At 42.6% G+C, this 103,452-nt stretch overlaps 2 protein-coding genes and 1 pseudogene across 4 annotated transcripts; all 3 read right to left on the bottom strand.

The window, feature by feature from the left end:
- Nucleotides 1-9,942: 9,942 nt before the first annotated feature.
- On the bottom strand, nucleotides 9,943-40,934 carry LOC102927647 (carboxylesterase 1D). Of its 2 annotated transcripts, none has more exons than XM_006984054.4 (14): nucleotides 40,772-40,934; nucleotides 37,615-37,819; nucleotides 35,457-35,601; nucleotides 32,936-33,069; nucleotides 31,301-31,454; nucleotides 28,695-28,799; nucleotides 27,442-27,546; nucleotides 26,290-26,328; nucleotides 22,567-22,707; nucleotides 21,676-21,756; nucleotides 20,390-20,537; nucleotides 12,522-12,653; nucleotides 11,167-11,239; nucleotides 9,943-10,311 (listed from the first exon to the last, which is right to left on the bottom strand). In XM_006984054.4, the coding sequence occupies exons 1-14, from the start codon at nucleotides 40,821-40,823 to the stop codon at nucleotides 10,128-10,130; spliced, it is 1,698 nt and encodes a 565-aa protein (XP_006984116.1). In that variant the 5' UTR covers nucleotides 40,824-40,934; the 3' UTR covers nucleotides 9,943-10,127. The 2 variants fall into 2 exon arrangements, with proteins under 2 accessions (XP_006984116.1, XP_042133241.1); XM_042277307.2 differs by having other exon boundaries at nucleotides 37,615-37,822; nucleotides 40,772-40,928.
- A 4,548-nt stretch (nucleotides 40,935-45,482) lies between these two features.
- Nucleotides 45,483-73,554, bottom strand: LOC102928734 (carboxylesterase 1E). Of its 2 annotated transcripts, none has more exons than XM_076571699.1 (14): nucleotides 73,310-73,554; nucleotides 70,851-71,058; nucleotides 69,160-69,304; nucleotides 67,615-67,748; nucleotides 65,782-65,935; nucleotides 62,736-62,840; nucleotides 61,878-61,982; nucleotides 59,411-59,449; nucleotides 56,531-56,671; nucleotides 54,582-54,662; nucleotides 54,176-54,323; nucleotides 47,128-47,259; nucleotides 46,096-46,168; nucleotides 45,483-45,844 (listed from the first exon to the last, which is right to left on the bottom strand). In XM_076571699.1, the coding sequence occupies exons 1-14, from the start codon at nucleotides 73,359-73,361 to the stop codon at nucleotides 45,673-45,675; spliced, it is 1,689 nt and encodes a 562-aa protein (XP_076427814.1). In that variant the 5' UTR covers nucleotides 73,362-73,554; the 3' UTR covers nucleotides 45,483-45,672. The 2 variants fall into 2 exon arrangements, with proteins under 2 accessions (XP_076427814.1, XP_076427815.1); XM_076571700.1 differs by having other exon boundaries at nucleotides 70,851-71,055.
- A 6,679-nt stretch (nucleotides 73,555-80,233) lies between these two features.
- Nucleotides 80,234-80,731, bottom strand: LOC143273224 (cytochrome c, testis-specific pseudogene; annotated as a pseudogene).
- Between the last annotated feature and the right edge of the window lie 22,721 nt (nucleotides 80,732-103,452).

The raw sequence follows: 103,452 nt of genomic DNA, 5'->3' as shown, positions 1-103,452 counted from the left end.
GTACCCAAGTAGCAGAGGAGGGCGGGGAGAGGGAAAGAGGGAGAGAGGAAGAGGTAAAGTATACAGTGTAAGTTCTGATTTAATAACATGGCCTTGTTTCTGTCTCTCATCCGCAGGGGCCCAGGAGCCTTGGAGAGAAGCATGTGCCTTTACAATAGTGCTGCTCTCTGATGGACACTTGGAAAGTTTGTGGTGAAGAGTGGTGTGATTATAAAGCTTTGCTTTGACTCTGTTTGACAAATCGTCAAATATTTCTTTGGGGGAATGGAAAGGGTAGTCTTGGTTGAAGGGTAATGGTATCTGCAGTGGAGACAGGAGTGGTAAAGAAAATAAGACTTAAAAAAGAAGAATTAAACTGCATGGGGGTGGAGAGATTGGTTCAGTGGTTAAGAGCCAGAGTCTTGCTGCTATTGCATAGGACCTATGCTCTACTCCCAGCATCCATGTTAGGCAACCCACAACTACATGTTCCACAGCTCCAGGGAATCTGACACCCTCTTTTAGCCTCCAAGGGTACTTGCATACACACACACACACACACACACACACACACACACACACCAAAATCTTTAAAAAGTCAAGTTGTTTATTTTACAAGAAGAACATCACAGCACATGACAGCAAAGCAGAGGTGACCACAAAAGAGGACATTTGCATACCGGCATGTCTGAATGATGTGACTCTCCAGGAGAGTGGGTGAAACAAATGGTGACCCAGATCCTCCGTCCATCTCTCACCATGACACATCAGTAGTTCAGATGGTTATGCACGAAACTATCCTCACAAGAGTTAGGGAAGCCCAGGGAGGCAGGCAGAGTGCTTGCTTTTAGTATACGAAAACACACAGATGAAGGCAGATAGGGGATATGCAACCAAACCCAAGCACCCCACTGTCCAGAGGGGCACCTTCCACCCAGGAAGAGAGAGACATCTAAATTCAGCTCTTAAACTCGAAATGATGTGCTTTTCAACCCAGAGAATGTAAACATCTAGGAAGAGGATTGACACAATCCTCATAGTCCTGAAGGCAGTGACTGAGACCACCCTAGGGTGAAGGATGGATGGGGCTATCTTCAAACAGACAAAAGTGAGAGACTGTGTCTCTACCAAGCTTGTGATCTAAAAACTTCTAGAGGAAATTTTCAAATTGAAATAAAGACATGTTAAGGAGTAAGAAGAAAATGTATGCATGGGCAGACATAAAAGAGATGGCTCAGAAATTATCACACAAACCAACCTAAATGTTCTAAGCAGGTTTTCTGTAACCTGACAATAGGTTTCTCTGCTGATGCAGTAAACCAAATCAAGCTGAATTTAAAAAAGTAAAATAACAGGCTTATTTGAGCAAAGAACTCCTGGGTGAGTTCTCCAGCTCCAGAGATGGAGGATGGAGAAGAGACAGAAGTCACATAAGTACTGGAACTAAAGCAGGGAGCTTATACACTCTGATACGTGTTCCTGACAAGCTGCATTTGTGCCTAGGTTAATGCTTTAGGTGGTGCCTTGGGCTGCTGGCAACTTCAGGGGAGGAGCTGCCACAGCAGCCAAGGATGCCAAACTGGGCCTTTTGGTGTCTGCTCTTTGTTGGAGATTCTCTGAGATGGTGGGTTTTGGAGCAGGGGTCGGAGGGTGCTTCTCAGAACCTGCAGGTGCCAGCTGGAGGTTCCAACCGAGTAGTTCTAATAGTATAAATGTGGTACATAAACTACTCATATATTTACTGTAAGAACTAAAAGCAAATTAATTGAAATAATATCTTCATTAATACGGCAAGCAAGATATAAGTTGACACATCAACACTTCGAAGTGTGGGGAGGAATAGGCGATTGTGAGAAATTTTTATGACTATGTTTCTGCTTTCCTTTTGTTTGATCTTTACATTCAAGTTTGTATTATTACAAAATATGTGGATATAATAAAAACCTGTATTAATAACCCTCATAGTAGCCATAAAAGCAAAGTCTACAGTGGACGAACCATGAGTAATTAGTGAGGAATCAAAATGCACTGGGTAAAACAGCGCACGGTCAATCACATCGGGCAGCATTCCCTTCCCTCTGAGTTCCTTAGTTATTCCCAGCGCTCTCTGATAGGACCATCTCCACACAAACTGCACTCAAACCTTGTGTCAAGGCCTGCTTTCTGGGGACCAAGCTCAAGATGTCCTGTGGGGCATCTGGGACTCTGTTACTAACTGTCTACAAATTAGGGGTTTTCATGTTTTACTGGTGAGTTGATCCTTTAGTTATAACTAATGGTCTCACTTTTTCATCACTGTATTAATTTTCAAATATTAATGTTGACACTTGATTTTCATTTTGACTCTCTATGGGTTGTGTCTGTTACCTTCCATTTACTTTTAACTTATCTAGACCTCAGTGCATTTGTAGTTACATTGCTTTTGAAGGCACCACTGATGCACACACACACACACACACACACACTCCACACGTACTGAAAGCAGTTTTCTTACATGCACTCTTGAGCTTTGTGAGGGGCCGAGCAGGTCTTGGAAGCAGGTCCAGCACGTCTTTGCAAAGAACACTGGCCAGAGTGCTCTATGTGGTTAAGGAGAGTTTGCATATTCTGCTGGCACCAAAGTAAGACTCTGTCTTGCTCAGTGACTTTTCTAGAGAAGTGGGAAAGGGATGAGAGGGTGGGAAACCAAAGGCCACAAGCAGTCAAGTATCAAAAGTGGAGTCAAACTCATTACACGGTACACCATTGGTCACAAGAGCGTAATAGAACACAACTTGGGAAAGCCTTAACATTTCCTGATTCTTCGATAACAAGACACTCAATTTCTTCAGCTGTCTAATTATACTGTTAATTACAATCTTAAAATACATCATAGCATGGATCTAACTAACTTAGTTGTTTTCCCATCTTTCCAACAACTTCGTTGTACTCTAGAAATAGCAGATGACCACTCTCCAGCATGGCCTCTGCTACAGCTAGGGACATCTTTTTCTCTCTTTGGATGTGTTGTTGATTCACCACCGACTTCACGGTCAAGAGCATCATAACTCACGATGGCAGAAGCCCATATATCACATGTGTTTTCTCCATAAGGCTCCTCACAGACTGCTGTGCTTGAGGCTACTGGATATATCAGCATCACTATGCTTGAAAGTATCTTAAACAGAAAAAAAAAATTTAAAAAGAAATATTACAGAAGTGGTGCTGAATAGACCCCAGAAAGGATGCATGTGAGTCTGGAGGGTGAGAGAAGAAGATAAAGTTATACTTTAAATGGGAATGCGGGGGCCTCAAGACTCAGAATTGCTTCAGATTTTCCCTGTTCTGTGTGGATGTTCATGAAAGCATAGAAGTCCCACAAATGTTGACCGGGGCATTACATGTGCATGTCAGCATAAGTTAACTCACAAATGCAGCATCAAAAACTGCATGTACTCATAAATATTTGAAATGAACTGTTTAAAAGTTAAAAAATATATATAAGCATGTGTGTATCTGTCATGTGTGTGTGGATGCCCACAGAGTCCAGAAGAGGATATGGGATTTGTTGGAGCTGAAATTGTAGGTGGTTTTGAACTGCCCAATGTGAGTGCTAGGAACTGAACTCAGGTTCTCTGAAAGAGCAGCAAGCATTCTTAACTGCTGAGCCACCTGAAAGCTATTGAAAAAAAAAAGGCTGGGTGGTGGCACAGGCCTTTAATCCCAGCACTCCGGAGGCAGAGCCAGGTGGACCTATTTGAGTTCAAGGCAAGCCTGGTCTACAGAGCGAGATCCAGGACAGGCACCAAAACTACACAGAGAAACCCTGTCTCAAAACACCAAAAAATAAAATAATTAAAAAAAAAAAAAGTTTTGAGCTGGTCAAATAGAGACTGGCTGTGACCAAGGGCTGCAAAAACCATGGGCAGAGAGATACAGACTATGGACTGGAGACTGAAGTGTGACCATAGTCTCAAATGGAGATCTTCCAAAGTGCTCAAGGGCTTCCTCCTTCACACTATTCCACAAGGACACTGAAAGAATGGCTGGCTGTAGAGAGGCTGGCAACCAAGGGCTGCATGCTGTGAACAGTGACACCTCAGACCAGGTCAGGTTGTGAGCCAGAGGCTGAAATGTGACCCCATAAGCCTGGAGCACAGATTCTCTGAGGGCCTGACTGTCTCGGGCCAGTGAAAGCCACCAGGGAAAGACTCCTTCCTTCCCCCACTGGTGCTGAAGTAATAGCTGTCTACAGATCGCTGACTGCAGAGGCAACCAAGGCCCGCTGGATCCACCATGGGCAGGGAGACTTGGTATCAGCAGACAGTGGACGAGGCAGTGGAAAGGGGGTGGACACCATGAACATGAACACACGAGCCTGAAACTGACCCCTGGGCCCTAGGGAGGGCTCCATCATGGCCTAGGCACGTGAGACATAAACCAGGGAGGCAAAGTGCAGAACTCAGCACAGCTGTGGCAGAAACTCGATACACAAGGCCCTTCGTTTAGATTCCGCTAGGAATCTGTGTACTCAGAAATCAAGTTTGCTGGTTTGAACTGGAGCTGAGGCACACAGCTGTGCTCCACCACCACAGCCTCCCATAGCACACATCACAGGGAGGGAGGGAATGCAAAAGCTACCCCGGCAAGGAAGGTATCAGCTGAGGCCCTACCATACTTATTAAAACCTATTGTATTTTACCTCACTTTGTCTTTTATTTTCATTTTGTTATTCCTGTCTTTTCTTTCTTTCTTTCTTTCTTTCTTTCTTTCTTTCTTTCTTTCTTTCTTTCTTTCTTTCTTTCTTTCTTTCTTTCTTTCTTTCCTCCTCCTCCTCCTCCTTCTTCTAAGATAGGCTCTACTATGTGTCCCTGGCTGGCCTGACACTCACTATGTAGGTCAGGCTAGCCTTGAAGTCTGCCTCCCTCAACCTCCTGAGTCCTGGGATTAAAGGGCTTTATACTGACACAACTCTAGGGTCAGGCCTCCTCCCACCTGGGATTACCGGCAGGCAGAACACGGTGCACTCACCAGGGTATTAGCCCTAGCCGAAGTTTTCCTCATTCTTGTCACTCATGGGAGCACCTCCTTCTGGGAGACGTTGTAATAGACCCCAATTTGCAGCTGCTTATTGCTGAACACTGGAACCAGATGAAAGGATCCAGGATGGTCAACAAGGTCATTGATCTTCTTGTCATCCCCCAGTGCTTGGTCCTGTGAAGCCTTGTTGGGGGTGGACGTTCTCTCTGCAGGGCCTGCTGCTTGCTTCCCGGAGCTGTCTCTAAACATCCTTCTTAACCAGGCCAACGGGGACCAAAGTCTCTTTTTAGCCTGGAAGATTACTTTGTTGAGATTTTCTCTGGAAGAAGGGTTTCTCTGGACCTTCTCTTGAAACCCTGTTTCCACAGGGTTGCACTTGGTGTGAGGACTGGCTCTCAGCTTGAGTGTTGGTTGTATGCCTGCTCATGTCCTTTCACAATGCCTGTTGGATTAATCCACTGGTTCAACATCGCTAGGTATTTACAGCCCATAGGACAGGACCACATACATTGACTTGGTTTTGATGATTAGCCTCGGGTTAGGTGGTCTAGCCTCTAGCTGTTTCCATTCCCCAAACCCTTCAAAGACAGCAACCCCCAACCATTCTGGAAAATAATTATCAGAGGCCATAGGTAATTGTAATAATTTTATTGTTCATCATCACAGTCATCAATACAGAACCAAGTGGAGACAAATTTCACAAGGTGATTTTTGTTTTTCTTATAAGAAGAATTTCTACCCTGGTGTAACACGAATCTTAAAAAGGTCTTATTAATAAAAAAAATCTGGAGGCTGGGCAGTGGTGGAGCACATCTTTGATCCCAGCACTTGGGAGGCAGAGCCAGGTGGATCTCTGTGAGTTCAAGGCCAGCCTGGTCTACAGAGTAAGATCTAGGACAGGCACAAAAACTACACAGATAAACTCTGTCATGAAAAAAAACAAAAACACACACACACACAAAAAGAAGGAAATAAAAAACCCAGAGCCAGATATTGGGGTGAATGTTGAAAGATCAGAGAGACAGAACAAACCACAGCCAACCTCACCTCGCCAACTCCTCAGCCGATTCTGTTTCCTTAAATCCTCAGACTGAAAGCCTGAGTTGAACTGCTACTAAAAAGCCTCTAGTTTCTGGTCCTTACACCTTATATACCTTTCTGCTTCCTGCTATCACTTCCTGGAATTAAAGGCGTGTCTCCTTCCCAAGCAAAGACATGAGATCTCAAGTGCTGGGATTAAAGGCCACCACCCCTGGCTCTGTTCCCAGGGTGACCTTGAACTCATAGAGATCCAGATAGATCTCTGCCTCCCAAGTGATAGGATTAAAGGTGTGTGCCACCACTGCCTGGCATCTATGTCTAATTTAGTGGCTGGCTCTGTTTTCTGATCTCCAGATAAGTTTATTAGGGTGCACAATATATTGGGGGACACAATATGTCACCATACCCTGGTTCAGATATTCATAGTCAAATCAATTTCTGTGAAAGAATCTACAGTTGTAGGAATATCAAGATGGCAATTGTATCTTGATAATAGTTTGATAGGAGTCACAGAATGAGGAGTGGACAAGAACCAAGGTGTGTGCTTGTCCCTAACCTTTTATGCTTGGTAATGGGGGTTAGACATGTCCCTCAAAGCATATCAAATCTGGGCCCAGTATGCACATGAGCAGAAAGCTGATCATTTTGTCCTTCAGTGGCTGGTGGTGTTCAAAAGTGGTGTTGTTCCCATGCTTACCATAAACATGTCTATGTGCATGAGGTCAACAGCTGGGAGGATTTACACTTCTGTCCTCGTGGACCTTGGATCCTCCCAGGATGGCCTTGGACAACTCCACCACCTGGGATGTAATTTTTCCTCCTTCCTGCCCAAGAGTCATCTTGTCCACTCAACTATTGGAGGGAAAGTCCTTGCTGGCCCAGGTGACATGGCCACAGAGGGGTCAACATGGACAATAGCCTTGGCAATGTCGGCCTTGCTGGTGGCAGTAGGTTTATAACGTATGACCAGCTTGTGTTTCTCCTTCCAGAATCCTTCGAACACCATCCTACTAGGATGCTGGGTCATAGCCATTCAGTTACAAAAGTTGGTTGGAATGCCCCTCACTTTCCCTTTTATACCCACAGCATGGTTAAAGATTAACCACTAACATTTAATCTCATTGGCTAGCAATGGTAGCAGTATAAATGATGTCATTCTAGAATTCTCCTGCCTTCCAGAATCTTTCACATGTTTCCAGGGCAGGCAGCCTGAACTACCCTGGACTCCCCAGAAGGAGAGCAGTCACCCCTTCAACCATTGCTCACTTGCTTACTTGGACTGACCCCACAAGAATGGAAAATGAAAATGTGGGATATATACACATCATATATATGGAGTGTTCTTCATACATGAGAATAAAATTATGTGCTTTGCAAAAAAAAAAAAAAAAAAAGGAACCAGAGAACAACATATAAGGTGAAATAAGGCAGATGCAGAAAGACAAGTATCGAAGGTTGAAATGCTAATGGTTGTCTTGAGTGTTCAATACCCATCTTTGAACCATCACACTGTAACTTCAATATTAGTTACATGAAATTTTAAAGTCTTGAGATAAAATGGCTCACTTTGATTCTGTCTCACACATTTGGTGCTATTCTGTCTGCCTTGCTTTCCCTCCTCCAGAGACTCTTTCCCCACTGGCACACCCAGGCACTGACTTCCAGTAGTTGGTACAGGATATGTACTGACTCAGCCCCAGTGCTGAGTGGGTCTGCTAGTCACTGTCACCTTACAACCCTGGGTGGGTCAGTCTTAGAGACGAAGCCTTGTAAGTGATCTTGTTTCTCATCAGCAGTAAAGGCTCTCTGATGACTTGCTCCAGTACTGTGTCCTGTCCACATGATGGGTTACAGAACTTTACAATGTTTTTCTCAGCAGCAATAAGCCTTCATGTGGTAGCTAAATATTCCCTCATGTGTATGAAGTATTGTTCCTTCATGGAAATGGGAGAGACTTTGTGCCTGAATGCCAGAGACACATTTTTGTCCCAGTCTTGCTAATGTCCCCAGACTTATTCACAAAGCCCTAATAGACACCTTTAGGAAGTCTGTGATGGGTTCAAGCTCCTCCTTGGGACTATGGTTCCCAGAAATTTTGCATTCTTATTTAGATTATGCATTGCCTTTGGCACTTAGAAAACTCTTTAGTCTTTCTCTTTGTGTTTATAAAAACATCTCCCTGGGGGCTGGAGAGATGGCTCAGAGGTTAAGAGCACCGACTGCTCTTCCAGAGGTCCTGAGTTCAATTCCCAGCACCCACATGGTGGCTCACAACCATCTGTAATGAGATCTGACGCCCTCTTCTGTATACATAATAAATAAATAAATCTTTAAAACAAAACAAAACAACAACAACAACAACAACAAAAAATCTCCCTGGAGCGGGGAGGTGCTGTAGATATCTCTCTGTATAAATAAAATGCTGATTGGCCAGTAACCAGGCACAAAGTATAGGCGGGACAAGCAGAGAAGAGAATTCTGGGAACAGGAAGGCTGAGTCAGGAGACACCAGCCTGCCGTCCAGGGAACAGCATGTAAAGGCAACAGGTAAAGCCACAGAACATGTGGTGACATATAGATTGACAGAAATAGGCTGAGTTTAAGGGTAAGAGCTAGTCAGTGATAGGCCTGAGCTAATGGCTGAGCAGTTTAATTAATATAAGCTTCTGAGTGATTATTTTATAAGTGGTTGCGGGGTCCCTGGTGCTGGGCAGGACTGAAGAAAACTTCAGCTACAGGGAGGTGATGTGTGCTCACACCTGCTATGAAAAACTGTCCCCTGAGCACAACAGCCCTTACCCTCTTATCAGAGAGTCTAACAATGTCTGCAAATGACTCTTAGGAGGAGACCCTTTAGGAGAACATCCTCTTATAGAAGAAGGGATTGGGGAAGGTCTTAGACCCTCCTCATGATTCCAGCCATGTTCTCTGTACCCTCAGACAGTCTCTATGTAATTCTGCTTCCTTATACCAGGTCCTTAGAGGTGCTAGATTATACACAGAGTGGACAGTTAAGCAGAGGAGGGATTACATCTATGCAGCAATGGGGGAGTCTTCATCCACGACTGGGAAGGCATTTTGGTGACACAATTGCTTCCTAAGTAACCCTGTTAGTGACCCTCACCCATGCTCCTGTCAATGAGCCAAATACACTCACTGGTTAGTCAAGGTGGGCTCGGTAGAATCATTTCTCTTTTTTTTTGTTCATGTTCTCTCTTGGACGAGTAGATGCTTGCTCATGTCTCCCACAGAAAATTTAACATAAAATTCCATGTGTCCTCCATATTTGTATTCCTTTAGTTTTCAAGCTAATCATTTCTCCAGCCATCTCCTGCAGAGATGTCTTTTTTTGATGGTTCTTTTCTCTTCATCTATCCTTCTCTGAGGCACACAGATTAATCTTGAGCCAAAGACATTGTATTGATTAGGCTTCTGTTGGTGTGATAAAGACCATGACCAAAAATAACTTGAAGAGGAAAAGGTTTTATGGCTTACATATCCTGAGTCACAGTTCATTGAGGACAGTGAAGGCAGGAATTCACTGTAGGAACCCTGAAGCAGGAACTGAAGCAGAGGCCACAGACAGTGCTGCTTCCTGGCTTGCTTCCCATGGCTTGCTCAGCCTGCTTTCTTATATAACCCAGGACCACCAGCCCAGGGATGACTCCACCCACAGTGGGCGGGGTCCTCCTACATCCATCATTAATGAAGGAAAAGTTCTACAAACTTGTCTACAGGCAATCTAATGGAGGCATTTTCTAAGTCTTCCCAGAAAACTCTAGTTTGTGTCAAGTACACACACACACACACACACACACACACACACACACACACACACCAAAACAAACAAAGAAACAAGCAAAATCAACAACAAGAACCTAATCGGGATCGATACTGATCCAATTTTGATTTCCAAAACAATGTTTTATTTTTACACATTGAAGCAACAAGGATCCTTTTTAGTGTGTTTGTACAAAATACCATACAATTGTGTAGCCTCCAAGATAAGAAGCCTTGTTTCTCTGCAGAGTCTTCTATGGCATACCTTTGGCTTGGCTCCAGGCTCTCAAACCTGCTGAGCCTCCTGGTTAGAGCTCAACATGCTCTCTGTGTGTTGTCCTCTCTGCTGCCTCCTTGGCCCTGAGTTCAGTCCAAAAAACCACTTCCTTGTCTTTCAGCTTCTGGGCTGCCTGGGTTGAGGCACCAATCTTCATGTACCCTTCCTTCTGGTCATACTCTGGCCAATGGGGCAGCCCTCCCCCATTAGGGTTCCTGTGAACAGAATTAAACAAAAAAGAAATTCACCAAAGCAACTGCATTGTCCTCATGATGCCCAGAGATTTGTGAGGATGCCTTGGCTTATCTCCGCCAAGGAGCCTCCTTCCACATCTGTGCGGTTCTCCACCTCCCGGGACAGCCTGTGCAGGTTTAGCAAGTTCCTACTATTATTTAGCTCTTAGCTCTCCTCCGAACCTTTTGTGTTGAAGACTGATGCTCAACTAACGGTTCTGTTAAGGCTAATGGAGGATCTATTTAGGCCATGAGCACAACCAGCCCAAGAGAGGCCCTCCAGCTAAAGGCCGCAAGGCCTTGGGGGAAGGAATTCCTAGGCCTTTCAGAACCCACACCAACCAGCAGATTTGAATGCTTGACTTGGAGCCTCAGGGATTGAGCCCTTTTGGGTTTGATCATCAGCTGAAAGGACTCCTGGGGCAAGGTGGGAACTCTAAAAGGTAGGATTAGTTGTGGGAAGTTGATCCTGCTGAGTATCGGGACCCTAGTCTTTTCCTCCCTCTCTACTGCCTGACTGCCAGTGAAATGGAGAGATGGAGGGATTTAACCGCCACATTACCCCACCATGTTGATACTGACAAACAACCAGAGCAAGTAGGACCAAGAATCAAACCCCCTGAATCCGTGAGCCAAAATGCACACTCCCCTGCTTTATGCTGAACTATCTTAGAAGCCCCCTCACAGCTACACATCTGAATGCTCTACCTGTCATTGTTAGTGTGCTACAGTCACACAGACAGGAAACTGACCACTCAATCATTAGAAAACACTCCTTCCCAATAGGTATGATCACACCACACCCCAGACCCATCCTATGTTTGCCCCCAGCCTCACCCATTTCGAGCAAAGTTGGCCCAGAATTTCATCACCATCTTGCTGAGGTTGATCTCCTCTTCTGAAGCGCCATCTGTGGGGGAGAATGAATAAGCTGCAGCTACTCACCTCGGGCTTTTCAGTTTAGCAGCTGCACAGCAGGAGTGATGCACAGCAGGAGTGATGCACAGCAGGAGTGATGCTCATCATTATCATCTCGGGAGCATGTTAGAAATTCAGAGTCTTGACCCTGATTTAGTTAAAATCTGCCTTTTAAGAATATACTGGCTAATAATCTACACTTCAAGTTAGGAATAGCTTTCCATATATTGGCTTCCTTTGTCTGCCATGCTCATATGCCTGATCCAAACACCACAACTGTGAGTTTCCGCAGTCTTAGTAGGATTCCTGGCTCTTGGGCCTTTTCTTAATCTCTCTGTCTCTCTCCAAAGTTCCTAAGACATCACCAAACAGGGAGAGCCTCAGAGACATTGATGTCATGATAGACACGTATGTAGCTGTAAGTTTTCTCAGGTCCTGCCTGGCCCCATGGTTCCTCAGCCACTTATAAAATAATCATTCAGATGTTTAATATTAATTACCAATTGTATGGCCTATGGCAGGCTTCTTGCTAGTTAGCTCTTATAATTTAATCCATTTTTATTAATCTGTAAGTTGTCATGTGGCTGTGGCATTACCAGTCTGCTGGCATCTTGCTGCTCCTTCGGTGGTGGCTGGCGTCTCTCTAGACTGTGACTTTTCTGTCTCTCTCTTTAGATTTCCCCTCTCCCTCTAAGCTGCCTTGCCATAGGCCGAAGCAGCTTATTTACTAACCAATGGGAACAACATATATTCACAGCGTACAGAAAGACATCCCCCAGCACATGTGTTAGATGGCTAGCTACGGAAATTGCTAAGAAGCAATGTATTGAAGACCTCTGTGAAAGCTTCCCTTAAATACCACATTATAAAAAATAGGCAAATAAGACCCAGATATATAGCTAGACAGATGTGTAAACATGACAGATCTTGTTCAGGGTTAAAAATTAACTTGTCCCTCACTTTTATCCCAGCATGCTCTTTTGGGAGGAAAATCAATCAGTGGCACCTTGCCCCAAAGTCGAGGCATGGCTGAGCTGCCATTTCTCTTACTGGTTTTACAGGTTTCTCAGAGTGACTATGGCTGGGGACACATGAACACAGCCTCCTTCACATGTGTGAAAGCTCAGGACTGACTCCCAATGTAGTTCAACCCTATTACGGAGCGGCAGGAAAGCAAACTAACGAGAAGAGGAGAAACTTGCACAAGGCTATCAAGCCAGGGCCCAAATCCAGGCCTTTGAATACCAAGGCCACAGGCAGCAAAGATACATTACCTTTTAAGAACGGAGATCCAAGTACTGAGAAGATTTCATCGCCGTGATCTCCTATCACTGCCTTGGGTCTCATGTTTGATACAAAGCTTGGGCGATACTCAAATTCATACATGTAGGTGCGAGCCCCGGCATCTGTGGAGATATGTAGAGTCATGTAGAGTTCACATTGTCCACTATACACCTGTGTGATACCAAGGCTTCAAGTTGCACTGAGCTCCCTGTTTACCTGTACAGGGAAGAAACACAGTTTCAGGGAAGGACTTGATCAGGGCTATACAAGCAGCCAATTTGGAAGTAAGGCTGTAAAAAACACAAATACATGTAGAAATGGAACAAGGATCTCTTTTGTTTCAAGGAACCACAAAGTCTAGAGTTGGTGTTTCATACCCTGCTTCTTCCTTGCTCAGGGAGTGTTAAGCTTTTAAGATGGCTCCAGAGAGAGATGAGGAGAGAGAGAGAGAGAGAGAGAGAGAGAGAGAGAGAGAGAGAGAGAGAGAAATTGTCTCCTGACCCCTCCTCTCCTCTGCTTCTCTCTTGCCACCAGGATGTCCTGTCCATGTGCCAAGATGCCGGTTCTCTTGCTGATAGAACATTGTAGCTGCCAACTATTGCTTGTCATGGACCATCCCCTTCCATGGCCCCAGCCTTGGGAACTCAGCACTGTGCAGCACTCACAAGGGGGAGGGAGAGATAGTCCCTATAGCAGAGTAACTCAGAGGCAAAAGTGCCAGGCCCCATAGCTGTGAAGTGGGGAGATTTCACAGCCTTGCCCCTAGGTGTATAGTAAGAAATTTAAAAAATAAAGACATGAAAAAATGCTTAACTGTAAGAAAGTTTCTTCTGTATTACAGCATAATACTTTGTATGTACACATATTTGTGATAATTGTATGTGCATTTCATACACTACTATCATTGCCTCACATTCTGAGTTACTGATTCACAAGTTAAAACATTATTTATATTATTGAGTGTATGTGTATGATTGGGTGTATGTGGTGTACAGGAGCCACTTTGTGTGTGATGGACAGTGAATGATTTCCTGGAGTCAGTGCTCCCCATTTGCCCTAATGGGAGTTCTAGGTTTCAAACTCAGGTTGTGGGCATTGTGCAACAAATGTTTTGCCTACCGAGTCCCCGCAAAGGATTTACATGATTTATGTCATTCCACCATAGGATGAAGAATAATCTGTCCAATTTCCTCTGTCCAGTTCATCTCTGCAACCACAGAGGCAGCCCTGTGATCCTACCATCTAAGAAGCAGGGATCAAGTAGGAGCGTCTCTGTCACGCAGTCATTTTAGCCATACTCAGACCTCAGCTTTGCAGAACTTTGGTAAATGAAAGAACCCATTCACACAGAATTTTATAAAAATTACTCTGAGCTGGAACTTTGAGAAAAGCAAAGACAATGTCTCCAGGCTAGACCTTTGAATAAGATGACTTGCAGAGGGAAGCAAACGGAAGGAGGACAGAGGGTTTATTTCCAGAGATTGCGACTGAAAATGCCCCCTTCTGGGATAGGTTCCCAGCATTAGGTCAGGAAGCACAGCAGCCTCCAGCTGATTTTAGCCAAGACACAAAACAATCACAGCATTAACAGTGAAAGAAAGGAAACCCCAGGAACATCAGAGATGAGAGCTTCACAATCAAGGAGGTGCCAAACCTACATCCAATGTCTTACAGGAAATTCCAGGGTCTGCGAGAGCAGGTGATACAGGCAGTGTGCTGGAGGAAAGTGACCCCAGCATGTGTGCGTGTGTGTATGTGTGTGTGCTTGTGTGTGTGTGTGTGTGTGTGTGTGTGTGTGTGTGTGTGTGTGTGTGTGTAAATATGTGTTTTGAGGAGCAGAGATGTGGAGGTCTTACCCAGAATCAAAGTTACACCATTGCTAACTTAATATAGACTGGTGGAAGTAGAAGAGGTTACATGTAAGCCTGAAGGTAGATAGGAAACAAAAACATTTAGTAGAAATACAACATAAATACAAAAAAGATTAAGATACGCTCTTACATAACAGCAGAAAGCCACAAAGGAGGCACCAAGAGAGGAGGAAAACATTCACAAAACAACCAGAGCACAACTCCAAAATAGCATCCCTCTCAAATGTTAACTTCTGAAACACAAGAGGCAGACTGAATGCATTTTTAAACAGCCCAAGTATATGCTCCCACAAACCCCACTACCTTTAAAGAAGTACATAGATTAGAAACAAATGATTGGAAATAGATATTATATACAAATAAAAAAAAACAGAGAGAAATGGCAGCTGCAGTTCTAGCAATCCAGAAAGTTGAGCTCAAATAGTATGAGATTCTGGACCTGGTAGCTCACACCTGTCATCCTAGTACTTAGCAGGCTGAGGCAGGAGGATTGCTGTAAATTTGAGGCCAGGTTTTTCTACATAGTAAGTTCTAGAATAGTCTGGGCTACAGAGTGAGAACTTACCTGGGGAAAAACAAGCATGAAAAGAGATATATTTATAACATTGATGATAGAGCTAAGTCATTCACAGCACACAACAATGGTAAACGTAGATACATCAGAGCTATTAGCCGGGCAAAACAAATAATAGAGGCCTTGAAGGGAGAGACAGCATGCCGAAGACTGTAGCCAGTGGGAGACACTTCCCAGTGTGGCCTGGCCTTGAAACATTGGGTATAACAAGAGCTCTCCAGTCTGTGCTGACTTCAGCAATGTGGGCTGAGCTAAGAAGGGAGCAGCCTAGATGGCGAGGAGGAGCCAATGGCAGATGCGGGAGAGCAGCGGCAGCAGAGAGCTGAGCAGCAGCAGTGGACACAGCTCCACGGCCTGAGAACAGTCAGGGTGGGAAGACTGTTTTCAGGATTAGCAATAGTGAGAGCCCAGATGACATGAAAGGGATCAGGGACCAGGGAAGAGCATTCCAGGTCACTGTCAAGTCTTTAGTGACAAGGGTCAGAACCTGTAACACTAGCCAGTCTCAAGGGCTAAGGAATCCCAACCTCCTAAGTTTATAGTCTCTGCAAGAACTGTGATCTGACTATCCAGAGGAGTCAGGGTTGGGGGCAAGCGAGGAATTGGAGGGAAGGAGGGGAAGGAGGAAATGATGCAAATACAGTACTTATATATGCAATTTCAAAATCTAATAAAATTTAAAAACTAAAATTGAGTGAAAGCAAATGCAAGACCAGATCATAAAGGAAAGATGCATGCAACTTTGGTCTAGACTCTAATACTGTAAGCAGCACAGGTGAAAACAAATGGGATGTTAGCAAACTGAAGAGTTTTTCACACCAAGGAGAACCATGAGCAATGCACAGAGACAATCCATGGGCTGGGAAAATGTTTGTAATCTGTACATGTGACAGTGTCTATTTAGATATATGCAGAAGGGCTGACAAGACGGCTCGGCAGGTAAAGCTGTTTGCAGTAAAACCCAATAGTCTGTATTCAATCCCTAGAGGCCATATGGTGAGAAGGGAGCACCCACTCCCACAAGTTGTCCTCTGACCTCCACACGCATGCCATGGCATGTGCACACTGACACAAACACATGTAGAAAAAAATATAAAACTGTTAAGAATGTGTATCAGGAGCTCAAACAACTCTATAGTGATAAATAAATAATCAACAAGACAAAATGAGAAAGGGGCAAGAGATCCCAGTAGACATTTCTCAAAAGAAGACTCAGGCTCAGGCTGAAGAAGGCATGGGGAACACATGGCACTGTCACATAGACCGGCTCAGGGGTGAGTCAGTGGAGCAGCCTAGGCTCTGTGAGGTGGAGGTAGCCTGGACCAGGGTTGAGTTATAAGGGAGCACAGAGCTGTAGACCTCAGTGCTCTGTCAGCACACTAAGGATGCACAGCTTGATTACACTGACCTTCGAAGCCTAGCACGTTTCTGTGCTACCTGAGAAAGCTGATATAAGGAATATTCTTAGTAGTGGGAAGATTTTCCCCAACCCCCACTGAGGGAGAAAGTTGGACCAGTCTTCAGGTTATGTGTGCATGAGTGTGTGTGTGTGTGTGTGTGTGTGCGCGAGCGCACGTGTGTGCACGCGCATGTATTGCACGTGCAGAGTGTATGTTCTTTTGTTTTAGATATAATTCCATTACCTGAGATTTTGTTATTGGTTTGCTTTGTTTTATTTTATTTTTATAACATTTCAAAAGGTGTAGTTTCTCTTCATAATTAATTGTTCTTTCAAGTAATTACTTGCCATTTTTTACCTTCACTGTTAAGCACTATGTTGGACCATCTGTCTCACCAGAATAGTTCTTCATGACTGTCTCTCAGCTTTCTATACCTGCCCAAACCCTCTACCCTTCACATCCATATCCAGGATAGTCTCCCCGCTCCTATATTTCTCTCTTGTATACTCCCATCTGTTTCACTCCCTTTCCCATTCAGCGTTCTTTCTTTATTTCACTAGTTAATAATAGTATCCTTTACATAATTTGTAAGCTGCACCTTTCTCCAACCAGTCTCAGCCCATGGCTACTGAATCCAAATGGAGACACAAGTGCTAGGTATCGGGGTCTTCAATAGCAAGGCTGATGTGACCCTGGAAATGACAACTCAGTGCACCAAGTTAGAGTGCAGTGGGAAGCCTCATTAATAGACCAGATCATGAGGAGGAAAAAGTATTAAGGCTTGAAGATGAGCTAGAGGAATCAGAGCACTTAGGATCAATGATCAATTTTCAAAAACCCAGTGAACAGACCTGGGGCATGGATAGATGGAGACCCTGAGAGTTTTGGTTCTTCAGGAGAAAATAAGATCTGTGAATTATGAGCATAAAAGAAGAGGATTTTCATGCACAAAGCACAGAAAATATTTTCAATAAAAATATAGAAGAAAATATTCCAAATCTAGAGAAAGAGATACCTGTCCCTGTACAAGAGTCCTAGGGAACACCAAATAGAGGGTATTAGAAAAGTAACTCTCCATGTCATATTATAGTTAAAACACTGAAAAATATAAAAAACAAAGAAAGGGTATTGGAAGATGCAAGGGCTAGGTCACATATAAAGGCAGGCCAGGTGGTCATATAGCTGATTAATTAACAGAATCCTTTCAATCCAAAATGGCTTGGAAAGATGCTTGTCCAGTTCTGAAAGACCACAGCTGAAAATTCAACAAACATCTGTTAAAGGGGAACCAAAACTTTTCCATTATAACAGCAGGCTAAAGGAATCAATGAACACTGAACTACTGCAAAGAATACTTGAAGGAGTCCTTAAGACTGAAAAGTAGGATAAACACATTGAAGAGGTGACTGGAACAAAGTAATAGTATCATAGTCAGCAAATGTGGAACAAAACACCACCACAGATACAGCAGTGAGAGGCATTAATACACACCTTTGAATAATAACATTAGTGCTTCTTATTATCCAAACAAAAAGACATGCACTAGCAGATGGTATAAGAAAATAAGACCCATCTTCTTGCTGCCTCCAGGAAAATATACCACCTATCAAGATAGACACCACTTCAGGGTGAAAGAGTGGGGAGAAAAATGTTTTAAGTGACTGGTACCAGAAAAACAAAAGATGTAGCTGTTCTGATCTTTGACAAAATAGACTTCAAACCGAAGTGAGTCAGAAGAGACAAAGAGGAACACTTCATACTGATCAGGGGACAGTCTATGAGGAGGACATTTCAGTTCTAAACATTTGTGCCCCAAACAAGCACACCCAATTCCTAAAACAAATTCTATTAAATATAAGCTACATAGTAATCTCAACCCAGTAGGTAACTTCAGTACCCCACTCTCACCCATGGACAGGACATCTGGACAAAGGAATATAAGACAGAGACACAGAGTCAAATGTAGTGGTTAGCCATTCCAGCTTTGATCTGGAAGTTCCAACCCCCATTGAGGTTTAGGTAACTGTCACACCTACAAGGTGGGGCCAAGAGAGGACCCTGAAGACCTGAGATCCGGATGCACTGGCTCTCTTGGTTCCTAGACCCTGGAGGTAGACCGAGCAGAGCTCTCCAGAGAACACCACTTGTCTGTGCTACACCTTTCCCAGACCCTGCGACCTATCCCTTCACTTGTAAGTTACCCCACAAAATAAACCTCCCTTTTAACTATGTGGAATCACCTTAATAATTTAACCAATAGTCAAATGAAATCAGAAATAGATCAACGAGACACTCAGAGACATTCCACCCAAACACTTCAGAAAAAAAAAAATTCTTGGCAGTTTGTGAAATTTTTATTAAATAGTTTACAGATTTGGATGCAAATCAACTATCCATAAATATCAGATAGTTGAAACAACTCATTTTATTTTTCTAACAATAGAATAAAATCTAGGAGTCAACAGTAAGAAAAACTATGGAGAATGCACAAACTCATAGAGATTAAGCGGCACTCTACTTAGTGATGAACGGATTGTTAGAGACCTCCGGGAAGAATTAAAAATTTCCTAGAACTGAATAGAATGGGACCACAATATACCAACGCCTACTGGATAAAATGAAGACAAGTCCTAAGAGAAAAGTTCTCTAGTTCTAAGTGCCTACATTAAAAAGTCAGAGAGGGGCTGTCAGGGCGGCTCCGAAGGGCGAGGTGCTTGCTGCACGCACCTGGTGACCCGAGTCAGTCTCCAGAACCCAGGCAAAGGTGGAAGGAGAGCGCCAACTCTGTCCTGTGACCTACGTCAGCACGTCGTCATGGCACCTGGGCACCACGGCACCTGGGCACCATGCCCACTACTAAGTCTTGCCTCTTTACGTGGCCTTGTTGGTCCTTAGCAGTTATTCTGATCTTGTCAACCATTAAAGATCTCCCAATGGCCCCTCTACCAATAGCAGCGTTCTAGGCCCCCTTACCATAACATCAGCAAGAGGAGCATCTGCAACAGAAGCTATCGGTGCCTTTTAATGGTTAATCTCACCTGTTAGCTTGGTTAGACTAAGATATGCCTAGAAGATTTATAATGGACATCTCTGAGCACATCTGTGAGGTCATTTACAGAAACAGTTACATCATGAAGGCTCTGATCTAATGAATGACTTAATCAATTGACAATTCCAAAATTCTAATACACCCCTGAGAGGTAGTAGAATTATGGAAAGTAGAGCCCGTTTTTTTTTTGGAAGTAGGATACAGGTGACAAGGACCTGATGGCTATTATATACCCTGACCATTTCTGTTTCCACTCTACATGGTTTTATTGCTTCCTTGTCCCTATGGTGTGATATGCTCCCCTGTACACTCCTGACACCACAGACTGAGACTCTAGGCAAAAAAGGACATTTGTTTCTTAGGTGGTGTATTTCAGGCTCTCTGTTACGGCACTGAGACAGTTACTTCATTACAGCCCATGTTCCGAGACAGGCTAGCCTGACAGCCACATGCAGCACCGTTAGCTCTTGCCCTTTGCCCCCTTCTGGTTTTTAGACACAGCTCTGTTCATGCTTGCAGTAGATAAAGGTACCACAAAACCAACAACCTTTTAGAGACGCATCCAATCAATGAGATGTGGCTCCTGGTGGGTTAATGCACAGCTCCCTTGCGTTTCAGAAAAGGAAGCCCCAAGATGCTCCCTATTCCCTAGAGCTTTCCAGTTGCAGCTAAGATGGACACATGCCAGGAAGCTCTCCAGATTGGGGTCTGTCTTGTCTCTGCATCACTCTCTTTACTCTGAATGGTGATTTCTGGGCTTATTTCCTAAATTAAACTGAATGTAGACCCTTTCCTCATAGATCTTTAATAGCAGAAAAAGCAAAACAGCATTACAAGCTATATGGAATCAACTTTTGAGGCCTAACATCAACAGATTTCATATCTATCCATACTAAGAGGTGGGCAGGCCAGAGGCCCAGCAGGTAAACTTGTGACCATCTCCCATCCAACACCTGAAACTCACCTCTGTGGCCACGAGACACCATCACCGATGGGACGCCAAATATCACATCTGCAATCAAGTCCAGGAATAGGTCTTTCTTTTTGGCAGGGTCATCTGTCCCTCCCAAGTACTTCTCGGTGGCCACTGGAATCATATTCTCAGAGATTTTCTGCAATGGATCAGAAGGTGACCACCTGACTGGGTGAAGCATGGGGCTCCTGCAGTCAGTTAAGGAGGCGTCACTGATTCTAAACCACTTCGGGGCTCACAGAGCACTCCCGCTGTTGCCCATGGGAGACTGGAAGAAACTCTCTGGATTCACTTTCTCTTTTTAAAAAAAATTTTGATTATCTTTCAATTGATTTTAATTAACCACTATTTGAGTTCAGATATCCCAGCCATGTATTATTCCATTTGCTTTGATGGAAGAGACCCACATGCATAAAAGACCTCATAGATTAAAAACTGTCCTCCAGTGGATGGTCTCTTCAGCTGTCCCTACAGAAGAAGGTGGCTTCTTTATCTCACCCCTGGTCCTCTGAAAAAAGTATTTTTTTGCTATTTTTCCCTGTTCTCTGAGGAAAAGACACCATTTACATCCTCATAATGAAGTTCGGGCTTAATATTTCTTGAAAACATGGAATGAATAAAAGATAAGGGTCAGATGATTTGCGAGTTAGTGATTTTCCTTCAAATTTACAGAGCCAATCATATCTATTAACCTATAAATAACAGCAGTCTGTGTGTCATAAAAAAACAAACTCAAAAAATTGTTTTTATGGTTTTGGTTTTTCAAGATGAGGTTTCTCTGTGTAACAGCCCTGGCTGTCCTGAAACTTGCTTTGTAGATTAGGCTGGTCTTGAATTCAGAGATCTGCCTGCCTCTGCCTCTTGAGGGCTGGGAATAAAGGCACCATATCTGGCCCTAAAAATCAAAAAATTGTAACTAATCTGTTGTCCACCTATCTGATTGGCATCTGAATAACTCCATAAGGAAGCCTTGTGCCTCCAGTCCCTAGATGCACTGGTCTTTCCCCTCTCCCCACCATGGCCTCCATGGTCTTGGTTTTGCTAGCTTTAAAAATAAGCCTTTTTCTCTAAAACTTATCCTGAACTCAATGAGATTTTGATGGGGGGATCATAAGTATGGGTCCAACACACTGAGATGGTAAAGTGGGGGAAAAAAAAAAGAAAGAAAACTTGGGAGCTTAAACTCAGGTTTCCACCATCGAATTGGTCTGTGATTAGAGAAAGCCACCAACCTTCTTTCTTTCTCAACCAGTTCCCATGATTCCCTAGAGTCTTACAAGCATTGGGTAGGACTTCCATAAGAGGGAATTGGCTGTCTTCTGGTCCAGTTTGCCTTCGGAGAGTGGATAGCCCATAAGCTGTTAAACAGATGATTAAGCGTTGTGAGCCATGGAAAAGTAACAAAAGCAAAAAAGGTCAACTAAAAAAACCAAAGTGGAATAAGGTAGAGTTTGGGGGGGGCCTTGACAGGCATGGGAGTTTAAGTTTTTGAGAAATAAAAACAATAGACATATATGAATGAATACAAGTAACACAGAGAGGACACTTAAAGGTATCGATTACATCAAGGCCATAGTGTTCCTTTAGGCAGGGAGGGAACATTCAGGCCATGATAATATAGATGCCAAGGGCTCAGGGACGGAGGACATAGGCCACACACTGCCAGACTCATGGGACAGGGGCAACAAAACCAAGCATTATGTCTGTATGTCTGTGTCCCTGTGATGCCCCCTGAAGTCCTTCTGTGTGAGAGCTGAAGAACTCTGGAATATGCTCACCCTGTCCAAGTTTGTACTCAGAGCTCTGGTCTGGTTTCAGCATGTCTTCTAGCATTGAAAGTCATATCCCAGGCTGATACCAGGGCCCTAAAATGTCTGCTTAGAGAGCTCAGCCTTACCAGTGGAAAACTTTATGGTGAGCAGGCAAGGCCCTGAGGCCTTCTTGAGTAGTTTCTTTAGAAAGCTTCCAAATATTAATCCCTCCTCTGCCCCATGAGGTGTAAATTGGCACTGCAAAGGGCTTCATCAGGGACTCTCAATGCAAATTTACTTGGAAAGTTTGAAGCTTCTTTGGAATGCAGTCATATGGGTGCACAACCCTTGATCAGAGCAGGGAGGATGGTGATTAAGCCTCTGTGGAGTGCATCTAAGAGGTCTGTACGTTCTCACCATTGGAATGATCCAGCCAAACTCCTGCTTGTTGATGCCCACCATGTAGGGCACAGTGTTGAAGCTCTTCTCAGCCAGGATCTCTTCTGGAGTCTTTGGCAGGAACACTCCATCAATGGTAGCGGGCAAGAAAGGATAGGTCTAGGGAAGACAGAAATGTAGCCTCTACTGACTAATTCTGCCCTGCTACATCCATGTCCTCTCTGGCTGTCTGAGGGCTTGGCCAGCATACAGACCACCGTGGCTATGGTCATAGAAACTCAGTGTCTTAAGAGGAACTTAGTCTGGGACTCTCTAAGGAGTCAGCATGTCAAGATGATTATGGTAAGAAAGCAAGGAGGCCAATTTTTATCCAAGGTAAAATATATACCGTATAAAAATGTGTCTGAAAGTTTAGAGTATATATTGAATCTAAAATGTCCATTTATGTGTTAACTTGGGTTAATTATTGTAGATAAGTCTGTAAAATTGCTGAAAATATTGAACTCTCCAAGGGGAATTTGGGACTTAGTTTCTGGGAGCCCCTGCTCACAAAATTTTTTATCATTCTTCTTTTATGAGTTAGTTTATTTTTAATGACACCTTATGCAACACACCTTTCTTACAAATTAGTAGTTAAAAGTTGAATTCATTTATAACAAAGCACTGTTTGGGAAAGGCTTAACATGTTTCTGATCCTAGTTCGGGTGAATATAGATTTATTTGGTTTCTGTCTCACAATTCTGCCTTCTACTATGTCTTTCTTTTCCTTTCCAGTCTGAGTCACACACATGACCACTCTCCAGAATGACATCCCCCTGACTCCCACCACCTCCTGACAGTGATGCAAGTCTCTGTTTTCTCTTTTAGATGCACTGTGATGCTGCCGCATCAATACTGAATTTAAGACCAAAAGGATCACACCAGAAGCTGAAGGAAGTTCCTTCCTAACGTGTGTTTTCTCTGTAATGTGTCGCACATCCATCTGTGCTTGGGGACACTGAACACTTCATCACTATGCTGGAGAGCAACTTAAACAGAGAAATTAACTGAGAGAGTAAATGATTGTCAAGATGCAGCATTGCACAGATCATGACGAGGTTACTTCTGAATATGGGAGAGGAATCAAGAAAATCTAGCATTTCCTCCATTTGACTTCAGACCTGGGCATGATGTGACATGCTTCTTGCTGCCCAGTGCATATGGTGCAAAAGACCCCAATTGTGTCATTAGTGTTGAATCGGGATTGCAAGTACATTTTAGCAAGTGACTTCACAAATAGAGAATCTATGACTAACGAAGGTATATTGCATGTATTTATCTCTATCTAAACCTGAGTGCTTTGGGATACAAAGTTAGTTTTTAGAGGCAATGAGCTCTTTTCTCAAGGTGTCTAAACTTAGGCGTCATTCACTATTTGAAGAAAAAAATCACAACTATCAAGCCATAATCAAGTAGGCTGACAATATAGAATGTGTCCTGGGCATAATTACTGCTGCCTTAGAAAGGGTCAGGTGGTCCAGGGCTCCTTGGAGAACTGCTCACCTGAAGGGGACCACAAAGAGCCTGCTGTTTTGCCATCTGAAGCAGGATCTGAACAAGAACATTCTATGCAAATAAGGAAAAAGGCAGGCACTTCCACACTGGGAAAGGGCCCATGCCAAGAGAGCAGAGTCAGCGTGCCCAGCTAAGCCATGCTGGTCACAGAAGCCTGGCCTTGGAGGCCTGCTCTGGGCCAGGAGAGAGAGAGTCAGAGGGCAGAGAACTTTTTCTAATAGATGGGCCATCTCTGGCATTCAGAGATGTGTTTAAGTACTAATTCCATAAAGGAAAGGTGTTTGTCTTTATTCAACATCAGTAATCCAGAAAAGCAGAGGTCCTTACCTCTTTCAGGTCTCCAAGCAAAGTCAAGATTTTATCAGAAGGAAAATGATATATTCTAATTTCTGTTCATACAGGCAAGTCTGGTAACTTCATGAGGAATCAGAGTGAATAGAGAACGTGAAGGAAGAAAATAGTAAAACTGCAAAAGCCAGACAGCAAGAGACCATGTGGAACAGCAAATGCATAGAGGACTGATCTCAGCAACCACAAGGCACATAGTGATTGCTAAACCACCCGTGAATACCCAAAACTCTGTGAGGCCAAGTGCATTGCCTGCTTGAGTTAGAGGCCAGTGGAGTCCTTCATCTTTCTCGTTATCTCATTGATGGTTAGCAAGTCCTCTCAGAAATTCCTTCAAAAATATCTCGACTCCAATCACATCTAACCACTACACTGCAGTGTAGAGTCTTCCTGAACCTGTTCTGCCCTTGGCTGGTACAGTGGATTTCTACACTGCTGCTCAAATGGTACTGCAAAGTGAGATATGATGCCATATGCTTGCAATCCCAAAAGTTGAGAAGCTGAAAGAGGAAGACCACAAGTTTAAGAACAGCTTAGGCTTTATAGTAGGGCTATGTCTCATATCAAAATGAATAAAACAAGGTAACTGTGATGGTTTGAATAAAAATGCCCCACCATAGGCTCATAAGGAGTGGCACTATTGGGAGGTGTGGCCTTGATGGAGTAGGTGTGTCTTTGTTGGAGGAAGTGTTACTAGGGGGAAGGATTTGAGGTCAGAAGCTCAAGCCAGGCCTAGTGGCTCACTGTCTCTTCCTGCTGCCTGCAGATCAAGATGTAGAACTCTCAGATCCTTCTCCAGCACCATGTCTTCCTGCATACCACCATACTTCTTGTCATGACAATAGTGGATGAAATCTCTGGACTGTAAGGCAGCCCCAATGAAATGCTTTCCTTTATAAGAGTTGCCATAGTCATGGTGTCTCTTATGGCAATAGAAATTCTAACTCAGACAATGCTATAAACATCTAAGATTACTTTTTAAAGCCCACCGAACATCCATCTCTTGCTGAGTGAAAATCTAAATCTTTCAAGTGCTACGAGGCTTTCCTCACTTCCTCAGCCTGAAGCTCGTGTTTCCCTCACTGTCTCCTCTCTGAGCACTCCGGCTTTGTGCAGCAGGCTTCTGCAGCTGCTCTTCCCTCTGCCTGCAATACTGTCTCCAAATTTCCGGACATCTGGCTTTCTTCCTAATCAAGCCACCTCCTATTGGCTGGGTACATCAAACTACTAGCCAACTCTGTCCCCATCTCCCAATTTATCCTCTGTTTTCTGACTACAATCAAACACACCCCATATTTTATTTGACCTGTTGTACTCTCCCTGATCTCGGAATGGAAAACATCAAAAAAAAAAAAAAAAAAAAAAAAAAAAAAAAAAAAAAGGCAGAGTGTGTCATCTGTGCCACTGCTGTGCCCAGCTGGTAAATCATCTCTTGCCAAATGCTAAAACTTGGATGGGTGGCTGAGTCTCATTTCATCCTCACAGGGTTTTCAGGGAATTGCTGGGATTCCCAGGGAGAAAGCCAAGGACAGAGCTGTAGAGATTGCAAAGCTAATATCACCAAATGCCAACCACTGCTGCGAGGTGGGAGGGAGGAGCTGGAGCTAGAGTTTCCTGAGTACTAGGAGGAGGCTGGGGTTGTCGGGAGCACTGCACTGGGAGTCAGGACAGCCACACCTCTGGTCTTCCTGTCTGTGTTACTACAACAGGTGACTTCCCCTCTCAGGGCACACAAGGAATGATGATAATATCATAATGGAGATTTTGTATTCATAACTAATTGGAGCTAAACACTGTTAAGACCCAACATTTGTAATTGAGGAGAAAAAGGGTCCTTACCTCTTTTGGGTTTCCAAGTAAGTCCAGTTTAAAAAGATTCTATAAAGATAAAGGCAGAAGATGTGTTAAAAGCCTTCCTTGTACAAAAGTTGATCATTTGAACTGTGCCTCCAAGATACCAGGGTACCCCCTCCCTGAGCTCTTCCCTGTCTGTGTTATCTGGGAATAAGCATAGAGCAGAACAGGGAGAGGGAAACATAGCAGAAGCAAGGGGAAAGGCCTTAGGACCCAGAGTCAGGATTGGTGGAGCCCTAGGGAGGGTGTCTGCGGCCAGTGTCTATGTTCCTCTTCATTCTGTCCCCCTACTTGTTCCTTCTAGTAACAATGCTTCAAGTTTCCTCAAGGAAAGAGTGGAATGATGTGACTGTCATGGCAGGGACTGGGTAACCTCATGGGGAGCTGGGTTAGATGTGGGTTGGACCAGACAGACAGGATGTTTCCCTGTCCCTCATTTCTCAATCCAAGAGTGTGGATATTGGTGTGTAACTTAAGGTGGCCATGTCCCTGAATGTAGACAGTGGTTCAAGAATGGAAATATGATGGTATCTACCCAAAAGAGTCCTGCAAATTCATTGGGGACATTTGGAGAAGAGATGACTAAGTAAATAGAATATAAGGTTAGAGCGCTATTATCTTTTACTTCCCTAAGAGATGTAATTATTTGGATAGAAGACAATAAAGAATGGAGAGCAGAGATAGAGACAGGCAGTTTCTCAATGATACATTCATAACATCTGGATCCATCCATGTCTTGAATTCCCCATCCAGAACATCTCCGTTACCTAAAGATTCTGTTGCAACTACTCTCTCTCTCTCTCTTTTTTTTTTACTGATCTAGAATCCTTGAAATGAGTGCTTTTATTTTGCATCAGAAGATCCTGATGCCCACAAGCTTGATGACACTCCTTCTAGCCCACCCTTTCCTTTGCTGTGTTCACTAAGATTGATGTGGTTATAATACTGAGGCAGACAAGCACAGGGGATAGTTTAATAACCTGTGACTTTGCTTGACTTGGGCTGTGGATATGTGTCTCTTCTAACTATGCATTGTCCCATGCAGTCTGTCGAGGACAAGATGACAGCTGAGCAGATGAAGACTAGAGTCAAGCATACGGAGTGATGGCCACTAGAGTATAGAATGGATACACTTACCAATTTTTGTGAGGTCTCCATGAGTTCTTCCTCTGTCTTCTGGCGCAGGCAATGAACCATAACAGCTGATGTGGTAGTTTTACATCCAGAAAGAGTAGCAACCAGCTGCCAGAGATCACAGGCAGCAGCAGAGGTCAAGAGCAATGACTATACCCTCCACTAATATAAATGATGAATTCTATCTTGTATCCATTTATCTATCTATCTATCTATCTATCTATCTATCTATCTATCTATCTATCTATCTATCTAATATTTATCAAATCATGATGTTCTGGCTGGTCTTGAACTTGCTGTATAGACTAAGCTTGTCTAAAATTGACAGTAATCCTTTTGCCTCTGCTTCTCAAAGTACTGATATTATAGGTATATGTCACTATGCTCGGGTCCCACAACCAAATTCTAAAGACAATGTAAGTTTGAAAAATGTACTTGTGGTGGTTTAAATGAAAATGGCCCCAGAGGCTGATAAGGAATAGCACTATTAGGAGGTGTGGCCTTGTTGGAGTATGTGTGGGCTTATTGGAGGAAGTGTGTAACTGGGGGTTGGCTTTGAGGTCTCAGATGCTCAAGCCACACCCAGTGTGGCAGTCTCTTCCTGCTGTTTGTGGATCAAGATGTAGAATTCTTGGTTACCTCTCCAATACTGTGTCTGTCTGCATGCCACCCATACTTTCTACCATGACGATAATGAACTAAACCTCTGAACTGTAAGCCAGGCCCAATCAAATGTTTATAAGAGTTGCAGTGGTCATGGTTTCTTTTCACAGCAACAGAAACCCTACAAAGACAGTACTCTAGCCCAGTAAGTTTGGATGCTGATCCTACAGAGTGTTGTCTCTGCTACTAACTGGAATAGTGAAATGAGTTGGATACACAAGCAGTATCCTTCCTTCACTTCCCAAGTAGTTGACTGTAGGTAAGCCATAGAATCTCTTTTTGCCTCAGTTTCTCCGCACATAGGTGAGGGTGATGATTATACCTATTTTTAAGGAGAGCTGATTGATGTATATAATGTGACTTTCTATACTAAAACATGTGCAGAATTGCAGGACATCTACCCAATATTACTTACACACAGGGACTTTGGAACCTGCATAGTGTGGTGTAGATGGAGCCATAGCAGTCCTCGCTACTCAGCCGTTCTCACTTCAGGCATCCACTGAGCATCTAAGCTGAGCTCCATAGAAAGAACAACCCCTGAGGACCCCAGGAGAGCAAAGGACACAGATGCTGTCCAGAGTGGTACTTACCTCAGCGATGGGCTTGACATCTTTTGCAATCAGAGCACCAGTGAGGGACACACCACTCTCGGAAATGGCCCTGTGGAAGAGGTTCTTGGCCAGAGGAGACAACACCTGGTAGGGGAGGGGATAGGAGGAGGGTAAATGCTTACAAGAGGGGTCAGTGGCTCACTTGCTCTTTAAGGTTTCCTCTAGCTGCTCCTCTGCCCTGGAAATTCGTTGGAGGACTATGGTGCTGTGGACATGACAGACCATCATGTCTCCTGATCTGCTTCCCAGACATCTCTTTGGTTTGACATTCCCTCCCAAGAGAACATCAATGGGATGGAAACAAAGGCCAGAGTAAGGGACAGAAGGAGAACTGTGTGGCAGATGCTCATGAGGACAACTGGAAACTGTCCACAAATTCTGTCCTATCATTTCTATTTGTCAAAATATATCCTAAGAATAAAGATCTGCTGTGGGCCGCAGGAATATATCATAAGAACTCAGCTGGTTATGGCAAAGTCACTACCTGGAGGAATCAGGGAATTCCTCCAGAGGAAGCCAAATCCCAAGGAGTTTTTGGTGTTATGTGGCTTGTTATATATCAGCTGTATTCTGTTATGAAAATCATGTGTGCCTTCATAGTTTTTCCAATTGACTTTCCCCTAAGAAGGACTAACAGTGTAGACTGATCACTCTCTAGACATACACATTCCAGGTATTTGGAGAACAGCCTCAGGAAAGGCTTTCTCTGGAATCAGATTATCTCCCTTAGCCACTTTCAAGGACTACAGGAAACACCACCCAGGTGGGCGCCCATTGTTAGTCCCAGGTGGACTAACAATGATAACAGCCCACATGCAAGTCTCCTGACTTATAATAAATTCCACAAGGAGATGCCGCCTAGGAGAGGTGGATGTTAAGTAATAGCTTTACACAATTTAGCTTGGACCCTCCCTTTTATATACCGGGACTTCCAGGGCACAAGGGAGAGAAGAGAAAAGAGAATGGAAGAACTAGATGGGTAAGAATTTGAGAGGAACAAACTGAGATGGGGAAGAACTAGATTGAAGGGCTAAAAGAGAGGACTAGAGGAACGAGATGGAAGGTGAGGAAGAGCCAGATGGGGAAGAACAAGATGAGGAGGAACCAGATGAGCCAGAAGGAGACGGGAGAGGAGCTGATAGGGGAAAGAACTAGATAGATGAGAACCTAGAAGGGACAGAACTAGATGAAGGAATTAAGATAGAACCTAGAGGGGACAGTAGATAAATATAGAGAAATTAGTCAAGAAAGAAGCTAGACATGAGAACAGAACTGAAGCTGTGTATAAAGGATGTTATGCCAGAGGAACTAAAGCAAGTGGACTATAGAACTCATGTGCTGAGATTCTATTTCCTGAAAATAATCCTCGCCGTTAGTAGTTCTCTCTCCTGAGCCCCTGGGATGGATAATATTGAGGCTGGTTCCTCTAATATTATACAAGAAAGATCATAAAAGATATAAAAATGTCAAAGTGCTTATTCTTTGTTATAGATAGCAAAACTTGGAAACAACTCAAGATTCTAATGTTATGAAATTTAGTAATAAGAATTTGTTCTTACCATGAAATACTATGCAATACTAAAAGATAATACTAAAACATAATACTGTTTTATATACAGGAAAAATATTTATGCTGTATTACTATATATTAAAATTTGCTTTGGGTAAAAGAAGAACAAGTGTAACAGATATGTACTCAAGAGAAAGAGAAAAAAAAGAGATTATGCATGGATGGAATGATATAGACAGTTAAATAAAATAAGATTAGAGAAATAAGAATAAAAATACTACAGTAATAATCCCTAGGTGGCAGGGAGATGGGCAACTTTCTTCTTTGAGTTAATCTGTATTTTCTTTTTTCTTTACTTAAGCATTTCCCTCTCTGAGTATGAAACCAATATATGTTTGAAAAATGCATTCATATTAATTTTCTACTCAGCTCCAAGGCAGTTTCTTATAGTTCACATGTTCTTCTGTGTATTCTCTAAACATCACTCTGGCTCAGTCTCACACACCAAGACACTGCACATCCCCCATCTGCATCTGTGACCCATGTCTCTGCTCCATCCCTCCCCATTCTACCTATTCCTCCACTCCCACACCTACTTCCCCAGGACATCCTGGTTCTTTACAGTTGGCTGCCCTCCCTCTGGGGTATGCAAAGCTGTCAGACCTCAAGGGGAGCTCCATTCTGTCTTTGGACCTTAACTCTTCTCTTTGAGTAGATCTGGTTTGAAGCCAAACCAGGACACCTGATTTAACTCATGCTGGAATTTACACTTCTGTTTGTACTTTTTACCCACTGCTACATTGCAGGAAAAAGTGTGTGTGTGTGTGTGTGTGTGTGTGTGTGTGTGTGTGTGTGTGTGTGTGTGTGTGTATGTATGAGAAGGAACTGGAAATTCTTGAATCTCCATATATGAAAATAAGCTTGAGTTTCTCAAGGCAAAAGGGTCTTTGGTCCTTAGGTCTCTGTATCTGATGATGTGTTGTGAGTACAGTCTTGTAAGCAAAGATGCTCATGGCTGGATTGGATAGTGGATGGTTTTTAGGAGATGCAGACACATCAACCCAGGAACACTTACAAGAGCAGAGACACTGAAACCTCCTGCTGACTCTCCAAAGATGGTCACAGAACCTGGGTTGCCCCCAAAGTTGGCAATGTTGTCCTGCACCCAGCGTAGTGCAGCCACCTGGTCCAAATGACCCCAGTTCCCCGGGCTGTGTTCATCCCCTGTGCTGGAAGAGAACGATTAGAGTTGAGGCAGAGATGTCATGGTAAAGCTTGCAAGGATCACAATACCTCAAATGGGCTGGGGGCCCTCAACAACCTCCCAGAATCTGACTGTACACTGCATCCCTGAAGAAGTCTATTGGAATCTCATTTTTATAGCATTGGTCTATGCAGGGCTCTATTCTCATTTTCCAGCAGCTGTGTGCCAAGGGGCCAGTACACATCCAGCACCACTCTGAGCTAAAGCACAGCTGGAAAGAAGCCCCAAATCTCTGACTATATTCAGCTCACACTGCAGACCATGAACCGGTGATTGAAAAGAGAATGATTCCAGACAATGGAAAATGAAAATCAGGCAAACACCATGGTAGATGTGGGCCTGTGCGGGTGATGCTTTAGGTCTTTTCACTGGGAAAGGCCTCTTTGAGACACTGGGTTTGGTGGAGACCCAAATAAAATGAGGACACAGGTCTTGTGAATATCTAAAGAATGAAATTTCACTTAGAAGAAGCAGCAGGAGCAAAGATTCCAGGGTATGCAAACAATAGTGTAAACATAGCTGCTGTGAGCCTAGGAAAGTGCTTCTGTGTCATTATAAGTAACATGGAGACATTGCTCAGAGACATCACAGTACTTCCTTTCTCATAGAACACTCAGAGTGAAATAGCCGTTGTATTAAAATGGCAGGTTTGTAATGATAAACTGTTCTAATGATTATCCCTGCTACAGCCTCCGAGCTTTGAGCAGAGTGGTAGCAGAGGGTCGTAGTGGCTGCTCTGGCATGGGTAAGGCTGTTCCCCAGTAGTTCATTGCTAGGATCCTGGTCTCTTTTATAGTATGGTATTTGTCTGTGAAAGAACACGTGATAGATAGGTGAGGTCAAAAGTGACTATGTCCCTGAGTCCACAGCTCTAAGAGGGGTCTGTACAGAACTCATGGGACCAAGTTCACCAGAAGTAACTTTGTTGTAAAAATAGCAACATCTGGGCTTGAGAAATGGTTCAGTGTATAACAGCATTTCCTACTCTTCTGAAGCATCCAGGTTTGATTCCCAGCACCCAGTGGCATCTCACAATCAACCATAACTCCAGTTCCAGGGGATCTGAAGTCCTCTTCTGGCCTCTACAGGCATCAGTTACTTGGTTCACAGACATATATGTAGGCAAAACACCCATATGCATAAGATAAAAATAAATACATCTTTAAACTTTTTTTAAATAGCAAGACCTCCCCTACCCCTAGCTTTCCACCTTGTCATGTGGTCTTTTCATGTACATTCTGTTCTTCTACAGTGCTTTTTTCCTTCCAAGGGCCCTCAACAGTAGCCTAGTTGATGAAACTAGCCAATCTTCCACTTTCAGCCTCTCAAACCTTCTGTTAAATAAAACTGCTTTGTAATTAACTAGCTTCAGTTATTTTTATCTTATTAACAGAAAACAGACCAATATAATAGCTAATGTGGAGAGAAGAAAGTATAGTTTCTTACCTGAAGAATCCCCAAATGCCAAGGCGATACTGAATGGTCACCACCACCACATTTTCATGGGCAGAGAGGGCCAGTCCATCATAGGTGGATGCACCGCCCACTACCAGTCCACCTCCATGGATCCACACCATGACCTGGACAAGAGCATAACCAACCTTGTGCAGTGAGGCAACTTTTGGTGCTGCAGGTGAGTCGGGGCACAGAAAGCAGACTTGGGAACACAGTAAAGATTGGTTTGGTCATCAGCCTCTAAGCTCTGGTCACTATGGTCACCACTCAAACAACACCAATGCCCATCAAAGCCATAACATGTATCGATCTCTTTCAAACTCTCCCAGCTCCTGCCCAGGATGCAATGTAACTCGGTACTCCCTGTATTTCTCATTTCTTATTTGCTCCCAAGATTCTCAAACTGAGAACACCGTCATGGGAACAGCTCAAAGGTCAAAGATTTTGACCTTTCTCACACCCAGTCTTATTACCCTAGGTCTGGGTGAACATGAAAGGGTCAGCTCTTGTGCTCATCTCTGCTTCATCTCCTCTCAGGTAACTCCTCAGTGGTGAACTAGACTTTCCCACAGGTAAGTGATTTTTCTGGTGAGATACATACTATCCTGATGGCACACCTTCCAAATGTGCCTCTTATGCACACCCAAATCCCCCTACCTTTCCGATCCCATCTCATACTTGCTTTCTCCAGAAAGTCTTTGGTCTTTTGTTAGCATCATTGCTGAACCAACTATGTTCCAGATACTCCAATAGACTTGAGCTTGAGAGGAAGTATAATTCATGTTTTTTTTTTTTAAATTTAAAGAGTACATCAATAAGGGGAGAAATGAGAGTGTGAAAATACTATCCAGATAATCTTACTAGTGAAGATCAAAATTAGTACACAGATCCAGAATTGTTCTAAACAATAGAAATAACCTACCCACATGGTAAGTAATCTCTTAGGCGACAGATAAGAAATGTAGCTCTTTGCTGAGATATGCAGAAAACAAGAGACAGAGGCAAATCTTTCATCTGGCTCCAGCCCCCAGGTGCCAAGCTGTTCAACCCTGCTCATGGCTGCAGTGTATCGAGTCTACTGTTAGACCTGGACCCAGACGGTCCTGTAGGTCTCACAGCGTGTCAGCACGGCTGTGTGCACTCAGGCAGAGCCATGGCGCACCTTGCCAGCCATTGAGCTTTCGTATGACAATTCCCATGTGAAGAAACAGCCTGAAAGGCTAAGAAACGGTTCTCATCTTCCTAAAAGCAGACCCAGGATTAAAACACAGACCCTATGGTGCTAAAACCCATGCTCACAGCTCGAGGGTCTCCTAGGATGTCTCCTGTTATGGTGCCCTCAAGCTTGTCTCCTCGCTTGGGGATCCCTGCAACCTTTAGGAGAGACTGAATCAAAGCCATCTAACAGTGAAGGTTGAACCCAGGAATGGCGGACAAGGATCTACTCAAGAGAGTGTGATCTAACTGCAGACCCAATGGCAAGGTCCTTTGAAGCAGGGCTTAAGTGTCTCCTTTCTCTAACCCCAAGTCCAACGATCATGCATCCGGGTTTACTGAGTGCACTGTAGAAGATGGTGATGTGCGTGGCTAAGGTTTATCCTCATCTCCTTGTGACCACTAAGCATCAGTACTACTTAATTTTAGCACACAAATCTGTAAGTCTCCCCCATGCCAGGGCTTCACACGAAAGGGCTTCTGGGAAATTTGTTGGGTGTTTGCCTTTTACAAGTTAGGGACCACCTTCTTCTTCAAAAGACCCCCTCCCAACCCTGTGATCTGTACCTGGGAGCCTGTCCCATGTCTGGCACTGTGTTTCCATGTGAAATGACTCACTTGATCATCAAAGGCAGCTAGATAGGGAAATGAGCTATTGCAACATCCAGCATGCTGCCTAAAGGCAAGGAAAGTGCTGAGGAGATTGTCTCAGCAGTCTCACGCCTAAGTCCCTCACAGGACAGTGAACGCCTTCACCAGGCAAAGAAAGCTTTCACATTTGTCACGCATGACCTGAGAATGAAGGTGACACACAACGTCCCTCCTGGACACTGTCTAAAAGCACAGATATGATGACTGGAAGGCCTGAGTCCTGTGAGCACCATCCATGTACCCTCCCTTCTCTACCACAGCCTCAGTTTCTCTAACTGCACAGAGAGATTTAGGTTGCTAACCTTCCTCTGAGCGTCCTTTTCAGTTCCAACTTTTAAAGAACCATCTCTTAGTCTTTCTGGGGATCAGAGTCTAACCTAGTAATGAAAACTAACCATTCTTTTCCTTTTATTTGTGTGGGAAAAAACTTAGAAATTTAAGATGTACATTCCAAATATATCATGATCACCACTGAAATTTCATGTCACTGGAAAAATCTGAGGTTACATTGTGAAAAAAAGTTTTGGTTCTGGGAATCAGCCCTGATTGGTGAGTCACTGCTACCAGCTGCCTTCATTCCTTTCTGGTTGCCCAGAAGAGCTGGAGCTGGAACTCAGGTATCTGGTCCAGCGGTCCCCATACTCACAGGCAGTCGGCTGTTCTTTGTCAAGTCAGCAGGGGTGTAAATATTCAGGTAGAGACAGTCTTCAGAAAACTGGAGAGGGATGTTCTCCTTTCTGTTGGTGAAAAGCTCTGAGAGCACCTGACCTCCAACTGCATCCTGGGGGCACCTGGGAGGGGAGAGAGAATAGCTGAGGTTCTACTAGATTGAAATTTGAAATATTACCCAGGACCAGACTTTATATGTTGAGTTTTGAGCACATAATTAAAGTTATTCTCATGGGACTGGAGTCATTGTCAGGGATAAGAGAGTCTTTAGGTTCCTGGTGGGACTTATAAGATGCTAGATTCTTCCAAGACTACAGAGGGAGGACTTGGCATCTCTCCCTTTCCTCGAGCCTTTGAGGTACTGTGGACCGTGAAGAGAGACACTCATATGCTGACTGACCTAGACAGTGGAGTTCCCTGCACTGTCTGCACAAGGCCCTGCACCCTGCTAGGTTTGCCCGGTGGGTTATGAGATGACAGCCCTTCTGTAGGTTAATATTCCTTCATCCTTGGAAGTCTTCCATCAACCAGGAAAAAGACCTACAATGACAGACAGCCTGTCACAGGCCAGATGTGTATCTTTGGGGGACACAACAGGAAGACATCCTTCTGGTCCTGCCTCCATCACTGATATATTAGGTAATCTTGGCTGAGTTCCTTGCTTGCTCTGGCTTTAGTCTGCCACAGCCATTCGAGGTGAGTGATGTCTCTAAGGGCCTCACCATCTGGCCTGCTAAAGGTTCTTTCCTCTTCCTATCCCACAATAATCACTGTGCGCTGCCCTGATGAAGAGTCCCACAAGTCCAGTGTAGAGTGGAATTGGTAGCAATACTTGAGTTCTTTGGAGTTCCAGGCACTGATAAACATCTCCTTGAGCAGGAAGTCATTTAAGACTCACATCAGCCCCAAGTGTCCTTGATCCTGTTTCACAGGATGGAGCCTGGCTTCCAGTATATCAAAAAGAAACTGGAGGTGGTCAGATGCCATGTTTCCACAGCTGTCCCATGTCAGAAATGGAACAGGAAAGGCAACTTTCAAGTCTAAGTAATTTTCCTATCCAATGGGAGAAAGGATCACAATTCACAGAAACTGAATATTCAATGAGGGATGAAGAGTTCAACTTCATTAGTGTTTAGAACTTTCAAATAAAGACCAACATTACATTTTTTTATTCTTACAATGTCATGTTGCTTAACCAATATATACATTTTTTAAGGAGGGAAAAACCTGGATAAAGTTCCACTGAATGGAGGTTTTCATGTTTCCATAGGAGAAGTGTGTGCAGTTTAGATATTTCTAGAGACAAACTTGATCAAATTCACTCTTTGACTCAGAAAGGTCACTTCTTGAACTTATCCCCAATTCTCCTGATTGTGTGAAATGACTTGGTTACAGCAAATCCATCACCATGTTGTTATATTGTCAAAGACATTGAAAGAACTTAACCCAAACAAAGGATTGGATGCATAAAGTCTAGTTTCATATCTAGTTTAACATAACTGCTAAACATTGGCTGCTACATTTATAGTGTAGAATAATGTTGATGTTGTAAGTGTGCAAGGAGTCGTCCAAATGTTCTGTACTCATGATCCCTATATAAAGCAAGACAAACTCAAACAAAAGATTGGAAATACAACCTCCAATGCCAGCAGTAATTCTGTGTAGCTGAATTGTACATGATTTTTACCTTCATTTACATTGTGTCTGTGCTTTCCCTGACTTCAGTTTTCAGTATTTGCAATCAGAATGGAAAAAATAGCAAATGATATTTTCAGAAAAAAAATGAATGCAATGATAAGGAGACAGCCAGGAGTGGAATATCAGAACCACCCCCCCAAAGTACCTTGTTGAGGGCACAAATACTGTCTGCACTGACATGTTTAGGAAGCTATCTGGACTCCTTAGGCTTTTTCACTTGGTTTCAAGATTGACTGAGGGACACAACTACTGTTCAGCTGTGACTAGGTGACTGTACAAGACCTGGGTGTGAGAACTTGCAGTCACCCTCACTGTTCTCTTCACTCATATGGCTGCACCATCCACTCTCAAGCAACACCAAGGTTCAAGACAGGAGAATAAGGCATCTTATTTTACTTCATCCTCTTTACTGAAAGAAGTCTACCCCAGGAGCTTACATAGGAGGGTAGGAGATGGCATTCTTCACAAAGTTCCAGGGCTCTGCAGGCTGTGGAGGAGCAAACCTCAGGGATCCAAGAGGAGGCTTGGCAAAGGGGACTCCCAGGAAGACGGCCACAGGCTGTGTGAATCCTTCTAAGCTGACATACTTCCCCAGGACTTTGCCATGAACGGTGTTCACCACGGGTGGTGAGGATGGGTGTCCTGCTGGACAAGAGAACATGAGGATACATCAGTAAGGAAAAGGCAGGCCTGCATTCCTGGTGGGTTTGTCACCTTAGGACTGATAGCATTGATAAAATCATCTGAATCCTTCTGGACCATGCCATTAATTCTAGCACTTGGGAGGCAGAGGCAGGTGGATCTCTGTGAATTCAAGGCCAGCTTGGTCTACAGAGAGTGTTTCAGGACAGCCGGGGCTACCCAGACAAACCCTGTCTCCGAAAACAGACAAACAAACAAACAAAAAAGCATCCAGCCTTAGACCCTGAAGAAAGAGAGGTGCTGGGCATGAATATGAGCTTTGGTTTTCACTGGAAGTGTTCTTCCATTAGGATCCGGGCATTGAGCTGCAAACTGATGGATAAGAGGTGGACCCTGTCCTCAGGATGGCTCACCTTGTAAGGAGAGCAACAGACACACTTGACTTAATGTTGAGATGCATGAGGTTGCATCCTAAGATGGCGCCAGGAAAGGGATGTAGCATGGGGAAAGGGAGTAAGGCCTCCTGATTGGTCACAGAAGAGTTGTGACTTATAGCGTGGGAACGAGGGAAAACAGGAAAGTGGAAAGGGTGGGGCTGCTGCAGCAGGAAGGAGAAAGTGGTGTGGCTCACAGACAGCACAGCACTGGCTGGAAAGGGCAGGAGGGTCCATGGGAGAGAAAGATGATCCTGGATGAGAGAGTGCATGCCAGGGAAGACCCTGAATGACTGGAAAAGGGGTTTTACCTAGTGGAGAAATAAATAGCAGAAATAGCTGTGATAAAGCAGACAAGAAGTTTCTAGAATATTCTTTTTATGGTTCTGAACGTGCTCTTCCGGAGGGGAGAGACTGGACATCAAACCTGTCTGTCCCATTGTGTCCATTCTTGCAGAACAGTCTCTGCAGCTTCCTCGCCATCCTGTTTCTACTCATTGTGGGACCTGCACAAACCAAGCTGGTCTTTCTTCACATGGCTGATGGACTTACAGACCCTGGGTCATGGTCACCCTGATGTCTCCTCTTGTCTGACCTCAGGAGCTCAGTTTGTCAGAACCCTCATTGGGCAGGCCCTGTTCTCTCTTTCTTCAGCTGTTTTCCTTTGAATACAAGCAGTATGTCATCTTCCTCAAAACGTGTGGCCAGAAAAGAAAGGAAAATTCCAAATTTAGTGAAAAATGGCCAACAGAACTGGAGACTCCTCATGGAAATCCAATTATTATCCCTTAGGCTCCCAACAGCTAATTGTACATTGTGAATATTCATGTTGCTGTTAACTAGTTAATACAAAAAAAATGCCAAGGTGAACTTTCTGGTAGATATGTACACACAGTCTCTACTTTAGAATATTCTGGAAGACCATGGAGAATGGGGTGAGAGGCTGACAAGTATATAAGCAGTTCAAAGAGTGAAAGGAGGGTAAAGTCTGAGCAGAAATAGCCTAGGGACTGTGTTAGCTCAGCAGTGACCTTCTACCCTGAAGTAGTTAAAAACAGATTACCCATGGTCAAATGCCTTGTATCAAGTGGATAAACAACAATGGCACAAATATTACGCAATTATGTATTTAAAATTATGTAATAAGGTTACATGCATTACTGAACACTTACTGTGTGCCCAAGTACCTTCAGTCTTTTTAGACAGCTCCTCAAAGAAGCCTGCCAGGTGCCTACTCAACAGGTGAACAAGCAAGATTTCGAAGCAACATGTATCCACTATGTAAAGGTGAAAATAGGATGGCATTGCAGGGTAGCCAGCAACGAAGGAACTTTCTGCTCTGGATTTCTGTCTCTTCTTACTCTGCCTTACAGTTTGTTTCAAGTCTTGCACTGTTACACACGCAGAAAAAGATAAAAATCTAGACAGAGCTTTAAGGGTTCGGATGGCTGAGCACTGGGCTAGACACTAGAGTCAGAGATAGACCTGGGTGGGCATCTTTGATGTTTGGGACTGCATTCCAAGGTAGCCTCAGTTTTTCCTCCATGTAGTGGTACAGATATATGCTAGGACCCCTCATTTCACCTCAGTACTAATGGTGGATTTTGCTTTCTGTATCTGTTGCTTTGGTGCATGAGGCTCTGCATATCCCGAGGGGACTATGATCCCCAGGGCCTAACTAGTACAGCTTCCTACTTTATCTGAGTTTCTTGCCTGGGCTTCCCCATCTGTCCTGATCTCCAAGATCTAAATACCCAAAACCTAAAGACAGCCTTCTATCTTCCAGACCCCCTGAGCTGCTCCAGGTAGCCATCCCCGTGCACCTCACTCCTCCTCTCTTCTTGCCCCTGTCCCTCCTAATTGACCCCACTCTTTCCTCTTCTATACCATCCCTGTGATCTGTCCCTGTCTCTTGGGGGCTTGAGTAAAAATCATCATTTCAATGGTCTGATTTAACCATGTCAAAATTTCTATTAATGCATTATGTTTCCAGCCAAACCTTCTGCCTATCTCTTAACCTAACTTATCCTCTAGACCCAGGCCCATCCTAAGTGCTATAGAAACAGCCACTCATTTTGTCCTCAGTGAATGAGGAGCTCCTGTCATCTTTATTTTAGAGATGGGGTCATCTAGGCACTGCATCACCTAGGAACTGCAAAGTTAAGGATGTAGACTTGGAGTCATTGCTTGGGAGTCAGCCTTGTATCTTCTATTTATATTTTCAACATTTTGCTCAACTCTCTCTAGGACCTGCTTGCAGAGTGACTAAGAATCACAGGGGAACAGACTAAGGGTTCATCAGCCTCCCTGTATCAGCTGCCTGCACCTGGGTATCCAGTGTCTATCCTGCTCTGTATCTCTGAGAGACTTTGGACTTCATTGCACCGCATCAAGAAACCAAACATCACCAAGAGACCAGGACTGTCTTGTCCTTGCCCTGCAAACATCATCATGCACTTGTGCCCAGAACAAAGAGTGGAAAGGTACACCCAGACATTTGCAATCTGAAAACACTTACCCCAAACTGTGCAAGCAGCAAGAGAAAGCCAGACCAGAGGGTAGGGCCACATTGTGGGTGGACAGGACTCCGCGGGTCTGTGAGGTACCTGCCGCTGCCCTAGCAATGCTTCTGCTGTGGACCCAGGGACCCGCCTCCTCAAATCTTGCTCAACCAGCCCAGTTATGTAATCTTAGATGACAAAAAAGCTCTCCTCTTCCAAAGAGCTCCCTGGGTCAGTTGGGACCTCCAAGCCACGCCCACCAAGAGTTTACCCACTTTATTCTGAACAGTCAGTACCCAATACTCAGATTACAAATGGCCAGGAACTCATCCAACTGCTTCTTATGTAAGCACTTCTCCTCACAACGCTCTTTGCTCTCACCTCAGCACACCTTAAACTCTCACTAGCAGGAAGCAGCAAGCGAGTGCCTGCAAGTTTGGGGGAGTTTGGGCCAGCCTCCCGGGACTGTCATTTCCTAGAATCCATGTCTCAAGTTTGGAAGGAATCTCACCCTCCATCTTTCTTCAGATGATTCCAAAATTATCTTTGCAGTACTCCTGCCGAGTGACCGGCCCACCACACGGCACCTTCAGGGTCAAGGAAATCTACCCTTCAGAGAGAGGCCTTTTGAACACAATGTTCTTACAGTGAATGAGCTCCACCGATCACAATCCTTGCCTCTAAGCGTCCATGCACACACAGATTCTTCAAATACTCACAAGCTGCATGGCCTCTCTTTTCATAGGAACCTACAACAGCAGGTGGCAGTAGGTGCAGCTCCAGAATTGCTGGCTCTCGCCTGTTTCAAGGATGTCACCTCTTTATGCTTTCGTGTCCGGGTACCTCTATTCACACCCCTGTTGTGTATTTGGTTTGTTTTACTTAATCATTTATTTTTAAGTCTTTGAGATGCATCACTGGGTTATTTGTTTTTCCATTTTCATTTGGTTCTAAGAATCTTTAATTAGTTAAAAATTGGGAGATTTCAACTGATTCATTTTGGAAAAAGTTCATGAACTGATGGAATAATAGATGCTCTACAGTTCTGTGAGGGACTGTTCTGTAACTTTAAGTCCATTTGTGCACACTTATGTCTTTTGTACATTTAGACAGTCATGACATAACTACTTTTGCTCTGAGTCCCGTGTGTTGTACTTCCGTTTTCATTTCTTTTAAGAGATTTTGTAATCCTCTCCCTCTTCCCCCTATTTCTTCGATGAATCATTGTTCATTGCAAATTACATTGCTCAATCTCCATTATGCATACTTTCCATGATTTTTTATTTCATTCTCTTATGATCTGACACAATGAAAGAAGTTATTGTAGTTTTTATATTTATATTTATAAATTCTTTGTTTGCTAAGACTTACTTTATTATCTAAAATATGACCTGTTTGGAAAACATTCCATAAGAAGATGAAATGAATGTGGATTCCGTGTCTGTTAGATGGAATTCTCTGTACATTTCTGTGAAGTCCATATGAGGTATTGGGTAATTTAATTCTACTGTTTGTTGACTTTTTTATTTCGATGATCTCCCTGTTGGTAGGAGGAGAATATTGAAATCACCCGTGGTTGTTGTGCTAGAGCTCCTGACATTACTGCTATAGCATTGGTACCCTAACATTGTGTGTATTTGCAATAATTGTGTTTTGTGATGGGTCTGTGTACTGATCAGTGTTTCTTCTGACTCGTTTTGTCATGAAGTCTGTCAAATCAGGCATGTCTACAGCTTCCCTTGTTCACTTTCAGATCCTATTTGCTTGGATGGCCTTTTCCCTCTGTTTGTGGAAGTTTTTCATGGAGAGGTGAGTTTCTTGCAAGCAACAAACCGTTGAGTCCATTTTTAACAATCTAATCAACTAGTCCATGTCTTTTAATTGGAGAAATAAGACTGCTTACATTCTTTGTCTTTAAGTCACCCGCCCTAGTTCTGCTGTTTTGTTGTTTTCTTCTAGTTGTTTTGAGAGGGCTACGCCTGCCTTTTTCTCTTGTTTTCCAGAGGTTTGGTTACTCATTGATTTAACAATGCTTGACTTTTCATGATCCTTATTTGTTTATTTTCTCTTTTCTTGTGACTTAATCTTTCTCCTGTTGTCATGGTTGATTTTATCTTACTTCTGTAATGCTGGTTTAGAACTCACAAATTCCTCTAGTTATGTATTTTGAAGGCTTTTTTTTCCTCCTTCAATTTTGAAGGATAACTTTGTTGGTATAGTAATCTAGATGGGCCGTTATGTTTATTTGGTAATTGAAAACAAAGGGGAAAGTAGCAAAATGTACTAAAAGGTTAGAAATTGTTAGGGTCTGAGAGAAACCCCCAAGAAAGACCAACAGTCACGTACGCAATTTAGCAAGAGCATTTATTGTTTGCAAACAGTTGGGGTGGCAAATAGCAACCCCAAAGAAGGTCACAAGTTCCTTTTAAGCAGAGTTAGGGGAATTCCAGGGATGAGGGATTAATCTGGTGCTGACTGGTGGAGGAAAGATTAGTCTGGGAGCTGATTGGTGGGAGGCTGTAGTAGTTAGGGGCTTACTGGTGGTGGGGAGTCTAGTGTCTAGGGGCTTGTTGACAAGAGAGTAGGAAAAACTATCTTTAGCTAGCAGAGGTGGGGGGGGGCATCTGCTGAGCCAGCAGAAGGAGCTTTGGAGTGTCTGCTGAGTCAGGGAGTCTTCAGGACGCCTGTTGATTGGTTGTCCTTAAGTTGTGGTTTTTCTTGAGAACTGCTTGCTCAGCTCCAGCCCATTCTAGTGATCTGAAACTAAGGCCTGGTCCATGTCAGGGCTGCTAGGGGAGCCTGTCATGGCCCTGGTTTGGCCACCGGGTCCTCTCAGAAATGAATAAATGTTTACAAATAAATAACAACTATAATAAAATACAGAATATATTCAAGAAAGAGAACCATGAAAGAAAGGAGGAAAGATATAATTAAACAGCAAAATAAGGGCTTGTGGGATGGCTCAGTGGGAACAGGCCCTTGCGGCCTGGCCACCTCATTTGATCCTCGAGACTCACTCTAGAGGAAGAGGACAGACTCCTATAAATTATAATTGTATTGCTCACTGTGACCAGCAGGACACTTTGTGAATGGAACCAGTTTTAACTGCTCAGATACTCTGATCACCAGAATGAGCAGCGATGGGCAGCACCAGTGTTACCTGCACAGCTAAGCCTGGGCTGAACTGACGGTGGTATGTGTCTCCGTTGCTAGCAAACATTTGTTTTGCCTGCTGGGATGAGTGGAGTGTGGGTTGTGATATGATATGGTGTTACAACATACACTGAGTGTTTGGAGTGGAGTGGTACATGGAAACTGTCCCCTCCACCCACCACTCAGGTGATCCTGGAAAGCCTCCCACACAGTCACATGACTACTCGATTTCTCAGAGCAAAACAAGCTCTCAAGACTGACTTCTTGTTGGTCAGCCAACAGAAATTTACCATTGGCAGAGACACAAACAGGCTGGAAGTACTTCTTCCAGATTAGCAATCTCAGACTCCACGTCTTTCTTCTGTTGTCTGTGTCTCTGCTGAAAATACCGCCATGAGCATGTGAGGCTCCTGTATGGTCATTTAAAATTCCCAGTCTACTCAATTTAACACCTGTCTTATTACTCAGTCTAGATCGGCTGCTCATTTATTTTGTCTCTTGTTAACCGGGTCTTCTTTTCTGTGGCTGCAAGTTTTGCATTTAAAATTTGATACAAAAAGAAAAGAAACTGAAGTAGATGGTATTTGTAAGTAAACATGAGCATGCTTATTTTTTGTTAGTCTGATGAAACCCCCATCCATTGCTTGTGTGTGTGTGTGTGTGTGTGTGTGTGTGTGTGTTTTAAAGGGCTTGCATTTTTAGTATAGAATATAAGTGAGGCCTTAGTTTTTTTTTCTCTCCTTCACTACCACAGACCACTGCTCCTCCAAACTATGCCAATGTTAGCCAGTGCTTTGTTAACCCTTACGCCAAGGCTGATGCTGCAGGGCATGTTTATGTCTTGCTCAGTGTTCAGCTTTCAGCCTGACCTGTGCATAAGCCCTTCACGGGATTCTCTCCCACACTTCCATTTTGTTCAGTCAGATTCCTTACTTGGTACCCAGTAGCTGTTAACTTGACTGTGGTATCCAACCCAGTTTCCAGAATTCTTAAGAGGACCCCATGTTCTTGGACATTGGAATGCAGATTTCTCTGTGACCTTGTTCTTCCTGACCATCAAAAGATTGCTAGTAATACTCCCCAGGACAGTTTCCTACTGCTCTGCCCCACGTATGTATGTATGTATGTATATATTCTTTTTCGTTAGCCTCTATAAGTCTTTACCATGCCTTCAGAGGAAAGACAGCCCTATCCTTTCCCTTATGGATTTCATTCTTCAGGATAAAGAAATCTGAGCAGGACTTTCTGTGGAGGCTACTACCTGCACTTGATTGGAGAAGTCAGTTATGTGGTGACTCCTCCCTGACTCAGTGGTCCCAGAAACTTCATATTCATCTATCAACCTCCACTTCCCCTAACACTCCACTAAACCCTTTAAAGTCAGTTTCTTCACATGCTGATGATGTCATCACTCAGAAGCAGATGGTAGGTGAGCAGGAATCTTCACTACTCTCCCTTTCCTTTAGATTTCTGGATAATCATTACCCATAGACATTCTCTGCAGAGACATCTCCTATGATGTTGCTTCTCTCTCAGGAGCATAGATTCATCTCCAATCCAGGATATCAACCTTGATTTGATTTACAAACCAATATTTATTTCCCAAATTGAGTCCACGTGTACAAATAGTCTCTCTCCCTGGCCTCTGCCCACTCCCACCTCACAATTCCCTAGTCTCCCCAATAACTTGTTAGTCAAAACAATCTTCTGTGGAGTAGCCTCGTTTGGGCTCCCTTGGTCTTCTGAGGCTGGCAGAGCCTTCCTCTCACAGCTCAGTGTGTCCTGTCAATGGTGGCTTCTTGGCCAGGAGCTCAGTCCAAAAAGCCACATCCTTATCTTTTAGTCTCTGGGCTTGCTGGGTGGTGGCTCCAATCTGCAGGTACCCTTCCTTCTGGTCATAATCTGGCCAATGGGGCAGCCCCTTCCCATTGGGGTTCCTGGGAACAGGATCAAATAGAATTCCTTGAAACTCTCGTGTGTTCCCCACATTGTTATCACATCTATGGGGACCTCCAGTTTATCCCTTCCAAAGACTGTGCACCTCAGAGATGGGAGCAGCATTGCCTGAGCCCTGGCTCACAGGATTAGAGCTGATCACTTAAACTTTAAAAGCCACCCCTTCCCATTGGGTACCCTTATTGTCCCATCTCTCCCACCGTCCTGGCTCCATCTGGGTCACCAGCCTCACCCATTCCGAGCGAAGTTGGCCCAGAATTTCATCACCATCTTGCTGAGATTGATCTCCTCCTCTGAGGTGCCACCTGTGAGCAGTAAGAATAATCTTTTTGACTCAGTTCATGGTTCACACGCTAATGAGAGCAGTATCACTTAGGAGATTATTAGAGAAGTAGAATTTACACTTTCACACCAAAGCCTTTGAGTCAAAATCTTCATTGCTGGGAGACCGTGCTTTGTTGGTGTGTACTTTCACTTTGGGAATGCCTTATCTAGGGCACCACAGGCAGGCACGTAGTGCGTTGATCTGCTGGCAGTGATCCATATTCAACTCTAGGCTCCTTAATATGGAAATGCCACAGACAAGGAGTCCAGTGGAACCACGGGGTTCACAGGATTGCTGGACCTTGCATCTTTTCTTAGTATTCCCCACAAACCCACGATTAGATGTACAATGGTCCTAAGATATAATCTTGGGAGCTGCTCAGAGTGTGTCGTAAATAGCCAAAAGGTGGCTCACAGCCAGTCATGAATCACAGCAACTGGAATCACAGCAACTGCTGGAAGTCACAGTATTGAAAACATTCTGAGATGTTTTCTCTAGATATATTGATTGCAATATAGCTAAAGTATCACATGTGGCTAAGTATGCCTATGGGCAGACAGATGCACATGACAATTGACTCATGCTCAGGCACAGCTGGACATCATCCTCACACATTCTGATAAGTCATTTTGAGTGGGAAGTAAAGCAGCAATGGCTTTCTTGTCTTCCAATGAGACACTCAGGTGACCCATTTCTCTTGGTGCTATTACTGGTCTAGATCCCGTTACGGAGTATTGCTGGCTTCCCCTGAGTATGTACCTTTCCTCATGTATGCTGGATGGGAGAAAGGGTTGGCACTTGATAATTGAGCTCAGCCCTGTTACCCTGAGTTGGAAAATGGACATCAAGAGAGGAGGAGAAATGTACTCGGAGCCATAGGAGCAACACTGGAACCCAGACCTCCTAACCGCAAGCTCACAGGCAGCAAAGCACCATTACCTCTTAAAATCGGGGCACCGAAGACGGAGTAGACTTCATCCCCATGGTCTCCACTCACTGTCTTGGGTTTCAATTCTGATGAGAAGCTTGGGTGATATTGAAATTCGTACATGTAGGTGGGGGCACCAGCATCTGGGAAGACATGTGTTCACATACAGTTCATGTTGCCAGACACAAGCCTGGATGGTACCAAGGGCTTTGTAATGCAGGAGACCTCTGACTATCAGTGAAATAGAAATAATTTAACACAAGATTCTGGATGTGTTCAGCACTATGCAGTTTGTGGGATCGAAACGTGATGTTCATGTGAGGGAAACGATTATGAATGCACTGCATCCAGGAAGCACACTGGAGTGTTCATTGATAACCCACCAGCGTTCATGTTCATTTCTTTTAAGAGCCACAACTTGCTGAGTATCCTGCATTCATCTCTGTTTCCACAATTCTAAGTGTTTTTCTCATCTATTCAGGAAAATGTAAGGCATTTCCAAGATCCTTGTCTGAAAATGAGGGTTTCTAAAGACAAATACAGGCAGATATGGAGCACTGGTCACTTTTGTCTCAGGAATACAACGTTGGAGAAAGCTGTCCTTCAGAAGTGATGGCAGCTTTTTCAGATAAGTCAATGAAACTCATCACTCTAGACATGCCTTACAGGAACCCTTATACTTTCCTGATTTAAGCATGAAGATGATAATGGATAATCTGAGACAAATGAAAGCACAAAAGTCAATGATACAGAACAACAAACAATATTCAGGACATCTAGCATGGCCATGACAAATATTATAAAAATATAACTAAATGAACTAAAGCTATAGCCAAAATATTTTCCATGACAAAGTGATACACATTCTGACCTCAAAGACACAAAAGTGCATAGTAAAGGGATGTGAAATGTGGAGTTGTTCTAGCAATCAAAATTGTTCTTAGCATCCTACACCGAAGCATCTAAGTGTATAAATCAAGTATCAGAAGGTCTGAAGGGCAGAAAGGTAGGTTGTAATACAATAATAAAGGGGGCTTCAATACAAGAGCACTGTTAGTGATGGATCATTCCAGTGGAAAATTCCTAAGGAAACAGATCTTGAACAGTATTTTGAAAAATCAATCTAATAGCACCGTACATAATACTCCACCCAATGCCAACACAACAGCTATTAGTTTCAAGCACTCACAGAACAGTCTGTAGAACATATCCCACTTGAGGACACAACACAATCACCAGCTAATACAAGAAGATGGGAATTAGAGCAAGTATCATGGATTGAAACTAGATATCAACAACAGGAAGAATTTTAGAAAATTCATAGACTGATGGAAGGAAACATGGTCCCGAGCCACTAATATGTCTGTTATGAAACTAAGTGGAAAAATTAAAGCATATTGAAACAGGGCTGGAGAGATGGTTCAGTGGGGGAAGGTTTGCCACACGGGAGTGAGGAAAAGTGTTTGGACGCCCAGTGTGCACGCACATACAGTCCACCCCTGGCCTTACAGATTGATGTAATCCTAGTGGGCTGGAGGCAGAGCGAGGGGATCTGGAGCAAACTGACTCCATTAGACCAGCTGCACTGTCAAGCCCTGAGTTCAAGTCAGAGGCCCTGTCTTAATATACAAGGTGGAGAGCAACAGAGGTCTGGTCCTCACATTCACACACACAAGTATGTGCCCACACCCATGAACATTCATACGTGTGTGTGTGTGTGTGTGTGTGTGTGTGTGTGTGTGTGTGTGTGAAAATGGAGTCACAGCTTCCTAAAACTTATGGGATATAGCAAAAGCAGTCGCATGAAAAACATTCATAGCACTAGACAACTACATCTAAAAAGAAGCAAAGTATCAAATGACTTACAGTCACACCAAAGGGACCTAAAAACACCAACAAAGTAAATCCAAGGATAGCAGGAAGGAGAAATAATCAGGATTAGATAAAAGGCCTGGAGAGTCAGCTCAGCAGTTAAGAGCATGAACTGCTCTTCTAGAGGATTTGCCTTCAGTTCTCAACATCCACATGGAGGGTCACAGCAACCATACATAGCTCCATGGGATCTAATGCCTCTTCTGGCTTCTATGGACACAAGACACACACATGGTGCACAGATGTGCATGAAGGCAAAATGCCCACAAACATAAAACTAACTAAATAAGAATATTTTTTAAAAGTGAGTTCTGAAACTATAAGAAAGAGTAAGAGAAATCAAGAGTTTCTTTTCTTTTCTTAAAAAGAAAAGCAATACTAACAAACCTTTAGTCAAACAAAGAAAAAAGACAGAAATGAAGATCTGATATTAGAAATGATGCCACAGAAGTACAATGGAGCATAAGAGAGTAATACAAACTATTTTATACACACAACCTGGATAACCTCAGAGGAAAAAAGACGTTTTCCATCTAGTATAGTCTACAAAAAATGAAGTAACGTCTGGAGAGTTGGCTCAGTGATTAAGAGGAATGGTGTTCTTCCGGAGGACCGGAGTTTGTTCATAACCCACATTGGGGAGCTCACAGCCATCCATAACTGCAGCTCCAAGCGATCCAGTACAGTCTTTTGACTTCTACAGCACCTGTACACATACACACACACACACACACACACACACACACACACACACACACACACACACACACACCAAATAGATTGAATTAGTGATAACATAAGCTTCCTACCTATGAATAAACATCCCACACATTCTGATAACTTCACAGATGAATCACACCAATCACAGAGAAAAAACTAGTATCAGCTCAAACATTCTCCCCAAATTTCTTTAAAATTCAGGAATGTAGTAGTAGTTCCAGAACAGCACTCTCTTCAAACTAAAATAAGACAAAGACATTATAAGAACAATTCAATAACAAATATACCATATCTTTTATAAGTATAGATATATAGTACTCAAGCAAATGCTAGTAATGAAATATAACAGCATATTTAAAGGCTAATCCACTTTGATGTATTAAGATTTATCACTGAGCTACGAAAAATGATTCATTTTTGTGATGTGTAGCATTATAGAATGATGGACACAAACCAGGTAGTCATCTCCATTAAGGCCAGCCTGGTCTATATAGTGAGTTCTAGACCAGCCTACATAGTGAGACTGTCTGAAAAAATAAAAACAAAAGTGGACAAAAATGTCCACATTACACAGTGTTCAATTGGTTCAGTTCAATTCCTATCAAAATTCCAATATCAATATTCACAGATACATAAAAGTAATTCTAAATTCGTATGAACTCACACGGATGAGAGTAAAGATGCATACACACACACACACACAAATGCACACATGCAGGTTCATACTAAATCAAGGCAATCATGAGTAACAAGAGCAATGTCTGATCCAGTGCTTTCATGCTGTACTAAAACTCATGTATTTAGAATAACAAAGAACTTGCAACAACAAGAAGAAGAAAAAAAAAGAAAAGGTAGACCAGTAGAATTCCATAAGGAACCCAAAATGAAGTCAAGAGCCTAAAGTCAATTGTGATTTGAATATGGCAAGACTTTCTATTTCATGAGAAAAATTTGTGTGCTGTATCTTTCACCTAGAATAAACAGAGTCTCTAGTTATTATGTTATCCTTATTGTTGGTGTACATTCAAAGAAAGCAAAATTAGAAAAAGAAAGTCACTTCAGAAGTCACTGTTCAGAAAAGTGAATTTTCACATGCAGAAGTGTTGGTCACTTATCTCACACAATTTGCAAGAGAAAAACTAGAAAACTGGACTATAGTCTAATCCACCATCGGAAACTAACTATAAAAAACATAGAGGAAGAAAAAAACTATGACATTGCTGCAACATGATTCTCTGTATTTGACCCCAGAAGTGAAGACAACCCAGGCAAAAGTTGTGAAATGGGATGGATAGCTCCCTGCAAAGCAAAGGGAAAATAATGAACAGTCTACACAGACAACCCATTTCTGATTGTGTGTATGCATGTATGTGTGTGTGTGTGTGTCTGCATGTGTGCAAGGTAGAAAGTGTTTTCAAATGATATGTACTATAAAGGGTTGCTATATAAATTATCTAAGGAATATGAATAATTGAATAGCAGGGAAAAAAGCAAACCAACAACTCATTTATTTGGGTAAAGATCCAGACCTGGGGGCACATGGAGGCAAGGGTGAGGCACACTTGTATTCCTAGCACTTAAGACACAGAGTCAGGAGGGTATCAAGTTCATGGCCGGGGTTAACCTTGTCTAAATAGAAAGAATTTGTCTCACAAAGAAAAGAAAATGACAAGGATTTGAGTAGACATTCCTTATAAAAAGGCATAAAAGTAAAAATGGATGACAAATCAAAATTGTTAACATCAGTGATCACTGAGATAATGCAAATTGGAATCACAATGAGTTAGTATCTTTCCCAGTCTGAATAGCCGGGTGGAGGTGGCACACACCTTTAATCCCAGCACTTGGGAGGCAGAACCAGGCAGATCTCTGTGAGTTCAAGGCCAGCCTGGTCTACAGAGTGAGATCCAGACAGGTACCCTGTCACAAAAAAAAAAAAAACCCTAAACAACAACAACAAAAAGCTAATAATAACAAGTAGTGTTGGCAAGGATGACAAGAAAAGGTAACTTATCCATACAACTTGTGTACTACAAAACACGAGGACAGTGTATAAAACTAGTTAAAAATGGAATTGACATGCGACAGGTTGATCCCAGATTTTTCATTTAACCCTCCCAAACTTGTAAGCACTGTGTTGAAAAATGCAATTGCCCCATGACTGCACTGCTCACCAAAGTCAAGTCATGGAATTACTGTGTGTCTATCAATAGCTAAATCCATAAACAGTGTGGAATACTGTAGATGGAATAATGCATGCTCCTAAAAAGGAAGATGTATTGCCATTATGACAACATACATGAAGACGGAAAACATGCTGAAAGGGCTCGGTCAGACCGAGGTAGACAAATGTACACATTTTGACTCACATGTGATTTATGACAAAAGATCTCAAGATAGCCAAGAGTGAAAGGGTCACAGGCTAGAAGCGAGAGGTGGGTGGATTGTCATACAGTCAGAATCATTATATTCATCTTCAATATGGATGGGCAGCCACAGTGCATGTGTGGTCAGAGGACAACCATGTGAGTCCCAGGGACTGAACTCAAGCCATCAGCTTTGGCAGCAAGAATCTTATCTGCCGAACCATCTCACTGGTCCCTCCCTCCACTTCTCATTTTTTAAAAAGATTTATTTATTTATTTATTTATTTATTTATTTGTTTGTTTGTTTGTTTGTTATGTATACAGTATGCCTGCGTGCCAGAAGAGGGCACCAGATCTCATTATTGATGGTTGTGAGCCACCATGTGGTTGCTGGGAATTGAACTCAGGACCTCTGGAAGAGCAGCCAGTGCCTTTAACCACTGAGCCATCTCTCCAGCCCCCCCTTTTCATTTTTTACTTATACTCTACAATATAATAAATACTGTTAGTAAAGTATATTTAAAAATGCTGAGAGGAAATGTCAGGTTTTCACTAAGCAAAATTTGCTGAGGTAGCAAAGTTATAGTAATTGTTTTACATTGAACACACAAACTGCAATATCAGTTTGTATTTTTATTACTTACATATTTATTATTATTGCACTTGCTATATATATGTATTTATATGTATATGGTTCATCAATACTCTTACATAGCCTCCTTCTTTCTGTCCCTGTCTCCTCATTATAGCACTGTGTTCATCCCTTTTCTTCTTACCAGCCCCTGTTGGAATGGAAGTAGCAGCAGGTGGCTACTGTACCTAGTTTACATCATGGTTGCAAACATGAATTTTAAAACCCCCTTGGAGGACTGCATAGACGGCTCAGTGGTTAAGAGCACTTGCTTGCCTTCTAGAGGACCCTAATTTGGTTCCCATGACCTTCTTCTGGCCTCTGCAGGAATCAGCAGAAACATCACACACACACACACACACACACACACACACACACACACACACACACACACAAACACACAAACACACAAACACACACACACTTGCACATAAATAAAATATAAAATAAAAAATTTAAAAACCTTCCCAGAAAGTTAGGAGAGAAATCCAGAACAGAGAATTATTTGCTGGCTTGCAGATTACATGAGTGAAAGCTGGGAGAGAAGAAGAACTCCACAAATGTCGGCTGTGAAGGTCACCATCCCTATGGTGAGCTCATTCCCCCTAGCCTCACAGCCATGCCCAGCACTGAGTCACATAGGAAGGTTCTGTGACAGACCTCAGCCTTCATATCCTGGCACACTCAGATGCACAAAAGCTAACCAAGAACACTGAGAGTGTCTATACTCTTACCCACCACAGGTCCCCTCCCTCACTGGCCTCCTTGGTCACAGGCACCCAGCCTGATTCTTTACCTCATTCCTACTCTTCCTGGCTCTGCCACTAATACTCTAAAACTAGCTCCTACTTTGAACCCCTTCCAAAACCCCACCTAGTCATTGACCTCTAACCCCATGTAGCAGTGTAACTTCATATAAGGGACCCTGTGACAGATGGTGTATCCTGTTTGCAGCCTGACTTCTGTCTGCCTCCACCACCTGTCACTCTTTACCTGAGGAATCTTTGTCTGGTTACTACACACTATTCTGTCTACTTGCACAGCAGCCCAGCACCCAACAAAATAGCAACAATTTGCACCAGGCTTAGCCTAATGGTCAATGACGGAGAAATGCCCCAATTCCCTACTACTCAGGTGAGATCTCCTTGAGACATGAGTTCTGCTTGTTTCCCAGCCCTCTGTAGCTCCAGGCATCATTCATCGGCCTGCATTTCCTTCCAGTATCAACTTGCCATTTCTCAACTCATGTTTTCTGGGACCAACACCCTTTTATTCCCTTGCAATTCAATTTGTCCTCAGATAATGTCGTTGGCGCAAATCAAGAGGACAGTGTGAAGATGAGGCTAAAAAGTCAGTCTTAGAGGCTTGGTGTCCACAGTTTTCACATTTGCATATGCCAGGCCGTAAGCCAGGCAGAGAGAAAAGTGGTAAACTAAGGGGTCCATCTCCTGTCCAACCTCTGGAACTCACCTCTGTGTCCACGAGCCACAATCACAGATGGGACACCAAATACCGCATCTCCAATCAGCTCCAGAAGCTGTTCTTTATTTCTGCCTGGGTCATCTGTATCTCTTAAATACTTCTCAATGACAACTGGAATCTTATCCTCCGGGAGGTCCTAGAATGGGTGAGGAAAATGACCACTAGCATGTGATTTGTGTGCCTTCTCCATTTCATTGACTATTAACCTCTTGAGCCCTGGAAAAATTCCTCCTGGGTAGTAATGTGGGAAGATCAGAAAAAAAGGGGGGTCAGAAGGAAGACCCCAGTAATTTCATGACATTCGGGTTTGTAATCTGGGGCAAACTCACAGCTTTTCTTTGTTTCAAATAAGTTGACATAAATGACAAGTTGACATAATTCCCTGAGTGCTTACAAGAATAAAAGAGGACTTCTGTAAGAGTGATGTAGCCGTCTTCTGGTCCAATGTCACTTCAGAGGGTGGATAGTTCATCATCTGTTTAAAAACACAGTAAAGTACCTTTGAATCCTTGGGAATTAGCAAAATGAACCAAATAGGCCAAATGTACTGGCTGGTTTTGTGTGTCAACTTGACACAAGCTGAAGTCTTCAGAGAAGAAAGAGCCTCGGTGGAGGAAATGGCTCCATGAGATCCAGCTGTAAGGCATTTTCTTAATTAGTGATCAATGGGAGAGGGCCCAGCCTATGGTGGGTGGTGCCATCCCTGGGATAGTGGTCCTGGATTCTGTAAGAAAGCAGGCTGAACAAGCCAGAGAAAACAAGTCAGTAAGCAGTACTACTCCATGACCTCTGCATCAGCTTCTTCCTTCAGGTTCTTGTCCTGACTGTCTTCCATGAGGAACACCAATATGGAAATGTAAGCTGAATAAACCCTTTCCTCCACAACTTGCTTTCTGGTCATGGTGATTTGTTGCAGCAATAGAAACTCTAAGACAATTAAGCAATTAAGGCAAAGCAGAATAAAAGTATTGTGTTAGGCTTTGATGGGCATGGCTGTTTATGAGTTTTAAAACAGTCAGTGAAACAGATGGACTTGTGCAGAAATCCAGGCATGAAAAAGATACTCTAAATATGTGTATTGATCAGGTCAAGGGGCACAATGACACTCAAAGCAGATGGGAAACAATATCTCACAGACAACAGGGAAATCAGACATCACCTGTTGTATTCTTTGATATCTACACAATCCTTCTGCAGTGAGGGCTGTGGAACTCTCAGCCTGTCTCAGTACTATGCAGTGACTTGGTCTAATTCCAGCATAGCCTCTAGTAATGGAAAGCCACACGACAGGGTGAGCCAGTCTCCCTATAACGACTGTCAGAAAAGCCTGCTGCTTTGAGGAGAAATTTCTTTTCTCAACTAAAACATGGTTGCGGACAGACAGCCCTTAACATTTGCCTCAGAGAACTTGCTATAGAAACCTAGAGGTTATCCTCACTTCTCTGCCTATGGAAACCTCACACCCAAGGACCCCAATATGTGAGAATAAATAGCATTAATCCTTTTTGTAACCTCTTTGGAATGTAAACGTGGGACAACAATTCTTGTTCTGTCTTTTGATCTCCAATGTTCTAACGGCAGTGGTGGCATTGTTCCATCTGTTCCATCTTGGAACTCTATCTGCCATGAAGTGTATGCTTCTCCTACAGACAAGTTTTGAATAGGAATCCAATATCTAGCTGCACAGACTCTGCCCTCTCTCCACAGTTTCTCTCCAAGCTCCCCGATCCTTGAAACCTCACCAGGGCTAGAGATGTTTCTAGTTGGGACTTGAGTTCAGGTCATGTTTGAGCTTCTCCCTTTTCCCACCCTCTTAGTGAAGGTAACCTGCCTTTTACCTAATGTGTGGATTTTCTTTTATCTTTGAAAAGGAAAAGCCCTTCCCCTTTAAAAGTGTATTTTAACTCATGAGGGAGTAACTTTGAATCTTTTAATGATGTGGAATGCGAGCACATGTGGAGATTTATGGGAAGCATGTTCAAGTCCATGGTGGAAACTGTGGTTTCCAAGTCTGACTCTCCTGAATTTCCAGTCATTTTCCATTTAGAGACATGACCTGCTTGTCTGATCGCCTGAATCTTATCTTCATAGGCTCTCTTAGCCTGGACACTTCAAGCACCTAAGTTTAATGAAATAACAAAGTTTTATTGAGTTAGGATTTCAAGGACTGGACTACCCAGAGTCAAAGTTAGCTCAGGAAGAAATGTGTCAATGGAAGTATCCATCGACAACAAGAGACAGATGCTCTAGACACAACCAGAGGTTGGGGAAGAAAGAACTCATGTTAGAAGAATAATGGACAGGCGATGGGGTTGTTTTATCTAAGGATCTGTTTGTGCTCACCATTGGCATAATCCAGCCAAACTCTTGTTTGTTGATCCCCACAATGTAGGGCACAGTGTTGAAGCTCTTCTCAGCCAGGATCTCTTCAGGCATCTTTGGCAGCAACACTCCATCAAGCACAGTGGGAACGAAGGGAAAGCTCTAGGGGAGGAAGCACACAGTACCAGGAATAATCCATCTCTCTTGCTGACTTTCTAAGGGAGCATCCAGAATATAAACCCTGTGGCTTGGGTAGGGGACATGGGAACTTGGGGTCCTAAGAAGGAAATTAAGGGTCTATGTTCCAATAAGGCCTAATTTGGGGTATCTCTCAGTGGTAAGTGGAGGGTGGCAAGGAAGGAACAGAAAGGCCCTTAGCTGAAATTAAACATATACCACTGTAGAATATGTATTTCCACCTGAAGTAGATAACATCATCCAGAATGATTCTCACTATTCCTGATAGTTATGGCTGTAAAGTTGCCACAGTGCTGCATTAGTGAATCCTGAGCTAGGACTGCTAGGGAATTCCAGAACTAGGTTCCTTGGAACCTCTGCTCACAATACTGTCATCATCCTTGTGTTATATGTGGGTCCCAGTTTTAAAGACATGTTCTATAACACAAATTTATTACAAAGAATTAGCCTACAATAGAATTTATTATAATAAAATACCAGATCAATAGGGATTAGTATTTCTTCAACCACAGGTCACATACGAATAAAATTCTTTGGCTTCAGAGTCACAGTCGTGAAGTCTACTATGATTTTTAAATGCATTATCTCATAAATCCACTAATTTACCTAATTTTCCATCTTTTCTGGCTTTGTCACACACGGAAGGTATCACATGGCCACTTTTTAGCGTGGCTTCCCCAAGAACTAGGCAATTCTCTCCCTTTTTTGTATTTATTGTCATGTTGACTCAACACTGACTTCAAGGTTGAGAAGCACCATGACTCAAGCCTGGCAGAAGCCCATCCATCCATCAGGAGTGTTTTCTCCATAAGGCTCCTCATAGCCTAAGACAGACTTGGGGACACTGGGCATATCAGCATCACTGTGCTCTAAAGCATCTCAAGCAGAGAAATCACTTAAAGCAGTAAACACGGAAGGACGGCAGGAAACAGCCCTCAGAGTGGACATACACAACTATGAGTGATGAGACAAGAAGATAAAGCATTATTACATATGGGACACCAGGACCACGTGACAACTGGCAATTGGTTCACACCTCCCATGCTCGGTGCAGGTATTGCAGATGACCACAGTCATGTCACACCTGCGGACCTAGGGCTTATATGCTCACTTTAGCAAGTAACTAAATTCATAATTTATAAGATCTATAATTTATGGTGAGCTATATGTCTGTATTAATATTCTAAACTGGCTATTTTTGAAAAACCAATTCGATTTTAGCTGGTTGAAATATCACTAAACCATGTTGCAGTTAAAAATTAAATACAGAGAACAAAGAAAATACTGCTGAAAGAAAGAAGCACATGCTACATATTTGGCCCACTGTCAAGATGTGCCAAATACTCCTTCAAAATGTCCAGACCTCAAGTGCTGTCCCACCCCTCCAGGCTGGTGTTACCCCCCCCCAAGACCCTCTGCCTTCATAACTGCTATGTACAGACCTCCCAGGTGGCTCAGCCTCTGCCCTTGCTCTTTCCTACACATCACACTATTTCCACACTGAAGTGGAGGGGACTTTTGTGAGTCCATGAGGTTGTTGCTCTGCCAGAGTCCTTTGGACATGCACTGCTTCATGTGGGTCACAAGCCAAGTCTTGTCTATGGTGTCTCCCTTCTCACGTTCATGACCAACTCAGCTTCAGATCTCTTTCTTCCTCCTTGCCTCCACCCCAAACATGCCAGCTCCTTCCGCAGGGCTTGGTGGCTGCTCTTTCCTCTGCCTGTAGCATTCTTCCTCCAGGTTTCCTGTCAGCTGGCTTCCTGGCCCCATCCAGAGCTTCACTCATGAACATTAGCCACAAGCACATAAAAGACATCTCCTCTGACCCTGCCATTTACAGAAAACCACTGGCCAACTCTCACCACCCCTCCTAATTTTTAATTTAATTCTAATCGACAGAAAACATGCATATTACATGTTCTTACGTACATTAGTCTTCTGCTACACATCTCACCCACTAGGACACAAGTCTCCAAGAAAGCAGGAGATTGTACATACCTCACTGTCATATCCCAGCTGTTAAATCAACCCCCGACACAAAGGGAGTCCTTAGTAAATCATCTCTGGATGATTGAAAGAATCCCATTTCCCTCTCAGAAGACCCTTTAGGGAAGTTCTGGGATGCCCCAGGGTTTAAACAGAGAGGACAGCTGGCAACAGCTGGCATTGGGAAGGCAGGAGGAAGGAGACGGAGGGTGATGCTGTACTTTCCCAGGTCATAGGAGAATAGAAGTCTAGGCTCCTCCCTGTACAGCCTCTGCTCTGTTCCTCCCATGAAACCCTTAGCTAGGCATCTCTGCCTCCTGAGAGTGGAGCGTTCTAGTGGTGCCTCCCCCTGCAGGCTCATTTTGGGAGTGAAGAATATGAATGAGAAGAAGAAGAAGAAGAAGAAGAAGAAGAAGAAGAAGAAGAAGAAGAAGAAGAAGAAGAAGAAGAAGAAGAAGAAGAAGAAGAAGAAGAAGAGGAAGCAGCCCAGGGCACCAAGTTGCTGACCCGGAGCCCTCTACAGAGAGTTGTGGGTAAGTTCAACCCTCTGTCTGTGCTAACTGACCAGCAAATGACTGATTCCCATCTCTGGGTCTCAGCAATGCACACATGGGAATGACCAGAGTTCCACAAACAGAAGGATTATGCATAATTATTTGGGGTCAAAGCACTGTTAAGACTCAAGGGAAGTCTATCCCAGAATGTAATGGTTCTTACCTCTCTGGAGTCTCCATGCAAATCCAGCTTAAAAAGATTCTGTGAAGAGAAGACAGAGCATATGTTAAAGAAGCCTTCCCTATACAAAGTCTAGCCTCTGAGCTGTGTTTGGAGAGTAATCAGCCTTCCTTCCTGGTCCCTACAGTGTCCTCTTCAGGTAAGCACTGTGTGTGTGTGTGTGGTGGGGGCAACAGAGTCATGGTCACTGGTGCTCTGGAAAGGCAGCTTTTGTGGGTGCCTGACCTTCTCTTCATCTTTCCCCCTACTTGTTTTCCCTTACAACAATACCCCAAGTTCCTCTGCAGGAACTGTGAAAACAAAGTGATTGCATGTGGAGCTTGTGGTAACTTGAAGGGAGGTAGGGCTGAGATGAGCTGGAGTGGCAGGAGAAAACACTTCCCAGCCCTCACTTTCTTCTTCCTTATCCTGATGTCATGAGTTTAGGGAACTACATGTGACATGGGGTTACCATGCTCCTGAATATAAATAACAGTTCAAAGATACCTGCAAAAACAGCATAGAACTTACACCAAATATATTGATAAAGTTTGGAGAAAGTTGGCTTCCTAACAGATGTCATATTGATCTTGAGTGCTACTATCTTCAACCTCCCAGGGAACAAACTTTCTGCATAGAGAAGTCAGCCAGAAATGATGGCAAATAGAGGGATAGAGATTAGAAGGTTTCCAATACATTCTTGGCACCTGGATTCATCAGCATCCTGAGCCCCCTGCTCCTGAATGCCTCGGGTCTTAGTTACCTGAAGAGTCTGTCACAGCATGTTCCTGAAGTGAATGCTCTAGTCTTGTGTTGGAAAATTCTCATGTCTATGCTCACTGTAATTCATTCTACTCCATGCTTTCCTGTGTTGTACACTCACCATGTTCACAGTGATTACAATGTAACACTTAGCTGATGGATCTGACCCACGTATGGAAAGCAACTCTATATGAGCTATCATAATATTTGGCTCTACCAACCAAGGGACTTAGGTTCTTAGGTTCTTTCTCAGGCTCTCAGGCTCTCAGGCTCTCAGGCTCTCAGGCTCTCAGGCTCTCTCTCTCTCTCTCTCTCTCTCTCTCTCTCTCTCTCTCTCTCTCTCTCTCTCTTTCTCTCCCTCTCTCCTTATAGAAACTATTAGGAATATGTCATGTGATCATAGGTTCTCTGGAGTTTCCTAAAGATAGAAAGTAATCCTGTATGTTATGGGCATGCCTATGGATGGAAGAAATATTTTCCCATTCTGAGTATACAAACACATCTTTGAAACAGACACCAAGGAGAAAATCTGTAATGCCACCACTGAAGATGGTAAAACAGGAGAATTGAGAGGCCAGCCAGGCACATAGTGAGGCCATCTCATAAATCTAAAGAGAAAAAGAAAGTAGCTGTTCTTAACTCTTAAAGGCTTGAACTTCATTATGTTTTGAGCCTGATGAACCAGAATCCAAGACCCAAGGTGATATTGGACTCAATCCATGGAAATACAAGAAGAACAGAATGCTAGAGATGGTCTATGGGGATTCAGGAGTGTCCTCTTGTGTGCAAAGTCTGTATGAAGAGACAAGACTCTCAGCTGAATCCTGAGACATCATCTGTACTTGTCCTTACAAAGGATTAGTTATCACATCCCACTATCTTGTATTTTTCAAATATTTGTCCTGTGAGGTTCCCTGTGATAATAAACTATCAAAAGTTCATTCAGTCCTCAAATGACACCTTGCGTCTCCTACCCTGACACCATGCTTCCAAAATTATAGTGGATGGATGAATGGAGTTGGCCAATATATAAACTATTGGTGAGTTGGAAAGATACACCAATAACTGCTTTAAAGGATTGGGTGAAAAGTTACAGACGCTGACTGAATGGCTCAGATTATGGACAAATTGAAAATAAGTTGTTGACAAGTCATGATGGCTCTATGCTAGACCAAGATAATGGCTTCAATGAATTGAATAGAGGGATGGATAGGTGGAAGATAATAAATGGATAGGCGGCTAATTATCCTTGACTCTTCACAGAAGTAGTCTTTGAAAACAAAAGTATTTAGAAACTGTTATAATTTAGATACCTTGTAAATCAGCGAAGTTAAGTTATGATACCTTTCATAAAATCTTGATACTTAATGTCCCTATCCTCAATGTTCAGAATGGTAATGTGGGAATGAAGAATTTTAAATTCTTCAAATACATTTGAGAACAAGACTATCACAATATTAAATTTTGAAAGAACTAGGTTACTGTTACACAATTTTTAACATACTTTCATTGAATGTTTTATGACATTTGATGATTTTTTTCATTATAAAAGAGAGATTAAAACCATCTCAATGATATCAGAAGGCTGATACTATTGCCAAGAGGCAAGAATGTCCCAGATAGCTTCTCCAAAGCTACAGAAGAGATGAAGTGATGAAGCCTGGGGTCGAGTACAAAGGTTGAGGACCACCAGGACAGGCACACCTACCAGTTTCAGTGTGGTCTCCAAGAGCTCCTCCTCTGTCTTCTGGCGAAGGCAGTGAACCATGGCAGCTGAGGTGGTGGTTTTACAACCAGCCATAACAGCAATTTTCTTCAATAGAAAACAGGCCACAGCAAAGATCGTGAGCTGAGCAGTATTTAAACCTCTGTCAATATAGCAAAGTTCTACTATCCAATACTCACTTTCTAATGATGGTACATGGATGCCCAAAACACGAAATACCAACACATGTGGGTCAGAGTGTTGCCTCTGTTACTAATTGGAATTTAATATAGACTATTTAAATATTGGTGGCTGTATTAACTTTATAATTTGTTAAGTGGAGCTTGGCATGGTGACACATGCCCTTAGTCCCAGAACTGTGAGTTTTATGCCAGTCTGATCTATAGAGTAAGTTTCAGGACAGCCAGGATTACATAGTGAGACCCTCTATTAAAAAATAGAAACAAATAATTTATTAAGTGGGCATGCTTTTGTGGATGTGGATGAGTTAAAAGAATCCATGTACTCTATGGTGAAGAAAAAGAACCCAGAATTCTACTGTCTACTGTAGAGCCACTTCCTACCACCCAGAAATAGATTGTGTCTATCCTATGAGGAGATATGATACATGTGATGTGCTCAGGAGGGTAACCCTTGATGTCACTACAAAACTTGTACTGGATTGTAGTGTGTCTAAGGAACATGATTCACACAAAATCACTCCAGAACTTGCAGAGCTTGGTTTATATATGAGGCCAAACAAATTCTATCCATTGACCATGTCAACTCCTTCCCCAGAACAAGAAAGATCCATGAGGAGAGAAGAGAAAAGAGCAGAGGAACTGCCCAGCAGGAATTTACCTCAGCCAAGGGCCTGGTGTTCTTCTTGACCAGGCCTGCAGTGAGGGCCACTCCACTTTCAGAAATAGCCCTGTGGAAGAGGTTCTTGGCCAAGGGAGATAACACCTGGCAGAGGAAATTAGAAAAGGAGACTTTATACTCATAGTGACTCATAGACTTCTGTGGGACCAGAGTTTTGAGTCCATTTGATCACCTTGATGACCAGCATGAAGTCTCAACCTTGGTTCTGCTGGATCCTAACCAAGGTGGGATGACCTCAGTGGCCCCACATGGCAATCAGCACCAAATTTTACCTGTACCCACAGCTGAACTTTATTTGGATATCCCTCTGGAAAGATTCACAGAAAACATTCAAATAGTCAGAAGAAGGCAAAACTGAAAGACAAGTCCATTCCAACAGACAGGTGTTCACACACTGAATATCAAGGCAGAGAAAGCAGACTACCAAGCTAATGGAAACTGTAATCAAGCAGGCACAGCTACCCTCACAGCTGATAAAGTATATATTAACTAAAACTAATTAGAAGAGATAAAGAACACTACATATTGATAAAGTGAATAATTCATCTAGAAGTTGCAGCAATTATGAAGCAAATATTTGGAGCCTCATAATTTCATAAAACAATCACTAAAAGGCATAAAAGAACATCTAAGACATGACACAATAATATTTGAGGACTTCAATACCCAACCCTCATATTTAGAAATGTCTTTCAAACTAAAGTAAGCAAGGAAATTTCAGAACTAAAATACAGCATGGATCAACTTGACTTAACAGACTTATACAGAATATACCACCCCAAAGATAGGGAATACAAAGGCTTCTCAGCTGCAATTGGAACCTTCTCCAATACCAATCACACCACAGCCCACAAATCAAACCTTAAAAAGTACAAAGAAATTGAAATTATCCCTAGTATTTAATGAGATCTCAATGAAAGGAAAGTAGAAATTAATAAGCATTTAAAGTTATTACCTCATCTTAAGGCACACAGAAATATTACAAAATCAATAAGCATGCAAATATAATAAAATTAATTAACTTTGTCCATAAACACTTTTCAATTTATTATCAGATTGTAAATAATGTATGGAGGAAATTGACATTGTTAGATTGTAAGCATGAAATCAATATGTCATGTGAAAAGCATTGGAACCAAGAAACTTGTGGAAGAAAATGAATTGCAGTGACTTTTTTGTATAAATTAGATTATTTATAATACTTAGTTATCTCATCAAAGAGCTAACATGAAACTTGGGCTCTTTTACAAGAAGCAAATCATTTAAGTTAATGGACAAAAATCCTATGTGCTAAAGTATCCAAAATAACCCTATGTGCAGAAGCATCCAACTAGAGAATGCAAAAGCTCAATTTTTAGGTTTGCTGTAGGGTTACATTTGAAGAATCAAGCTATAACTCTATATAATTGTTATGTATAGAAAAAGCATGGCAGAATTAAACTAAAATTGGAAAGTTGAAAGAAGCTATATGACATGATCAAGTGAAAGAGAAAGAGGAACACACACACATACACACACAGGCTAAAAGGAGAGATGATGGATAGCAGGTAGACATAAGACAGATGATAGATATGTACAGAAATTGATAAAAATTGTGGGAATACTACACAAATATATGTCATAATATTCTCCTTGGATTTATTTGCACTTTTCCTTATCTCTAAGGAAAATAAAAAACATTTTCCTCTAAGTATTCAGCTAGTAAACCAACACGTTTGAAAATATGGTGATGGGGTGACATTCTGATCAATTTTCAGGGAGCTGGAGGGCCACTCATGACTTCCACAAGTTTCCATGGATTCCCTCTATATATCCTGCTCCTCATCTCCACACCAAGATGACTCCCCATATCATCGGAATGTGTCTGTGACATGCATTCTTTGTCTTGCCTCTCTCTCCCTGTTGGAGTATCTGTCCATCTTTCCTCATAGCCAGCTCTCTTTTCCCAACTGGACCCTCAGTTCCAGATACTGCTACCCTTCTTATTAGGTTTTCAAAACTATGAGACCATCTCAGACGACCCTCTGTCAGCTCCCAATGCTCCAGTTCCTTCAATGTGTATGTCTAGCCTGGAGTCAAACAGTGATGCCTGCTCTACATCATGTCCTTCCCTCTTACTATCTACAGTTTATTCTCAACACTCCTTCCTAAGAATGCATTCTTTGTTAACATGATCAGAAAAGAGAAAGAGAATTCAATTAAGTGAGAAGAGAAATAATATGCAGCAGGTATTTTTTTTTTAAATGGCGGAGTATAGAAGTATTTCTAAGAGCCAAAGAGGATTGGTTCTTAGTCATCCACTGTCTAATGCTGAGCTATAAAAGAATCAACTTGAATCTGACAGTACCAGGCAAATATCATGACAGCCTGTTCTAATAACTCAGTTTAAAAACCAGGCCTTAATTTCTGCCTCTTGAAGCTGAACAGACAGTTTCTGAGGAAGCCATGAACAAAGGGCAATCAATCTTCAATGCCCCTGACAGCAGGGAAGAGGGAGTTAGTATGTATCAAGCCTGTGCCACTGAGCCAGCCCCCACAGTCAGTGTGTATTAGGTCAGCCAGCCCCCATGGCAGCTCAAGATGATAACCAAACAAGGACAGAGCCTGGCATTCATCCAGGCTTGCCTCAAAATGAAAAAGCTATAGCTTTAACCAACCCCTGACTAGCCCTAGCCAGTTAGAATGTATTAATATGATTGCCACTCACGTAAGTCAGTCATATCTGAAATGATCTAAGTGTCCCTGAAACTCCCCTTAGCTGTGCTTAAAAGGAGCTTACATGTCCCTCTCAGGGTTGTTGCCATTTTGCCTTTGTGTAGGATGGATTGGACGGCCCGAGCATGCTGATATAATAATTTGCTCTTGTTGATTGCATACATGGATGATGGTCTTTTTGTGGGACTTCTCCAGGATCCTAACAAATCTAGATATTGAAAGCAAAGTTCCCACTGCTGGACTGGCTGGTCTCCAAGGGACCTTATCAGCAGTTATCACGCCTGGATAAGGCCTGGTTGAGGAAACTTACAAGAACAGAGACACTTTCACCTCCTGCTGATTCTCCAAAGATAGTCACAGAGCCTGGGTCACCTCCAAAGTTGGCAATGTTGTCCTGGACCCAGTGCAGTGCAGCCAGCTGGTCCAAGTGACCCCAGTTCCCCCGACTGTGCTCATCGCCCGTGCTGAAAGAAAACAGGACAAAGGTAGATACATCATGACTGAATTCTCAGAGCTAGAGAGAGGCTGAGGCTCTTAGTGAAATAAGTTGATCCCTGAATTCCCAACACATGTCTTTGCTGCCTCTCTTGTCTCTACAAATGTTATATCTTGGATTCTACATGCATCTTCCAGAAACTATGAAGCCCAAGAGCTAGTGAGGAAACAAGATAGACAAAAGCTCCAACTTCTGAGTATATTCAGTTCACACTGTGGAGTAATGGAGTAAATGGGAGTCAAGAAATTTTAGTATCAAGTAATGAAAGTGCTTTGAAGAGAAATAAAATCAGCTTACAAAAAATTCAGGGATGGGGACTGTGGGTGGTATTTTCTGGTTGCAGGACCATGAGAGGGCTCTTGGAAGCAGTGGTCGTTAATAGGGACTCAAATAAAATGAGCAAGTAAGATTATGGATATCATAAAATGTTATTCCTGTTAAAAGAAGCAGAAGAACTAGGAACAGAAGTGTGAGCTTAGCTAGTAGTAGGTGAAGCGGGTGCTAAGGGCCTTGGCAAGGAGTTTTTGCTGTTACAAGTGGGTGGAACTATCTGCAGAAACAAGATGTGATTCAACCAGTGTCTCTCACAGCACTCTGGCCACTCTGTAGAAAATACATGCCTTAAAAGTAACAGGTTTATTAGAAAACAAAACAAAACAAAAAACAGTGGTTATAACAATAATCCAGTCCAAACAGTAAGACTTTGATTAGAGTGGATGCAGGGAGTAGATGAGAAGTCCATGGAATCAGTTTGTTTGCAAGGTGAAGCCAAAAGGACTGGTTGGTTGGTTAGACACTAAGTGTAGGAAAAGAAGGAGTCCCAGATGTCCCCCAAGGCTTTTATGTTGGACAACCAGGAGGTGGGGTGGACAGCACCTGTTCAGAAGTATGCAGGAAAAGGAGAGAGGTTCTGTTCTGTTCTCCTTGCCTGGAATAGCAGAAGCTTGGCATGACTCAATCCACCTCCTAGAGCACTGTGACCACTCTGCAAAATATGCTTTAAAACTAGCTGTTATCTATGTCTAGGAAAGCAGAGAGAACAACACACAAATCTGCACAGAAGCAAGTGTAGTAATTGGAGAATTAATGGACAGACAAGGTCCCTTACTGAAGGAGCAGGATGCATTGTAAAGGAGATCTAGCAGAGGTCTCGAAAATGCATGGCATTACTGGATCTGGGCCCTGGCATCTTTGACCTGGCAGATGTTTCATTTTGGATGTGTTCATATGAAGGGATTATGGAGTAACAGAACCTGTAAAATGTGAGGCCCCAGTGGAATGTCATTAAGCCACTGGGTGCACTGCCCTCATAGGTGTTGAGCTCACTGGGCCAAGGTTGGTTCCCCAGTGAGGCAGTTATACAAAGAACAAGACTTCCCACCTCCTCCCTCCAACTTTTTGCCTCATCATGCCATCTCTTCTGCTTGTTGCAGATTCCATTTCTGCCCTTCTACCACGTTGATCTCAATAAGGGCCCTCACCAGACCTCAAACAGCAGAAAGAACCATATCCTGGATGTTAGCCTCTTAAATCTTAAACTCAATAAATATTTTTTTTATAAATATCATAAGATCTGGTGTTGTAATGTATAATAAGAAAACAGACTAATATGGGGGCTTGTGTGTAGAAAAGAGTTCAAAACTCTACCTGAGGAACCCCCAGATGCCCAGACGGTATTGAATGGCCACCACTACCACATTTTCATGAGTAGACAGGGCCAAGCCATCATAGGTTGATGCTCCACCCAACACCAGTCCACCTCCATGGATCCACACCATCACCTGGAAAAGGACGAAACACAGATTGTCAGAAGCCTCCGCTGGAGGGCCATAGAAGTTGTCTAGTTTGGTTGCCTATATGTAGGCTAAGTAGGGCATCACCCAAGCCACAATAGTACCTAGCAAGGCTGCAGCAGGCAGTCTTTTCCCCTCAGTTCCCTCAGCTGGGGGGAGTCATCCCTTTCATCATTTCTCACCTGTCTTCCAAGATGCATGGGCCCTGTCTTTACAGGTCTCCTTAAACTGAAAACATCATCATGGAAGCATCTAAGACCTCACCCCAATACTGCATCCTCCTCCAGGCAGGGCTTTGTGTGAATGGCTCATGTTTGGCTTTCTCAGACTCTACATCTGACTGTGTACATAGTGACACTGAGTGCAACAATAGGATGCATGAATGACAGTCCCACCCTGTGCCTCTACATTAGATCTAATAAAAGGTCTCCTTTCTCCTCTTCTCCTTCCTCCTCACTTCCTCCCCTTCCCCATCCTCTTCTTCCTTTCCTCCTACTCCTCTGCCTCTTCCTCCTCCACCCTCTTTCTGAGAAAAGGGTTTGATCATTTTAAAAGACAGTGTAGCTATGGCTGGCCTGGTACTGCTGTTTCCCAGACTGACATCAAACTTGCCCAAATCCTTTTGTCTCAGCCTCTTCAATGCTGGGGTTGCATGTGTGAACCACAGGCTTCTCTTAAATGGCCTTTTCTTGACTAGTCTTTTTCTCTTTTGTTGCAGAGGATCACACTCAAGGCCTTGAACACCCTGGCAACTACTTTACCATGAAGCCACTCTTTGTCCCTCTTGCCTATCTTGATGCCCACCACTAGCCCAGCAGCCTGAGGTGGTGATCTGGAGAAGAGAGCAGAATCACCGACAGTGGGGACAACAGCATCAGAGGGAAAAGTAGCCACCTGCTGCCCCAGCTGTGGGCCACTGCCACAGAGGCTGCAGAAGCAGTTTCTCTTCTCACTGACCCATGATTCCTAGGGTAAAGGCTGATGCCCAGCAATACTATAGGTGATCAGTTTCCTCCTCTATTTGTGAGAAAAAATCAGGGAAGATTAAATTCTAATTTAAGGCCGTCTTCCTTAAGCACCAGTTTCATACATGAGCAAATAAAGGCACAGGTGATTAGAAAAGTTCCTCAATGTTTCACTGCTTTGGAGACTCATGCAGTGAAGAGTACATCATAAGCAACATTCCCAGATCTCAGTGGACCCAGAAGGGAAGTACCACTGCCTGATGTGCCTGGGGAACAAAAAAACAAGGGAAAGTTTCCATCAGGGCAGAAGCTCTAGGCCTGTGAATCAGTTCATGCCTGTGGTGCCCTTGCCCCTAGCTGTCCTCAAGCCCTTCTGTTTGCACAGAGGAGCCAGATGCTGACACTCAGAAGGTTGGAGAAGCCCCACCACTTACCGGCAGCTTGCTGCTCTTTGTCAAGTCAGCAGGAGTGTAAATGTTAAGGTAGAGACAGTCCTCAGAAAACTGGAGAGGAATGCTCTCTTTTCTGTTGGTTAGGAGGTCATTGACTATCTGCCCTGCCACTGGGTCTTGAGAGCACCTGGGAGGGGAGAGAGAACATCTGACGTTCCACCAGGCTGCAGCCTGGAAACATTACCTGGCATTGACTTTGCACAGGGAGGTGGAATTCAATGGACCCAGGAGCCAAGCACTGCTGCCACTGGCTTTTACAAGCAGCCCTGAGGCCCTCCGATGTCAGGATGACACAGAAGTCAGGGACAGAAGTGGTGGGTCAACAGACAAAAATGGTTCTACGTTTCATTCTGGGAACTTTTCCGACGTTATGGCAGGTAAGGGGTCTAGTAGTCACAAAAGCAGTAACTCAAATGTCAAAAAGAGGAATTGGTTAATTTAAACAGAAAACAAAGATTGAGATTACAGTTATTTATTTTATTGTATTATTTCTGAGACAGGGTTTTTAGCGAAAACCAAGGCTCACATTCCTGCCCAGTACCTATCTTTCTGCTGCAGTGACATGGGCTGGATGCTTTTTTCTTTCTTTTCTTTTTTGCTTTTCTTTTCTCTTCTTTTCTTTCCAGTTTTTTGAGACAGGATTTCTCTGTGTTGCCCTGGCTGTCCTGGAACTCAGTCTATAGACCAGGCTAGCCTCAAACTCATGGAGGTCTGCCTGCCTCTGCCTTCTGAGTGTGGGGATTAAAGGCGTGTGCCACCACCACCAGCTGAGATTTACCATTGCTGTGATTATTACATATTATTTCTTTCTTCAAAGGCAGGGTAAAATTATTTCAATAAGCCTAAGGTTTAGGCAGAGCTTGTTGATGGAGACTTTTTGGAGAAAATTTAAGAATAGTTTCATAGTATTTGACTCAATAATGCTACTTCTTGGGACTTATCATAGAGAATTTATGAATGTGTGGAATAATTTAGTAACACTTTTCTATACTCAGATGTGTATGTCAACCATACTAAAGCCAACATGGTCACCAGAGGTTAAAGACTGGCTGAGTGTGATACAGTGTGGTGTTGAAATTAACGCAATGAAAGTAGCACTGTGATGTTCAATGGCAGAGGGTGATGTTGCCGGCATACTCCTAAGTGAGACGGGGGCCACCAGAACTGCAGAGGCCCGCGACAGACAAGAGGCTGTCACTGTGTCAGAGGGTGTTAACAGTTGTCACTGGGGGGCATCCCCTGGGGGTTTGCTTTCCTCTGTTTTGCATCTTGTGTTTCCTGACTTTGCTGTACTATGTATTCATTACATAAACTAAATAACCAAAATACAAGACAGCAGGAGTTCAAGCAGCACATGGCGGAGAAAGGGCTCTCGGAAGCTGTGCAGCTCTAAGTGTTTCGCATTTCCACAGTGGCCTCTTTTTTGTTGTTGTTGTTGTTTCCAGCAGTTGAAAGGCTTTTGGTGGGGTGAGGAAACACACACATACAGCCGACATACAGAGAAAAAGACCCTCTGCAAAACAGAGCGGAGATTCTGGAAACTGAAGTCCTCCACACTGTTCTTGATTGCAGAACAAACTAGAAACCAGTTAGAGTGCTGTGCTGACCCCTTCCTATGTCCCTCTGAAACAGAGTTCCTTCAAAAGAGACCCAGGCCCACCCCAGCGGCTTACATAGGAGGGTAGGAGGTGGCATTCTTCACGAAGCTCCAGGGCTCTGCAGGCTGTGGAGGAGCAAACCTCAGGGATCCAAGAGGAGGCTTGGCAAAGGGGACTCCCAGGAAGACGGCCACAGGCTGTGTGAATCCTTCTAAGCTGACATACTTCCCCAGGACTTTGCCATAAACAGTGTTCACCACGGGTGGTGAGGATGGGTGTCCTGCTGGACAAGAGACCATGAGGACACATCAGAGTGGGAAAGATCAGGCCTGGATTTCTACTGGGTTTCCCCACTTTCTAAGCATGAAGCCTTGAATAAATTGCCTTAGCCTTGTAAGCCTCAGTATCTTCTCCCCCCAGATAATGATGGAAAAAAAAAACAGTCCTTATCTTAGGGGGCATGGAAGGGGCAGTTGGAATTACACACAGAAAAGAAGTTAAACCAAAACTCAATGTGAATGAATGTTGGCTGCTAGAAATGTTTGTGACCTTCAATGTCATCCTCAAAAGTCTATGGAAATGTGTATCTGTTAAGAACCTGATACTGGCCCAGCATGGTAACACATATCTTTAATTCAGATACCCAGGAGGCAGAGGCAAAGACAGATCTCTGTGAGTTTGAGGCCAATAGGGTATACACAAAGAGTTCCAGGACAGACAGAGTTACACAGCCAGATCATGTCTTTAAAGAGTAATAATAAAAAGAAGATCCCAGGGCTGAGCTGCATGATGGACAAGAGGATGGGCACAGGTATCTTCTCCTCTCAGGAGGCTGACCTTATAGGAAAGGACCATAGATAGACTCGACCTAATGCTGAGTTGAAATATGTGTCCTAGAAGAAGTGAGCACTTCTGATTTTTGTCGCCAAGGACCAGCTGTGACTTGGGGGAGAAGTGACAAGAGGAAGGTGGAAGTGGGAGGGGATGAAGCAAGAATACACAGAAGACCAGCAACAGTTCAAGTAGAGTAGAATAGAGGGTCTGCTGGAATGGCTGAGTAGCCTGTGAAAAGCACCAAGAAGAGCCTGGAGGAGTTACAGGGCATACAGGAGTGAGCAGGTGCCTGTGAGGGAGGGCTGCAAAGTCCAGGCTCCCATCCTACCCTGTGGACAAATAAGCACGAGCAAGTGCAGAGTAAAGGAAACAAGTGCTAGACGTTCCTCCATGAGCTCTGAGCTGGGTCATCCAGACTAGAACATACAGAGGAGGTATCAAAATGAGAGCAGTTGGCATCCGCATAAAAGCATACCTGAAGAACTGTGAAGTACATGATATATTAGTCCCTGAAATGTTTTAAATCAGTCCTACACCTGCTTACACGGCTTCACCCATTCCTACAGAAGAGACTTCCAGGAAGCACCTGTCTGTACTTTGTCCATCCTTCCACCTCCTACTGACTCTGCTGCTTTCTTTTCTTCACACTCCACCCCGATGATGAAACCTTGCTTTGGGAGCTGAGATTGGCAAAGATTTTACTGGCTATTATCTCTAATGTGATGACCTGACCACTCCTCCAATTTCCTATTAATGAGCTCCATTTTATTTTATTATAATTTTGGTATGTGTGTATGAATGATGTATGTGTATGTAAGTGTACATTTGCATACATAAATGAAGGTGTGTGTATGCTGTGGTGCACGTATGGCAATCAGAGGAGCAATCGCCTTAGGCGGCGGCGTCCCTCACCCACTGCCTTATATAAAATATGGTCCCTTTGTTGTTTGCTATGGTGTACACTAGTGCTGGTCCATGAGCTTCTTGGAATTCTCCTGTCTCCACATCCCATTTTGGCATAGGAAGACTGGGATTGCAGATGCATGCTACCACTACTGGCTTCGTGTGGATGCTGGGGATTCAAAATCAAGTCCCCGTGTTCACACAGAAGTGCTTTACCATGTGAGCTAGCTCCTCAGCCCTTACACACTTCATTGTAAATCACCCCCCTCGTTTATCTCCTGCTCTCCCACTCCTCCTCCAGCCTAAGCCCACCTTCAGCACCGTACAAGGAACCACCTAAGGCACCCTCACAGTGATCCACTGGGGAAGGCACTAGAGTCAACACTTGGTCAGGCTAACACAAGTTCACCTAGCAGAGTGCTTTGCCTGAAGACAAATGGTTTGGAAGTGCTGAGCCAAGATCCAAATTTTCTACTAAGCTTCCTTCCATGGTCAGGCAAAATGTAGACTAATAATTTAGGAGAAAACAAACAGCTTTCCTAATCCCCTTTGTGATACTTGGAGCTAGCACATTGCCCTCTGTACCTGTCCTGTGATTCTAGTGTTTGCCTTTCACTGACTCAGCGTGTCCACTCCATCCAATAGCTGGTCGGGGCTACTCGTCGGGAGACTGTACTGGGCACTACACAGCTTTACACTATGCTCCCCTCTGGCCACCTCTACCAGATGTGAGCGGTTTGAAATGTGCCCTCACAACCCCAATATATGTATTACAAAACAAACAAACAAAGACTCACCCTCTGCTGCAAAAGCTGCAAGAGACACCAGGATCAGAGCACAGAGGTGCATGGTAGAAAGCTTGGGGGAACAGCAGGGTCTCCAACCTGCAACTGATCCTGTCCCAGTCCTGAAGACTTTTGGTAAGTTCCTCTCAATCAGTTGTATAATCCCAGAAAAGGACAATCTTTCTGTTCCAAAGAGCTCTGCAGGTTTCCCAGGAGCTCACTAAGCCACTCCCACCCAGCTACACCCAGCCACTCCCACCCAGAGCTCACCCGGCTTTATCTAAATTGTTTGGACTCTCCCCTTAGATTGCAGGAGCCCACAAACGGGTCAAACAGCTTCTTGCATAAGCATCTGCCCCTGTAGCACTCACCTCAGTGCTCTTGCTCTTTCCCAAACCCAGGTACCAGCTCTCCAGACACCTTTAGGCAGGGTGACTTTTTGGTTCGGGGTCCTCACATCAAGCTGGAGGAGTTCAGAGCCCCTCACAGCCACACAGTTGATCCCCTGGGAAGTGAGGACACACCTCTCAGCTACTGTTGGCTGGGAGAGATTTAAGATCTCATTTTGGTAAAAATATTAAATTTCATCATTTTCTTTCAACCTAAATTATCTTTATAAGATTCCTGTCAAGCGGTCTAGCCTTCTGTCATGTACTGCCATGGTCAAGGAACCCATAGCCTTTCAGAGGAGAGATTTGGAAATAGGTATTCTTATATAAGTGAACAACATATCTTTGTTTTTAGTAGTTTTAAGTTAGCCTGCATAGCAATGGGTTTTGTTATGTTGTCTGATGCAGACTTTATTATTATTGATATTCTTCTTCATCCCTCTGCTCCTATCAGCTCATCCTTTGCCCACTAATAGTCCCCCTTTGTACTTCATGCTTCTTTTTTCTCTCATCTCTCCTTCTTTCATGGATTCTTCTAATTTCATGACCAATTGACAATGTATATACAAAAATATAAACATTAAAATCTAAAAAATCTTTTTGAGTCTAGTTTGTTTTAATTAACAAAATGGTCTTCATTTCTGCCTGCTGTTATTGAAAATGTTATGATTTCATTCTTTTTATATTGTATAAAATTTCCTTATGTAAATGTACCCCATTTTCTTCATCCAAATGTTTGTTATCTGGGCTGGCTCATTTCTTAGCAGTTGTGAGTACTACAGAAATAAATATGAATTATTGATATCACTTTGGTAGGATTTATACTCTTTGGGGCATATATCTGGGGCAGTTTAGTTGGGTCATACAGAAGTTCTATTTTTAAACTTTGGAGGACCTTCTATTTTCATTTCTGTAGTTGCCGTATCAATACACTCCCACTAACAGTGAATAATGATTTGTCCTTCCAAACAACTCACCCATAGTCATTGTCATGTGCTTAATTTCTGTTCCAAACAACAGACAAGGAGGGAACACTACCAAACTCATTCTATGAAGTTACACTACCTTGATACCCAAAACACATAAGGAGATAATAACAAAACAGTAGACTGATCTAGTTATTGGCCATAGATATAAAACTCGCAATAAAACATTTATAACTGAATTCAACATTAAAGGGCTGGAGAGATGACTCAGCAGTTACGAACATTTGTCGTTCTTGCAGAGGACCTGGGTTTGGTTCCCAGCACTCACCTCATGTCTCACAACCATGTGTAAGTCAGGCTCCAGGGGATCTGATGCACTCTTCTGATCTCAGGTGTGAGGTATGCATATGATACACATATGTACATAGAGGCAGCACATTCATACACATAAAGTAAAACAAATTTTAAAAGAAAATAAAAACAATTTTTGTGGTTTTTTTTGTTTATTTTTACATCCCAATCAAAAGTTCCGTTCCCTCCCCTTCCCAAGTCCTCTCCCCTCCCCGCATCTACTACTCCTCTACTGTTTTTCTGTAGATACAGGCAGGCCTCTCATGGATATCCGTCAGCCAGGTATATCAAGTAGCTGTGAGATTAGGTGCCTCCTATCCTATTAAGGATGAGGCACTCCAGTAGGAGAAATGGGTCTCAAAAGCAGGTAACACAGTCAGAGACAGTCCCTGCTCTCACTGTTAGGAGTCTCACACAATGACCGAGTACACAACTGTAAAATATTTGCAGAGGGCCTAGGTCAGTCCCATGCAGGCTCCCTGGTTATTTGAGATTCCATCTTACACCTGTCAGAATGGCTAAGATAGAAAATGCAAGTAACAGCTCATGCTGGAGAAGATGTAGAGCAAGGGGAACACTCCTTCACTGCTGGTGGAATGCAAACTTGTACAGCCACTTTGGGAATCAGAATAGCGGTTTCTCAGAAAATTGGGAATCAATTTACCTCAGGACACTCCACCTTACAGCAAGGACACCTGAACTATGTCCATAGCAGCTTTATTTGTAATAGACAGAAAGTGGAAACAACCTAGATGTCCCTCAACAAAAGAATGGATAAAGAAAATATGGTACATTTATACAGTGGAGTATCACTCAGCTGTTAAAAACAATGACACCAGGAAATTTGCTGGTAAATGCACTAACCTGGACAAACTCATCCTGAGTGAAGTAACACAGACCCAGAAACACAATCATGGTATGTATTCACTCATAAATTGATATTAGCTATAAAGTAAAGGAGATCCATGCTAAAACCCACAAACCCACAGAAATTGATGCTTACCCAAACTGTTATCAGAGGTTTCACTCAGAAACTGATGGAAACAGATGTAGAGACCCACAGCCAAATATTAAACAGATCTCAGGGAATCCTACAGAAGAGGAAGAAGAAGGATTGCAGGACCCAGTGGTGCCAAGGACACCATAAGAATACCCACAGAACCAACTAACCTGGGTTCATAGGGGCTCTCAAAAGATGTGGGGGGGGGGAGGAAGAGGGAAAGAGAGAAAGAGAAAACATGAAATTGGGTAGATAGAAAGCTGAAGAAGAGCTGAGAGGAACTCATGGAGGGAAAAGCATCAAAATATATGGTATGAAAAAGATTAAATAAAAAGTTAAAAGATAAACTTTTAAAAACAATTTAAAAGAAATACATTAACCAAATTGGTTTTTTTCTCAGAGATGCAAGGTTACTTCAGCATATTCAAATCAATAAATGTAACACAAAATGTAAATAAATTAAAGGTAGGTGCAAACAACAAAACAAACAAAAAAGAAGCTCAAGACTGTAAGTCCTGGAGAAATGAAGACTAGAAGGGATATCTTTCCTGACCCCATCTCAGTGAGTAAGAGTTGGCATATAGAAAATTGCTGAGCTGTATATGTTGGTTTCAGTTTCTGCAAATTTGATGAAAGTATTTGTTAGAGCTCAGAGTTTTCTGATGAAGCTTTAAGTACATCTGCCAAGGAGGCAAAAAGACTTCTATGATAAAAAAAAAAAACAAAAACAAACAAACAAACAAACAAACAAAAAACCTAAAGAATGAAACTGAAGAAGATGCTAGAAAATAGAAATCCATCCAGTGTTATGGTTGCTTTGGGAGAATTTTCATCAGCTTCATTGAAGATAAGCATAGATTCCAACATGACTCAGAAATTCCAGTTCTAGGGAACTGAAAACATGGGCCATACAAAAATTGGTACACATAACAATGCTCAGAGTCTTTGAGGGAAAGCTCAAAGTCTATCAACCAATGAATGAAACAATTAGTTCACAGTCCACAGTACAGAATACTACTGAGCCATAAGAACATGCTACAGTGTAGAAGAATCTAAAAACATGTTAAATGAAAGAAGCCAGACATGAAAATCAAAGGCTGTGTGTGATTCTACTTATATGAAATGTCCAAAAAAAATCCATCTTTGCATTCATTTGCAAATATTTCTTGAGAATATACAGTGTGTCAAACCCTGTGCCTGGGGTTTTGTAGGTAGGATATCAGTGCTCAGAATAACCCCATGATTCATGTTAGTGGATCCAAGGCTCAGTGTGGCTGAGGGACGGCCCAAGAGAACACATCATGTAAGATGAACAGCTGATAATGGAGAAAACCCTATGATCATAGAACCATATCCTCAACCACTATGCCTTGGTGTCAATGTTTGGGAGAAACCACAAATACAAATCTTCTCACAGCCCCTTTCCTAGAACTCAGAATGAGAAACTGTGGTAGATGCTGTCAGTGATTGGCTAGCACCCTGAGGCCATATAACTCCATGACTCTCAGGTGACTTCCACCTGCCAGAAACTCCTCCTCTTTTGAGGGTTTTCCTACTGGAGTAGCTCTCAGCCAGTGACTGCTTGGAATTGGAGTATAGACTTCCATTCCCCCCACCTTGGCTACAGTAATTGAAATTACATGCTCTTTCTCCTGAATTTTCTGCCAGCATTAACTCTGGTTATCCACTAGGCTAACCAATATCATAAGTAACTCTTTCTCTGTCTCTCATTACTCATTATGATCTCTACCACTGTCCCTCTTTCAAAATAGACTTGAACATGAATGCTTATCTCAAAGATGCCTTTGGAGAAACTCAAAGTAAGACAGCGAGTCTATGGTTCCTCAGTTAATTCACCCTTGTATTTGATATGGATGAAAGTATCACTTAGAATTTACATGCTGAAGTTTTTCCCCAAATATTATAATGTGGCTGTAATTGGATATAAACCCTTTAAAACAGTTATAACAATAACATGGGGCTTTAAGATGGAGCCTAATCCAAATGTGGCTGGTGCTATCATAAGAGGAAATGTGAACACAAAAGACATCAAGGGTAAGTGTGTATAGGAGGCCCACCATGTGTGGAGGCAAGGGAAAGGCAGTCTACTCTATCCAAGAAAATCCAAATTGAATAAAAACCAACCTTGTTTGCCTCTTAATTTTGGACAGCCAGCCTCTGGAAATGTAAGAAAATCAGTGTCTCTTTTGTACCCACCCAGTCTGTAATGTATCTCTCTGGCAGTCCAGTAGACAAGTGTGAGAACTGTTTAGTGGAAACTAATGGTGAGCCATGAGAAGGAGATGCTTAACATCCCACAGAAACTCCAGCTCAACGGCAGGAACATAACCAGAGACAGTTAACTTTCACTCTGTGGTGGCTGCTAGCCCCTTCTCTTTCTTAATATACTAGAAAGATATCCTAACAGGCAGCCTTATCATAAGAAAAATACATGGGTATTATAAACAATTAAAGCCTCAGTTCAAATGGCCAATGGGGGTGGGGGTGCTGAAGGCTTAGAGAGGTGGCTGGAAGAGGCAGGATGTGTTCTTCTCATCAAGGTCATTTGGCAAGTCTACTCTTGTCCTGATTAGACCAACATCAACACGAAAAGTAGAGCTGGGTACCAACACCCAATAGCCCACCACAATCCCAGGAGTCACGAGTTCTTCCCCAAGACTGAAGTTTTGCCTGCAATGACATTTCTGGAGACCCCAAATGTAAAAAGGAATCCCCGTTAGCACTCATGTGCTGACTGGCAGGGTGTTGAACCTTATCCTGAGGGCAAGGACTTAGTAGCAGAATTAGAATCAGTTCAAGAGAATGATCTACCCTGAAAAATATTGACCATATTGTAGGGTCCTCCCTTTTATCAGGAAAGACATTTGGCCTTTAGAGAAAAGTTGAAGTTCCCTCCCCTATCTCCGCCCCAATGGAGTAATGTCAGTGTTGTCCTAAGAAGTCAGGACAGTGTCCAGTTATTTAGCAACACACACATAACACTTATTAACAACGCTGCCTTTGCCACAGCTGGCTGGCCTTTAAAACCTGGCAAACATTCCTGGAATTTAGGTCATGAAAACTACCTTGAACTTTTTAAAGGAAACATAAAATGTAGGAATGGATTATGTTCAATACGAGTTCAATTTCAGCCCCATTTGAGACTCAAGCCAAGAGAAGGGGCCACATCTAAAACTTGCCTGCTTCTGGCAGCAGCTTCTGGTGGTGTTCCTGCTTCCTGGTGATTTTGCAGAAGTGGTCAGTGAAGCTCTATCTACCAAAACCCCACACAGACCTTAGAGCTGCCCAATAATTCCAATGCGTCTGGAGGGACTCATCTCTTTTAGTTTTTGTGTTAACAGTAGATTAGAGTTTGTCATCTTGTATTTTTCTATGTAGAAAGCAAGATCCTAAGAGATGACCTGATTTCCTAACAAGCTGGCAGGACATGGCAGCATGGATATCTCTGGAGGCTTCCAACAACCCCCAACAGGCCAGTTCATACTCATTAATTTAAATGGTTGTAAAAACTAGACATGTTAAAACAGGCTTTATACAAAAGCAAGCAATACACCACGAGCTTTCCCAGCACTGTTAGTCCTGTGACTACTTAGGGGTGGACTGGGGTGGAGAATACTTCACGGGCTTGGACTCCACCACTGACTTTTGTATTTAAATTAACCAAATTTAAATCAAGGGTGGTTCCAGATGAGAAACTGGTTCTCACGCTCTATGGCTCACCATGCACAGAATCTAAATCGGCTTCCAATGCACTCTCGGCTCGCACTAAAGCTTTTAAACTGTGTGTGTATTTGTTTTAATGTCATCTTGCCTCTATTTTGTGAAAGTCATCAGAATCTGAATGAAATCCCCGTGTGAAGCCTTAGCCATGCACAATAATAAAAGGCTTGGAGATGTAGGAAAGGATATTGTGTCTCTCAGGCTGCCAACTGATGACTCCACCTGGACTAGAGCCATCCTAGCCATTGACCTTGGAACTCTGTTGTGGACTTTTGTAGTCAAGGATTTCTAGTTCAAAGAGTTTAATAATCCTCTGGCTGCTTTTAAGCATCTGTATTCTAGCAACCAAAGATGCACATGGCTTACAGCATATCTGCTCCTCAGTTAATTTTCTCTTTTTTTCCCATGTAAATACTAGTACCTTTTCTTTCTCTCTCAGGTAATCCCCATTTCTACATACCACTTACATCATTCGTTTATTTAAATGCATTGCATGTTTTCACTTCAACGAATTTATTCAAAAGGAGGCTTTTTTTTTTAACTGATCAAAAATATCAACCTTTATTTTAACGTGTTAAAATTATTACAGGCTGATCAAAAAAGAGCAGAAATTGCTTCTTACTAAACACAATATTTGAAATTGAGAACTAATATTTTGAAGATGCATACTATCTCATGAGGATGTGGCCCGTTTCAAATACTGAATAAGGTCTTCTCTCTCGCTCTTCTTTTTTATGCCAGCAAAGATCATCTTAGTACCAGGGATGAATTTCTTTGGGTTCTCCAAATATTCCATCAAACTTGCTTCTGTCCAGATAATACCTTTGTTCTTGTTGGCGTCAGTGTAGGAAAATCCTGGGGCTTGGCCTGTCTTTCTGCCAAAAAGGCCCCAGAGATTGGGACCTGTCTTGTGTTTTCCTCCTTTTTCCACTGTGTGGCACTGAGCACATTTCTGAACGAAGATCTTCTTGCCTGCTTCAGCATCTAAAAGGAGGCTTTTATGTACATTTATAAATGGAGAGATGTGTTAATATGCAATAAATTCAAGGTAACCATCCATAACGTGTCACTATATTTTATAAGGGTAAAATAATAGCAAAAATAAAGAGAAACTATGATATATGATAAACCATCTGATCTATAATAGTGTATTATGAAAACTAAGTCACCCAGTGTGGGTACTGATTAATGATGGTTATTCAGTAACTGCGGAGTCTCCTTTGATTTTCTGTCTTCAACCTCAGAACTTCAGAAGGATTCCATTCAGACTTTGGCCTGGGGTCAATATCCGTGTTGTCTTTTCCCATACCTTTTTGTAAGTCAGTCATTGGAGCTGAAAAGAAGATGGCTTTGCAGCAGTCTCTCTTTAGGACATAAGTACCCCATGAAGAGGATCCATCTTTAGAAGACCAGGACAATGATTAAGTTGATCAAGATGAGAGCTGTTCTAGTTTCATTTCTTAATTTATATATAGTGTTCTACCTGCACGTCTGCCTGCAGGCCAGAAGAGGGCACCAGAGCTCATTACGGATGGTTGATTGTCACCATGTGGTTGGTGCTGGGAATTGAACTCAGGACCTTTGGAACAGCAGCCAGTGCTCTTAACTGCTGAGCCATCTCTCCAGCACCCTAGTTTCATTTCTTCTGTTGTGACAAAATACCATGACTGAAAGCAACTCGGGGAAGAAAGGGTTATTTCATCTTACACTTTAGAGTCCATCATGAAGGAAAGTCAGGGCTTAAGGCAGGATCCTGGAGGCGGGAATTGAAGCAGAGCCCATGGAGTGACAGCTGCTTACTGGCTTACCCTCCATGGTTTGCTCAGCCTGCTTTCTTTTTTTTTTTTTTTTTTTCTTTTTTTTGGTTTTTCAAGACAGGGTTTCTCCGTGTAGCTTTGCGCCTTTCCTGGAGCTCACTTGGTAGCCCAGGCTGGCCTCGAACTCACAGAGATCCGCCTGTCTCTGCCTCCCGAGTGCTGGGATTAAAGGCGTGCGCCACCACCGCCCGGCTCAGCCTGCTTTCTTATACAACTCAGGATCACCTACCCAAGGGTGGTACTGCACACAGTGGACTGGCCTTCCTACATCAAGCATTTATCAAGATTGATTACAGGCCAATCTGACAGAGACAGTTCTTCAGTTGAGATTCCCTCTTTCCAGAGGAGTTGGGGTTTATGTCAAGTTGATAAAACCCGATCAGCACAGGAGACACAAAAGCAACTTGTTAACGGCACCATCCAGGGTGCCTTAGCAGACAATGTCTGGTGGCATCTACACCAACCTTCCTGTTGATGTTTGTGGTTATGAGACTTTGCAGGGTCATCCTACCTCAAAAGGGAAAGAAAGGTAGCTCTTTCTTGGAAGAACTGGCAGGACAGTCCCTCATTAGAACAAAGTTATTAGTGGCCTTGCTGTCCAGCATGGACAAAATTTCCACTCACTCTTTGTATCCTTCCTCCCTTTGAAAGATGTGTGATTGTGTGATTGTGTGTGTGTGTGTGTGTGTGTGTGTGTGTGTGTGTGTGTGTGTGTGTTGCTGGGAATAGATTTCAGGGTCTCATGCATTTTAATCAAGTGTTTGACCACTGAGCTACCAGTCCCACAAAGACACTCTTGATTTAGAGCCAGTTTTAATCACTCTCTCCAGATGGCTTCAGTTTGGGGCACCTGCCATGTTCATAATGCCAACCCAGCGCTGGAGGCACAGCACAGAAGTGGTAACTCTGCCTCCCTCTTTTTCAACCTGTTCTGGACCTTCTTAGGTCTTCAGCTCCAGGGGACACTGTGAGGCCATAGGCACAGGCTAGGGGTCTGGCATTGGAGAAATGCTCTTGCGGAGAAGAGCAGATGTCATTTGAGATTCCTACAAATAAGATGAAGCTGCACTTACATATGGCCTCCTTCAAGGAACAGGCCTGCCGCGTTCATTGTCCTGATCTTTGTCCTGAGCATTCCAGTCCCTCTTAGGGAAAGGGAAGAGAGAACTTGGGTGGTGTGACTCTCTGCTCACCTGTACATTTGTGTCTGTGAAATCTGCTGTCATTCAAGAATGTACTAGAGACAAAATAATACCCTGAGGTTAGATTTTATGAGTTAGAGAATCCATCTACATCTCAGCCCCATCTCTAGTTCACCGTTCGAGACAGGAAACCATCCCACAGTTTGATGTCAACTCTCAGTCACGCTCTGAGGTAGGCAGCGCACTGAGACTTCAGTCTTCACTTCAGGTCACCCTAGGAGCTCAAGGGGTCAACTGAGAATCAGTCCCACAGCCAGTCTCCAAGCATCTTTTGTCCCTCTCTAAATCCCCATTATATAACACCTAAGGTCATTGCACCAGGCCACCTTGGTCCCCCAAGTTTGTGCTGATTTTCTGTCTTCCCTTTATTTCTCTTTGTCTTTATTTTACCTCTCCCAAAGAACATAAACTGCCTTAATTTACAAAGCTCCAGTGGTTAAACTTTCTGAGAAATGAGATTGTTCTACATTATCTTAGTAAAAATGTTCGTCTACCTCATTTCAGTCTGTCTTTAGCAAAATGCCCACACTTTTACCTTTCCTTCTTCCATGTACCCCTTGCTCTACCAGCTGTCTAGCAAATTAATAATAGTGACTAATTCTACCACGAGTTATTCTTGTTATTTTTTATTTTCCCCACTTGTACTCACAATAACTAATATATTAGTACATACAATACTATTGGTATCTCTTTATACTCCCAAGCAAGGGATACTTAAGAAATGACTTGTTCTGTTTCCTCAGTGGGTTTACTGTTGGATGGCAGCCATAGTTGCAGGCAGGACTCATGCCCAGTAGATAGGATAGAGCCTGTTGTCCTGACAACAGTCTAGAAGTGGAACATGGATGCCTCAACTTTACAATGACTTTTTCTTTCTTGAATACTGCAAACACTTCCACTGAAAGTATAAAGATGGCTTGAATCAACAACAACAGTAACAAACGTCTGTTATCTTAACTAAGAAATCTAGCCCTAGACAGGCAAGTCTTGGTGTAAGAACATAAGAAATATTAAAAAACAAAAAACAAAAAACAAAACATGACAACTTGTGACCTCCAAAAATTACCAGCCCTCTAGTAACAGCTCCCAATGGAAATAACCTAGACAAAATTTTAGATACATAATTAAAAGAACATTGATAAAGACGATTCAAAGGGGAATGAATCTATAATAGAACACAATAAACTGAATAAGAAAGTTGGTTAACTTCTTATTATGTAACTCAATAAAGAGAGAGAAAAACACTAAATAAAATCAAATCAAAACAATAATGGAAAATGACAAATACAGTAACATGGTCAAATAAGTTCATTGGGAATTCTCGTCAATAGAATGGATCATGTGGAGGATATATTTATCAGGGCTTAGAGACATGAGAGAGTAACTGGATCATTTAAAGGCCAGTGGCCAATTTAGAAAGTATATGAACAGACCATGTCATGTCTATGGGACACCATGCAAAGGCAAAAATTATATTTTATGGGCATAGAAGAAGGAGAATAGTTTCATGCTGTTAGAATAGAAAATATTTTCAATAAAATCGTAGAAAAAAATTTCCCTAATCTTGAGAAAGTGATTCCCATCCTGACACAAGAGACACACAAAATGCCAAATAAATAGTACCAGAAAAGCAAACAAACAAACAAAAAACTCCCTAGCAATTAAGGAGATGTAAATCAAAACAACTTTGCTATTTCATCTTACCCCGGTCAGAATGACAAAAATCTATGGAACAACTGACAACAAACACTGGAGGGGATGTGGGGGACTGGTGGGAGGAGGGGGACCCTCATTCACTGTTGGTGTGATTGCAAACTGGTGTAACAACTGTGGAAATCAGTGTGGAGAATTCTCCAGAAGCTAAAAGTAAGTCTACCAAATGACTCAGCTATACCACTCACTGGCATGTGCCCAAAGAACTCAATATTGTACTTCAAAAATACTTGCTCAGCCATGTTCATTGATGCTTGACTCACAACAGCTAGGAAATGGGAACAACTGAAGTGTCCTTCAACTGACAAATGGATGCTGAAAATGTCGTACAGTATGGAACACTATTCAGCTGTAAAGAAAAATGAATTCACGAATTTTGCAGGTAAATGGTTGGAACTAGATCATATTGAATAAGGTAACCTAGACCCAGAGAGATAAATGTCACATGTTTTCTCTCATTGGAGGTTCCTAGCTCCAAATCTTCCAATGTGCATGCATAGCCTGTATAAACTACAGAAAGCAGGAAAGTGCAATGGGACCGCTGTCAGGATAGAGGGTTGGAGAGCAATTGAGAGGGGAATAGCAGAATACAAGTGATGTGATAGGGGAGATGATAAAATGGGGGTGCTTCTTAGGGAGGAGGAGAGAGGTAAATATAGAAGTGGGAAGAGGGTAAAGGGGAATGGTAGAATGGTGGAATACAGTGATATGATAGGGAATGGGAAAATGAGGGCTCCTAGGGAATGTGGAGGGAGGTAAATACAGGAGAAGAAGGGAGGGAGGTAAAATAGTGGCATGGGTGGCAAAAAGGCCACAAGGAATCATACTACTATTTATATTAAAATGACCTATAATGCACATACTTCAGGGTATAAATATACACATAAATAGTTTTAATGAACTTTTCTCTCCTGGGCTGATGACATTACTTCCAAGAACCAAAGACCAGCTAACAGAAATCCCACTGGCAGACAGCAAAGCCCTCTTTGGAGTTGTTGTCCAAGGCTGTCTAAGAGACCCCCCAAACATGCAGCTATTACTGTTGCCATTTGTTGGCTCCCAGGGTAGAGCTAAGTCTCTATTGCGGAAGACACCATGCACTTCAGAAACAAGGCCCAGAAACTCCTGAACTGGAACTGACCTGTGTGCCTCCTCCCTGAGGACTAGTTTTTATAGTACCAGAAGGTGCCATGCAAGCTTCCAAAGGAGGGAGGCAACCAAGAGTCTTACCCAGATATGGTGCCTATGAGTCACATCAACAAACAGCATGGCACTACAACCCCAAGAGTCCAGTAGTGGCATATATACCTTGGCAGTAACCAACAACTCTCTAATTGGACTTAATATATGCTCAACAAGAGGGAGACCATGCCTGGTACTAGATAACTACTCAGTACTAGAGAAGTCATGTTTTTTTTTTGAGGAGAATCTACCACCACTAATTTAGTAAACTAGCATAACCACTAACAACACTCTCTGAACATTTGTCCTTATACCCAGAGATAACTATAGGCTTTACCCCTCATCAAATTAATGTCCCTTTGCAATAGATGGAAACCACAACAGAAAATCACAAACCATCAAAATGCAGAGTTGTAAAGATCTGTCCCAGTGGATACATCTACGTAACACTCCCATACATCTAAAGAAGCTATAAATTTGAAAAAGAAATAGGTGAAATACAAGAAGGGGTATAGAGGGAGGACAGGGGAGTGAGAAATAAGGCAATTGTAATCTCAAAAAATGAAGTTATTTCACAAATTAAATCTCTTTAACTCATCCATTTTGGAAAAAGTTTTGTGAGCTGGTAAAACAATGGATGCTCTGCAGCTTTGGGGTTGACTGTTCTATAAACTTAAGTCCATTTGGCGCATATTTACTTCTTTTTAAAAAATGTGGACACATGTAGCCTTAACTTCCCCTTTAGTACTACTTTTCTTCTATCGCACATGTCTTGTATGCTGCATTTCTATTTTCATGATATTGTAATCCCTTCCTCAACCCCGAAATTCTCCATTGAACACCTGATCATTCCAAAGTGTATTGTTCATTCTTCTGGTATACTTTGTTTTCTTTTATATGATTAATTTATAATTTTATTTCATTATGGTCTGATAATAGATTAATTTTTTGAGTATACTAAGATCTGCTTTATTGTTTAAAATATGGTCTCTTTTGGAAAAATATATAAGCTGATAAAATGAATGTTGATGCTGCATTTTTAGATGGAATATTATGAAAATTTCTGTGAACTCAATATGATGTATAATGTAATTCAATTCTACTACTTATGGACTCTTTTGATGATTACTTACTAGTAAGAACTATTGAATCACCCGTGTACTGTTACAGTGTTGATGCTCCTGACAATACTGCTATTGTGTTGGTACTCGAATATTCTGTGAACAAGTATCTGCAATCATTGTATTTTTGTGATGGGTTTCTGTCTTAATATGTCTTTGTTTCTTCTGGCTAACTTTGCCTTGAAGTCTGTTGAGTTAGGTATGAGTATAACTTTGTTTGCTTGCTTCAGATTTGATTTGCTTGGACAATCACTTCCCAACCTTTCCTCTATGCTGTGGATATCTGTCACAGTGAGGTGAGTTTCTTGCAAGCAGCAACAAATTGTTGGGTCCACTTTCACAAACACAATCAGCTAGTGTGTGTCTTTTATTCGGAGAATTAAGACTGTTTACACCCAGGGCTGTTTCTAAACAGTCCGCACTGTTTCTGCTGTTTTGCTTTTTCTTCTAGTTGTTTTGAGTGGTCTATGTCTGCTTATTTCTCTTCTATTCACATAGAGTTTTGACTGCTCACTGATTTAACAATGCTTGATTTTTCATGATTTTCATTTGCTCATCTTCTCTTCCAATGTAATTTAGTCTTCATCCTGTTGTCAGGATTAATTTAGTCTGACTTCTGTAGTGCTAGTTTACTGCTTACAATTTTCTGTAAGTTATGTATGTTTTAGAGAAATGTAACTAAAAATGGTCTCAAAAATAAACAAAGAAGTAGGACAAAATAAATATGCAAAAGATCAAACTTACATACAGTTAGAATAGATGAAGGATGTCAGATATAGGTTAAAGTATAGATAGCTAAATGAGTAAGATAATAGTGACAAAATCCCTGAATCTTGGGAAATACATGGACATCCACGTAAAGAGAGAGGTGTTTATAATTCTAAATAGACAGGAGCGAAAAATGAAACCCTCCATAGCACATTATAGTTAAATTTCAGAAGTACAAATCACAGAAAGAATACTTTGAAATGCAAGAGATATGAGGGCAAATCTATAAATAGAAATCTATTATACCAATTGATTTCTCAGCAGAAAGTAAAAATTCCTTTCTTTGGGGAATGAAACCAATGTGATTATGTTGTATGACCTTTTGAAGTTTGAATGGAGTTTGAATTGCAGTAGTGAAACTAAATCTCTGTATTAATCATTTTTTTAATTTAAAAAATTAAAAGAAAATCTTCAAGACATAGAACTAATATGCAAAAATCAGTAGCTTCTACAATTAACCCAAGAGTAAGTTTAAACAAAGAAATAAACAAACTTTACAGAGAAAATCATAAAACAACCAAGAAAAAGATTTTATGAAGACACTAGAAAATACAGAGACCTCTCATGTTCACAAGCAGAGAGAACTGATATTGCTTAAAAGGTTACACCATACAAAACAGGATATACAGATTCAGGGCAATGCCCAAACAAATCCCAGTGACATTATTCACAGATCTACAAAATGTACTCTGAAAAATCATATGAAAACAGAAAAGACACTGAATAGACAGGGAAACTTTAAATAAAGAGAGTAATGCTAGAAGAGTTCAAGCAAGATTTTTAATACACATAACCTTAGTAACTAAACAAGTGTGGTCCTGGCATGCAAACAAATATCTAAAACAGAGTATAGTGGAGAAGCCAGAAGCAAATTCATGCATCTACAACTGATTGATTAAATTATAGAAAAGACACCATTTTCAATAGGTGGGGCTAAGGAAACTTGAAGATGGATTTGGAGATGAAAACTAGATACCCACTTCTTCCTTGTATGGAAAACAACTTAAAATTGGGTGGGGTGTAATACTTGAAAGTTTTAACCACAGGAAGGAAACAAGAGAAGCAATTCAAGACTTGGTACAAAGACTTCTTGAATAACACTCCAATAACTCAGGAAATAACAGCAAGACTTGGAGAATAGGATTATCTACAAGAGCTCTGCACAACATAGGAGAGAACTAACACAGAAAAGGTGTCACTAAGAAGACTGGAAAGTTGTTGCCAGCCATTTACCTAACAGAGGAGAGTCAATCTGAATTGTGATGGTTAATGCTCATTGTCAATCTGATTGGTTGGACTGGGTAAACCCCAGATTAGTGAAACTTATTTTGGGGTGTTTCTATCAAAGACCTTTCAAAGAGGAGTAACTAAGAGGGAATAACACTTCCTAAGTGCAGGTGCCAGTATCCCACAGGCTGGGACCCCAGATGAAATACACCAAAAAGGAAGAGCCAAGTATCCTGGGCATTCTCTGTGATCCTGACCACCATGGTGTGTGCTGCTCTGCTGGACCCTCCCCTCCATACAATGATGAAACAAGACTTCAGAAACCATGAACAAAAATAAATGCTCTCTCTCCTAAGTTCTTTATTTTATGTGTAGTGGGTAGCCATTCCAGCTTTGGTCTGGAAGTTCCAAGCCCCATTGAGGTTTTGGTAACTATCATGCCCACAAGGTGGGGCCAAGGGAGGGCCTGAAGACCAGAGATCGGGACGTGTGGCACGCTCTTGCTGCTGGGAGCCCAGACGCTAGAGGTAGACGGAGGAGAGTTCTCCAGAGAACATTGCCGGACTACTGCTGCATCTTTCCCAGAACCCTCAACCTACCTATTCCTTCATTTGTAAGTTACACCATTAAATAAATCTCCTTTTAACTACGTGGAGTGGCCTTAATAAATTTCACCAATATTTATGTATTTATCAAATTGGCTGAAATTGTGACTAAAGGCATCTATACCAGGAACAAGTTTTCATAGGACTGTATTTCACCGTAAGGTCCAGAAACCGCTGGAACTGACTTGCTGAAGGAACTTGGTGGAAAGTGGCAATACAAAACAGAGAACTCAGTCAGAGAGTTTTTTCACAGCAACGGAATAGCAAGCTAAGACAGAAGTTGGTACCAGGAGAAGATAGGTATTATTATGATGGACTTGACTGTTTTTTTTTTTTTTTAGGAGATTATTATAAGTGTTTGGAATTTTGATCTGGGGAAAAAAGAACACATTGAGTCCTTGGAGCTTAATGGGTTTTCTGTGGAATCTTGGGAGGTAGTAATATGGACAGAAATATAGATGATGGGGTGGGCAGTGTCCTTAGACTTTCACCTGAGATTCTGGCCACTCTCTTGTGTAATACCCTCTCAGCTATTTATGATTCTGCTCCAGCTACATATTGTTTCTGGAGGTGCTAGAACATACAGAAGGTTACCTGGTGTTAGGCCTCCATCTATACAACTATGGGAAAGATCTCATTCATGCTGGGCTGGGACTGTTTGGTGATGAAGCTTCTTTTTAAGCAATCAAGTAAGTGACCCATACATAAGCCAAAATAAAGCCAACAGCTCACTAAGCTAGAGTTGGATTGAATTATTTCTCTGTTCTGTCTTTAATGCCATATCTGTGGTTAATAGATGCTTGTTTATGTTTCCCCAGGAAAGTTTAACAAAACAATATCCCATGCATCCTCCAATGTGCTTGTCTTCCATTAGATTCCAGGGTAAACATCCAGCTAGCCACATGTGGAACAGCTTTTTATAAATTTTTATAAATTCATCCTTCCCTCTCTGAAGTATGTAGATTCACCTGGAGTGAAAGAAACAAACTCTGATTTGACTCAACCAAATATTTTTTTTCAAATTCTTTACAAGCTGAGGTAATAGGAAAAATATAACCCTTCACTGCCTTTATACAATATATCCTGTAGATTTACAGTCTGAACAATAAGATGCCTCAGAACTCAACATTCAACATCCCCCCCATTGGCCTCTTTGCTGTCTTCTTGTCGCTGAGCTCTGTCCAGAAAGCCGCTTTCTTGTCCTTCAGCCTCTGGGCTGCCTGTGTTGGGGCTCCAATCTGCAGGTATCCTTCCTTCTGGTTATACTCTGGCCAATGGTGCAGCCCTTCCCCATTAGGGTTCCTGCAAACAGAATAGAAAGAATTTCAACAAATCAGTCACAATGTCTTTATAGTGCTCTGAGATTTGCAAGGATGCTCTGAGATTTTCAAGGATTCTCTGGCTTATCGCAGCCTGTAACCTTCCTTCCTGAGACAGTCTGTTACTTGTTGTAAAATTGTTACTGGGAAGTGGATCATTTTGTGACTAATTTGATAATGTGATTCAGAAGAAATTTCAACTGGTTTGAGAAGAAGTTTGGAAATGTTTGGAAAACTGTTCTGTTGAAACCCAGAGGGCATGCCGGGTGGTGGTGGTGCACGCCTTTAATCCCAGCACTCGGGAGGCAGAGGCAGGCCGATATCTGTGAGTTCGAGGCCAGCCTGGTCTCCAACTCGAGTTCCAGGAAAGGCACAAAGCTACACAGAGAAACCCTGTCTTGAAAAACCAAAAGAAAGAAAGAAAGAAAGAAAGAAAGAAAGAAAGAAAGAAAGAAAGAAAGAAAGAAAGAAAGAAAGAAAGGAAGAAAGAAACCCAGAGGGCAGCGCGTGGGGTTTATGGGGGATACAGGGGGGTACTAACAGAAAAGAGGACAGTAGCCAAGCTCATGATGGTTCAGATGGAAATGAGGACTTTATTAGGAAGCAGATTAAAGATGATCTGTGTTGTGATTTGTTCATCATCTGTTGAGCACCGACAAGTTCACGCTCACCTGTGAGGTCATTAGCTCTTGCTCAGATTGTTTTCTGGCCCTGCAAACAACTCTGCTCATGTTTGCAGGGACAGAGGTGCCCCAAAGCTAACAACCCTTTGGAGAAGCATTTAGTCAGTGAGATGTGGCCCCTGCTGGGTTAATCCAGGGCCCACTTCCTGTGCAGAGAAGCAAACCCTAAGATGCTCTCTCTGCTTGCTGCCCAGAGCTCTGCAGCTGACTCCAAGCAACATACCTATAAAAGTGTTTGGCTTCTGACTTACAACTGTACTGCCCACCGTGCTTTTACAAATGCATCATTTCAAGCCCTCCTCTCACAGGCTCACAATGGAGAATGGGCCCTGAATCAAATTAAAATGGCCTCTGAAGAGAAGTACTGCAATGCAGAGGGGTATCAGAGAGCCATCAACAGGAGTAGGAGGAGCTCCCCTGAAGTAGGATACATGCAGGTCACACAGAAAGGATGCCTGTGCTCTCTGGGGTAAGCTCTGGGCATGAGAATTTCCCAAACAGTGAACAGGGCACAAGCAGATGGACTGAGGTGTCACTGCGCAGGGCTATCCGAGACTTCCAAATAGTCCTGGGCTTGGAGGAATGTCCAAGGGAACAATACAGAGAGAAAAGGGGGGAGCATGTTGTCTGTATAATTTTTGGAACATCCCTGGCACTCAGCAGTGTATTGTAGGACAACTCCATGCAGGGGCATCCATCTTAAAACAAAGGTCAGGATTTTAAGATGGGAAATAACAGCTTCTCTCTTTCATTTACACAAGAGTAAGTCTGGTGACACCAGGGGACAAGTGAGCAGGGAAAGCAGAGGGAGAAAATAGGAAAAGTCAAGGACATAGAGAAAGGGCCCGGGTGTTGCTGGATCCTAGAGAAGGACAGGGGCTCTGTCATTAGCATCCAGAACATGAGCAATTGCCACTGTCGCCTGGGATGGTTGTGGTGCACCGTGATGCTGTGTGCCTTGCCTGTTTGGGTGAGAAAATTCAGGGACTTCCTCCCTCCCTTCCTTCTTTCCTTTTTTTTTCTTCCTTCCTTTCTTCCATTTTCCCACGCCCTCAGCAAATCCTGCTCAGATGTTCCTTCACAGTTTCCAGCCATGTCTTACTACTCCACTGCTTGGGCCCGGGTATAATTTATCAGAGTCTTTTTGCCTGTGTTATTGTCACAGAGTAGCCTAATAGCAGATCTGAATATTCTGTGTCCCCATTTTATCCCGTAGTGTAGTCAATGAGACATTGTTGGATTTACCATGCATGCCATTGCTCTATGCAAAACCCAGACATCTCTTAACTTGCACTAAGTGCTCATCCCAGCATCTTGGAGACCAATACGTTCTTCCCCCCTCTACCTCCTCAGCCTCAAGCCTTACTGACTGCACTCTGAACACACTAGTGTTCAGACCTTTACAGCTTATTTTTCCCTGGCTGGAATATTCTTTAGATTTCCTGACAGTTGGCTCCAGGAGCTTTACTCAGATACCAATAGCACTTGAAGTCATCTCCTTAACCTCCTGTTTACACCAAACCCCTGAGCAACTTTCTTTCTATCTCCCTTTGTCTTTCACCTGAACGCTGACCATGATCAGAAACATCATACAGTTCACAAGTTCATTTTCCTACTACAATTTCTCAATCCAGCCAGAGTTTCTAAGAAAGCAATAGATTATATCTGTCAAGTCCCAGCTCCTCAACTCCATCCTACCACGGAGTAAAAGCTTTTAAAAACTGTTTCAAATGATGAAAATAATCTCATTTCATCCTCATGGGGTCTTTTGTGGAAATGCTAGGATGCTCAGGGTGCAGAGGCAGAGAGAAGAGGAGTGTAGAGTGGCCTAGCCTGTGTCTCCAGATCCAGACTAGTATTAGGAGATGGAAGAGGGTGGAGGTGATGGAGGGGACTGTTGGGATTTTATAGGTTCTGGGAAGATGAAGGTGTCCTCTGTATCGAGATCTCAGACTCCTTCCTTATATTGTTTTAGCCCTGTGTCCTCCCTAGAGACCTATGTTCCTCAGTAGGGTTTGCAAACTCTTAGCCAATTGTCTCAGCCTCCAAAGACTAGAGTGCATCCTCCCTCAATAGCATCTTTTTTGGAAGGAGGAACGGTTCATTATATTGAGATAGATGAGCAGGGGAGGCAGATTTTTTTCCCTGGGACCACTGCACTGGTAATCTGGGCACCATGTTGGTACTTGCTGTGTTGTTACCATGGCAAGTGATTTTCTCTTTGGGGAAACCAGTAAACACACAATAAATAGTATTATTCTACAAATGAGGCTTCTTTCTTTTGAGTTTAAAGGTTAATGCTTAACATCTTCAGTTCACAAAGCAAATGTCCTTACCTCTCTGGGGTCTCCAAGAAAATCAATGGCAAAATAGTTCTGCAGAGGAAAAGTAGAGAGAGAGGGTGAGAAACCTTTCCTGTACAAAAGCTTTGAACTGTGTCTGAGAAAGTATTATGTCCTCTGTCTGATTCCTCCTCTGCTGGGTTCAGTGTAAGAGGAACCTGAATGGGGTTCTCTGAATATGGACACGGGGCATGGGAGAGAGTCTGTCATCAAGAGAAGCTGGGGCAGGAGCTCAAGCAGGAACCTGAAGGCAAGAGCCAAAGCAGAGACGATGGGGACATGCTGCTCACTGGCTTCATCTCTCTGGCTTGCTCAGCCTCTTTTCTTATACAGCTCAGGTCCACCTGCCTAGAGATGGCACCACTCATAGTGGACAAAGACATCCTACATCAACCGGATTTTAAGAAAAAGCCCTACAGACATGCCTACAGGCCAATCTGATTGAAGCAATTCCTCAGTCATTGTCCCCTCTTCACAGGTGACTCTAGTTTGTGTCAAGATGACAAAATTATCAGCATGCATCAACATCGATAGAGATGAAATTGACAGGTAGGTGAAGGATGAACCATGGATTGGCTGAAAGAATGTAGATACTGATTAGTCAGATAATTCATGGATAATAGATAGATTGAAAACAGGTGAACTAAAAGTTATTCATCTATATCTACTAAATTGTTGAAATTTAATGGATAAGAAGTTAGGGAGTTAATAGATGAATGGATAGGGAGATGGATGCCAATTTGTCATCATGTGTTTTACATACGTATTCCATAATAAAAAAAAACTGAACATCTCAATTTAGAATAGATTGCTGACACTGAGATTCCCCTAATCCCTGCATGGTAGGACTCAATACAAAACTCACAGAGTACTCTGGCTACCTTGCATCACATCTGTTATCATTAAAGAAGCAGGCTTTCATATTGAATTATTTTCACAAGAGTTTGCCTACACACATAAGACATTGTGAGAAGGAATAGTGCTCATTGGTGCAGATTGTGCATGGCTTGTCTACCAAGGGTTCATTGCAGGACTCTTGGTCTACACTGTGACAATATCTGGCTATGGTGGAACTTGTGAAGCATGAGGCTTAATAAAAGGTTAAGTCAGAAGAGATCCTGGTCTGAAAAGGAATTAATATAATTCTTTCATGTCTTCATCCCCCCTCTTGTACAAGAATTATTACACAGAAAGACTATCCTCTCTCTGTTCTCTAGCCTCCTGCCTTACCATAAGATCTGTTTGCCTGCTCATATTCTGTTTTTATCTTTGCATCATATTATAACACAATCAAGGGTTCTCAAAAATAGTTAATCTGATGAAACTACACAGTTGTAGACTTTCAGCCTCTAAGATTCTAGACTAAATCAATTAAATTCTGCATAATCATCCAGGCTCAAGATGCATTTTATCAAAAGAATACAGACCAATGTAGGGACTAATGCACAGAAAAGAGCCTAGTATCTTACCTGTAGAAGCCCCAGATGCCCAGGTGATATTGAATTGCCACTACAACCACATTTTCCTGAGCAGAGAGGGGCAGTCCACCATACCTGTTCACCTTTATGGATCCACACCATACCTGGACAAGGACAACACAATCACATAGGTCATAGGTAGCAAAGTCGGGGAAGTTATCTGGTTTTGTCACTTACATCTAGGCTGGGATGCAAGAAGGCTATCACCAACCACACACCAGTTCCCAGCAAGGCTCCAGTAGGCAATCTGTCTCCTTTCCAGTTCTCCTAACTCGGGGTGTAATGTAACTCAGCGCACCTGCTGCCCTTACTTCACCCTTCCAGGCTCTTCAAATTGAGAACAACAAGGGAACAACAAAGGCCAACAATGTCATGTCTTCTCCCATCATCTTGTGCCTAGACTATGGGTAGCCCTGCAGCTCCCTCAACTTCATCTCTTCTCAGTTATCTATTGAGAGGTGAATTGAGATTATCTGTGTACGAGTGGTTAGGCAAAAAGACATGCACTGCCCTGCTGATGCCCCTTCCTAATGTGCCTCCTATGGACATCAAACCCCTCACTGCTAAGCTCAGCCCCATCCACATCCTCCAGAAACCTTCAGTCATTTGGCCAGCATCATCTCAACCTAATGTGTGCCTGATAAGACTGGAAGATGCAAGGAATACAGTAATTTATAGTTTGTGGGTTTTTAATTGAAGAGCACATGGAGCAGGGCAGAATAAGAGTGTGTAAAATAACATTCTCATAATCTTATTAGTAAAAAAGAAACCATAGTAGGTACTATGAGCCCATAGTTACCCTAAGCACTAGGAATAACCTCTCTGCGAGGTAGGGAATGATACTTTCCTGGGTGACAGAGAAGAAACTGGAGCTAAGATACTATTGCTAAGAAGTAGAGGCAGGGCTTGACCCAGGCCATCTGGTTTACCTGCCCCAAACGCGAAGCCCATGGGCATAGCACAGTGAATTGGCTGCTGAAGGAGGATTCAGACCATCCCGCAACTCTGAATAATGCATTGGTGCTGCTGTGTGTGCTGAGCCTAGCCAGGGACAGCAGGCATGCTGCTTTTTCTACAAAACTGAGATACATCTTGACAGTCGCCACTGAATACTCATGTATGATGATCCCCATTTGAGGGAATAGAAGCTAAGAAGGTAAGAAATGGCGCTGATCTCCCATTTTCTCAAAGGCAGACCCAGAATTTAAGCCTGGACCCTGTGGCTCTAAGACCAATGTCCAGAGCTGGACAAGTTCCTGGATAGAGCTCCTGTTTTTCCTGCCCCTTGGGTTCCTCACTACCTTCAGGGAGGGACTGAATTAAGGTCATCTCAGAGTGATGACTCAGTTCAGGGGCTACCGGGCATGCTGAAGAAGTTATGATGTGTTTTTGCAGACAAGATGGCAATGCCTTTGAGGCAGGGCCATGGGGGAATGGCTTCTGTTCTTCCTTTCCCTGATTATCAAGTCTGACTGTGTCTGGAGGACACTTAATTCACAATAGATAAATGAAGAAATCAGTGGTTGAGTGAATGAATCTTTGTCCTTACCTCCTTGTCTAATGTTAGAAATCATATGTAGGGACCATATTAGTCCAAAGTTCAAAAATCTCCTTCTGTACACCCTGACTCCAAGCCATGGTGCTCCTGGGAGACAGGCAGAGTGCTGACACCCAAGGTTATATATTCCAAGGATGGCCTTTTCCCCAGCAGCCCCTTCCTGACCCCTGGCCTACAAATGGAAGCTTGCTCTATCTTGGGCCCTATGTTTGGGTAGGAAATGCTGACTCATTGGGTCATCAATAAGTGCCAAAGGCAATCACTGATGAAAATGACCTACAATAAAATAAATATTGACAGATGGAAAAGAAAAGTGCTTCTGAGATTGTCCCAGGCTCCTCCCCTCACACCTTTATCATAGGTCAGCAGGTGTTGTCACGGGTGCTGCCGTGACTAGCCAATATCAAAAAGTACAGGTTCAAAGATCAAAAGACTCAGGCTATTGCCCTGTCCGTGGACTATGTGCCCCAGCTTTCTCCATCAGAGCCCCTGTTTTTCCTTATATAAATAATCACTTGAGTTGTTAGGTTTTCTATGATTTTGGCAGCTTACGTTTATTGAAATTATGTCTCAGTTGCTTAGATCAGGTTCTCATTCTAGTAACTGAGACTAGATATTATTGTCCTTGCTAGTGTGAGAGAGCTTGGAAGAGGAAGATGTGTATCGAAGATGCAGGGCAGTTTCTACCCACATCAGCCCTAGACATCTACTGTGCTCACACAGACAGGGAAAGGGAGGGAACACCACTGGCCCAAAGACAGTTAGCCAGAAACATGGTGCTCATAATTCCAAGTCCATTAAGCAACCTTCCCAGATCCTTCATCATGGAGAAGGCCAAGCATCATTGGGCCCAGTGTGTAGGAGAGGACACTCCAGTCTCCGGTACCAAGAAGACACAGCTACCTAGTGGCAGAAAAATGGAGCTAACAAGTATGACTTCCACATCTCCATTCTGAGTAAATTTTCTAAGATCAGCAAGGATAACAGAAGTAATATATTGCAGGAATCTTAAATGGGGCTTATTAATAAAAACAAACCTGGTGCCAGTTATTGGGGTGAATGCTGGAAGATCAGAGAAACAGAACAAGCCACAGCTTCCTCACCTCGCCAGTTCCTCAGCTGATCCTGTTTCCTCAGACTGGAAGCCTCTCAGTCCTCATCCAAATGAATCTCAGCTGAACTGTTGCTCTAAAGCCTGAAAGCTTAACCAGCCAAATGCTTCTAGTTTCTGGTCTTCACGCCTTATATACCTTTCTGCTTTCTGCCATCACTCCCTGGGATTAAAGGCTCTTGTTACCACTCCTGGCTGTTTCCAGTGTGGCTTTAAACTCACAGAGATCCGAATGGATCTCTGCCTCCCAAGTGATAGGATTAAAGGCATGTGTGCCACCATTTTCTGGCCTCTATGTCTAGTGGCTGTTCTGTTCTCTGACCCCAGATAAATTTATTAGGACGCACAATATTTTGGGGAGCACAATATCACCACAGTAATATTTATCAAACTAGAAATAGATATATAAGTCCAAAAGGTGGAAAGTCTCCACCTTCACTAGTATTTACAGGCATGCCAAGAACAGAGCAAAATGATGAGTTTTATTGTTGTGACTATTGTATAATCATTTCGTTTGTTCAATAAGCAAATTCAAATAAAGTCAAGAAGTGGTGAGGGTCTGCTGGGTGGATCTTGTCATCTTTCTTTGGAAAGAATGTATACAGTTGGGAATTCTGGAGACCAAGTAACAGTTACTCTGTCTCAGAAGTTCATTCCTTGGTGCTTACCCTAAACTGTCTGTGATTGTGTGTAATTATTTAGCTATCATTTCACTGAAGGGATTCTAACCAGCCCCAGCATGGCAAACATGGCTCTGGCAGGCCTTGCCCTTCTCCCCTGTTCCTTCTGTCTTGCTAAAATCCATTAGATTATATTCCTAAAGCTGGCCCCCATGGTCCATTTCCTTATTTAGCCAACCCCTCCTCAGGAGGCTGACTACCAAGGTCCAGCTATGAAAGTATTGAAGTCCAGCAATCAAAAGCCCCTTTTGGCTCACCTAATTAAGATGCTTAATAAAAACTAAACACATAATTAAAATCCTAACATGGGTTCTCCCCTTTTACTTTTTGTGGTAGTTTGAATATAATTGACCCCCATCAGCTCATAGGGAGTGGCGCTATTAGGTGTGCCTTTGTTGGAGTGGGTACAGCCTTGTTAGGGGAAATGTGTCACTGTGGGTATAAGCCCCTTAAGCCACATGAGTGACCAGGCCCATCCCCCTTGTCCTCTGTCTCCTGTCTTATTCCCTGCCCTTTGTCCTTCTGGGGCACATAAATCTCCTTTGTGCTGAGAACTTGGTCTCAGGGCATCTTGAGCTGACTTTAAGGTCCCTACATAATATCAAGAACATTAAAAAAATTAATGTACCCAAATAAGAGACTAGATAAATAAATTGTAGTTAAATGGAAAATTAGAAGTTATAATTAATGGCACAGAATGATACTGATGTCACGTGATCATGGCAGTTGCACAGACTGTCTATATTTATAACCCATTTGAAAGAAGGCATGAAGAACATAATTTCAAATGTTAGCAGCAATTTAGCATGTGAACTGCAAATGACCTTAATTTGCTCTGAACTTTTCTGCAGTGTGTATGTATTACACTTGAAATCAGAATGTAAACGCAAATATTATTTTTTTGATGGGGAAAATTTGCTTTATTGTTCAATGCCCTGATTTATTAGAAGTTACAGTGGTGCATACCATTGTTATTTTTTTAAATATATTTATTTTTTCATTTTACATACCAACCACTGTTCCCCTATGGCCAGAAGCAGTATCCCAGGAAGCAGCATAAGTACTCTGTTGGGAAGATAATGACTGTCTGAGCTGACACTTGCAAGTATCTGAAGTGCTCTGGTAGTGGCTGGGAGGCCACCTGAATTTACTGGGCACATACACTAAGCCTACTAGAATGACTATGGCACCCAAAATATTGACCAGATTGTAAGTAAGTAGCTAGACACATCATTACCTTGCTCATTCCTATACAGTGTCAACATTCAATACATGACAATAGGTAGAGTGAATAAATACTCCCTCAACTTGACCGAAGGAGCATTTTCAAAACACTGATCATATTCTCACACAGTATGTAATTGCTTTATTAATTCATGTACAGTACATCATATTTCTCCTTCTGTTAGAATATAAACCTAATGAGGGAAGGAATCATTGTTTTATTCCCTAATAGGTTTTTAGGAACTAAAACATGCACATTGTAGGTGCTCGATTTATACATACTGAGTGAGGGACTCCAGAAAGCTATGCTCATTCTAGAATGTTTTTATAATATTCTTGAGAATTCCAGAATAAAGGGGCTGATCAGATGACTGCCTTGTCTCCTCCTGCATCATACCAGACATCGCCACGTAAAGAGGCGTAGGCTGATCCCAGTGGATTACAGAGGAGGGTAGGAGGTGACATTATTTATGAAGGCCCAGGGCTCTGAAGGCTGTGGTGGATCCACAGGGATCTAAGAGGGGACTTGGCAAAGGGGACTCCCTGGAAGATGGCCACAGGCTGAGGGAAAATACACACCCGCCAAATTGTACAGTATCTTAGTACCCCATCCTAGGAGCCTTGAAGGGAGCCCACTTCTATGGTGTCGTGCCCACCTCTACTTGGCAACTTGCTAAGATTTTGGTTTGCTTCTACACAGTGAAAGAAGACCCAAACTGGAAAATGAAACAGAAAACAAATAAACCAAAAGACAACCTAGAAAATATGAGTTTCATCCTGGCATAGTGGGGCACATCTTCAATCCCAACACTTGGGAGGCAGAGGCAGGCAGACCTCTGTGAGCTCCAGACCAGCTTGGTCTACAAAGCAAGTTAGAGAACAACCAGGGATGTTATACAAAGAAATCCTGTCTCCAAAAAAATTCAAAAAAGAAAAAAGAAAAGATGATTTCCAAAATAATGGTGATGACAATGATGAACTTGCTTATTAGAGTGAGAAGCACACATTCTCATATTTTACATTATTAGAATGAGTAGACTGGGCGGTGGTGGCGCACGCCTTTAATCCCAGCACTCGGGAGGCAGAGGCAGGCGAATCTCTGTGAGTTCGAGGATAGCCTGGTCTCCAAAGTGAGTTCCAGGAAAGGCGCAAAGCTACACAGAGAAACCCTGTCTCGAAAAAAAAAAAAAAAAAAGAATGAGTACATTATCATATATTTTATATTATTACAGTGAGCATGTGATCTTATATTTTATTATAGTGAAAATCATGATCACATATTTTATATTATTATGGTGAGAATGAAATTACATATATTATTACAGTGAGGATGTGATCACATATTTTATATTAGAGTAATATGAAAAATAAAAGACCTTGAATTTTTATACCTCCAAGCCTCAAATACTACTTTTCCATGAACTAAACAAAAAAAAATCATGTCTACAAATCTATGTAGGTCCAGGAGATGGGCAAGTATCATAGACTTGGTCTCATGAACACAACATGCTTTAGCAGAAAGGTAGGGGAGTATAACCATGCCTTTGATTGAAGTTGAGCCTGAGGGTGGACTGTCTGAAAAGGCTACCTGATCCCAATGCATAGACCACAACTCAGAAATAGGAAACATGCAAAAGCAAGCCAATATGGTTCCATCAAAAGCTCCTAAATGCTCAAAAACTGCAAGCCCAATGCATTGAAAAAGTTAAAGCTAAACATGAAAATTTACCAGAGACAGTAAAGAAAACCTTTAAGGAGAACCACAAGTTTTAATACCCCTGAGATGTAATGAAGGCCTGACCTGTCAATCTGTTGAGTAGAAGAGCCTGAGACTTGAGTAAAGTCATAGAAAATCTATTAGATGAAATTACAGCAAAGAAGTCCCCAAACCTTGGAAGGGATTTGAGCATGTTAGTGCTGGAGGCATTTAGAGTCAGTTAACAGATGTGACCAGAGATGCATACCTCCACAACACATAGTGGCTAAAACACTGAAGACTACTAAGAAAGAAGAACATGAAAAGTCACAAGAGAAAGACGCCAGTGTTCTCACAAACTCTGCGGAGTTACTTTAGATTTCTCAGGCAAGAACCGAAAGCCAGAAAGGCCTGTGCATGTGTTACTGTTTTTATCACCACAATTAAATAATTACTGGATAACAGCAACTCAGGGAAGGGAGGGTTTCTTTCCGTCCACAGTCGGGGGTGCAACATCTCAGTGGATATGGGGGGTAACATCTCAGTGGATATGGGGATAACATCTCAGTGGATATGGGGGTGTAACATCTCAGTGGATATGGGGGTGCAACATCTCAGTGGATATGGAGAGTGTAACACTTCAGTAGATACACCATGGTGGCTGCTGGTTGCACTGTGTCCTCTGTCAGGAAACAGACAAATGCTTGTGTTCAGCTCACTTTTTCCTTCTTATTCAACCTGTCACTTCCCATGGAATGGTGACACTGACATTTAGGGTGGGTCTTCTCTCTTCAATTAGCCTAATCTAGAAAATCCTTCATGAATATGCCCAGAGATTTGTCTCCAAGGTGATTCTGGATCCCATCAAGTTGACAATACAAAACATCACAGAATACAATGATGTCTTCTAAGCTGTGACAGCAAATGACTGACAAGTTTGATTACTATACCACACAAAATTATCTTTCAAAATCAGCGAGTAACTAAAGTTTTAGAAAAAAAAGAAAGACAGATCTAATTTATATCGAGTCAAATGAAAGAAACAATAAATATGAGGGCAGAAATTGATGGAGCCTGAAAGAATAATACAGTCAACAGAACAAAGATAAGTTTCTTGAGGACTTCAATAAGCTTGGTAAGTCATTATCCAGACTAAAGAGAGAACCAAGTTAATAAAATGGGAAATTGATGATGTAAGTACAGCACTCATGTATTAGTTTCTCAAAAAATATTTTTACTTAACAAGACAATATTGCAACACATAAGAATGAGACTTAAAATATCATTATGGAATATATTTTTAAACTTATATTACCCTTAGTCACAGCCTCTCCTTTCTTATTGTCTTCATCAACCTTCAGCTTTAGATATGACCTGTGCACCTGCCCTTCAAGATTGCTGCTACTTGAAACACAGCACCCTATGACTCAAAGGTGTCATCCAGGAGTGTTTTCTACTATCCTGTTTCAGCCTTAAGTTCAGGGGAACACTGCATCCCTGATAATTGAACATAGGATTCCTTGGCAATATACCCATCACTAACAGTAATGATTACTAATGATTTCTAATAGAATACATTCACTTTTCAACACATAGTTTTTGCTCATTTCTTAAGCTGCAGTAGGTCTTTACAGGGTCCTAGAGGAAATAGTGCTTGTTGAGTTTTATCCAGTGGTTTAAAGATTTATAAGAGCAGGGCTTCAAGCCTACTAGAATGGGCTAGTGAGAACCCATTTGTGAAGATACCACACACCTTGGTTGTAGGACATGGATAAGTGAAACAAACTCAACTGGAAACTTCCTCCCTACTGGTTAACTTTTTTTTTGTTTTTTTTTTTGTTGGTTTTTGGTTTTTGGAGACAGGGTTTCTCTGTGTAGCTTTGCGCCTTTCCTGGAACTCACTCTGTAGCCCAGGCTGGCCTTGAACTTGCAGAGATCCACCTGCCTCTGCCTCCCGAGTGCTGGGATTAAAGGCGTGCGCCACTACCACCTGGCCTGGTTAACTTTCATATTGCCGAAAAA

Source organism: Peromyscus maniculatus, chromosome 5 (genome assembly GCF_049852395.1).
Source record: "Peromyscus maniculatus bairdii isolate BWxNUB_F1_BW_parent chromosome 5, HU_Pman_BW_mat_3.1, whole genome shotgun sequence".
Taxonomy (NCBI): Eukaryota; Metazoa; Chordata; class Mammalia; order Rodentia; family Cricetidae; genus Peromyscus; species Peromyscus maniculatus.
Note: the sequence above shows the minus strand (reverse complement) of the source record. Positions and strands in the feature narration are given on the sequence as shown.

Bases quoted from the DNA above. Each gene is read 5' to 3' on its own strand.
- LOC102928734 (XM_076571699.1), bottom strand. From the start codon at position 73,361: ATGCACCTCTGTGCTCTGATCCTGGTGTCTCTTGCAGCTTTTGCAGCA. The intron at 71,059-73,309 runs GTGAGTCTTTGT...TCTCTTGTCCAG, and splicing joins TGCAGCTTTTGCAGCAGAGG to CAGGACACCCATCCTCACCA. The intron at 56,672-59,410 runs GTAAGAACCATT...TTCCTCCCCTAG, and splicing joins TGCATGGAGACTCCAGAGAG to AGCTTTCCCTTCGTTCCCAC.
- LOC102927647 (XM_042277307.2), bottom strand. From the start codon at position 40,823: ATGTGGCCCTACCCTCTGGTCTGGCTTTCTCTTGCTGCTTGCACAGTT. The intron at 31,455-32,935 runs GTAAGAAACTAT...GTTCTCTTCCAG, and splicing joins GGCATTTGGGGATTCTTCAG to CACAGGGGATGAACACAGCC. The intron at 12,654-20,389 runs GTGAGTTTCAGG...ATATCTCCACAG, and splicing joins GGTGTCTCGTGGCCACAGAG to ATGCCGGGGCTCGCACCTAC.